General features: G+C 50.6%; 4 protein-coding genes, 1 long non-coding RNA gene and 3 pseudogenes across 9 annotated transcripts in view; 3 read left to right on the top strand and 5 right to left on the bottom strand.

The window, feature by feature from the left end:
- Positions 1-7,556, top strand: part of CKM (creatine kinase, M-type) — a 9,487-nt gene extending 1,931 nt beyond the window's left edge. The window contains exons 2-8 of the mRNA XM_069550348.1: positions 437-650; positions 1,674-1,828; positions 2,245-2,377; positions 4,390-4,561; positions 5,811-5,934; positions 6,353-6,542; positions 7,048-7,556. Of these exons, the coding sequence (XP_069406449.1) occupies positions 458-650; positions 1,674-1,828; positions 2,245-2,377; positions 4,390-4,561; positions 5,811-5,934; positions 6,353-6,542; positions 7,048-7,226 (1,146 nt within the window). The 5' untranslated portion in view covers positions 437-457 and the 3' untranslated portion in view covers positions 7,227-7,556. The remainder of the gene's footprint in view (positions 1-436; positions 651-1,673; positions 1,829-2,244; positions 2,378-4,389; positions 4,562-5,810; positions 5,935-6,352; positions 6,543-7,047) is intronic.
- Positions 7,557-10,647: 3,091 nt separating this feature from the next.
- On the bottom strand, positions 10,648-41,381 carry MARK4 (microtubule affinity regulating kinase 4). 2 transcript variants are annotated; one of them, XM_069551070.1, is made up of 18 exons: positions 40,429-41,381; positions 35,505-35,705; positions 32,946-32,999; positions 32,800-32,848; positions 32,017-32,082; positions 31,860-31,930; positions 30,671-30,727; positions 27,833-28,069; positions 24,417-24,536; positions 23,861-23,960; positions 22,284-22,393; positions 22,017-22,176; positions 19,358-19,575; positions 17,005-17,108; positions 14,542-14,820; positions 14,311-14,390; positions 13,310-13,354; positions 10,648-11,966 (listed from the first exon to the last, which is right to left on the bottom strand). In XM_069551070.1, the coding sequence occupies exons 1-18, from the start codon at positions 40,477-40,479 to the stop codon at positions 11,902-11,904; spliced, it is 2,067 nt and encodes a 688-aa protein (XP_069407171.1). In that variant the 5' UTR covers positions 40,480-41,381; the 3' UTR covers positions 10,648-11,901. The 2 variants fall into 2 exon arrangements, with proteins under 2 accessions (XP_069407171.1, XP_069407170.1); XM_069551069.1 differs by lacking the exon at positions 14,311-14,390.
- A 3,481-nt stretch (positions 41,382-44,862) lies between these two features.
- On the top strand, positions 44,863-76,431 carry EXOC3L2 (exocyst complex component 3 like 2). Of its 2 annotated transcripts, none has more exons than XM_069551067.1 (12): positions 44,863-44,942; positions 49,043-49,581; positions 52,396-53,029; positions 54,605-54,716; positions 55,807-55,908; positions 56,010-56,110; positions 56,307-56,417; positions 57,882-58,017; positions 60,876-60,998; positions 61,465-61,620; positions 62,392-62,513; positions 75,878-76,431. In XM_069551067.1, the coding sequence occupies exons 2-12, from the start codon at positions 49,059-49,061 to the stop codon at positions 75,909-75,911; spliced, it is 2,154 nt and encodes a 717-aa protein (XP_069407168.1). In that variant the 5' UTR covers positions 44,863-44,942; positions 49,043-49,058; the 3' UTR covers positions 75,912-76,431. The 2 variants fall into 2 exon arrangements, with proteins under 2 accessions (XP_069407168.1, XP_069407167.1); XM_069551066.1 differs by lacking the exon at positions 75,878-76,431 and adding an exon at positions 64,654-65,308.
- Positions 76,432-78,202: 1,771 nt separating this feature from the next.
- LOC138419552 (retinoblastoma-like protein 1) lies at positions 78,203-79,561 on the bottom strand (annotated as a pseudogene).
- A 2-nt stretch (positions 79,562-79,563) lies between these two features.
- On the bottom strand, positions 79,564-81,091 carry LOC138419551 (retinoblastoma-like protein 1 pseudogene; annotated as a pseudogene).
- Positions 81,092-81,687: 596 nt separating this feature from the next.
- Positions 81,688-95,433, bottom strand: LOC138418999 (very-long-chain 3-oxoacyl-CoA reductase-B-like). The gene is made up of 11 exons (XM_069551068.2): positions 95,155-95,433; positions 94,779-94,825; positions 90,661-90,736; positions 90,283-90,393; positions 90,055-90,125; positions 84,161-84,205; positions 83,899-83,933; positions 83,606-83,687; positions 83,014-83,079; positions 82,375-82,524; positions 81,688-82,184 (listed from the first exon to the last, which is right to left on the bottom strand). Exons 1-11 carry the CDS (start codon positions 95,315-95,317, stop codon positions 82,077-82,079), a joined length of 954 nt encoding a protein of 317 aa, XP_069407169.1. The 5' UTR covers positions 95,318-95,433; the 3' UTR covers positions 81,688-82,076.
- Positions 84,275-86,025, bottom strand: LOC138418507 (serine/arginine-rich splicing factor 5 pseudogene; annotated as a pseudogene).
- Positions 95,434-96,814: 1,381 nt separating the features above from the next.
- On the top strand, positions 96,815-105,932 carry LOC138418996 (uncharacterized). 3 transcript variants are annotated; one of them, XR_011248832.1, is made up of 5 exons: positions 96,834-96,987; positions 97,230-97,351; positions 97,446-97,644; positions 104,425-104,546; positions 104,661-105,932. It is a non-coding gene; the product is annotated as an uncharacterized lncRNA (long non-coding RNA). The 3 variants fall into 3 exon arrangements; XR_011248830.1 differs by lacking the exons at positions 104,425-104,546; positions 104,661-105,932 and adding an exon at positions 99,909-100,535 and having other exon boundaries at positions 96,815-96,987; XR_011248831.1 differs by lacking the exons at positions 104,425-104,546; positions 104,661-105,932 and adding an exon at positions 99,920-100,535.
- Positions 105,933-106,502: the final 570 nt, after the last annotated feature.

Here is a 106,502-nt window from a genome sequence, read left to right as displayed (position 1 = left end):
CTACCCGCATTTTACAGGTGATTACTTTGAGGCACAGAGAGGTTAAGTAACTTGCCCAAGGTCACACAGCAGAGCTGGGATTCAAAGCCAGGCTGCCTGATTCTAGAACCTATACTCTTATCTATCAGTTATCATATCTTATCACAGGCTTGAGGGGTTCTCTCCTCCATTTTTCCAGCTGGAGAAAGTGAGGCTGTAGCAATGCTATTAGCCTAGGGTCACCAGCAGGATAAGGCAGAGCTAAGATCCCAACCCCAGACTGATGATACATCCTGTTGAGATGCAGGGGCTCAGAGAAGGGATCCCTCTGGGTCCAAGTCACACAGCCCAAGACTCAGGACTGGCTCTCAGGCCTGCCTGACCCAGAGCCTGGCTCTGCTCTCTTGCTGGTCTCCGTGGATGTGACCTAACTTCCCCCTCCACCCCTCCCCACTAGGCCCCCCACACCACCGCCACCATGCCGTTCGGTAACACCCACAACAAGCACAAGCTGAACTTCAAGGCTGAGGAGGAATACCCAGACCTCAGCAAGCACAACAACCACATGGCCAAGGCGCTGACCCTCGAGATTTACAAGAAGCTGCGGGACAAGGAGACGCCATCTGGCTTCACTCTGGATGATGTCATCCAGACAGGTGTGGACAACCCAGGTAAACCTCCTGGGGGAGCATCCCAGGGACTGTGAGGCCGGTGTGTGTGTGGGTGGCCTGGAGGCTGCCTGCCAGGCCTCAGTCCCACCTCCCTGAGCCTCAGTTTTCCCTCTGTAAAGTGGGGACCATACTCATGGGGCTGCTATGAGAAACAGATGAGTTGAATGTGTGAGGGCCTGGGACAGGGTCTGGCAGGTGGCAAACCACTTGCTAAATATGTGCAACTATCACGTGAGACTCCCCTGAGGGAAGCTCAGTTTCCTCAGGCCTCAGTTTCCTCACCTGAAAAATGGGCACCCAGGTTGGGAAAACATAGGCATGTGGAGTGGCTCCTGGCACCGAGTGGGCACTCTGACTCTGACAGGGGGTTCCTTCTCCAGGAACACCCCACCAGGGCGGGTGGAACTGGGCAGGAGACCAGCTTCTGGCCTCAGCCTCCAACTCATGACTGAGGGAAAAGGCCCTTTCTCTTCAAGCCTCTGTTTCCCTACTTGAGAAATGAGGTGTTTTGTTTTGTTTTGTTTTTTGGCCACAAGGCATGCAGGATCTTAGTTCTCCAACCAGGGATTGAACCCTGGCCCTCTGCATTGGGAGTGTTGAGTCTTAACCACTGGACCATCAGGGAAGCCCAAGAGGGTCTTTCAAGCCTCTTCTTATTGGTGGGGGTTAAGAGTATCTAAGGCTCTGAACTTTTTTAGGAGACGATCCCTTGATGTGGGGATTCACGCGTGGTAATATTTTTAGTAACTCGCCCCCCAGACTCTCCTTTCTCCTTTGCCCTGCACTCAACATTCCTCTCACCGCCCACCCCCAGATACCGCCTCGATCTCCCCCAGTCTTCTCTCCCCATTCCTACCCAGCCTCAGCCTCCTCAGTTCTGGCCCACGGTGCTCAGTGAAATCCCTTGCACACGCACACACGCACACACACACCCACGTGTGCACACACAGTCTACACTGGACCCAGGAGCCCAGGTCTTCCCCGTGGGTGACAAGCACCTCTGACCTCCCTTTGACCCCCCAGGTCACCCCTTCATCATGACCGTGGGCTGTGTGGCTGGTGATGAGGAGTCCTATACGGTTTTCAAGGACCTCTTTGACCCCATCATCCAGGACCGGCACGGGGGCTTCAAACCCACCGACAAGCACAAGACTGATCTCAACCATGAGAACCTCAAGGTCGGCTGCCCCAGGGGAAGGGCGGGGCGGGGTGGGGGGAGGAGACACCCAGAGAGACAGGGAGACAGACATGGAGAGAAACACAGAGGGGGATGGGAAGAAAGACGGACAGGCAGACACAGAAGATGGCCAAGGTTGGGGGAGAGAGAGAGAGGAAAGCAGGTGGAAAACATACAGGGAGTCAAGGGGGAAACAGACACAGAGATGGAGAGGGAGATAAAGATGGGGGGAAGAGAGAAAAGAGAGACAGAGCCGGGGAGGGAGGGGGAGAGAGGCCAGTGGGGAGGAAGAACCAAAGGAAGCAGCTGAGAGCCCAAGAGAGCTGGGAGGGCCTGTGGGGGAGATTTGATTTTGGTGGGCAGGGGGCAGGGCACACAGGATGGTCCACCAAGCCCTGACTCCCCGCTGTTCCCTAGGGTGGAGACGATCTGGACCCCCACTACGTGCTCAGCAGCCGTGTCCGCACGGGCCGCAGCATCAAGGGCTATGCACTGCCCCCTCACTGCTCCCGCGGCGAGCGCCGGGCCGTGGAGAAACTCTCCGTGGAAGGTGAGAGCCCCCACCCCAGGTCTGGACCCCCTTGTGCCCCCATTTGCCAAAACACTGCAAGAACTTGATAATCACAGGTGCTTGGTGAGTGACAGCTGGCAGTATTACCCCTGGGGGAGGTCTAAGGGATGCTGTCAAGATTTGACACCCAACTGCGCCAGGGTCCTGACCTTCATCCATCTATTCATCCATCCACCTATCCACCAAGCAAACATTTACGGTTGTTCTGGCCCTGTGTGGGGAGCTGGGGTTCCCATGGTGAATAAGATGGACCAAGGTCACTGCTCTCGCAGAGCTGTCAGCCTGGTGGGGAGATAAGAGGAAACACTGGAACCAACAAAAGAATACATCCTCCCCAAACGCCCTGAAGCCAAGAAACAAGGGTTTTGGCACAGAATGACTGTGGGCAGCTATGCTGGGAAGGAGTTGAGACATGATTGACAAGAAGGAGCCAACCTTGGGAAGAAATCTAGGCAGGTGAACAGCAAGTGCAAAGGTCCTGGGGTGGGATGGTATGTTGGAGGAATAGCAAGGAGACCAGTGTTGCTGGAGCTGAGTGGGTGATGGGGAGAGGGGAGGAAGTGAGGTCAGAGGGGTGTTGGGATAGCCAGGTTGTCCAGAGCTTTGTGGGCTGCTGGGAGGACTCTGGCTTTGACCCTGTGGGAAGAGGACACTGTGGGAGAGTGGTGAGTAGAGAAGGGACATGCTCAGACTTACATGGATCCCCCTGGTGGGGAACAGTCGGTGGGCAGCGGTAGGAGAGGCTGAGAAGGGCAACTGCAGGGGTCCAGGCGGGGCTGGGGAGTGAGGGGAGCAGTGGGATGGGGAGAAAGAATGGGTGTGTTTGGAGGTAGAAGCATTAGGGCTGGCAGGCAGTGTCATTCTGCTAAATATTTAACAATTGGCTCTAAAAATAAAAAAGCAGCAGCAGCCTTGATTTGCTGCCAGCAACTGCCAATTTCTCTGGTGTAAATTCTCCTACAGAGGCCAATTTTAAGCCAACCACGAGACATCATACAGGGATGGGCAATGGGGGGAGATGTGCAGCAGCATGTCATTATGTAGAATTTCCACCATGAAGATACAACAGGTGACTTCAAGAACATAGAAAACAGTAAGTGTAGTAAAGTAATTGGCAAGTGATAGTTCTGAGTACTCACTACCTTCATTTTAAACACTGGATTGGCCAAAAAGTTCATTCTGAAAGATGTTATAGGAAAACTCAATTTTTTTGGCTGACCCAATATAGTTTATTTATTTGTTTTTGTAATTTATTTTTAACAATATAATATAGTATGTAGTATATGATATAGAACATATTATATAGGATATTATACAAATATGTATAACATATTTAAAAATATGTATATTATAGAAATACATTATACACATATTTGTCATGTCTTATGAAGATATGAATATATACAAATGCATATATGTGTTATATATTTATTATATATATAATATTCATGTGTGTGTGTATGCTCAACTCCTCAGTCATGCCTGACTCTGCAAACCCATGGTGTAGCCTTCCAGGCTTCTCTGTCCATGAGATTTTACCAGCAAGAATACTGGAGTGGGTTGCCATTTCCTTCTCCAACACTTAATACATACTTTGTATTATGAATACCTATGAATATATGCAAATACTACATATACTATAATATTGTTCACTGATGGCTCCCAGATGCCTGAGACTGACTCTGTCCCTACCAGCCAGCAGGAGTGAGCAGCAGCACACTGCCGCCTGCAGATAGTCTGACTGGACGTGAGAATTGGTGGCAGGCAAGGGAGAATCCATGCTTTTGGTCTTGAGCACACAGTGTGGGTGTTCCCCGGCCTGGGCAGACGGCGGAGGAGCATGTTTTTTTGGGGGGTGGTTAGACACCTTTAGAACCTCTGCAGGGTCAAGGCCTAGGCCCCCGAGGGACAGCAGTGTGGGGTCCCCAGGGCCTGTGCACCCCCCTTGTAGGGCAGGCTGTTGACCCCTCCTTCCTGTGGCCCCTCACCAGCCCTCAACAGCCTGACGGGCGAGTTCAAGGGGAAATACTACCCTCTGAAGAGCATGACGGAGCAGGAGCAGCAGCAGCTCATCGACGACCACTTCCTGTTCGACAAGCCCGTGTCCCCGCTGCTGCTGGCTTCGGGAATGGCCCGAGACTGGCCTGATGCCCGCGGCATCTGGTGAGGCCCCTTGCCCCATGCCCCCCTTCTGCCCCGCCTCCTCTAGTCGTCCCACAACCCTCCACCAGAGTCAAGACCACTACAGCAATTCTCCAGGGTCATCTTGCCCTCCGCTCCTGCCTTCCCTGTGGTCTGCATGTCACATTTTAAAAAGCTTGAAATTCAGATTTGAACCAGACTCCTTAGGTTCAAATCCCAGGGCTGCCATTTACTAGCTGTGTGATCTTGGGCATGTAATTTAATGTTTCTCTGCCCCAAATCTCCATCTATAAAATGGGATCGTGATAATCCATAGCTCTTGGGGTTCTTATGAGGATTAATGAACTAATTTATGCAAAGTGTTGAGAAAAGTGTCTGGTATATAGTAAGTATCCATACTGGCCATTGGCATGATATTTATTGCTAATTATTGTTGTTAGCTGGGCTTTCTAGTAATTTTTTAATCCCTGATTCTGATGAAAGTGAAAGTTCCTCATTCGTGTCCACTCTTTGTGACCCTATGGACTGGAATTCTCCAGGCCAGACTACTAGAGTGGGTAGCTTTTCCCTTCTCCAGGGGATCTTCCCAACCCAGGGACAGAACCCCAGGTCTCCCACATTGTAGGCGGATTCTTTACCAGCTGAGCCACAAGGGAAGCCCAGGAATACTGGAGTAGGTAGCCTATCCCTTCTCCAGAGGATCCTCCCGACCCAGGAATCTAACCTGGGTCTCTTGCATTGCAGGCGTATTCTTTACCAACTGACCTATCAGGGAAAATGCCCCCGCCTTCATTCTGATAGTCAAAGGTTTTAAAAGGTTTTGAGAACCTTGGTTTCAAACAATTTGGAGAGTATAGGTTGTAAGATTTTAAGTGTTTTCAGGCTCCACTAATGTCAGATTTTGTGATTCAATGGTTTCAAACATTTCCAGATCCTAAAGTTTTCCAGTCTAAGACTCCTTCTGCGATGCCACAATGTCATGGAAGGTTTATCAACTCTGATTCTCGGTTTCCGTTTTTCAGCGATTCTGATATTCTAAGATTCTATAATATTGTGCAAAGAATTAAGACCCTGAAAGCCACTGATCCCACGATTCAAGATTTCACGGGTCCTGTGACATTTAAAGGTGTAAGCTCCTGAGACTGAGATGCTCAGGCCTCGGGCCCTTTAGGCCCGCTGCCCCCTAGCGGTGGCCGTGTGTTTGCAAGAGGGAGGGGAACCGGGTTCCCGCGGAGCTGGTTCCCTGACCTTTTGCTGCGCCGGATGCTAGGCACAATGACAACAAGAGCTTCCTGGTGTGGGTGAACGAGGAGGACCACCTCCGAGTCATCTCCATGGAGAAGGGGGGCAACATGAAGGAGGTTTTCCGCCGCTTCTGCGTGGGGCTGCAGAAGGTGGGTGCCCGCCCTCGTGTGACTCCAAGTGACCGCCCCCCCAGCCGCTTTCCCGGGCCCCGCCCCTCGGAACCCGGCTCCTCCCCGCACCGAAGCCACTCCCCTCAGCGGTGCTCCTCCCTCGCTTTCCAAAGCCCCGCCCTTTGGAAAACCGGCCCCACCCCTATCCTCAAGCCCCGCGGACAAGAACCGGCCTTCAAGGCATCCTCAAGCCCAGCCCCGTCAGAATCCAGCCATCACTTGTGCGGTCGGGCCCCTGCCCCAAGAATCTCGTGCCTCCAGGTTTTCCAGACCCGCCCTCTCGGAGTCCTACCACCACTGACATTCTCACCCCCTGTCCCTCGGAGCCCTGCCCCGGTTGTGGGTGCATTTGGGGGCACCCACAGGGCTGATCCCGGGTCCTCTCCCCCTACCTCAGATTGAGGAGATATTCAAGAAGGCCGGCCACCCGTTCATGTGGAACGAGCACCTGGGCTACGTGCTCACCTGCCCATCTAACCTGGGCACCGGGCTGCGGGGAGGCGTGCATGTCAAGTTGGCGCACTTGAGCAAGCATCCCAAGTTCGAGGAGATCCTCACTCGCCTGCGCCTGCAGAAGCGAGGCACAGGTACGGCCCAAGTTCCCTCCTGCGGCTTCCAGCGCTGGCCCTTAGCGATGGCTGAAGGGAAGCGGGGGCATCCCCACGGGTTCTGGGGGGCGGCAAGGGCTGCTCCTCTGTGAGTTTCAGTCCTTCCTCTGAAAATAGGCTTCAGCACGCCTTATCTCAGAGAAGTCCATATACCATCATGGTTATATGGTTAATATACACTGTGTATGTCCCTGGGCGCCTAGGGGCCTCACTTTCCCATCTGTAAAGGGGAAGATGGTCAGGATTCGACCCCAGGCAGCCCGGCTCCTGAGCTCAACTCCGTTACCCACCGTGTTGGATGGTTGAGGGGTGAGATACCTAAAGCCAGCCCGAGAATAGACAGACGCTCAGGAAACTGCATGAATTTAACACAGTAGGCATTCACCCAGGACGTCCGCCTGCGCGGTTGGCACGGCGGCCCGCGTTCCAGGCCCCGCTCAAGCATTTCTGCCGGCTCCTTAGCCCCTGCCTCCTACTCCCGCAGGTGGTGTGGACACGGCTGCCGTGGGCTCAGTGTTCGACGTGTCCAACGCCGACCGGCTGGGCTCGTCCGAGGTAGAACAGGTGCAGCTGGTGGTGGATGGTGTGAAGCTCATGGTGGAGATGGAGAAGAAGCTGGAGAAGGGCCAGTCCATCGACGACATGATCCCCGCCCAGAAGTAGGCGCACAGCCAGCCCGCCGCCGACTGCTGGAGCCCCATCCTAAGGGAGGACCCAGCCCACCGGAGGCCCGCCCCTTCCTCCTGGAGCCCAGCCTATAAACGTTTGGTCCACCTGGGGCTCTATCTATCCTTCTAGTTCCAGTTCCAACCAGAGTTCCAACCAATGGGCTCCAGTCTCTGGGTTCTGGCCAATGAAAAACCTCCCTTACGGTCTCCTCTTTTTTTTTTCTCAAAGCTCCGCCCACCATCAGGAGCTCTGGCTAACGGAGCTCACCTTGAGCTGTTGCTTTTTCTCCACTCAAAGCAACAAATAAACGCAATGGTGGCCTTAGCGTTCGGTTTGATTGTTATTAGTACTGAAGGAGAAGGAGAAAAAACTTCGGCAGTTGGCTACTGTGTGACCTCAAAGCGGCTTGTCGTCTCTAGGCACGTCTTAGGGCTACACGTTTTATCCCACCTCTAAAGTGAAAGCGTTAGTCGCTCAGTCGTGTCTGACTCTTTGCGACCCCATGAACTGTAGCCCTCCTGGCTCCTCTGTCCGTGGAATTCTCCAGGCAAGAGTACTGGAGTGGGTAGCTGTTCCCTTCTCATCTTTTCCCATCTTTAAAATGAGGCAAGTTCAGGGTACAGCATCTAATGAAAACATTACAAGGCTCTATGGGGAATCTGCGGTCCCGAGAGCTCTCAGTCACCTCTGCTCCTGATCACTCATGCTCAGATCTCAAACACAGGACCCATTCTAGGGAGAAACGGACGTCAAACAAAATATCTGAATTTGCCCTCCGGGCCTCTGGTTTGAGACCTTGCATGCATCTCATCACTATCTACTTCATGATGCTTTTTCCTAACCCTCTTCCTGTGCAATCTGACTTCAGATCTGAAGGTGTATATATATATACAGCCCTCTATAGCTGCTACTACTCTTTTCAATTTCCCTTGCTTTGCTCAAGAACCTGCCATGGTTTCCCACATCTCCTAGAATGCTCTATTATGTGTGATTCTTCAAGGTTAAACATGAACACCATCTGCCGAAGGCTCTTCTTCCCAGTTCTTTTCTCGTGATTCCTCTATACACTTTTCCATTCCTTACACTGTGCAATTCCCACCCTAATGTCTGCCCAAGCTGTTTCTTCCTCCAGGCTGGAGCTTGGGTCACAGCATCCCTGTGAAGTTTTTGAGGACAGGCCTTTTGGAGAGCTTGGTTCCATGAATGAGCAGGAAGTGGTCATGGGGTTGGGAATGGGAGAAGTGGATAATGGAAGGCAAGAAACATCTGAACATGTATTGGGTGTCAGCCACGTCAACCACTTCTACTTGACCCAGTAGGTTGAAGCTTTCATTATCAAGCGGGTAGCAGGTGGGCTCCCAGAGACAAAGGTTTTAGAAGAAATGGTGAGGCAAAGTTAGGAAGACAGAGCCTGCCAGAGACCTGGAGGAGGCACTTTTTTTAACTCACACAGGTAAAGGGCCCTTAGAGATCAAGCAATCTCTCCATTTTCCAGAAGGGAAACAGGTCTAAGGATGTCCCCAAGAGTTCCCAGAGAGATTATGGAAACAGAAGAGACCCCAAAGGTCAGGGCATTCAAGGTCTGGCAGGCGTTGGGATATCCTTTACAATACTGACCCCAACTGAAGATCCCATCACTAATCCCAGTTCCACCCGCACATAGAGCACAGACCACGGTCCGAGCCAGCCAAGTCCGCCATCCAGGCACCTGTCAGCTACCATGTCTGTCCCTCCCACCTTGCCTCCTAAGCCTGAAGTCCACCCCTTCCCTCCCCACCTCTGTCACCCTGCCTTTCTGACCCGATTCCCTCCCTCCCTTCACAGCACAAACCTGCCTGCCCCTGACTCTTACTCAACAACCTTGCTGTGGCTCCCCAGTACCCTCAGTACAAAGCCCAGGTAACTCTCCATGACCTTCAAGGCCAGCCAGCCCTCCAGCCTCATCCCTCACAGTGCCTCCACACTCAGTCAAGCCACATGCCATTTGCTGAAGGACTTGTACTCTTGCTTCTCTCTTAGAACTCATGCCTGCCCCCAACCCAGGCCCCCAGATTCTGCCATGCCTGGTTAGCTGCTCATCATTCTCCCTGTCCCAGGGGAGCTGTGCCTCCTCCTCCAAGAAGTCCTCCCTGGAGAGGGCAGTTTCCCCTTCTGCACTCCCTCAACCCGCCTCACCGACTCCAGAATTATCACTGAGGACACGGCTGCCTCCTCCCCTGGACTGTGAACCCTATGTGAAGGCAGGGCTGGGGTTGTCTTGGCCACCACTGTGTCCCCAGCCCCGGGCTGGGAACCGAGGAAGAACTCAGGAATTGACGTTTTTATGACAGGGTTGGTTCCCTGCCGCACACCTCATTTTCTACCCTCTCAACTACAAGCACCTGTCTTTCAGCAGAGTCCTGTTACGGCCTAACTCATGATAGGATTTTGATTCTGCCTCAGACCCTGAATTTTTCAACACTGACCACTTTATTTTTAGCCCCCTTCAGTTCTCATTTGACTTTCCTGTCCCATGAAGAATACAACAGTTGACCCTACCATGACCTAAACAGGCAAATGAGGCAGTTTAACTAAGCTTCTTTCCTGCAAGCAACCCTCCGTGGCTCCCCAATGCCCTCGGATGAAAGCCCAGACTGCGCACTTTGGCCCACAAGGCTCCGGTGAAGTGCCCTGCCCTCCTGCACTGGACAACCCTTTTCTGCTTACGTCTATCATGCTTCTACTTCCCTTATCGTGACACCTTGACTTTCCTTTGAGGAACCCCTCCAAGTCCAACTCTAGGTACAGGCCACTCTAGAGTCACAGTGACTGGTTCGGGGTGATCACATGACTTATCTGGGCCAATGAGAGCCCGTCTTGGGACTTTTGCTTGAAGTTGGCGATGAGGAACTCTGCTATAGCTGCTAAGCTGGAAGGATAAAAGCTTGGAACTGCTGGTGTCACCGTTGACACCAGGCACCTATTGGATGAAACTACACTGAAAAAAGCAGGCCAGCCTGTGGCCTGAATCCAGCTATACCTGAAGTCAGGCACCCCTCCCTATGAAATGAGCAAATACCTTTTTGCTTAAGTGTATATGGATTATTAGTCCTAATACCGCATTCCTCTTGCTAATTTTCCACCCAGCCCTCAACACAGCAGCCATACTGAAATTACCTACAGTTCTCTGAGCTATACCATGCATTCCCACTTCCTGGCTTGTGCCCAGGGCATGCCCCAAACCTGGTCAACTCCTACTCATCCTTTAGAGCCCAACTCCAGCATCAGTTCTTCTGGAGTGCTTTCCCCAAACCCTCTCACCTTCTCTTCTGGCCCAACCCCCTCCAAAAGCAATGGTTTCTCTAGAGTCTGTCAGAACCCATGTCCCCCACAGACAGGGGCTCCCTGCATCTCCGTGTCCACCACTGGGCCTGGATGGAGTAGGCACCGGTCAATGACTGTTTATTGAATAAATGTACTACTGGAGTAAGAAGTGGCTTAGAGTCCAGTATAACATGTGGGTGAATATGTGAGTGGATGAACAGGGGTCCGATAGAGGAACTGGGGCCTCGTGGATGAGGCCCAGTCCCTTCCTGCCCTCTTCCACAATCACCCTTGACCCCACACCCCCACTGCTCCCATTCTGCAGATGAGAAAACAGAGGCTCAGAAAGGAGAAACCACTGGCCCAAAGTCACACACCTCCTTTTCATCTCACTTGCAGGTGAGGGCAGGGAAGGAAAACCCCAGGGTCAGCATGGGGGAGGGGGGGACTCTCCTAAGTTTATTGGGCATCAGGCTGCAGGTGAGGGGACTGACAGGAGGAGTGGGGGGGGTGTAATAACTTAAAAACCAGAGGTGAGAGCGGCAGCTCCTCCAGAGATCTCTGCAGAAGGGAGGGTGTGGGGGTATTTACAAGGATTTGTACAAAGTGCCCCGCGCCAGCCTGGGGCAGGAAGGGGGGATTCGAGCAGGAGGGGTGGGGGAGGGGAAGGAATCTGCCTCTCTGACCCCCACTCCCGGCCCCCCCACACCCTCAATTCTTCAGTCTTTAGGCTCAGCAACTCTTCTTGTCCCTGCCCAAGGCCTAATTCTTGAGCTGTCGGGGAATGGAAGTTTCCTCAGTTTCCTTTTCTGCCCCACCCTGACCCCAAAGTCTCCTCAGGTGCCCCGTGGCAGGGTGAGGGGGGACCAGGTGGGCTGGAGGCTCCAGGAAGGTGCCAGCTCCCCCCTGCGAAGCCCCTTCGCTCTTCTCTCCTGCTCAGCGGGCCCCGGAGAACACAGAGGGGACAACCTCTGCCCCCAAATCCATTTCAGGGAAACTGAGGTGATGACAAAGGTAGAATCCCCTCCTTGACCCCCTTTCTCTGTCGAAGTGAAAGGGGCGAGGAAGAGGAGGGGACTCGGGGCCGTGGCGGCTCAGAGCTCGAGGTCGTTGGAGATGCGGGTGACGAGGGTGCGGAAGGCCAGGGCAGTGCCCGCCACGCGGCGGAAGAGAACTCCCCGCAGGCCCGGCCGGGGCAGCTGGCAGACCTCCACTTCGAAGTGGGACAGGGGCTCGGGCCCGCCCGCACCCCCGTGCAGGCAGGCCAGCAGGAACGGCTGTGGCTGGCGGCAGCGGCAGCGGGCGGCCGCGGTGGCCTGGCGCAGAGCTGCCATCAGGGCCTCCGGCGGGCGTGAGCTGGTCAGTTTCACACTCCAGGGGAATCGGAGCAACCGGGGGGCGGTTTCCGTTTGATCCCAAGGTAGATGGCAACTGAGGTGGGAAGATATGACGGGTTAGAGATGGGAGAGAAAAGAAAGGTAACCCGCAGTTCCCACTTTGGGACAGGCTGTCCTAGACATCTTCTCAAAACCTCTTTTACTCCAGGGGACAGTCTTTCTGCTGTACAAATAGCTGCCCACGTGGAAACAGTATTTCCCAGCCTCCCCTGCAGCCAGGTGTGGTCTTGTCTCCAAATGCCTGGATGTGCGTGGAAGTGACCGTGTAACCCCGTATCACCTCTTTCAAAGGAAACTGTATGCCCTAGACTCTCCTGCCCCACCTCCTGCGAGGCTGCAGCACGAGCTAGCATGGTCTGTGAAAATGACAGGGCTCTAGGGGTGAGGATGTAGGAGCCCTGGGTACCCAAAGGATCTCACATAACGGAGTGGCCCTGCCAGCCTGGCCTGGACACACGGTTTGTGTGAGACAGACACGTATTCCTGTATTTTGGGGTCTCTTCCCTATAGCAGCTCAGTTTGTTTCCTAACATATCCTTTTTCTGGTAATAATCATTTTCCCTTGGAGAACCAATTCTCACTCTAGGGATTTCTCACACCTAGGAGCAGTACTGTCTTCCAACGGATATTAGTAAATTTCTGAGGGCTTTTCGATTGTCAAAATGTCTTGGGAAGGGAGCGCTGCCTGCATTTATCAGGGCGGAGGGATGGTTCAAGAATGATACACATTCTGCAACGTGTGAAAGGGCCCTGCCTAACAAAGAAATGTGTCTCCTAAAATACCGAGAATGTTCTTGAAAAGCATTGCAGATCTAGTCTTTCTGGTTTAGGTGGGGCAGACTCACCTCTCAGCGCCATGGGTGAACACGTGACTCACTTCCAGGCAAAGAGAGCATTCCACACCTCTCCCCACACTGATTGGTTCAAAGACGAGCATGTGACTAAGTCTGACCAATCAGAGTACTCCACCCTTCTGGTCACAGGCACTGGTTTAGGGATAGACATGTGACCCAACTCCAGCCAATAAGATTAGGTCCTGGGACTGTTGGCCCTGCTGGGGAGGCTCCCTATTTCCACTGAGGTTTCTATACTGGCCCAGGGTTGTCGGCAACCATTGTGCCTCACTGGATGAGAGGGGAAAGGTGGTGTGGTGTCAACAGAGGGAGGAGTTGGGTTATAGATGGGAGAGGCTGAACTTAAAGATGGTCAAGGGATGATGCTCAGGGATGGAGGTGAGAGGAAATCAATGCGGGGGTACACAAAAGGAAGTGGCAGAGAAGAGGGGGTCATAGCCCCGACCAGGGGTCTGGCAGGGGTGGTAAGGAGAGGCACTTACACAATAGGGTCTGAGGCAAAAGCGGAGAAACAGACACTCACCTTGTGACCTCAGGTCCCCCGATTCTCTCAGGTTCGTCTGTGACCCTACAGGAAGGGTGGGGGGATGAGTGTCTAATTTGGACATAAAGGGGCCCCCCTCCCTCAATCCACTGCCTCCAGGACGCGGGTAGCCCTTGCCTCAACCCTGAGGGCTGGAGCTGGGCTGGGAGTCAGGATTTGATCTCCCTCTCCATACCCAGAAAGGGAGCCCATTCGGAAATGGTTAGTGCAGGTTGGAGGAAAGATACTGAAGAATTTGGAAGACAAAAGAGAGGCGAGGTGGGTAGAGACACGCCTACATATAGGAGACAGACAGACACACAAACCCCTCCTTCAGCCTGTGCTCAAATGACACCTCCCTAGCGAGGCCTGCTCCATTTAAACTGTACCCTTCCTTCCCCATACCCTGACAGGCACATCACCACCACCACCACCCCACCCCACCCCATTCCCTGCTCTATTTTTCTCCTTAGTACTTGCCACACCTGATAGTCTATATATTTTATTTATTGTTTACTGTCTGGGTCCCTTAGTAGAATGCTCTGGGCAGGGATTTTCTCCCTCTCGTTCACTTTACTCTGGGCTCACGATGGTGCAAAGCACACAGTAGACACTCAAAGAATAAAAATGATAGAAAACATCTATAAAGTATTTTCCAGGGCAACATTCAAAGCTCAGTCGATTTACCACCTCACTTAGTCTGCACAACAACCCTCTGAGGAAGACACTGTCATTACTATCCCCATTTTAGGGAAAAGGAAAGTGAGGCCCAGAGAGGTTGAGTTATTTGCTTAAGGTCTCTCAGAAGAGCTCAGGGTATGAACCCTGAGTCTGGCTCCAGAGGCCAGACTATTGTTTATTATCTGAGTAAATGAACGACCAGAGCCCACATACAGACCCCCTTCCCAACTCACAGCGCCCCCTCCCGCCAGGCCCGCACACGGGTCAGACATGCAGACAGGAAGGCAGAGCCAGTGAGAGCAGTGGTGGAGGGGACTTACTGATTTTGGATCCCTGGGGCAGAGAGGCGCCCGAAACGCAGCGGTTAGAGTTCTGCCGTTTAGAGGGATCGAGGGTAACCCTGTAGTGTGAGGAGGGAGGTGAAGAGTGATGGAGCAAGAGGAGGAGGAGACGGAGATGTCGGGGCACAGGAGGCAGAGTAGAGCAGAAGACAGGTTAGGTCCCATCAGCCCCCACCCCTCTCCCTGACCCCCATGTCCCGTGGGGCTCACCTTCGGGTCAGTTTGGAGGTCAGCTTGGTGAAGAGGTTGGTGGTGGGGCGGGGCCGCCCAGTGGGCAGGGGCGTGGCTTCGTGGGCCAGTGTCGGGGAGGCCGGGGGCCCATTCTGCACGCCCCCACCTCCCCCGCCCCCTGCCCGCCTGTCTCGGACCTGGCCACCGTGGAAGGTGCTGCGGATGGTGGAGCCGCGTGCCAGGCGGCTCCGCTCCCCTGATGGGGGAGCCAGGCTGTGACTGGAGGGGGAGGCGGGGGGCACCCGTGGGGTACCCGAGCTGTGGGCAGAGAGGTACAAGTTAGGGTGGAGCTTTGAGGCAGACCAGAGTCCTCAGTCCCTCTGATTCCTCACTGGTCTGTCCTGAGATCAGAAACCTCTGCCAAGCTAGAACTCAGAGACAGGGCTGCTGTGCAGAGTTGTGCGGGTTGTGCCCAATACACCCTTAGCATTATTTGACAGACTCTTCTCACCTCCTAAATCATTCTTCCTTCAAACCATCCTTTCTTCAAGCTCTGTCCCCTCCAAACCATCCCCTATCCCAACTCTCCTCTCTCCAAACTTGGCAACTGAATAGATTCAGATATACTTTTAAATGAATCCCCTGCTATCTGCCATCCAAACCTCAGGAACCACATCAATTGTGCAAACACTTTGCTATCTGAACTTTCATTATTCAAACGTGGGAGAGGAATAGATGTGAACATCAAGGAAACTTACATTCATTATGAAAATTTTCAACGGGTAAAAATAAAGAGGAAGGAACCCTCTCTCTAATTCTCAAGATTCTGTGTAGGCAGGGGTGGCTCTATTATCCTAGGACCTTCCTCAGGCCCTCTGACCCTCTCAGTCCTCACAGCAGAAGCCAGACCTCCAATTAATATCCTTCTAGGGACCCCAAGACCAGCCAGATCTCAAAGAGGGAGCCCTGATTGGCAGATACCATTACCTCTCACCCAGAATCCATACACAACGTTTTACTCTTAGTAACCAAATCCCTTGAGAGTATAAACATTGCACATGGCCACCCAGCCAAAGACTACAAGTCCCAGCTTCCTTTGCAGCTAGGGATGGTCATATGACCATGTTCTGGCCAATAGGATGTAAGCAGAAGTGCTTTGGCCCATTTCTGGGTCCTGTCTTTGAACAGAAAAGCAGTTTGCACTCCACGGTCTTTCCACCCTTTTTGCTGGTTGGGAAATCGTGGGAACTGGTGCGGTGGCCTCAGATCTAGAGCTGCAGTCTCATGTTAAGATTGGTCCTGAATCCTTGGAGGACCCTGCCTCCTACTTCTGGATCACAGAGGACTAAACCTCCACCTCACCTACTGTGCCTTATGGTCTCTTCACTCCTGAACCTATAACCTAACATTATGCTATCTTTAGGCCAGGACTTGGAGGCCATATATTATAGTGATTAAAAGTACAGACTCTGGAGTCAGTCTGGAATCTTTGCTTCTTGACTTACCAGCTGTGTGGCTTTGGACAAGTTACTTAACCTGTCTGTGCCTCATTCCCTCAGCTGTAAAATGGAGACATCAGGATCGATCTCATATAATTGTTAGGGGCATTCAACCAGCTAACATACAGAGGCCCGGCCTACAGCTACTGCTTGATAAATGTTGGCTATTATTATTTTTATTTAATAACCCCCAAATAAGTTATGACTCATTGAATGCCTACTGTGTCTCAGACCCCGTGTGAGGTACAGGACACACCTATCTCCACCAGATCCCTCTAATGGGACTGGAGGCAGAGGACATCAGCTCCATCTCACACAGGAGGAAACGGAGGCTCAGACACCTGCCACTGGTCATCTTGCTCGTGGAGTGCAGAGGCGAGATTCGGAACTCAGAGCTGAATCACCGCCTCCAAACACTTCCCCCTGCCCCCACCAAAGAGTGACACCTGCATCCCTTTATTGGGTGTTTCCCAGAGTGCACCTAGGACTCACACCCTCTAGTCCTGATGGGTGGGAGTCTCATGATCCTGAAGCCCACCCTACTCTGGGACTTGAACTGTGATGTGAACCAATTCATTCCCTTTATATGCTCCGGCCAGCCTGCTCTAGTTTCCCTCACTTGCCAGCTGAAGGAGCCTGAACCAACTTAAGCAAGTTTGAAATCCCGCCAACTAGAGGATGTTGAAGCTGTGACATTCTAGGGCTTCTCTCCAACTCTAAAAATGGATCATTCAAAAAAAATGAACTCAGGTTCCCCAGGCTCGTGGGCAGAGAGGGGGGCAGACTGCTTTGCTGGTGCTGATGACTAATTAATTAAGGGGGAGGATTTTTCAGGGGGGTCTGGGACAGGGAGGACATGGATAGATTCAGCCGAAGGAACGGCACACATGCAGACTCCCCGTCCCCACACCATCCCTCCCCACAACGTCTAACATCTTAGATCAGGGGGCCCTGCTCACCTATACCCCATCTCTCCTTCCCTGTTGCTGCCCTCCCTTCATACCTGTTTTCTTTGCCATTTGGCAACAAGGACGGGCGCTCAGCCCCCGGGCGTTCTGTGCAAACGTAGGTGTTTCTGCGGGTCATCATGCTGGGAGGGAGGTTGTTCTGTAGGAGATAAAGCCAGGAGGAGAGTGAGGGGGCAAAGGGACCCTCCTTAATCCCTTTTACCCTCTCTGGCCTACCTCATTAGGAATGAGGCAGGGGCCTGTGTGTGAACCAAAAGTGAGTAGGTGATGGTTTACTTTGGCTAAAGACATGAAAGGTCAGTGGGTCATGCCAGCAGTGCAGGCTGAGAGTCATGGGGGGCCTTGGAGCTGGGAGGAGAGAAGGTCACGGAAAGTTCCCAGGGGGCAGCCTCGCCCACCTCCAGCCATGTCAAACTTTTAAAAACATACTTATTCAGGCCACGTTGAGAGGCACGTGGCATCTCAGTTCCCGGACAAGGGACTGAACCCAGGCCCCCTGCGTGGGAAGGTGGAGTGATGACTGCTGGACTGCCAGGGAAGTCGCATCTCTCTTCCTAAAGCCTTTGCACAGGCTGTCTCTTCTGCTTGGGGCTTCCTCCTACCTGTCCCTCTGACTCACTCCTGGGGATCTCTCAGGTGTCAGGTCAACATATCCCCACCCTGGGCCCTGGCTGAGTCAGCTACCTTCTCTGTGCTCCCAGCTACAGCCTTGTATTGTATTGGCCACATTGCTTTGTACTGACCACCTCTGTTCATACATCTCCACCCTGCACTGCACTGAGCTGAGGACAGGAACAGCGTATCAGGATTTTGTTGCCTCATAAAATGTGCTGGGAAGTGATCCTTTTTCCCTCTGGAAGTCTGCCTAAGATAGGTATTATTCCTTCTCTCATGTTTGGAAGACTTCCACCAGTTTAGAGCCATCTGGGTCTGGAGTTTTCTTTATGGGGAAGTGTTGAGACTGTTCAGGTTTTCTATTTCTTCTCGGGTCAGTTCTGGTGTGTTTCTAAAAGACATTTGTCTGTTTTGTCTAAACTGTCAAATTTATTGGCATAAAGTAGTTCCTAATACCATCTTTCTTTTTATGTCACAATGAAGGTCTCCTTTTCACTTCCGATACTGGTAATTTGTGCTTGCTATCTTCTTTTTAAAAATTGAAGTATAGTTGATTTACAATGTTGTGTGTTTTTTTCTTAATTAGTCTTGCTAGGGGTCCACTGACTTCATTAATCTTTTCAAAGAATCAGCTTTTGGCGTGTTGATTCTCTCTCGTGTGCATCTGTTTTCTCCTGTATTGACTTCTTCTCTTTATTATTTCCTTCCTTCCATTTTTTGGGGGAGGGGGTAATTTGCTGTCCTTTTCTAGTGTCTTAAAAGTGTGGATATATTTCAACAACAGCTTTCATTCACTGAGTGCTTACTAAGCCAGGCACTGTGTGAGGATGGCACAAGATCCTCCCAAAACCCAAGCTCTGTGATAAGCTCATTTCACAGGGTGGCACAGTGAAGCTCAGAGAGGGGAAGCCACCTGCTCGAGGCGACACAGCTCATCAGTGTAATTCAAATGCGGGTCTATGCGGCTTCCGCGTCCGGACCACCTCCCTGTAACTTGCTTCCACCTGTCTCCTGAGGATGTTTTGGTTCCCTCGGCTTGTATTATAGCATTCTAGGGAGCTACAGAAGCAAGTAAGCCAAGTGCTACATTCCCCAGAAGCTCTTCGGCAGCCCAGGTTCTGGGTATGAATGGGATCTGGAAACCTCTGCTCTTGTGGAGATCTGGAAGGTGGAAATGGGGTGGCAGCCACGTTCCTGCCCCCTCTGACTTCTGCTCACACAGGCAAGACTGGGATGCGGGTCTCTGCTTCAGCAGGGCACCAGGGCCGGTTCTCCAGACCTCTGGGCAGCAAGAGGCTCTCCTGGTGGAGGATGACGTTCCTGAGTCTTGCACCGTAGCCCTGACTGTATGTTCTTGAACTCAGCAGAGCTCGAGGGGGCCTCAAAGGCGGGAGCTCCCTTGGCGGGTCAGCTCTGCCGTGGTGATGTGTCCTTCTTGTAGGTCTAGTCCGGTGCCTGCTCCTCCAGCCCTCCCTACAACTGTGTAAGCACCACAGCTAATTCTCCATATTAAATCCTTCAAGTTGAAAGCACAGGGAATTTCTTTTTGAAGCCTAACTTACACACTAGAATCGATCACAAGCTCAGGCAGAGAGCGCACTCGTGTGTGTCGAGTGAATGAGTGAGTGGATATAACAGAGCCCCGTGCGGTGGTCTGCGGAACAGGAGGGATGGGAAATGACGGAGCGCGAGAAATGAGACCCAGGTCACTGACAGGCTGGGCCACAGGCAGGGGCAGCCCGGGTGCCATCCCCCCAGCACCCCCCAACTCACAGGGGTGCTCGTGCTGTCCTTCCGCCGCTCTGGGATCTCTGCCTTGTTGGGGTTGTGGGCGCTGCTGACCATGGGGCTGGAGGGGGGCAGCCCTCGGCTCCCGCTGCCCGCAGCACTGCAGCTCGCCTTCCGGCCTGGCAGGCGCTCCTCCTTCAGCTCCGCCTCCCCCGTGCTGGTTGGGCTGCGCTTGGGGTGCAGGGGTGTGGGGGACGGGCCACCTGGTAGAGGGAGGGGACAGTTTTGTGCAGAAAAAGCAAAAATCTGCTCTGGGTGATCCTGACAACCTCAGAATTCCTCGCACAGGCTACTCTGACAATGTCTAAGTGACACATACTCATGGACTCAGAGGCTCCACATAAATGACACAACACTTGAGCAGGTTATTCACTGAATCCTACTCCTTTTTTCTTTTTTTCAGGCCAAAAGATTGGGAACAGCCTCAACACCCCTTAATATGGGAATAACTGAGTAAGTCAAGATATTGCCACCCAATGGAATACTATACAACTATAAAAAATGTTCCCATACAGAAAGATCTCCAAGATAGATGGTGATGTAGAAAGGGCAAGGCTAGGTATGAGGTCTACAGTGGGCTACCAGGTGTAAAAATGAGGAGAGAGTACGTACCTATCTATATCTATTTATCTGTACTTGTTTATAATGAATGTTGCCTGAAGACTATCACTTCTATTAAAAGGGAGACTATGGTATATTAATATATTAATATTGTATTTATACATCTTTATGCATTTTCGTATCTTTTTCCTTCTTTTCATGTCTGTCTCTTTATATATTTATATATGAATAAAACTTCTCCAAAAGAGTTCATATAAAACCAGTAACAGTGGCTGTTTCCAAATGGGACTGGGGGCTGGGAGAAACGTGTAGGACAAAGATGTTTTTACTGTCTACGCTTTCTGTACTGAGTTTTGAAGGATGTGACTATCAATTTCAAAAACAAAACAAATCTGGTCCCTTAGAACATCTTCAAAATTTATGGTTTTAGAACCCAGGGGTTAAGGGTGTTCTAGAACTTCAGAGACTTGGAACTTCTGAGTGTTAAAATTCAGAAACCTTAAATGCTCAAAAGCCCCAGAACCATAGCAAGCTCTACAGTGACACACCCGGGGCGCCCGTCGACCATCTTTCATCCCGTGAACCCTGGAACCCAGGGGGTCTCCATGGGGGTTATTTTTAAAGGTTAACATGTCCTAATCATAGGTTGTTAGAATCACAAGCTTCTCAGGGCCTTTCTGGGCCAATCTCGCTATTGTATAGGTGGGGAAAAGGAAACCCAGGGAAGGGGAATGGTTTGACCATCCAGGATACTCCCTGCTCAAGACTAAGCTTCCCAGACTTCCCTCTTCCCGTACTAGTGCCTGTCCCAGAGTAAGGCACTTCACCCCCAGGAGAAGTAGGGATGCAAAAATAACGGAAAGTTGGCAATCACCTTGGCAGTTATTTAACTATTAAACATAGAGTTACCATATGACCCAGCGATTCCACCCTTAGGTACACACCCAAGAGAAATGAAAACAAAGACCCACACAGAGAGTTACTCATAACAGCCAAAGGTGAAAACCCAAATGACCCCCCACTGGTGATACATACACAAAATATGGCATATCCACGTGATGGAATATTATTTGGCAATAAAAAAGTGGAGTATTGATATATGCTATGATATGGATGAATCTTGAAAACATGCTTAGTGAAAGAAGGTAGTCACAAAAGGCCACAGATTGCATGATTCTAATTATAAGAAAGGTCCAGAATAGGGAAATCTATAGAGAGAGTAGATTAGTAGTTGTCGGGGGGGGGGGCACTAGGGTGGATGGGAGATTCGAAGTAGATGGCTAAGGGTTGTAGAGTCTCTTTCCAGGGTACTGACCATGTTCTAACGTGGACTGTGGTGAAGGATGCACACATCTGTGAACGTACTAAGGCCACTTAATTGTATATTTTAAATTGGTGAACTGCATAGTATGTGAATTATTTCTCAATAAAGCTGTTAAAAAATATAGCAAAGATGATTAAGATGAGGGTATAGATAGAGACCTCTTGCAAGTTCCCATGTCTCATTTATGGTGGCAGTGGTCGTGGGTCTATTTCCTGCAGGAAATGAGATATCTGTTAGTTGAAGAATGTAGGATGCAAGCAGCTGTCTCCCCAGCCCCTTCCCACTAGTAAGTTTGGAAGAGAGGCAAGAGGGCAGGCTTTCAGCAGCATTTTTGTACAATGTGTCCTCCTGTGTCCCAGTCAAGTGGATTAATCCCGACTGGACCCTGATATCAAGTGGATCAAAGGGATTTCAGTTACTATTGAGCTGGCCCCTAAAACTGAGTTGTAAGAAGTTAAGAGACTGGAAAAGGTAAGGCAGGATATGAAAAAAAGAAAGGAAGAACCAGATGAACAAAGAAGAAGCAAGTCACAGAGTGTCTGTTCTAGGGTTGGCTGCTTTTCCAGTTTCTAATCCCTTCCTGAGCCTGGCTGCCTCCACATTCCATGCAACGTCCCTGCAGCTTTATAAGATGTTTCTCCCTTCGTTGCAGTTGGTTCGAGCCGGTTTCTGCTGCTTGCCAGCCAGGGAACCCTGACATAATGCAGGTCTGCGGCCTTGGGCCGGGACGGCACGTCCAAGGGTTGGGGCAGTACTCACAGAAGTCGCTATGCCTGCGCTGGCGGTGGTAGGTGGAGGAGGAACTCCGCTGCCCTTTGCTGTGGCTGGTGCCTTTGCTGGAGCTTGTTCCATTGGTGGTGTCGCTGGGCGCCCGCACCCGTGCCAAGGCCAGCCCCGGGGCACCCCGGTCCCCACCCTCCTGCAGGAAGATGACAGACAAGGAACCTCAGCCCCTTCCCCTCTGTCCCAGAGGTCTCCCTCCACCCCGGGTATCGCGCATCCCGAATGTCCCTGACGCCTTCTGACCTCAGTCTTCCTGCCCAGCAGGAGGTAGGTGGCAGTCACTTCGTTGTACTTCTGGCTGGTCAAGGCCTCTTTGATTTCTTCCCGCGTGTAGCCCATACCCACCATCACCTCTGGGAGAGGGGGATGGAGAGGAGGTTCAGTCTCCCCAGATCCTTCCCTTCCACTCTTTTCTGCATCACACAGTAATGTCTGCACTTTGGCCTGTCCAGTAATCATTCCCCCTCCTGCCAGCAGCACCCTGATTTTCCTTGGAAGAATATTTTTTCTCTGCTCAGATTCCCCAGCTGACTCCTGCCTGCTCCAAACCCCAGGGGCAGGCATATTACTCAGGTGTGACCAATCAGAGTGTTCCATCCCCAAGGCCACACTGATTGGTTCAGGGTGGGCATATGAACCACTTCTGGCCAATAAGAGTGTTCCATTCCCAAGGTCAAACTGACTGCTTCAGGGGTAGCCAATGGGTCCCACCCTACAGCTTCCACTGGAACATTAGGAAAGTAGCTGTTCTTCCCACTGAGGTGTCCAGGCCACTAGGACATGCTGTTGTCAGTTTGCTCCTGCAGGGAGAGCTGCCTGGGAAAGAAGTCACCACCGAGAAGATTCCTAACAACTGTCTCTGAGCACCTGGATCCAGCTGTGCCTGAAAGCTGACATATCATGGCCTTTTCAGTTATGTGAATGAAATAACATCACTATTAGGTTAAACTACATGAAATTGCTTATACTGATCATTTCTGAGCTATGAAAATGGTGATTTCATATGGATCAACCAATTATTATTTTCTGGTTGAAGCCAGAATGGCTTAGGTTTTCTGTTACCTGCAACTGTGAAGTCCTGATTAATACAGCCAGATCTGATGGTGGCTGCAACTTCATCAGCTGCAGAGTGAGGGTTTCCTAGATGGTTCCTAAGGGGCTCTTCCAAGGCTAATGCTTTAGGGCCAAGTGTTCAAGGGCTCTGGGCTGAAGGGACTGGGCCTGAAGGGGTGGTGAGTGAGGCAGGTGCCAAGGTGGGAGTTTTTCTCAAGCATGCAGATGACTGATGCCTCTGTCCAAACTCTTCCAGAAGTCACCTGTGAGTTCTTATGTGTTAACAGTCAAAGCTTGGAGAAGGAAATGGCAACCCACTCCAGTACTCTTGCCTGGAAAACCCCACGGACTGAGAAGCCTGGTAGGCTACAGTCCATGGGGTCGCAAAGAGTCGGACACGACTGAGCGACTTTCCTCGCTAAGACAACAGAACTTATCACATGTCTATTATGACACAAAAGCACTTGTTTCATGCCCAGTGTAAGTGCTTTATATAAACTCATTCATTTACTATTCATAACAAACCTATAGGACAGGTTCTATGATTATCTCACTTTATAGACAAGGAAACAGAGGCACAGAGAGGGGAAGCCACTGGCCCAGGGTCACACAGCTAGAAAGGAGCAGGGCAGGGACCAGAGCCCAGACTTCTCTGCTGGCCCCAGGTGCCTTGCAAACTTCTCTGACGCACTAACCCAAAGGGTAGGTGCTGGGAAGTCCCCACTCCCGGGTCTGCGGCCCCCGGCCCTGCTTCCCCCGACCCTCACCGATTCGCTTGGTGTCCCCGAAGTCCTCCTCGGGCTCTGTGTATGGCTTCAACTCCTCACCCTCATAGCCGATGTTGATCCATTTGTCTTTCATGATTTGCTGCAGGAATTGGGAGCGGGACATGGAAGGGGAAAGAAAGAGATGTCAGAAGACACTGGGACAAAAACATAGCTCCCAAGTAGGGCTCCCGCTCTGCCTTGCCCCCCACCTCCAAGGCCCAACACCCCAGAATCGAGGCCATCCTAAGAGCTAGCACCTCCTCTCCCAACCCCCAGCCCCCATCTGGAGCCTGCCGAAGCCACCCTTCCTCCTCCGCGTCATCTGGGCCCCCAGCACCCTGTAATCATCCTAGGAGCTCATTAGCTAATTACTGGCATGTCGGGAAGTAGGCGAGGCTGTTGGGGGGGGGGTGATGGTGTCAGGATGAGTCTAGGAGCCTTTTCCTGGGCTGCCCATCTCCCCTCACCTTCCAGTGGTGGATTGGACAGGGGAGAGGAACCGTGTCAGGCAAGAGGGCTTCAGTGGAAGGGGTGTGGGGCTGGGGACTGAGCTCACCTCGAGAGTACAGCGTTTAGCTGGGTTCAGCACCAAAAATCTCCGCAGGATGCTCTCACAGTCTGTTGACATGTAGAAAGGGACCCGGTACTTCCCTCTGAGGACTCGCTCCCGCAGCTCCTGGGGGGACGGGGTTACTGGGGGAGGAGTCCACCCCACCTCCCCAACCATCTCACACACAAACACACACACATACACACACACACTTTCTCTTCCTCTTTCTCAATCCCCCGACAGAAGTGACAGGGCCCCTAAGTCCTAGCCCTGATGTGATGGGAAAAACCCTACCACTTTCTCTTGACCTCGGTTCCCATCTGTAAAATGGGAACACTGTTACAGATGCAGAAGTTTTCAAACAGGTTTTTTTTTTTTTTTTTTAAACCAACAATGTAACTTTTCACTTTGAGGAAACCTTACAGAGTGTGTGCGTTCTATGAGCCAGATAAGAAGGGAGGTGGGCCAGTGAGTTGGCCTCTGGGGCCTCAGTTTTCATATCTGTAAACAGGGACCATAGTGCTCACTTTCCAGGCCAGGGTAGGAGTGAGTTTAGAGAAGTGAGTGCCTAGTACGAGTCAGGCTCAGAGCAAGTGCTTTTTAAATACTAGGTTTAGGGAACTTCTCCCATTAAGAAGCTGCTTTTCAATGCAGGAGATGCAGGTTTAATCCCTGGTGTGGAAAACTAAGATCCCATGTGTCACAGGGCAACTAAGCCCACTTGTCGCAACTAGAGAGCCTGTCCGCTGCAACAACTGAGCCCGCACTGTCTAGAGTCTGCTCTGCAACGAGAGAAGCCCGTGTGCCACAATGAAGACCCGGCGCAGTCAAAAATAAAAGCAAAAGGAAAGACTAGGTTTACAAAGGGGACAAGAGAGAGGCATCCTGCCCGCGCCCCCCACCTGTCTTTCCAAAAAGCTACGAGGCCCTGGCAGTCTCCAAGAATGAACACTGATTTACATGCTGACTCCCTTTTTTTAAGGGCTTTTTAAGAGGGCCCTGCCAAGGCTACAGAAGAAAAAAATAAATGCCACGCTCCATGGCACGGCAGACCAGGGGATGCCCCTACCATCCTGACCAAAGAACTGGGAGAGAGAGAAAATGGAGCGGGAGGTGAAGGGAGGAAGGGGTGTCTCTGGGTGGAGCCCTGTGCCAGGGCCTGGGCTGGGAGTTCCCTCCGGGTACCTTCTCCTAACAGGGCAGGACGAGGCCTGGGCCTGGGGAGCCTCCGACACTGCACAGTATCACAGCCCAGAGGGTTTTGAGTATTTCATAGTGATAAGTTTTGCTTTCAGAGCCCTCATCATGAGCCAGCTGCGTTCTAAGCGCTTCACACGTATGACATCTATGCTCACAAAGAATGCTGTGGAGCAGGGTCATGACGCCCATTTTCCAGATGAGGAAACTGAGGCTCAGAGAGGTTAAGTCACTTGCTCTGGGTTTGTGCAGCCAGAAAGTGGCAGGGCCAGGGTTCAAAGCCAGGCAATCGGGCCCTGGAACCTGTGCTGTGTAACCACTGCTCCACACTGCCTCTGTCGTGTGATGCTGCGAAGTAACCAAAGGGACATTGAACCCTCCACCAGGGCAGCTCCCGGGGTAACACTCTGGCCTGACGCCAAGTCCTGGTGAAGGGCCTCACACACCCAGTCTGGCTGTAAGTGTCCCCACAAGGAGAAGTTCAGAAAGAGACTTGTTCAAGGTCACTCAGCAAGGAAATGACAGAGCAGAGATGGCTCCCAGCCACACACCCAGCAAGGCCTGGGGTGCCTGGCGGGGAAACCAGGCCAGCAGGAAGCGACAAGAGCCTGGGGCGGGTGAGATGCTGGCCTGGCCCTTCGGGAAGATCTCCTGATTTCACCCTTGGGGCTCAGAAAGATTGTTATCTGATCTCATCAAGTCCTCACATCGTTACTATGAGGCTGGTACTTAAGGGTTCTCACTGAACAGAGAGGGAGACTGAGGCTCGAAGGGGTTGGCTGACTGGCTGACGCCACAGTGACAAGGGGCCCCTCCAACTCATCACTCAGGGCTCTGCTGTCCTGTCCTTGGCAATGACCTCCCCGATCCCCTGACTGCTCCAAACGGCCACTTTGAGCAGGCCTGAGCATTCCTGCCGGAATTTTGTAATTCCCACCCGAAATGCACCACCTGGATCCAATCAGGAGGAAACACTGGGCAACCCAGACCACGGGAGGCTCTTTCTGCAAGATGACTGGCCTGAACTCATCGCTGCCGGCTGCAGAAGACAAAGAACCGCCGAGGAGCTGTTCCGGATGAAAGGAGAATAAAGAGAGAGGACAGCCGAGCGCAATGAGGGCGCCCGAGGGGACGCTTGGGCAGGAGAAGAAAAGAGCTGCCAAGGATATTCTTGGGATGGCTGATGAAACCCGAGCGCGGGCCATGGGTCAGAGCTGGGGACTGCATCCGCTCTGGACTTCCTGAGCGTGATCGTGGACAGCAAACGCCCCATCTCAGGGGATCCTGGCTGTACACAACCTTCGGGCAGGGAAGGGATGTGCTGTCTACAACCGACTCCCATGTGTTCCATCAGGAACTGCAACGGCAGTGACAGCTCGGGCGTATGCAGGCACATACACACGGCACACGTGGCCGCGGGCTGGCAATCAGAGCATCTCCCGAAAAGGACCACTGTCCTCTGTTCTAGTCTGACAACGTCTCTGTTGATCAGCATGTTTCAGAATAAAAAATTCAAAGGGAAAAAAAAAAAAACCACCCAACACTACAACTCACCCCACACTTCCCACCCCCTTCTATAGAACTGGCCAGCATCTAATGTGCTATATATTTTGCTTATTATTTTATTTTCTGCCTGGCTCTGTTGCAAGAATGTCAGCATGAGAGAAGGATTTTTTTTGTATGTGTGCACCATTCAATGGTTTTTTAGTATTTTCACTGAGCTGTTGCAGTCATCACTCAAATCCGTTTTAGAACATTTTCATTACCCCCAGGAGAAACCCTGTCATCCAGCTCCCCCCGCCTCCCTGTCTTAGGCAACCACTGGTCTGCTCTCGGTCTCTGTGATTTGCCTGTTCTGGACACTTCATAGGTGTGGAATCTACCACGGGGGCCTCTAGTGACTGGCTTCTCCCACTCAACCTGTTTCCAGGGATCGCCCGGGGAGCAGCACGTCTCCTCTGTTCACCCCACTCCGCAAAACTTAAAATAGAGCCCGACTTGTGGACGGTAAACAATAACTATATAAGGAGTGGACGGGTGAGTGAGCAGGATTTGAATCCAAGCTTGCCAGCTGCGAGCCCACTCCTGACCCCTGTCTTGCCTTGAGAACTCTGTCCCGCCCCTCCGGGCCTCTGCAGGAGAGGGATCTGGGGGATGGGGGCTGTGAAGGCCGGAGACACCCTCCCCAGGGGAGTCAGAGCCCCTGTGCCAGCCCCACCCAGCACCTTGAGGTTGTGCCCGTCGAAGGGCAGGGAGCCGCTGACGAGCGTGTACAGGATGACGCCGAGGCTCCAGATGTCCACCTCTGGCCCGTCGTACTTCTTGCCCTGGAACAGCTCCGGGGCGGCGTACGGGGGGCTCCCGCAAAAGGTGTCCAGCTTCGAGCCCAGCGTGAACTCATTGCTGAAGCCAAAGTCGGCGATCTTGATGTTGGCCTCGGCGTCCAGCAGGAGGTTCTCGGCCTGCCAGGCAAGGAGAGGGCAGAGGGCGGATGTGCGCGGCGCCAGAGCCGGCCACCCTGAAGCGGCCGCGGCCTCGTCCCTTCTTTCCGTGTGACCTCGGGCAGTGACTTTACTTCTCTGGGCCTAGTTTCCTCATCCATATGATAGCGATAACCAGGGTCCCCACCGCACAGGGATGTGTGAGAATTATGTGAGTCAATCCGTGCAAAAGGCCTCCGACAATATCTCACGCCCGGTGAGTGCTACGTAACGGGCTTCCCTGGTGGGTCAGCCGTAAAGAACCCGCCTGCCAATGCAGGAGACATGGGTTCCATCCCTGATCCAGGAAGATCCCCTGGAGAAGGAAATGGCACCTTGCTACAGCATTCTTGGCTGGGAAATCCCCTGGACAGAGGAGTCTGGAGGGTTACGGTCCATGGGGTCACAAAGAGTCGGACCCGGCTGAGCGACTAAATAACAATAAGCACTATATGATTAATGTTAGCTCTTATTCTCTCACGTGGCCTGCAGGGCTGAACGTCCTCAGGCAATCCCCTGCCCATCTCGGAGTCTCACGTCACCCAGCAGAAAAAAAATGAGGATGGACTGCTCAACACTTATAAAAATGAAAATCATTTCATATAAAACTTATTATGCACACACTATGCACTGGGCTTTTAGACTATCCTTTATAAAAGTAGCTACATAACGCGGGGCTAAAGTACAGATTCTGGAAGCACCCTAGCTTTGAATCCCAGCTCTACCACTCACTCGCTGCGTGACTTTGGGTGGATTACCAGCCCTCTCTGTGCCTTGGTTGCTGATGTGTAAACTGAAGGTCATTATAGCACCGGCCTCACAGGCGGTTTTGGGGTTCACTGAAAAGTGCTCATCACAGCACATGGGGCAGAGTCAGCACCCAATAAATACTTCACATGCTATGTATAGGCTTTTGTCTATTTTTGGTGGCAGGAGTTTGTGTATATGCCATTTCATAGGAGACGAAATGAGGCTCAGGGAGGCTACCTCATGCCTCCCTGAGAGCATGAACGTAGCAGAGCTGGAACCCAGAAGAGGCCTGCCATCTCCATAGCTCAAGCGTGGAAGGAGCCGCCAGCATCCCTCTTCCTCTCGCGTGCTGACTACACTTAACACACAAAAAACCTACCCTTCAGAACGCTGCCAGAGCCCGACCCCTGACAACCTCCGTCCTTCCCCAACCCAGCGTGCGGGGCTTCCTCCTGGTCTCCCTCCTTCCTGGTGGTGCATTTCGGTACCACCCTTCCGCACCTCTGACCCGACAAAGGGACAGAACCTGTACAGACCCACACCAAACCTCAATCTAGGGGAACCTCCATCTTGCTCAGGGGTGACACTCCCTGTGGTGGCATCTGAGGCTCCAGAGTCCTGCCCACCCTCACGTCTGGGTTGCTTCTCCTCGCAGGTCCCCTGGGTGCACTAACCAGATCCCCAAATCCCCTTTCAGCCACTTCCAGGACCCTCCACCAGGGGGCACGCCTCCCCCAGGCTGTTGGCAATGGCTTACTCACACCCCTGCAGGGCAAACTCGCGCCTCCGAGGAGCTTCCTCAGTGGGCTGTGTGGGGATCTCAGAAGCACACAGGCAGTGTTTCGAACTTCTACAGCAGTTTGACACAATTTTGTTTGTTTGTTTGTTTGTTTTACTGTAATAATAATCATCTTAAAATCAGGCTTGCATTTTATTTTTTCTTCTATTTTTTTGGTTTCCCTGGGTGGCATAGAGAGATCTTAGTTCCCTGACCAAGGATTGAACCTGTGTCCCCTGTGGTGGAAGCGTGGAGTTCTAACCACTGGACTACCAGGGACGTTCCTTGGGCTTGTACTTTATACATCTCTTTTTCCTTTAACTTTTATTATACTTTACCCAAGCCCCTGTCCACAATGGCTTGGGAGCTGAAACCACTCAAACCAACCCAGTATTCTGTGCTGGAAACCCAGAGAAGCAGTTCCTTAAGTACTTAGCCCAGGGCCTGGGACACAGTGGATGCTCAAGAAATCACCATCAGGACAACGGACGACCTGATTCAGACCAGACACATGTTTCCTGAGAAAGGAGGTTCTTTCAGGTGGGAGGTGTGCGGCAGGGGCCCTGGGACACACAGCCCAGCCCGGCGGTGGGGCGGAGCAGGGCAGGCCCTGCAGAGTCTCCCGTCCCCACCAGGCACTCGCCCTCCTCTCGAGTTCAAAGATGCCTGTGACTCTGATGCCCTGGAGGCTGCGGGACTCTGGGGCTCTGGGATCTCAATTCTCGAAGCTTCCTGAATGTTCTAAAGTCTCTGGAGACTCTGAGAGTGATGTTCCGTACTGTGTGCATTCCAGCAACCTTGCCCGGGACGCGTGTAACTGCCCGAGGCCGTTCGGGGACACTTTGTTTCTTTCCCCTTTGTTCACTCCTCCTGCCCCCGCCCACCTGCTCCCCGCTTTGGCTGGCCTTGTTTTTGCCACAGAAGCCTGGGGACAAGTCAAGGGGCTCTGGATGCAGAGGGAGAACACGAGGAGGAAAGGAAGGGAGATGTGGCGGAGGGTGCGGGGTGCCCGGGGGACTGCAGCGGGTGTCAGCGGGCTGAGCCGGGGGGCTCACCTTCAGGTCCCTGTGGACAATATTTTTCTGGTGACAGTAGTGCACGGCCGACACAATCTGCAGGGGAGGGGAGAAGAGCGGAGCTTGGTTGCTTGTGACCTCTCAGCCTCCCACAGAGACCCCAGGAACCTACCCACGACCGAGCTCTGGACTCCAGGCCTCCCCAAACACAGGCCGTGATGCTGGGTCCCCCCCAAGCCCCAACTCTGCCCACTCCCCACCCAGTCACAGCAGGAAATGAAGAGGGCGCTGCCCCGACACACGCCTCCACCCAGAGGAGGAGCCGCCCTCGTGGCAGGGGCATCAGCACCAAGGCCACAGGACCGGCCCCTCCTGACTTTCATGCCGAGAGACACACACAAGAGCATCATACACCCAAACACGGACAGGCAGCCCCAACACACCAGGGCTTACGCCCTGCGCACCCAGCATAGCTGCGTCCAACAGCTGGACACTCCCAGATCAACATTCTTGCTCAGGTCTCTTCACCCACCAAACCCTCTTCCATACCCGGGCATCTGCACTGCCACGCACCTGGACATCCACACACCTCCTTATCCACCTGCACATCCTGGCGCCACATACCCTCTGGTCCATCAGCCTATATGCCCACCCTTGGGCTCCCTTGCACCTGTTTATATACCTGAGCAGCCTCACTGCCACAGGGCTGAAGTCACACGCCCTCTTACCCACACGCCCTCTTACCCACACGCCTGGGCACCCATATATATTGTGCCCTCTTACTCACGAACTTAACCCCACACTTGGGGTTCCCTCACCCATATACCCCAGCTACCATTTCCACTTTTACCCAAAGAGCTACACACCTATCCACCTGGACACCCACACCCCTTTACTCACACACCTCAGCACCCTGGTACCTGCGTGCCCTCTCAGGCACACTCCTATATACTGGGCACACCTTCACACTCACACACCGGACACTGGCCTACCTGGGCACCTTCAGGCTTGGTCCTCTCACCCACCCAGCTAGGCAGCTGCACCCCTCCATCTGAATAGCCTCACACCTGGGCCTCTGCATGCCCATGGCCACCCAACTGTCCACCTTCACCCCCACCCCGACTTAAGCCAAACCCCCAGGTCCTTCAACAGCCCAGACTCACAATCAGACCCTCATCCCTGGAGACTGGGCGCCCCTCCCAGCCCCGCCCGCAGCCATGACCCTGACCTGTCGGAACTTGGCTCGAGCCTCCTTCTCCTTCATGCGGCCGTGCGACACGAGGTAGTCAAACACTTCTCCTGCAGGGCAGAGGCCGAGTGGGTCAGGTGGGGCATGTGGTGGGGGGGCAGAGCAGAGAGCAGGACGGGCAGGGGAGGGGCCTCACCAGCACTTGCATATTCCATCACCAGGTACAGCGTCTTCTCCGTCTCAATCACCTCGAAGAGCTTCACTGCAATGGCCAGGGGGTGGCGGTAGAGGGGTTAGGCGAGAAGAGACTCCTCACCCTCCACCTGCACTCGGTAACTGCACATGTGCTGGCCAAGAGCCCCCTTACTCAAGAACAGTCAATGGCTCCCTACTGATGGCAAGATTTTTCCAAACTCCCTGACCCCACTTGACCACCGTCTCCACTTCCTCACAAGAACGTCAGCTCTGTGAGGCTGGGGATATGTACCTGTTTTCTTCACTGCTGGGCCCCAGAGTCTGGCGCCTGAGCAGCCACTCAGGCAATACTTACTGAGTACATGAACAGACGGATAAATAAATGCTGCGGCCACATTCAGGCCAGGCCATATCCTGCTTCTCTGGTACAGACCTCACTCTCGGCTCTGACTAATGCTAATGACAATGACAATGGATGCTGCTGATGACAATAATCAGAGCGGCTCCCACAGCTTAGCTCCAAACTAAGTGTTCTGAATGCACGATCTTATCTGGTCCTCACAATGACCTTGAAGTAATAAGCCGTCTTATCACCCCCCACTCCAGAGGAGGACACTGAGGCTCAGAGAGGTTGAGTGACTCACCCAAGGTCACACAGCCAGGAAACAAGGATAGAAAACAGGTCTTTCTAACTACTGTAACAGCCAGTTCTCTCTTCCCCCGACTCTCTTTTCCCAAGAGCCCTGGTTGGTATCCACTGAGCCCACTCCCTTCCCCTCCTCACCGATGTTGGGGTGGTTTAGGCCCTTCATGATACGGACTTCTCGGAACAGCTGGAAGAAAGGAAAAGAGAGAATGATGAGGGTGGGGGGTTTCAAGGACCCTCTCCCCGACCTCTCCCCCGCCTTGCTCCCTCTCCTTGGGTCTCACCTTTTGCAGGCTGCTGGGGTTCAGCTGGGTTTTGTCGATGATCTTGATGGCGACCTGGAGATGGAAGAAAGGGGGAAAGGTCAAGGTACCACAGGCCCTCAAGCTGGGAAAGGGTCCCTCATCCAGACAGCCCGGTACGTCCTTCCTCTGTCCCCTTTCAGAAACAGCGCTCTCCCCGGGCCATTCTTGGCGGACGGGGGCTGGGACTGCAAGGCCTTTGCACACGCTGCTCTCACCGTGCCCAGTGCTACTCTTACTTCTGCAGGGAAATGTCCCCTATTCCATCATGGGCTCTGGTTGGGGCTGCTCCAGGGGCCTGTCCAGAGTGAGGGTGACCAAGCCCCTGAGGGGGCCCCTTTGTGAGGGCATCTCAGACCATTCACACTGTGGAACAAGAAATAATAACCAGAGCTCACATTTACCAAGTAGTCACATGAGCCAGGCCCCGGTCTATGTGCTTTACAAATGAGAACCACCTGGCATGTGGGATCTTAGTCCCACAAGCAGGGATTCAACCTGCACCCTTTGCATTAGAAGCACAGACTCAACCACTGGATCACCAGGAAAGTCCCTAAATGAGAATTCTTTGAATCCTCCCAATAACCCCATGAGATTATCCTCATTTTCACAAATGGGGAAACTGAGGCACAGAGCTGTTCCATAATGTGGCCAAGGTTATACAGCTGGGAAGTTTGTGGGCTGGGGTTTGAACTTACGCAGCTTGACAGAATCAACCTTTTACACACTTAAAATCTATAGCTAGTTTTGAAAAAGTTTTGGGATGGTCATCATTGGGGAAAAATAAAAATGTTATTGAAGCCTCTTTATACTTATCTTGCAGTTTACTTAAGTTTTTATTTTGAATTACACATTAGGGTACAGCACTTCAAAAGTCCTAATCCAGCTTAGGTCTTTGATTTTTCTCAAAGAGTTTTGGGGTTACCCTTAGTCACCCCAGATCCACTGGATAACAGAACTCTTTCCCTGGGAGGCTCTGTTCCCTAAGAAACCCCTGGAGTCACGTTCAAAACCCACGTGAGGGGAATCATGCACTTTTTGTGGGGGAAGAGGGTCTCTAAGCTTCCTTTATATTCTCACAAATGGGTTTTTAATCTCGACAAGCACTTTTTATGCCAGTATTGAGGTGACCATATGGTTTCTGTCCGTGAATCTGTACATGTGGCAAAGTACATGAATAAATTTGAAAAGAACTGTGCATTCCTCAAACAAACCCAGCTTTGTCACCAAGCAGCTTTCTTTAACTGACATGTCAGAGTCTATTTGCTAATATTTTGTCGAAGATTTCTGTACCTATATTCACACGTAAGACGGGCCTACAATTTTATGTCTTACCTGGTTTCACTGTCACTGTTGAACAAGCACATAAAATCTGGCAGCGGAACCTCTTTCTCTAGTCTCTGGAAGTACTGGCATAAAACTGGAATGTCTGGTACAATTTGCCCATAAAACCACTGGGGCCTGGTATCTTTCGTGTGTATAGCATAGACAGTGTGAGAGCAGGAGAAACTGCTCCTGTCGCTTCTCTAAAACTGAAAGAGGCGTAGAGGGGTCATAAACACACCCACTCTCTTTTATCCCTTACAGTGGCAACCCACTGCAGTACTTTTGCCTGGCAAATCCCATGGATGGAGGAGCCTGGTAGGCTGCAGTCCATGGGGTCACTAGAAGTCGGACACGACTGAGCGACTTCACTTTCACTTTTCACTTTCATGCACTGGAGAAGGAAATGGCAACCCACTCCAGTGTTCTTGCCTGGAGAATCCCAGGGACGGGGGAGCCTGGTGGGCTGCCGTCTATGGGGTCGTACAGAGTCGGACACGACTGAAGCGACTTAGCAGCAGCAGCAGCAAGTGTGACTTACAGACTCCTCTCCATTTCTGCAACATTGTTGCCACACTCAGGGTGTATATGCCCACCTTAGAAGGCCAGGTGGGGAGGGTGCCTAAACATGAGTAAATCTCTCGCATTCTCAATCAAGATCACTGGAAGACTCCATTGAACCAAAGTCCACCATTAAAACAGGGAGGTGGCCTAGGTGTAGGGGCTTCCCAGGTGACACTAGGGGTCGAGAACCCGCCTGCCAATGTGGGAGATATGAGACCTGGGTTCGATCTCTGGGTGGGGAAGATCCCCTGGAGGAGGACATGGCAACCCACTCCAGTGTTCTCGCCTGTAGAATCCCATGGACAGAGGAGCCTGGCGGGCCACAGTCCACGGGGTTGCAAAGAGCTGGACATGACTGAAGCGAGTGAGCTCACACGCACGGCCTAGGTTTAGGCACAAAAGCCACACGACTTCGAAGAGACCCTGCATGTGGCTTGCCTGTGATCTGACTGAGACGGTCCCACAATTCCAGGGACGCCTGACACTAGCTCTCTTCTTCTACTTGGGTTGTTCTGGAGCAAAAATCGGAGATGTTCTGAGAGTCAGAGATTTACCTGTGGTCACAAAGCCAAGTGAGGGCCGAGCCTGACCTCCTCCCACCAAGCACCAGGGCTGCAGGATTCTGCCCCCAGCCCCGCCCCTCCCCTCACTCACCTCCCGGCCAGTAAGGATGTGGCGGGCCAGCTTGACTTTGGCAAAGTTGCCTTTCCCGATGGTCCTCAGCAGGCGGTAGTTGCCTACGTGGGGCTGCTCCTCGGGACAGGAGGCGATGGAGTTCCGGCAGCGGGCGCCCAGGGAGCGGCTGGACCAGGATGGGCCCTTGTCTGAGGAGCGGCCACTGCCCAGGGTGCCATGCTGAGTGGGGGAGACGGAGCGTGAGTGGCGGGCAGCGCCCGTCCGACCCGCCAGAGTGCTCGGGCAGCTAACTCCAGCCATGGCCACCGCCCTCTCAAGGCCCTTTGCAAAACCACGCAGGACAGAGGCCTCTGGTTCCCCTACCCTTCTCTCCAAAAAGACGTCTCCAAGAACAAAGATGCTGGGGGCCCCCAACTCTTAGGCACCTGGGACCCCAGACATCAGCTGTCTTCTTCTTTCCCCTTCCCTGTGATCAGGCTACCCCTGCCTCAACGTCCTTTCCTAGTTACTGGGACCTCCATCAGCTCCAAGATACTTGACTTTTAATGCTGCAGTCCTCAACCCCCATGTCTGAACTCAGCCCTCTACCCCAACTCTCACTGCTCCCAACTTTTCATCTTCTCTATCTCTGTCCCCACCCAGCCCCTCAATTCCATGGCAAACCCACGTATCAACATTTCACTCCCTGGTTCCTGCTCCTAATGTTTCCTTCTGATCCTTACTGCCCCCAGTTCTACTCCAAACACTGTAACCAACCGTCTTTCATTCCACCCCGATACCGTAGGCCACACTGCTAACCTTCCTCTGGTAGGAAACTTTGTTGCCTCCTCAATCAGTCCCCCAAACACACCACTGCCCTGCGGAACACCGCAGCTCCATCGGCGCCCGGACCGCGGTCTCCCACACCATGCCACAATCTGTCCCTGACGTTCTGTTCCTGCCGTCCTGTCCCTCCTGGGCCTCTCCCCCTGCAGGTCACCTGTCTGCTCCTGGCTGCCCTGCCCTCATTGTGAGCCCCAGGGACTATGCCTCCCTTTCAGAGCTGGGGCCCAGGGTGCAGGAGACAGAGGCCCCAGCCAAGACAGCTCAGCTCAGACCCTATGCTGTCCCTGAGCCCTTCCCAGGGCTGGGGGATGGGACTCAGGAGGACAGGGAACTGAGGAAGAGAGAAGGTGAAATATGCAACAAAGAGGAGGGCCCAGGGCAGCTCCTTGCAGGGACTCTGCCAGGCCACTTAACAGTGATGAGGACCAACATCTAATGAGCGCTGGTCATTAAGGCACCATCATCCCCATTTTACAGGTAGGGAAACTGAGGCTCAGGGCTTCCTGGGTGGCTCAGATGGTAAAGAAACTGCCTGCAATGCAGAAGGCCTGAGTTCAATCCCTTGGTTGGAAAGATCCCTTGGAGAAGGGAATGGCTACTCATTCCAGTATTCTTGTCTGGAGATTTCTGGGACAGAAGAGCCTGAAGGGCTACTTATAGTCCATGGGGTCACAAAGAGTCGGACACGACTGAATGACTAACACTTTCACTTTCAACTGAGATTCATAGCTGGGACCTGAACCCAGTCCGTGTACCCCAGAGTTATGTCTTCCCCTTCGCCACACCATGCTGCCTCATGCTCCTGTCATTTTTATGAAGTTGCCTTTACTATGGGCCAAATCCTGGGCTTTAATGCACCTCATCTGCATTTAATCCCCACAGCAGCCCATTGAGGGTGGCACCAGCACCCCCGTATTCCAGAGGAGAAACTGAGGCTTGAGGTGAGATGCTGCCTTGTCAAGGTCACACGGTTCATTCATAAAAAACAGGGAGGCAATGTGCCCCATGAGGGGCAGAAAGACAGCCGCAGTGCTGGAGCTCTTAGCCGCATGCCTGTGGCCCACTGTGCCATCACCCTGGCCTCCAAGGGGGTCCCAATTACGATCTGCACTCCCTACACGGGGACCCCAGGGCTGAGGCACGGTCAGCACCTTGCCCAAGGTCACAGGGCAGAAGGAGCAGAGGGCCTAGGATTTGAACCCGGCTCTGCACACTCCTGAGCCCCCAGCTCTTTCCCACATCCCCCGCTGGGCCTCCTCCCAGGGGAAGGTGGGAAGGGAGTTGGAGATCCTGGCAGATAACGGCTCTGATTCTCACCCAGATAAGGGCTTGGAGAAGAATCCCCATTAGGTGGCACCAGGGGAGCCAACTGGGGCTGGGCTGGCATTCCGCTGAAGGCAGCGTGGCTGAGGGATCCCTGCACGGGGCCGCTGGGGCAGTGGGTGATAAAGCCCCCCAGGGGCTGGGGGCGGGAGCGAAAATTGGCCAGCACCACCAGCTGGCCCGGCTCCCTCCTGACCGGCTGGCGCCCCAACACTGAGCCTGTTGCTAGGGAACCTCCAGAGGCTGGGTGGTAGGGGGCCTGGAACTTGGACATGACCCCACATGGTTGTCGTCATGGTAGGTGGCGTCATGTCCAGGTGGCAAAGGAGAGGGGTATGACCTCAGATTCCAGGAGAGAGGTGACCCTCTGCCAGGACTGACAAGCAGGTCTTACAGACTAGAGTTGGGAGGAGAGGGGAGAATTAACCATCCCCAAATTTCCCCACACATCTGAACAAGAGGAGGAGGAAGTGCTTGTATGAGCCCTGTTTGCTGGATGAGGAAACTGAGGTTCAGAGAGGTGAGGTCACTTGCCTGAGGTCACACAGCTAGGGAGGGACAGAAACTCGATGTGAACTTCTGCTTCTCCGGATAACCAAAGTCATTAACAGCAACAACAATAACAGCAGCTACAATAGGTCTGGGCCTATGCATCTTACTCACAGAATCTCATCGGCTCCTTTTACAACTTCCCTAACAGGGAGGTGCTACCATCGATCCCATTTAGAGGTGAAGAAACTGAGGCTCCAAGCAGGGAATGGGCCTGCAAGCCCGCACAGCAACCAATGGCAGCCCTGCACTGAGGAGGCACTGCCATCTGACTTGCACCCACGGTCACAGCAGCTGCAAACACGTGTAGAGCGCGTCCTGTGTGTCAGGCTTTGCCCCTATCATCTCGACTAATCTGAGGAATTCAAGTGATCACCCCCATTTTGCAGGGCAGGAAACTGAGGCTCAGAGGCAAGAACCAGCTATCTGAGGTCACACGGCAAAGCAGCTGGCAGAGCCAGGCCTGTGGGCTCCCTGTCACAGCCTGGGGTGACTGGGGGAGCGGTGGTTCTCATTAGAGACTCCAAATCAGAGTCTGGCCCAGAGCATGATATCCAGTGGCGGCAGTGGGGATGGTGATGAGGGAAAGAGTTTTCTGAGGCAGGGTCCTGCGAGACGAAGGGACAGAAACAAAATTCTCTGATGGGCATTGAGGGTGAGGGTGGCTGGGGATTGGCAGGGAGCTGGCAGAACACCTTGGGGGGAAAGAGATGAAGAACCCAGATGGGGAAAAGTCTGGCATTGTTTGGTGGGAGTGTCTTCAGAAGCACTGAGAGTAATCAGAAATCAGGGAAATGAGGAATAGGGGGATCTCCCTGGGGTTGTTCGGGCTGTGGTGTAGGGGCAGGGGGACCTGGGAATAGTGGGAGGGGTCCAAGCCATGGGACAGCGGAAGTCAGCAGCCAAGGATACCTGAGCCAGGGGCCTGGGTCTTGAGGAAGCTCCTAGAAGTTAAAGAAGAGGGTTTCCAGGAGCAGTCCCTGGAACCAGAGAGAGGTCCCGGGGCCTGAAGTCCTGGGGAAGGGGCTTCCTGGTCAAGCGGTGGATCCAAGGAACAAAGGCTGAGCCTGGTGGGAGGCCAGGGGCCTAGGAACCTGGGGAGAAAGCTACCAGCAGACAGACCCCAAGAGAAGAGGGCTTAGAGCAGGGCAAGACCAGAAGCTTCAAGCCCAGGAGTCTTCTGGAAGAAAGATCTGGGGCCAGGCCTTGTGAGCTGGGGAAGGGCTCTGACACTGAGGAAGGGGCTCCTCTGGGAGGCCAGACCCCCTGGCAAGGAAGAGGGAGGCCCTGGGTGCAGCAGAAGGGATGGGGGCCTGGAGCTCTAAGGAGTGAGGTAGTATCCTGTCAGGAGGGGGGTCACAGGGTTGGGGGCTTGAAGAGGGGGCTTGCCTGAAGCAGAGGAGTTGATACAGGAAGGATGAGGCCTGGAGTCAGACTGGTTCAGGGCCTAGAAATCCGAGACTGAGCTGGGGGGGCCTGGAAGTTGGAAGCCAAGGTTTCCTGGGAAAGGAAGAGACCAGAGAGGGTCCGGGGTGGGGGTGGGGGGTGGGAATCTGTGGGGATGGGAAGTGCTGAGGATCCAGAGACAGGGCTCCTTGGAAGATGGGGACCAGGCCTTGGAAGTGGAGAGACCTTGAACAAGCTAGAAAGGGCCCTCGGCCCAGGAAAGGTGGAACTGGCTTCCTGTGAGGGGGTGCCCAAGAGAGCTGGGAGCATTCCGGAGGGCCGTAAAGCTGTGGATGAGAGGAGGGGATGATGGGGAGCCCGGCACCCAGATCCAGTCGCGGAAGGCCAGAAGCAGAGGCAGCACCGGGCCAGGCCTCCCTGGGTTGGGGAGCGGGGGCCGGGGCTGGGCCTTGGGGTCAGGAGCCCGGCAAATCCGGGAGGGGGCCAGCTGTCGGATGCAGGCGGCCTGGAGGGGAAGGGGCTTAAGCACACGCCGGAGAAGGGAGGGGCTCTTGCAAGGCAGGGGAGGGGGCTTCCTGGAGAGAAGAGACCCAAGCGGAAGCGGTCTGCAGAGGGACAAGAGGGGGTCCCGCGAGAGGGGCGCCCCCAGGGGTCGGGCTGGGCTGAGGAGTGAGTGGGGGAGGGTCGAGAGGCCTGGAAGTCCGGGCGGGGGGTCGGGGGGTGGCGGGCCGGGCCGGGAAAACGAAGGCAGGGGCTTGTGTGGCCAGGGGCACAGCGGGGCGAGGGGTTCCGCGGCCAGACCCGGCCGGGGCTCCCCAAGGGGCCGGGCCCCACTCACCGTGTCCGAGTTCCGATCGTTGCCTGGGGCTAGCGCCGTCCGCGAAGACATCTTCTCCGAGTCCCGGGGGACTGGGCGGCCGGGTCGGGGGGGGGCGGGGGTCCCGGGGTCCCCTGTCTTCCCCTCCCCCCCCGCCGGCCTGGGGACGCGAGCTCAAAAGCTGGGCGCTGCGGACACCGGGGTTCGCACCGTGGGAGAGGGGGCAGGGCGGGGGAGGGAAAGGGATGCCGAGGGTCCTAGTGGCCCCGAACGGCGGGGGCCCGGGGCGCCATGGGGGCGGCGGGCAGGCGGGAGGGCGGGGGCCGGGGAGGGGGCGCGGAGCCGGCCCGGGCGGCGGCGGAGGGAGGCGGCGGAGGGAGGCGGCGGAGGGGCCGGGGAGGAAGGGACGTCAGGGGGCGGGGCGCGCGGGGCGGGGCCGCACAGACCCCGCCCCCCGCCGCCGGCACTTAAAGGCGCAGGCCGGGGCCGGCCGGGCGCTCTCGGGGCGGAGGCAGGTCTGGGCGCGTCGGCTCGGAGCAGGTTCTCACCGGAGAGCAGAGACTCACCGGAAGAGGAGTGAGAAGCGCCAAGGCACGGCGCCAGAGACGCAGAGAAAGATACTGAGAGGCGCAGAGACGGGGAGGCTCAGGAAGAGCGAGACAAAGAGACACAAAGAGATAGAGAGACAGGGGTAGCGAGAAACACAGAGACACAAAGAGATGAACAGGCAGCCAGACAACGGAGCGGCCAAAAGACAGAAAGGCAGAACGAGGGCGAAGCGCTAGGAGAGACACAGACAGGCAGGGTGAGAGACGCAGAGGCACAGAGAGCGACAGAGACTGATGGATCCACGCACAGAGACAGAAGGCGGGACGGAGGTGCACAGACCTCAGGAGAGAATGGAGACAAAGAGGCAGGACTGACAGAGAAGCCCTCAAAGGCAACAGCCAGGCCGGCGGCGCTTCCCTGTTCTCCCTCCCAGCCCCGCCTCCTCCCCAGTCCAGGAAGCTCTGGGGACCGCGGGCTAAGGATGCTTGGGGGGACGGTGTCTGGGCGGAGCCACTGAGGAAGGGTGACCAACCTCTCTAGCAACGCTGCCTCCCACCTCCCAGAAAACTCCAGACCCCACGGTTGTGGGTTGCAGTCTCCTTTCCTTTGCAACCCAGTAGGGGTCTCCAGACTGTGTGTCCAGCTTTGGCGCTCAGGACAGGCACTGGCTCTTTCTGGGCCTCAGTTTCACACGTCTATAAAGGGAGGGGGAGGATCTGCATGTTGCCCTCCTAGCAGGGCTGAAGTAGGTGCAAAAGAACCTGGTGCAAGTATTCTCCTGCTAGGCAAACTGAGACCAGAGAGTTCAAGGGCTTTGCTGAGACCACACAGTGCCGTGGGGGCCGCGCGTCCCCTCTAGACTAGGGTGGAATGAAAGGAAGAGGGACACTGCCCTGGCCTTGGATTCAGCCCTTGCATGGGATCGATGTCTGTTTGAACGTCTTCCTGAACCTGTTTCCTTTTCTAAAAAACTGATTTGACAATAATAGCAGCCTGCTGGAGCCAGCTCAGCAAGCTGGTTGTTGAAGTCTCAGGGATTTCGGAGCTGGTTGTTAAACAGTCATTATTAAAAATTAAATTATGCAAACATACAATTAAATAAATTATATTTAAAGCAAAGATAATAGTCATCACGTCCTAATTATTTCACGTTTGGTTCTTACGTGCGATCCTGAGGTTATTTACATCTATTGTATTCTGTTACAATGAAACTGCTATGTAAGGGGTGACTGCACATCTCTTTTCCCCCAAAGGCTTTCAATGTTGACACCTTGGTAGCCTGGAATTCGCCATGGTGGGAATATTTACACCATGGAAGTTGGCACATGCTACAAAGAAAGGCTTTCCGCCATCACTCGGCAGAGCGCTGGTTGTAACCTATTGACCTGTATGTCACTGCTTGATACCATCAGCTACATCTACTCACAGAGGCTTCCTCTGTGCCAGGCTCTGAGCACTTCATCCTTTCTGCTACAGCATGAGATCGGACCATCATTGTCACCCCCGCTTACAGAGGAAAAACCATATGCTGAAGTCCACACAGCTGGTAAGCAGCAGGGCTGAGGTTTGAACACAAGCGTCACCAAACTCCACAAGGTAGGGTCTTGTCCACTATGGCTTCCTGTCTCTGGAAAGTAGAAGTAGCAGCCCAGCTCTGTGACAAATTAATGAGACTATGGAAGGAAAGCAGTTCTTGCGGGAACAGATTAGAATTTCTTAAATGGGTGATATTATTATTCAACAAATGGAGCCTGAGGAGTCTCAGGGATGGTGGGAGGCAGAGAGGGAGGAGCACAGAATGTTGTTCTGGAAGCTTTGGGATCCCAAGGTTTCTGCGGGATGAGGGGTGGGGTCTTGGGAATGGGATAGAGGCTGAATCCGCCCAATCCCTTCCCAGCCCTAGCGCTGACAGCTGCAGTTCTCCAAAACACCACATGAGGGCAGAAGATCGCCTCCCTACACAGGTTGCCCACCGCTCTTCAGGGCTCACCCTGGCTCCTTAGTTCCCAGTATGGTCCCCACCTCATTTCCCAGATGGGGAAACTGAGGCTTAAAGAGGGGAGGCTGTGGCATGGATAACCTTAAAAAGTTATGCTCATCAAAAGAAGCATACAAAAGACCATTTACTGTATAATTCCATTTATAAGAAATGGGCTTTCCAGGTGGCTCAGTTGTATAGGAATCTGTCTGCCGATGCAGGAGATGAGGGTTTGATCCCTGGGTCGAGAAGATTTCCTGGAGAAGGAAATGGCAACCCATTCTGGTATTCTTGCCTGGGAAATTCCATGGATAGAGGAGCCTGGAGGGCTACAGTCCATGGGGTTGTAAAGAGTTGGATACAACTTCACAACTAAACAACAAGAAATTGATGTGAAATATTCTGAACAGGTAAATCTATAGTGACAGAAAGTAGATTCAGGGTTGCCAAAGGCTGGGGGGAGAGCACAGTAAGGACCGACTGGAAAAGGTTTTAGGATTTAAGGATTTCTTTTTGGGTTGGTGAAAATGCTTTGGAATTAGATAGTGGGGATGGTTGCCACAACCTTGTGAATATACCGAAAACCATTGACATACGCTTTAAAAGGGTGAATTTTATGGCGTAAGAATTATAGCTCAATAAAAAATTAAGTTAAAAAAGAGGGAGAGATCCAACAGTGTCCATGGCCCATAACAGATGCTTGGTTCCAGCCCGGCCTGCCTTCTCATTGTCATGGGTCCACACTGACTTGGGGAGGACAAAGCCTGTTTCTCCCCCTGCCTTCTTGGCCACCAAATCAGCCACTCCCCCGGGGCCCTCTGCGGACAAATCCAATCCTTGAGTGGAGGCCTTCAGACCTTGGAATCTTAACCCCTGATGCACTTATCCCAACCTAATGTCCACAGAGCAGCCCCCACTGGGGCTAGGGGACAAGGAGTGATCCCTGAGCCCAGCTCCTGCCCCTAATGTCAACCCTACCTCACCCCAACCCCAATCGAGCTGAGGCAAGTGATCATTCTCTCAGGCCAAACACCTGGGATACTATGCCTGGGAACCCAAAGGGCCACCTAAGCCTAAAACCCAGCCTTGAAAGTAACCCTAATCCTGCATCTCACTCCATCTATCCCCCAACCCATTTCTAGCCCCAAGCCATCTGCCGTCTTCATCCACAACCTCCCATCCTTAGCACTGCTCTATCCCCACTGGTGCATTCTGTTAACAGATCTTTACTGAGCACCTGCTATGTGCCGGGCATGTATTTAGAGTTATCGCGATGAACACAGTAAGCAAAATCTGCATTGAATTTACGTTTGATTGGGACAGTCAGAAAATCCACCAGGGAGAAAGAGGGATTTGATCATTTCAGGTTGTAGAAAGTGCTCTAAAGGAACTGAAAAATCAGAGCAGTGTCTCTGGGGAGCGGGGAGCGTACAGGACGGGCAGAAGTGCTTTTGCTGGTCGGGAACCTCTCCATGGAGGAAAGGACGCTGGAGCTGAGACCTGGGTAATAATGAGAAGGCAGGCGTATGGAGACCTGGAGACAGGGGCTTTTAGGCAGAGAGAACCACGGAAGCAAAGCCCCGCCTAGGGCCACCCCCTGAGGCCTCCAACCAGCCCCTGGTCCCAGCAGAACCTTCCTCCATGTCTTTACCCCAGAGCGGGGGAACCCAGGAGAGAACTTCGGGGCCCACAGCCAGCATGGGGTGTCTCTGAGGGGGTACGCAGGAGGGTGTTGTCACCTTGGGAGGTGTGAAGAGCAGACTGGGGGGGTTGCCAGTTCCGGTCGGGGTGGATGAATGTGGGGCCTGACCGCAGCCCAACACAGCCTGGCCTAAAAGGGCAGACAGATAACAAGTCCTTCCCGCCCCTGGCCCCAGAGAGGGAGGGGTTTCCTGACAGGAAATTGACCTCCTCTAACCCCCCCTCCTCAGATCCAAGCTCTTGGCAGTCCTGGCTGAAGGAGCCTCAACACAGGACAGCAGCCGGGACAGGAGACACCGAGGAGGAGGTGAGTGTGCAGGAGGAGGGGAGTCACGCGCCCCGCGCCTCTGAATCGGGCACTGGACCGTAATTGGGGAGAGCGTGTCCCCTGAAGCCAGGAGAGTCTGGGGGCAAAGAGAAACTCTAGGGCCTGACCTGGTGGTGGTGGTGGGGTGTCAGCCAGCAAGAGGCTAGGGGGAGGAGAGGGGGAGCAGGAGGAGGAGGGTGCAGGGCACGCCGTGGGGACTCTGCCGATCCAGGCTGCCAGGGAGCCACGGAGAGCTTGGAAGCACCAAGGGAGAGGAGAGACACGGTGTCATTGGGTCGGTGTCATTGGGTCGGAAGCGCTCTGAGTTCAGGTGGGAAGGCTGAGGCCAGAGGGGGATGGGCGGTCTGCTCTGTCCCCAAGAGTTGGGGTCCCAGAGATGGGAGCGGTGACCAGGGTTGGGATGGAGATAGAGCAGGAGGCGGGATGAGGCTGGGATTGAAGATGTAGGTGAACCTGGAACAGGCCGGGCTGGTGACGGAGTTGTTTGCGGGCAGGGTCTGGATTGGGGTTGTGTAGGACACAGCTGGTCAGGGCAGTTCCCTGATCACAGGCATGGGACTGGAGGTGATGACTTCTGCAAACAGGCCGGCCGGCCTGCAAAAGGTTCGGGGCATTGGGGAAAGGCTGGTAGCAAGGAAGAGGAGGAGGAGCCCAAAGAGGGAAGCTCTGGTGGCCAAGACATCCTGCGGGGGGCACAAAGGCTGGGGGGCTTGAGGGATCCCTCGGAAGTGAGTCAGGGGCCGGCACCCGGAGGCCGAGGAGGGGGCTGGAGGGGGCAGGATGTTGGAGTCAGGTTGCAGAGGTAGGTGCTGGAGCCAGGAAGGGGAAAGACGTCGGGGTCAGTTTTGGGAAAATGTTGCAGACGGGTCCGAGGATGTTGGAAATGATTTGGCGGGGAGGGGTCCCAGTTTAGGGGTGGATGTGGAAGCTGGCGTGGGAATGTCAAATCTTGTTTGGGTGAAAAAAGATCTAGTTTGAGTGGTGTTGACTTCTGCTGGAGGGAAATCAAAGGCCCCTGTTTTGAGGGGGAGGGGGAGTTTTTTGCGGGCGGAGGAATGATGGAGCCAGTTCTAGGGAATGACAGAGCCATTTTGGAGATGAGGCCTGTGGAGCCCAGCTTGGAAGATGAAAGAGAATCAGTATGTGGGGTGCGTGCATGCGTGTGTGTGTGTGTGTATGTGTGTGTGTGTGGAGGGGCTGGCACCAATTGCTCATAGCCACAGGGGTTCCAGGCAAGGGTTGCCATGGTGACTGCCTCTTGGGGGGATCGGGGACCATGGAGACTACAGAGAGGCTAGGATGGTGTTTTGAGGAACAGGAGGCTTGAGAGACAACAGCTAAGGTCTGGAGGCTGAAGTCAGGGAGGAAAGAAGTGGGGTCACCACCAGCAAAGGAGAGGCTTGTGCCCACAGCCCAGCCCACTCAGGGCCCCTTCAGCATCGGCCTCCTCCCAGTGCCCCCATGCCCCGCCACACCCAGTGCCCCATCTAGACCCTGTCCCTAGCCTGCTCCGACCCTGTCCTGGTTGAAAGCAACCATGTGTCTGGCCAGAGGAGGATGTGGGAACCTCTGACACTTCACGCATTTTGTCATAGTTGCACAGTGGAATACGGTAGGCAGCACTAATTAGAGCCACAGAGACAGGCGTGGACAAATCTCACATGTAAGATGTGAGGAAAGAAGAAAGCAAGTTGCAGGGACACATGTAGTAAGATAGTGTTTATAGAGAGTTTGAAACCACGCAAAACAATATGATATTTCTGGGTACTAGTCTGGGTAGGCAAAGGGATGGCTTTCCTTGGGAAAGGGCTAGAGCAGGCGGGATGAGGGAGGGGTGTGGGAGGCTTCAGTGCCTTTGCAACGCTTGAGTCTTAGTTCCCTGACCTGTGCCTAACCTATGCCCTTGGCGGGGAAAGCGCAGAGTCCTAACCACTGGTATATGCTAAAGCACTTCCGTCGTGTCCAACCCTTTGCGACCCTATGGACTGTAGCCTGTTAGGCTCCTCTGTCCATGGGATTCTCCAGGCATAATACTGGAGTGGGTTGCCATGCCCTCCTCGGGGGATCTTCCCGACCCAGGGATCAAACCTGCATCACTCACATCTCCTGCATTGTCAAGCGGGTTCTTTACCACTAGCGCCACCTGGGAAGCCCCCTAACCACTGGACCACCAGGGAATGCTCTGCAATGCTTATTTCTTTGGAAAACAAAAAACTGAACCCAAGAGAGCATATATTTGCGTTAGATGTAGCTAGGATCGTAAGCACAAGGGTGTTTAGTAAATTTGTTTTCTATACTTTTCTGACTGTTTGGACTATTTCATTGTTTTCAAAAGTGCCCTTCCGGAACTTCCCCAGCAGTTCAGCGGTTAAGACTCTGCCTTCCAATGCAGGGGGTGTGGGTTCAATCCTTGGTTGGGGAACTGAGGTCCCACACATGGCCAAAAGTTAAAACAAAGGAAAAATAGCCCTTCACGGCTCCTCGGTGCCCTCGGGAGAAAGCTCAGGCCCTTCCTTATGACTTTTGAGGCCCTGCCTAGCCTGCTTTTTGCTGACCTCTCCAGCTTGACTTATCATTCTTCCTCCCCCACGAGAAATGAAGTCCTTGCCCCCTTCCTTTGTTTCCTGTTTGGCCCCCATTCATTCCCAGAGTGTCTGCTCTGGGAGCTGAGGACACAGTGGTGACCCAGACAGTCCTGACTCAGCCCTCTCAGGGCTCACAGACCCAACCCCAGACAGCGATGACCCAGAGTGGGAATATCAAGGAGGGGAGCACCTGATTCAGCCTGGGTATCCTGGAGAGCTTCCTGGAGGCGGCAACATCTGAGCTGGGTCTCAAAGCCTGAATGGACTATGGAGAACAGAGTTCCATGTAGAAGCAGATGTTGAAGCCCAGAGGAGCCTGGAGGAAGAAGGAGGAAAATGTGGGATCATGCTGATGAGGGATACAGCTGGCCAGCCTGCATTTTGTCCTGAGGGCACTGGAGAGCCCTGGAGGGTTAAGAGAAGGGGAGGGGCGGGTTCGAGCCCTAACAAGGTCCTCAAAGGTGCACTGGAGGCCTAGAGCCTGGAGATCAGGGAGGGGGCTGAAGTAGAGAAGCAGGAGGGGGCTTGGACTAGGGTAGGAGCCATGAAGAGGGAGGAGACAGGGATGTAGGAGATGGAATGGGCCAGACTCTGGAAGCTTCCAGCCCCACAGGGGCAGAGACTGGGTCTGCCTTGGCCGCCGCTGTGTTCTCAGTGCCTGCACAGGGCTGGACTGATACAAATACCTAATAAGTGTGTGTGTGTGTGTGTGTGTGTGTGTGTGTGTGTGTGTGTGTGGTAAAATCTGTACAACATTAAATTTACCATATTAGCCATTTTAAAGTGTATAGTTCAGTGGCATCTCATGTATTCACAAGGGTGGTCAAACATCACCACAAATTCCAGAACATCTCCATCCCTCTAAGAGGAAACCCTGTACCCATTAAGTGGTCAGGCCCCAGTCCCTTTCTCCCAGTCACTGGCAACCACTAATCTTTCTGTCTCTATGGATTTGCTTGTTCTGGATCTTTCCCAGTAAGAGTTTGCTGGAGGAATGAATGGGGTAGAGGTGACAGGACTACTGACTGGATGGGGAGGAGACAAAGGTGCCCGAGAGTGTGGACAGGATGCCTGGGTAGATGGTGGGGTGCGGTCTGGGTCCCCATGTAGGAGGGGACCTTCCCCTCTCAGCCTGTTTTCTCCTGGAATAGGAGGGTCCCAGGGCAGGAGTGAGGTAGGGGAAGGGTCTGAACTCCATTGCTCCAGGGAAAGAGCCCAGGATCTGGAATCAGACAGGCCTGGGTCTGGATCCCAGCTTTGTCCCTGAATCACCATGGGACATTAGGCCCTTATGAGCCTCAGTTTCCTCATCTGCAAAATGGGCATAGTGACAGTGCTCAGCACAGGAAGCTGCGCAGATTCTGGGGGTGTGTAAGTGCTTAGCCCAGTGCTTGGCACACATGCTTCAAAGTGCTGGGGACACAAAGGCTCTGTTGTCAGTGTCACCCACCACCAACAATACCGATGGGCCATTTCCACCCCTCCCGCCCCCAGGCCCTCTCCGATCAAAATGCCCATCCTCAAGAGTCTAGGGATGGCAGACTCTAAGGTGCCCCGGGCAGGGACACTGCCTCTGAGGTCCTCTCGGAACCCCTTTGAGGAAGTCTCAGGACTGGAAGAAGAGGAGGCTGCGGAGCTGGGGGCTCTGCCCAATGGAACGTCATGTCGTCGTCGAGCCACCCTGGAGAAGCTGGCAGGCCTGTCCCCCTTCCGGCTGGGTAAAACCCCTGGCCGGCAGGCGGGCAGCCCCAGGGATGGGCAGCCTCGCTCTTTCCTGGGCCGGGTGCTGTTGCCAGGGATTCGCAGGAGCTCAGCAGACTTCGGCCTCCTGGCCAGGCTTCAGGGGAGCCGAGCCCAGAGCGATGAGGAGGCGGCTGGAGAGGCTGCACGGAAACTGGCCTTCCTGAGACTGGGGCGTGGGCCCAAGCCCCTGCAGGCATCACTGGCTGAGAGGGTGGTGCCCGCAGGTGAGGCGGCTCCCGAGCCCCCGCCCAAGGTCCCAGAGCCCCCAAAGGTGAAAGAGCCTTTGTCAGGTGAGTTGGGAGCCCTGGCTCAGACCTGAGAGAACCAGTGTCTCTACCTGTGACATCACTGCCATTCACATCTCCAGTTTCCATCCGCCCACCTCCATGGACAGGGCCAGCCGTCCCTCCTGCGGTCCTAATCTGCATTGTCAAGCTCCAGCTTCAGCCCCATCTCCACCCCCAGCCCCAATCTGTCCCTTTCTCCACCTGCCACCTTCAACCTTGCCCCGTGGTCCAACAACAATCAAATCACCAACTCTGGTCTCATCTCCTCCAACGCCCTCCCTGTCTCCAGTATCAATCCTCTTTCCCTTACTCCCCTCAAATTCAGCCTCAATCCCATCTCCTTTCAAAGTATCCACATTTGACCTTGACCTTAAACCCCGCCCTAACCTCCGCAGTCCACCCTATTCCCATCCTTAGCCCTAATTCTGGCCCCAAACTCCAACCCCCACCTCAACCTCCTCCTCCATCATCAATCTCTTCTCTTCTTCCATCCCACTCTGAACCCCAACCCTAACTCCACCCCAGTCCTAAACCCCCAGCCCCAGCTCCACCTTCAGCTTCATCCCTACTTACACTTATACCCAAGTTTCATCTTCAAGCTCACCCCCATGCCTGATGTCCCCCTCCATCTCCCGGCTACATCCGCCCAAACCCATCACCACCTGGGTTAGTTTTCTGTTAGTACACAGACTGGCTGACTGAAGACCACAGACGTTTATTCTCTTGCAGTTGAAGAGGTCTGAAATCGAGGTGTTGGCAGGGCCATGCCCACTCTGAGGCCTGCCTGGCCTCTGCCACCTTCTAGCACTCTGCTAGCTGCATCCCTCCCACCTTCCATCCGCCTGTGCCCTTCTCTGTCTTCACCTCATCTTCTCTGTGCCTGTCGGTCTTGGTGTCCAAATGTCCCTTCTTACAAAGAGGACAGTCACACAGGTTCAGGGCCCACCCTGTTATCCCATTTTAACTTGATGACCTCTACAAATGACTTATTTCCAAATAAGATCCCATTCTGACGTATTAAGGGTTAGGGCTCACATATCTTTTTTTTTTTTGACGTTGGAGGGGGGACAAACACATTTCAACTCACAACACCACTTTAGCTGTATCCTCAATCCCAGCTGTACCCCAAACCCCAGTGTCTTCCTTGGTGCCTTTCTGGTTTCCAGTCACACTTATTCCAAACCCATCATCCATCTCCACCCTGAGACACATCCACACGCTTATTCTCAACCCATCCCTTTTTCCAGATGCCATCTTTAACCTGAGAGCTATGCCCAACGCCATGACAGCTGCCAAGCGGGCAAGGTCCAGTCCCTTGCCGGGGCCGGTTCCTCGCCTCTTAGCCCACCGCTCAATCCCGTCCCTGTGTGCAACTCTTTCCCCTCTTCCATCTCACTCCCACCCCCCAACCCCAGGCCTATCTCAGTGTCCCCCTCCAACCCCACTCACCTCCCCAACTTCCTGGTTCAGAAAGTCGCATTCCCAGCCCGTTTTCAACCTTAACCCAAACTCATCCTCTCAGTCCCAATCCTAACCACCCACTTCCAGCCTCCAACTTCAACTCTCAGCATTCTGAACCCCAGTTCACCTCCAGGCTTCTTTGAACTCACTTCCTTGTTTCCATCCTCACCATTGCCTCAACTCATCCCTAGCCCCATCCTTACCCCAAGCCCAGACACCATCCTCAACTCCTTCCCCACCTCCCTCTTCAGATTGCAGCACCGCCCTAGCTCTCCTGAGCTCCCGCATCCCAACCCCCACCTTCACCGGATCCTTATCTCCAGCCCCAACCCTGAGGCCTTGTCTCTATTCCCCGACCCCCACCCCTGGCCTCCCCCCACGGACAGCCCTTGCTGCCCCAGCAAGGGCTCCATCCTCTGATGCCTTCCACATCCTGCATCAGAGGCTATTTCAGCCTGGCGCCCTAGGGACTGGGAGGGCACTGCAGGGAGGGGCAAAGCGGGTGAGTGGAGCCCCCGCCTTCTGGAAACGGATGGGCAGAAATAGCACTGGCCAGGAAACAGTTTCTCTGCCAGGGAGGAAGGGGAGCGGGGGGAGGTGTTGGGGGTAACCCTGGGCCACTGGGACCCTGCTTCTGCCTTCACTCAGAGGCCTCTCAGCCCCTCAGAGGACCCCCCTCTCCTGGGGGAGTGTGAAATCACCAGAGAACCAGATCACCCCCACAGTTGTCTGCACCCCAAAAGCCCTACCTGTGGTCCTCACATCCTCCTCCCACCTCTAGGCCCCCATCTCTCCCCTCACCTGGATCTGACTGCCCTCCCTCAGCCTCTCCACTTTCTCTGATGCCTTTTAAAAAAAATCTTGATGCACGTTTTCTATCCTATCCGCCCTCAGGTCCCCAACTCCTCCCCACATCCTAACCCACCCCCTGATACTCTCTTCCCCAAGCCCTAATCCTTTCCTTCTTCCTCAACCCCTACCCCCATCTTACTCTGACTCCCCCATCTTATCTTCCTCCTAATTAGACACCCTCTAGTCTTTTGACCTCCTTCCCATATCGAGACTCCCTCTCCCATCACCAAACCCCTTCTTCCCTCCCCAACCCTCTCCTGTCTCCTTTTTCCTGACTCTCTCTGCCTCCTTCATCCCCTGTCCCCCATCCTCCCCTCCCCAAGTCCTGACCCCTCTCCTCATTCTCTCCATTCTCCTCACCTTCCTCCCTTGACCTCCTCCTCCACCTCTGCCCCCACCCCCTCACCACCCCGAACCTTCTCCCCCTCGCCTCCCACCTTGTCCCATTCTTCGCCCCCTTCCGCCCCGTCTTCCAGCCCCTGATCGCCCACTTTGCGCCCACAGTGTTGGAGATCCTGAGCTTGATCCAGCAGCGTGAGCTGGCGCGGGCCGACGAGCACATCTTGGAGCTAGAGGCCGAAGAGCTGGCGTCGTCGGGGGGCGGCGCGCCGGGGCCGCCCAAGGCCGAGGGCGCGGGCGGCGGCCGCCGGGCGCGGGACGTGGCTCTGCTCTACGAGGCCCTGCAGCGCGAGATGTGGGCGCTGGTGCGCGAGACGCTGGCGGGCCCCGGGCTGGGCGCGGGCTCCGGGGCGGGCGCCGTGGCGCAGCTGGGCCAGGTGTTGGTGCAGGAGGAGGCGGCCGACGGGCGCCGGGGACCCGAGGCTGCCCGCAAGCTGCGCGCCCGCTGGGCCGAGGCGGTGGCGCGCGCGGCCCGGGAGCGCTTAGAGGCGGCGGCGCCCGGGGCGCCCGGGGGCCTGGCCGGGCAGCTGGAGGCGCTGCGGGGACGGCTGCTGGAGGACATGGGCGTCGTGCGGGGCCGCCTGGCGCCCTCCTACCCAGCCGGCCTGGGCGCCTTCGGCATCTACCTGCGCGGCTACCACGGCGCGCTGGCCGAGTGGATCGGGGCCGCCGCCCGCCGGAGGCTGCCGCTGGCCGACCGCTACGCGCTGCTGCACTGGCACAACGAGGTGTACCCCAGGTGAGCTGCGGACCAGCGACCAGCTGCCCGACGCCCGCGGAACGCCCCTCCCTCCACCCCGCCCAGTCCCGGCCTTCTCAGACCCTAAGGACCCTGGGCTTGGAATCCTAGAACTTGAACGGCTTTGACCCTTCCAGACTCGGCACTGGTGACATTTACAGTTCAAGAGTCTTATGGCTCAGCACGCTTTCCACGCTAGAACTCAGCAACAGGAAGCCTCTGATCGTAGCACCGTACACGAACCTTAGAATCCTCAACACTTGCACTCTTAGAATTGTAGCACCGCCCACCCTTCTAATCCGAGAATCTTAGCACCAGTGACCCTTGTCCTGCTGAAATCTTGGCACTGTTGAACCTTAGAATTCTAGAACCCATACAGCGCTCTCGCCTTCAACCCTAGGGCACTAGTGCGGATGACTCTTCCAATCTTAGAACTTTAGAATTGATGACATTTTCAATTCTAGAACCTTGGCGCTGATGAGCCTTTTGAGTCCTATACCTTAGCTTTTTTTTCTGGTCTGCCATGTAAGGCTTGTGGGATCGTAGTTCCCTGACCAGGGACTGAACCCGCCCTCAGCAGTGAAAGCTCAGAGTCCTAACCACTAGACCACTTGGAAGTTCGCTATCCCCTCTTTGGATCCTAGAACTTTGACACTGTTGATCCTTCACAGTTTTAGCCTCTTGAATTCTATAATCTTAGCATCTAGAACCTGAGTACCATTGACAACTCCAGTCCAAGAATTTTATAACCATCGAGGCTTTGGACCTTCAAACATTCCATTCTTGTGGCCGGAGGATGGAATAACATTATTAGCAATAACTGGGTCACTAGGGGCTCCAGGGAAAAGGGATCAGCCACACCCAAACCACACACTGGAAGGAGAGGGAGTGGGTGGTTCCTCATCAAAATCAGGGTGCTGACACCAGAAGAATAGTAAGGCAACAGTTACCCCCAAGCCACATCCCATTTGGGAGTATCTGTTCATGACGCTCACATGCCGACTGTCACAGGGGGAGGCAGAATAGGGAGCCTGGGATGTGAGATGTCGAGTCTGACTTTCAGGGAGATGGGGCTTCTGGCTGAGAGGATGCCCTGAGCCAAAGGCTGGTGTGTGTGTGGGGGGGTGGGGTTAGTGGGGAAGTGTGGTGAGAGCGATGGCATGGTACAGGCCGGGGCATGCAGAAGGGCAGAAGCCAAGGGTGACGGCTGACGCTGGAGGCCTACCAGGCGAGGCGAGGCTGCAGGGACTAGGGGCGGAGGTGGAAGGGAGCTTCTGTCCTGTGAACCTCTGGTGGGTGAGACCTTGCGTGCCAGATCCTCACGTCTGGACTTGATCCCTCCAAGTCTTGCCCGGACACCATCCATCAGGGAGCTGACTCAGAGAGCTGGAGCCAAGGGAGCAACAATTCCAGAGACTTCCTTTGAGGGATGAGCAAAGCTGGCCCCAAGGGAGGAAGGGAGTGGCTCAGGTCACAAACACAGAGAGCGAGAGCGTGAAGGAATGAGTGTGGGGAGGGGTTCAGTTGTCCAGCCTCAGCTCTCACAGACCCCCTGCCTCTTTCCCCCACTCCTAGAGAGGTCCTGGGTCTGGTGGACATGGTTGCTCTGGAGAACGGGGAGCTGGGGCCCCTTCTGTCGCCCGGCACCCTTCGTGGCTTGGAGGATGAATGTGTCACAGACGTGAAGGTACCCAGAACTTGGCATTAGTGATCTGGAAGTGGGAGGCACTCTGCAGAGGGGGGTGGGGGTTACACTGGGCTTGGGGGGCCTCTCCCCTCCCCCTTTCCCTGCTTCCATCTCCCTTTTCCCTTTATGGACTTCTGAGTTTTGTCCAAAAGAGAGAAATGTAAGCCCATACTGATCCATTCTGTCTCATGTTCAGTGTATCTCAAGCACCCAGCCGGGCATAGGAACACTCGGTAAAGGTTCAATATATTCGGACACTTCAAATCTTACAGCAAGACAGAGTTGGTCACAGGACCTCAGCTCACAGACTCAAGGACTCACAGAAAGAGGGCATCGAAACATCTTTGCAGGATTCATGTTGATGTATGGCAAAACCAATACAATATTGTAATTAGCCTCCAATTAAAATAAATAAATTTATATTAAAAACATCTTTGCATATAAGCAGGGCTGATAGTAAATAAACATGCTTAATGATTGGCATAGTTACTGCTAAGCAGAATGGTCCTGCTGTAAACACCCATTCCAGCCGCAGCTGTGTTTCTGGTCTAAAAAGCCAGTCCTGCCTCAGCCACAGAAGTCAGAATCTTTGCAACTCTAATTCTAGTTGCAATTCTGATTCTAATTAGTTCAATTCTAAACTTGAAGCTTTGAAATTTAGACTCGAACAAGTCTAGATACTCATACTCACTGAACTGAAGACAGGGCAGGACTAGAGAATCAGAGATGTGTAAACCTGAGAACCTCAGATTCTTGGAATTCTTGACTCACAGAATTTGGAAACCCTGAGTGAACTATTTTGCGGAAGCTGAGAGCAGAGTCTTAGAATCATCAGATAATGAGAGACTAAACCCTCAAGCCCTCTGCCTATTAGATGGGGGTGCCTTAAAACCACAGATTCTTAATATCAGGTGCCAAACTATAGGCTTAGGAATGGAAAGGGCTGGGGCAGTTTTCTGGGCCAGCCCCTCTCTCCAGTGTTGCCCTGATGAGCTCACAGGTAGACTCCAGACCTGCTGGGGCCTAAGGTATAGGGATTGCTGTGGGAGAGGCTCCCGGGGTTCTGACGCCTGCCTCTGCCCTCCTCCAGGCTCAGACGAGGGCAGCCCTGCTTCGAGTGCTGCAGGAGGACGGGGAGCACTGGGGGAGCACGGAGGACTGGTCCAGCAACCTGGCCCAGGACGTGTGTGAGGTACGGGGCGGGGAAGAAGAGGGCGAATCAGCTGGGGCGGGCCACTGGGACCTGGCTCCCTCCTCACCCCCCCTTACACCCCCTCACCCCGGACCATGCAGCTGCTGGAAGAACACACAGAGCGAGCGCCCCGCATCAGCCAGGAATTCGGGGAGCGGATGGCCCACTGCTGCCTAGGAGGGCTGGCGGAGTTCCTGCAGAGGTACGGAGGACTGGGGACGGGGGTGGGCATCTGGACCCGGGATCCAACAGAGAGAGGACAGATGAAAGTGAATCGAGTCAAGATGGGCAGGAAGGGGCGCCTCTGTAGGGATCACAGGCTTTGCTGGGCTGACTGCCCAGCCAGGGACCCTTTTCCTGCAGTGCTTCCATCTGTCTGCCATTTCTCCTCCCACCAGCTTCCAGCAGCGCGTGGAGCGATTCCATGAGAACCCAGGAGTCCGCGAGCTGCCACCCGACACCTACATCAGCAGGACCATCTCCCTGGTCAACTGTGGCCCCCCTCTGAGGTGAGAGCATCCACAGGGTATGGGGGAGATGCCAGCCCAGGGTGACAAGCTCAACTGGAGTGCCTGGATCCTGGGTGGGGTGGCCCCGAGAGGCATACACAGGGGACCTGAGAATCCTATGACCTGGGAGTCCTAGAAAGAACCGCAGCACCACTAGATTATAGAGTAATGGAAACCTGGGGGTGTTGGAATTCCAGGAACCTAGAAGCCAGACTCTAGGAATTACATTTTTTTTTAATGTTTTTTGTCTTACTTGTATAGCTGATTTACAATGTTGTGTCAATTTCTGCTGTACAGCAAAATGATTCAGTTATATTACTTCCCCTTTTATTGACTTTCTTTAAGTGAGTTTTTTAAATCGGGAATGCATTCAAGATACAATAGGGCATACAATGAAAAGCTTCCCTCCGTTACTTCTCTGGTCAAGTTATTACTAACGTCTCCCATGTCTTTGCAGGGTTATCTGATACATTTTCCAGTAAATATGTGTAAATAAATGTATATATGCAGAGGCAAGCTTCATGCATATGCAGAGATGTGTGTGCATATGCATATTTCAAACATACACAAGTAAATATATTACTATGTACATACATATTATTTCTTCCCTTTAAAAAAAAAAAAGAAATACAGGGACTTCCCTGGCAGTTAAGACTCTGTGCTTCCACTGCAGGGGACGAAATTTCGATCCCTGGTGGGGAACTAAGATCCCACATGCACATGCCTTGCATCATAGCCAAAAAAAAGGGGAATGACTCCCCCCAAAATACAGATGGTAGAATACTGAACACACTCTGTCCTTTTCCCTTTTACACCTTGGCGGTCTTTCTGTGAGCACCTGAAGAGTTCCCACATTCCTCTTTCATATCTGAAGTGTTGTCCACTGTCTGGATCTGATATCATTCATTTAATCTATCCGCAGTGGGTGGACAGTGGCCTCCACCCTTTTGTAGAGAAAAATTTGGCACAAGTTTGGGGACTCGGGGATATGTTCTCAGAAGGGGGTCTGCTGGAATTTGGGCAGAAAGTCCCAAATGCCCTCCAAACCGGGTTATTCTCCTTTCAGTGATGGAGATGGCCATCAACTGTTACAATGACAGAAAACGAGAAAGGTAGCATTTTAGAATTATAGTCCTTTAGAATCACAGACTTTTAGGATGGAGGCGTCCCCACTCTCACCCAGAAAGCACCAAGACAAAGAGACCCAGAGAGACCGCTTCCTCCCCACTACATCCCCCTAGACTCCCAGACAGTCCACAGAGCCCCCCAAATCCCCAACCCTCCAGACATCCCCCGATATTTCTCACCCCAGGCCCTCCCCAGAGCCCCTGACTTCCACCAGCTCCTCCTCTGACCTGTCACCCCTGTGACCCACAAAATAGGGTCCGTCTAAGGGGAGACAGGTCCAGACAGTTGGGCTGAGATGTTTGGGTCCGTGACTTTTGGTTCCATGGATCCCTGCAGGGCTCTGGCGGAGCGCCTGGCCCGAGTGGGCCCCCCCGAGAGTGAGCCAGCCCGGGAAGCGGCCGCCAGCGCTCTGGACCGCGTGATCCGACTCTGCCACCGCATCCTGACCGACCTGCTGTTCCAGGAGCTGCAGGTGAGAGGCCGTGGGCTGGGGTGGGGCCAGGGTAAGGGGGCGCCCCCACCTCATCCTGCAGCTCCTTTCAGCCCATGACTCAGTGTTTCGGGACGCAGAGGGGGTGGGGTCGGGTAACAGCTATATCTGGGTGGTTTAGCGGGGTAGGGGGTGCAGGAAGGAAGAGGCAGGAGGACATGGTCGGGGGAAGATGGCCATCAGCAGGAAGGGGCCTTGGGGACTGGGTGGAGCTCCTCGTCACCGAGGTCCCCCAAATCCCTGCCCAGCCTCTCCTAGTTCCAAGAGCCCCATTTACCCATCTCTGGGCTCCTGCACATGTGCAGAGGGGACAAGGTTCAGAAGGAGTGGGGGGCTGGTGGGAACACTGGGGAACAGAACTGAGCATTGTGCGTGTCCCTGCTTGCAACTGGTGCTCAGTCCACGTTGTATATCAGGTTGTGTCCCACCTCTGCTTAGAACCCTCCATGGCTCCCAGCTCTCTCTGGGCAAAAGCCAAGGTCCTCGCTGTGGCCCCCCAAGGGCCTGGATGGTCTGCCCGTTCCCCCTCTGACCTCATCTCCTCCCGCTTCCCTCCTTGCTTATTCCACTCCAGCCACAGCCACCCGCCAGGCCAGCTGCTCCTTAACGTGTCAGACACATTCCAACTTCAGTACTTTTGCACCTGAGGGTCCCTCTGCCTGGACTTCTCTTCCCTCAACAGGCCCAGAGCTCCCTCGCTCACCAACTTCAAGTTTTGACTCAAATGTCACCTTCTCAGAAGGACCTGCTCTGACTGTCCTATTTAAAATAGAAGCCCCCTGAGACTCTCCCTCACCCCCCCCCCCCGCCCCAAGCTCTGTTTGTCTCCAAAGCACTTATCACTACCTGCCATGCTATATCCTTTGCTTTTTTTTTTTTCAATCTGTCTCCTCCCATTGGAATGTTAGCTTCTCAAGGGCAAGGATTTGTTGGAATGCTTCTAAAATAACTTTCTTGTAATGGAAAATTTCAAACATACACAAAAGTCAGCAGAATGACCTCCCGTGGACCAGCTCCAGCAAGTATCAGCTCCACCTTTCCCCTACCTCTCCTGCCCACTGGTTTCTTTTAAAGCACATCCTTGATATCCTGTCATCATCCATCAGCACTTCAACCTGTATCTCCAAAAAGATAAGGAATCCGGCCTTTAAAAAAAAACAAAACATAATTCACTGCCACTCTCCTACCTAACAAATGGAACAATCAGTCCTTAATATCATCACATATCAATCAGAATTCAGATTCCCCCCAAAGGCTTATGATGATCACGCGCCTGGAGTTTTGTTTATCTCATTTTGCGCTGTGTCCCCAAGAGTTCTCTGATGTGTTCCCAGTGATCCACGCAGGGCTGGGCCATGCAGGAAAGGTTCAGAGAATGTTTGTTGAATGACTCAATGGACAAGTATGGGAATGAAAGTAAGTGAGTGTGATGGAGGAATTAGGTACAGTCTTTATTCCAGGCCTGGCGGTACCCCTACTGGCGGTAGGGGGTCTTGGGCAAATGGCTTTCCCTCTGGGGTTGCTGTTTGCTCATCTGGAAAATGAGCACAGCCTTCTCAGATGGCTGTGTGGAAGCAATGGGCTTGCGGCCATAAAGTGTTTAGCTCTCGGGTACTGATCATTGTGATCTTTGTAAATGTACAGAGTTCATAGCAACAGCAACACTTCTGGAGTCGAGTGCTGTACTAAGAGTGATGGCTCGTTTGATTCACACGCCTGCTTTCTAACAAAAGCCCACATTTTTGGAGGATCAGAAAACTGGGCTACTGTGGGATGAGAAAGCAGGAAGGGGGTGCAGGGCCGAATGGGATAGGATCCTGCTTCGGGCCCTCATGGGCACCAACCTCAAAGGTGTCTGGGGACCTCCTGCTCCCAGTGTCCACCCAACAGCAGCATCTCCCCTCGCTCCTCCCAGCCTCCATCTCAGGGACAGACCCATTCCCCATCCCACCTCCAGGATCCAGATGCCTCCCGTCCCTCCCCCAACAGGCGACCACCCACTACGTCCTATGCATCTGCTACCTGTGTTCTCCTTGCCTCCTCCTCATCCCTTCCGTCTCCTTCCAGACCCCCCATTTCTGCCTCAGTCTTGCCCCGTCCCAGCCATCTCGGTGAAGCACAAAGCTGATCTGCTCCCTCTCCTGCTCAGAACCTTCCATGGCTCCCCAGTACCCTCAGGAGAAATCTGGAGATCCTCACACAGCCCGGGAGGCTTGTGTGTTCTGCTCCGTTCACCTGGCCAGCCCCATCTGTCTACTGGGCAGTCATACATGACCTTCCCCTTCCTTGCTAACCCTGACTCCTTTCCCTGCTTAGATTGGCCCTTAGCTTGGTTTAACACTCTGCTGCCTCTTAAGCAATTATTTTTGAACAAAGGTCTCTCATTTTCACTTTGCATTGGGCCTGTGAATTATCTAGACGGTTTTGCCAGCCACACTGACCTTTCTGGCCCTCTGACCTGCAAGCCCATCTAAAATCTGAATCTTCTTCACACTGGCTCTCCCCTGGATTCAGCTACTGCCTCTCCCACTCCTCACTTGGCTAACAGTGACCATCTTCTGCGCCTCAGCTCTGGGGACCCCTCCTCCAGGAAGCCCTTCTTGACTCTCTATGCTGACTCAGCCATTCTCCTCTGGATCTCCTAATCCCCTGTAAATGGGTCTGTCTCCCCTTCTTGACTGTGAGGCCCCAGGGAGGCAGGGCTGGACTGTCTCTGGCACTGCTGTATCCCCAGCACTGTGCAGGAGCAGAGTTTGGGGAACAAATATTGAATTGCTAAGTGAAGAAAGGGGGTGGAAAGGAGGCGAGCCTCGAACCTCTGCCCACTCTTTCCCACCCAGCCACACTTTAGCAAGCTGATGCGCAGGAAGTGGCTGAACAGCTCGGAGGCCCTGGATGGCATCGTGGGCACGCTGGGCGCTAAGGCCCTGGCGCTGCGCAGAATGCAGGATGAGCCTTACCAGGTGCGTCTGCTTGGGCGGGGGAGGGGTGCGGGGTGGAACCCGGGCGGCCGCGGGGCGAGGGGCGGAGGGGAGCCAGAGTGCTCGGCTGGGAGAGGCCTCTTCTAGGTGGGGAGCAACTCTATCAGGGAGAGATAGGTGGCGCTCAAGCTGGGGTCTGCGCGGAGGGCGCCAACGGGTTTGGGGTATAGCGGGGGAGGGGGTTGCCGGCAGGGTTGGGGCCTCTGGGAGTGGAGCTCCGGAGAAACCCGGAGAAGGCTGGGATGGGGCATCCTTTGGGGGCCGGTGGGCTAGCGGGCTGATTAGGGAGCAGGTCAGGGGTTCCCCAGAAGGAGTCAGGAGGACTGCCTGGGGACTGGGGGCGGGGAGGGGTTCCCGTTGGGTACCCGGAGTGCGCGCGGGCGGGTGGGAAGCGGCGAGACGGGGTCACCAACAGCTCACACTCCCTCGCGGCTTCCCGGGTCCCCAGGCGCTGGTGGCCGAGCTGCACCGGCGGGCGCTCGTCGAGTACGTGCGGCCCCTGTTCCGCGGGCGCCTGCGCTGTGGCTCCGCGCGGACCCGCAGCCGCGTGGCCGGAAGGCTCCGGGAGGACGCCGCGCAGCTGGAGAGGCTGTTCCGACGGCTGGTCAGTGCTGTCAGAGGGCGGGGGGGCTCCGAAATCAGGAAAACCGGGAATCTGGGGACTCGATAGCCGGGGGCGGGGGCTTAGAATGAGACCCTCACCCAACTTATACCCAACTGTAACACTCTGATCTCTGCCCTCTGCGGGTAAAAAGTCGGCTTTCTCCCGGCGGCGAGAGCTCAGTCAGGGCTCAAATGAGAAAAAAATGATCCCTATGCGTTGTTGTGGCGATTAGATAAGTTAAAGGGGCTTAGGACCTGGAATCCTGAACATTAGCTATTATTACAAGCACAGAGAGTCGCTAAATGTGACAGAAACTCAGGACTTGAGCGCTCCCAAATCCAAGCATTTAAAATCAGCAAATCTTATTTGTACCCAGTTGCAATCAGCAAGACCGGAAGAGTCTCACCCAGGCTATCCGGGGAGTTTCTAACCTAGAGTCCTTGGAATTTTCTTGCTAATTTGTGGGGAGATAACTGTAGGTTCACATGGGGTTATAAGAAAGAGTGCAGAGAGAGATCAATGACATACTTTGTCCAGTTTCCCCCAATGCTAACATTTTGTCCCTGAGCCCCAAATTATCTACAAACAGTAGATTATATTACGGATTTTCCTTCAAATTTCCAAAGGTTCCAGATAATCTCTGACTACAGCCCGCCCTATGCCTGGTTTTACCGACGAGAAAACCGCGGGGCCTCGGGAGAGGGTGGTTACGAAAGGGTAAGCGTTGACTGGGGGCGAGGTTGTGAGCCCGGGGTCCTCTCTTAACTGCAGGAGTCCCAGGCCTCGTGGCTGGACGCCGTGGTGCCCCGTTTGGCTGAAGTTCTCCGCCTGGAAGACACGCCGAGCATCCAGATGGAGGTGGGGGTGCTGGTGCGGGACTACCCGGACATCAGGTGAGATCCCCACCCCCACGGCCGCCCTGGCCCTTTCTGCCGCCGGCAGGGCCGAGGTCTCCCGCGAGCCCTGGCATATCCGTCCGTGCGTTTCCTGCCTCTTGGGCGAGGGAGGGAGGCGGCGAGCGTGTCTGACGGCCGTTTCCTGCTGGAAACCAGGGCATTATTAATACGATTTCCCTCCTTCTGCCGCCGCCGTCGCTGCCGCCGCCGCCACCAGGGCTCACAAACAAACAAGCAGTCACAGGAAGCCCGGGGCAGGGGGGCCGCGGGCCGCCCGGCCGGCAGGAAGGGCCGGCCCATCAGGGGAGCCGCGGGGGACTCGGGGACACGCAGGGGCGCACGGGCGCACACGCACTGTGATAGTGGCAGGGGCCGCTCAGGTCCTGATGGACTCTTTCCTTTGTGATCCTCTCTGAGCCTCAGTCTCCCGCTTCTGATCCATGGGGACAATAGTTCTCTTTTCATGATTAGCGAGGGATGATTTACCATCCTCCGTGGTAACAGCAGTAACACCACCAGTTCTTGTTTATTGAGTCCTTAGGTCAGACCTAAAACAGCCTCGCACACACTCGCTCTATAAGTAAGAGTTATTTTAGAATGGAAGCTATTTTAGAAATTCTTTGCAGGTAAAAGGCAAGCACTGTTCTGAGAGTTAAGCACCATCGGAGGCAGGCAGAGATTAACTAGCTGACACCAAATGTCACAGCTAGCCAGCAGCAAAGTCTGGACTTGAACCCAGGCAGTAGGCCCTAAAGCTGGTACTCCTGACCACCGCCCAACACTGCCGCTTGCATAAGGTGGTGGTAGTGGCGGTAGTCCCACAGCGTTGGGCAGACAGACATTCTGTATTCAGAGAGACACACCCCACAGGACCCCAGAGTACCGCTGGGTTTAGGGTCAGGACTTGGAGCTGAAGGTAAGGACTCTGGAGCTGATTCATGATGAATAGTTCTGGTTGTGAGGCAGGGGACTTGTGTCCTTGGGAAACCACAGCATCCCAGAGTTGCATGGCATTCCTGCTGAGCTGGGGCTTCTGAACTTGAATCTGAACTTGGATATACAGCCCACCAGCTGCATATCCAAGTTTGAAAGGTCTCCAGCTGGCCTGGGAGGAGGGGTTCCAGAGCTGAGTTAGGGGGGCCACGTTTTGAAGCTCACTTGAGCTGGAAGGTTCTTGAGTCCCATTTTAGATTAGTGTTTGGGAACTATGGCGATTTCGAATTTGGAATGTGGACAGGTGAAGATGCTGAGGTGGATTGAAGGGGGTGGTAAAGACCCCAGAACCTTGTTTGAAATGAAAGTTCTGGAAATGAATGTTGGGTGCAGGATATTGAACTGAAATATGGCGTTTTGGATCCAGGATCTAGAGCTGAGATCGGGTGAAGGGGAGGTTCTAATGTGTTGCATTTAGGGCCGAGGGTTGTGGAACAGAGTTAGTTTTGACAACAGAGTTTCTGGTGGGAGTGAGGGTCCGCAAGGTGAATTTGGGGTTCTGGGGGAGAATTTTGCTTGATAACAATTCCAGGAATGGGCTAGTGGTGAAGTGAGTGTTCAGAGGTTGAATTTGGATGAGAGTCCAAACAGCAGTGGTGGAGAATATTCTAGACCGGGTGTTGGGGTGAGGTGAGGGTTAGGATAGGGATGGGGGTGAGCACTTCCAGGCTAGATCTGAGGGATGATGTGGAGCCGTGTGAGATAAAAGTGAAGGTGAAGTTAAGGGTTGCTAGAGTCCAGAGCTGAAACAGGCGCAAGAGTAGCAGAATGGTCATTCAGGAGCGGTCTGAGCTCTTGAAGGGGTGGAGATGGAAGGTTATTTTAATCAAGAGCTGATATGGGGTGAAGAGGAAGATGCTTGTGCTGGTTTTGGAGGTGAGGGTTCTGGAATCCACTGTGAGTAGGGGGATTTGGAACTGGTTGGGAGGGAAGTTCTGGAGGGGGGCTGGTGGGATCTAGGGGAGCTGGTGGGAAGGGAGGATCTGGGGGGAACTGATACGGAGGAGGAATATGGAGAGAGCAAAGGGGTTCCAGAGCTAAGACAAGTTCTGGAAGAGATGGCTGGGGGGCAGGGTGGGTATCCCAGGTGGGCTGGGAGTATATCTGGAGGCCGCCATGCACCTGTCCCCTCCTCCGCCCCCAGGCAGAAGCACGTGGCAACGCTCCTTGACATCCGTGGTCTGCGCCACACGGCCGCCCGCCAGGAGATCCTGGCGGTGACCCGGGATCTGGAACTCTGCGAGGTGGCAGCCCTGTCCCCACCTCGGGACCGTGCCTTCTTCGCAGACATCCCCGTGCCCCGGCCGCCTGTCTGCCTAAGCCTCCCTCTCTTCCTGGGCCGCCTCACCCTCTCCCGGCTGGCCTGCCTGCCGTGGCCTCGGCCTCCGGCTCCGTCTCCATTACGGCGGCCCCAGTCCCGACGCTGAGACTCTCCCAACCCCACCTCAGTCCCCCCCATCTTTGCTGCTGACAGACCATCCCCCCCCCCCCCCGACTCGACTCCTAGCCTGGCACCACAGACGCCTGGGCTGGCAAGATCCTTAGCGGTCTTCTCTCCTACCCCCAAACTCCCTGTTCTGAGGAGAAAGCGGCTAGAAGGAGCAAGGACTTTCCCAAGGCCATGAAGCCCGTTCCCAGCACCAGCTCCCCAGCCCAGCATGGGGTGGGTGGCGTTTTGGAAGGCTGTACACAAATATCCCAGGCCTCCCCCCCTTTCCCCTCACCTCAAGGTCTGGCCTCAATCCAATGTATTAAGGAACGTACGATACTTAGAATAAAGAGGTTTCTATTTAACACAAGGAAGGGCTGAGTCCCCAGTGTGTGGGGGGAGGAAGGACTGGGGCAGGGCCCAGGGCCAAGGGCTTCTCACACACCCAAGGCCGGGCTAGGGTCCAACTCCTGGGCAGAGCAGTGGAGGCCGCGGGAGGCCCTGCAGGACGGGAGCAGCCCTGCCGTCCCATTTACACCAGGTCCCCGAGGCTGCGTGACTCTACGGCAGGCCCTTGGCCTCTCTGGGCCAGCGACCCTCATTTTGTCCATCCCCAAGTGCCTTCTCTCCTGGGCCCAGTGGTCCCACCTTGGCACACACCCCCTCCCCCATCCTCAGGCGGGAAGCGGTATCAAGAGAGGAAGGAGGTTGGGGGCAGGGCTGGCGGCATCCAGGGCGCCCTCCTGGGTTGACGCAGGAAAATCTCAGGGTGGGAAAAATTCCAGCCTCTCACCCCCAGCCCTGCCGCCGGATCCTAGTCCCCACGGAGACCTTGAGGTGACCTCCTTGCTGACCCCTACCCCTCCGGCCCAGTTGGACAGGCTATGATGGATGCTTCCTGGCATGGCTTTTTTTTTTCTTTCTGCAAAGTCGGAAGGAGGAGGCAGCCAGGGGTCAGAGTGGAGGCTGGGGTTGGAACCTCATGCACATTTGAACTCACGTTTGACGTCTGACGGTCTCTTGGAGCCCCAGGGCTGTGTGATGCCAGGCAGGAAGCTGACCCTCTCTGGGCTGCAGTTCCTGTCCCTCTCTGAGGAACTGCTTAACCTCTCTTTGCCCAGGACAAGGTGCGATGTCCAGAGAATATATGCCCCTCACCTCACATCCTCAAGTGATACTTTCAATGTCATGGATATACAAGTGGGGAGTTGAGGAATGAACCGGCTGCAGTTTGTGGACGTTTAATGAAAGATGTATTCATCTCAGTTTGGTAGGATTCTTTTTCGAGAGTTTGGTGCCCCACTGTAAAATGGCTGTATTGAAATAGAATTTACACAGCAGAGAATTCATCCATTTAAAAGTGCACAGTTCAGGGCAGCCACCTCTGCAGTCAATCTTGGGAACATTTCATCCCCCTAAAGAGACCCTGCACCCCTTTAACCATCAACCCAACCCCTCTATCCCTCTCAGGCCCTGGGGACCACTGGGTTCCTTTTTCTCTCTGGAGATCTGCATGTTCTGGAACGTTTTTGTGTAAATGGGATCACAGAAAATGGAGTCTGTGTGTGTGTGTGTATGTGTGTATGGGTGTTCAGAACACAATGTGAGATCTACCCACTTAACCCATTTCTCAGTGCGTAATACAGTGCTGTTAACTATCGCCACAAAGCTGAACAGCAGATCTCTGCACTCTAACCGTGCGCTCATTAAACAACTCTCCCCCCTCCCCCATCCCATCTGTTCTCTACTTTGATGACTCTGAGTTATTTTCATTTTTCTTATTTTCTATTGAAGAGTATAGTTGACTTACAATGTTGTGTTAGTTTCTGCTGCACAGCAAAGTGATTCAGTTACACATATCTATATACATAGTCTTTTCATATTTCCCATTATGGTTTGTTATAGGATGTTAAATATAGTTCCCTATGCTTATGGTAGGACCTTGTTGCTTACCTGTTTTATTATGTAGTCACTTGTATCTGCTAACCCCAAACTCCCAGTCTGTCCCTCCCTCACCCCCTGAGTTTGAGTATTCTGAATACCTCATGTAAGTGGAATCATGCAGAATTTGTCCTTTTTTGATGGGCTTATTTCACTTCACATCATGATTGTCACAAATGGAAGGATTTCTTTGTTAAGGCTGAATAATATTCCGCTGTGTGGCTTCACCCACTCATCTGCTGCTGGACATTTGAGTTGTTTCCATATCTTGGCTACTGTGAATAAAAAAGTGATTTTTGGGGGGCCTGTCTTCTTTCACTTTGCAAAGTATTTTCAGGATCCGTCATGTTGTAGCACGTGTCACCACATCATTTCATTTCATTGTCAGATCACATTCCACTGTACGGCTATACCTCACTGTATTCATCCATGTATCAGCTGATGGACAGACTTCTCAGGTGGCGCTAGTGGTAAAGAACTCTCCTGCCAATGCAGGAGATATAAGAGATGCAGGTTCAATCCCTGAGTCGGGAAGGTCCCCTGGAGGAGGGCACGGCAACCCGCTCCAGTATTCTTGCCTGGAGAATCCCATGGACAGAGGAGCCTGGCGGGCTACAGTCCACGGGGTCACAAAGAGTCGGACACAGCTGAAGCGACTTAGCACACACACATGCAGCTGATGGACATTTAGGCTGTTTCTACTTTTTAGTTATGAGTATTGTGCTCCACTTTTTTTTTTTTCTAGATTACAAACATTTTCTTGGTTCCCTGAGAAGTTCTGACCTTACCCTGAGCTTCATTCCACCGTGTTTTTTTTTTTTTTTTTTGACCTTGTTGCCTGCTTGCAGGATCTTAGTCCCCTGACCAGGAACTGAACCCAGGCCACAGCAGTGAAAACCCAGGAGCCCTAACCATTAGGCCACTAGGGAATGCCCTCAGTTTCCACTTTTGTAAAACGGGAGAAGAGTCCTAACAGCAGCGTTAATGTGGCGCCTGCAGCATGCCGAGTGCCATGCTCCCAAGGATTCACTCAGCAAACCTGCAGATTTGGAAACAGAGGCCCAGACGAAGACAGGAGTGCCACTAAAGTCGCCATCCAGGGGCTTCCCTGGTGGCTCAGTGGCGAAGACTCTGCGCTTCCAACGCAGGGGGCATGAGTTCAGTTCCTGGTTGGGATACTAAGATCCCATGTGCTGTGCGGTGAGGTCAAAAAAGTAATAAAAAAATGCCAAATCATCATCCAAAGAGTGCCAGGGGCAAGACCCCACCTACTCACCCCAGGCTCCCAAGGAGATTGTGTGCGAGAAATCTGGCTCAGATCCTGACCCAGGGGGAGTGCTTGGAAAACCCTTAACTGATTGGATTCACACAGAGCTGATTTCTGGACTGTGGGACTGGGGCGGGGTGGTAACTGTTTATTGGGTACCTACCTATTCTGTGTCAGGGGCTCCCTGAAAGTGTCCTACATGCAGAGCATCTCAGGACTTCCCTGGTGGACCAGTGGGTAAGACTCCCTGCTCCCAGTACAGGGGGCCCAGGTTCAGTCCCTGTTCGGGGAACTAGATCCCACATGCCACAGCTAAGAGTTCCCATACCGCAACTAAGACCCAGTGCAGCCTAAACAAAGACAGAAATAAAAAAAATTGTTTTAAATGCAGAGTGTCTCATGGCACCACCCCCTGGCCCTGGGAGAAGGGACTGGTCCTCTCAGGCCAGAAGCAGTCTCAGAGGTTAGGACAGAGGCAGTGGCTGGGATTTAAACCCCAATCAAATAGATTCCAACAGCTCTCAGTCACTGTCTGCTGGCCCTGCTGTGCGCCAGGCCAAGCACGTGCCTAACTCACTGTACCCGTGCCTCGCTGCCTGGTCCACGGCCAGCCTCCCCGTCAACCCCTGGGAGATGGATGGTGTTATTGTTCCTGGTGCACTGATGAGGTCCCCAAGGCTCTGATGGACACTCTGGTCACACAGCCAGGAAGTGGCTGAGCAGCGCCTTCCTGGGAAGGGGAGAAAGGAGACGACGCCGGCTGGGGAGGGGCTTATCCATATGGGCCACGGCCACGGTCCAGATGAGAGAAAGAGAGGCAGGGGGCCATGCCCTCCCCTCGGACTGGGCTTGGTTCAGTTGGAAACAGGATCATTCGGCTTCATCAAAATGTGAAATTGCAGCCAGGACCATAAAGGCACCAGGGCAGGAAATTCTGGGAAAGGAGAGGGCCCGGGGTCAGTAGCCACCCCCACCCTGGGTCTTCCCGCACCCGTCCCTCCCACTCTGGGTGGGACCCTCCTTTTCTACCCAGTGCCTTTCTGATGAGCTGCCCACCCATGCCTGGTCATTTTCCACTGAGCCCTGTGTCAAAGGCAGCCCCATCAAAGCACCCAGACAGTGTGAAAGAGGCCCCTAAGGCCTGGGGGGAGACCAACAGTGTCCAGTGCTGACCTAGCAAAGCCCTTGAGCCCCTCCCAAGGCCTCCATGACCGAGCAGGTGGTCAAGCTGGAGGAGGCAAGCCTGGTTGCCGCTATCTGCAAGAGGAGGAAGAAGGTGGGAACCTACGCAACTCCCATCCTGTCTAGGAGCCTCAGTTCCCAGGCCTTCTGTAACCTCCACCCCCATCAGAGCACCTGTCATCCTTGCCAGCCTTAACAGCTCTCTCGAACCCCCAGTCGCCACTGAGTCCCCATGCCTCTTCCTAAGATGCCACCCCTCTCTGGCTGTCTCTCTCTTCGTGGCCTTGCTTCCTTCTGGAAGCCCCCTTCCAATCCTCAAGTCTCCACCTCTCCCTCTGAGCCTCCCTACCACCTCTCTGAGCCCCTGGAAGCTGAGTCCTGTCCCCATCTTGGGTCCCCTCTCTTTCTGTCGCTATAAATTCACTCATTCTGTCCATTCATCCACTGAGTTCATCTTGTACACCCAACCTTGTACAAGGTGATGCTGGGGACACTGTAGTGACCTCAACAGCCTTGGCCCTGCCCTGACGGAACTGACAGTCCAGAGGGGAGACATGTCTGTCATACAAAGTGGTCAAGGCTAGAGTTGGGGAGCTCTCTAGGGGAAGTTCAAAGTTTCCCTGACTTTGTCTGGGAATCAGGAAGGCTTCCTGGAGGAGGAGGCACCTGCTCTGAGATCCAACCCTCCACTGGACCACGGATACCATCTGGCAGGTCATAATACCCTAGAGGGCCTGAGGAAGAAAATGGAATCAATAGATTCCCCCAAATTTTCTTGTAGTCTTGCCTAAATAACCTTGTAATACATGGAACGATGTTCAAAGGGAAAATTAAAATGCTCATACCCTTGAACGCAGAAACCCCACTTCTAGGAATGTGTCCCTTTGCAGTACTCTCGCAGGTGCAAGACAGACACTGCTACGCTGTTCAAAGTGGCAACGATGGACAACAGTCAACAGGTGACCAGTTAAGTTGGGTCCAGTAGGTTCAGTCCCCAGTGGAATACAACATAACTAATACAAGACTGGAGGTTGACACTCTCACCTTATTCCCAGGCCCAGAAGGGAAGCATTTAGTCTTTCATTATTAAGTATCATGTTGTTGTTGTTGTTTAGTCGAAAAGTCTTGTCTGACTCTTTGCAACCCCATGGACTGTAGCCTGCCCGGCTCCTCTGTCCATGGGATTTCCCAGGCAAGAATACTGGAGTGGGTTGCCATTTCCTTCTCCAGGAGATCCTCCCAACCCAGGGATGGAACCTGATTCTCCTGCATTGGCAGGTGGATTCTTTATTGCTGAGTAATCAGGGAAGCCCAAATATCATGTTAACTGTAGGCTTTTCATAGGCGCTCCATATTAGAAGGAGGAAGATCCCTTCTATTCCCAGCATGATGAGAGGTTTGTATGGAAAATAAAGTTTGCTTGAGGCTCTTCCTGTATCTTTTAGGGTAATTAAACTATTTTCTTCTTTATTCTATTAATGGAAGATGGATTACTTAGATTGATGATCGATTGTTCAAACAATCTTGAATTTTTAAGGTTAAACCCACTTGATCATGATGTATTATTATTATGTATTGCTTGCTTTGCTTTCCTAATATTTTATTATTTTTGCATTCATGTTCATGGAGATATGAAAAAGAATTAGACATGAACTGACACCTTTTATGACAAAAAGCAATAGATAAACTAGGAACAGGAGGGAAATTCTTCAATATGATAAAGCCAATATATTAAAAAATAAGTAATATTACCTGCAATGGGGAAAAATTGAAAACTTTCAATCTTTTTGAAACTCCCTAAGATGAGAATCAAAACGAGAATATTTGCTTTCACCATTTCTATTCAACATAGTACTAGAGTTCCAGCTTCTAGAAAAAGGCAAGAAAAAGAAATAACTGGAAATGAAGAAATAAAATCTATTTGTAATAGCATGACCTTATAAGTAGAAACTCCTAAAGAATACAAAAAAAAATTAGAACCAAAAATGAATTCAGCAGTTTGTAGGATATAAAATCATCACACACAAACCAGTTGTATTTCTATACACTAGCAATAAGCAGTCTAACAGAGAAATTAAGAAATAATTCCATTTACAAAAGCATACAAAGTAATAATTAGGAGTAAATTTCGCCTGGGAGCGAAATTAGGAGTAAATTTTCACTGAAAACTAAAAAAGCACTGCTGTAATGGAGAAGGAAATGGCAACCCACTCCAGTATTCTTGCCTGGAGAACTCCATGCTCAGAGAAGCCCAGCAGGCTACAGTCCATGAACTCGCAAGAGTCGGACACAACTTAGCAACCAAACCACCACCACCACACCCCACCAGGGCACCCCAGGGCACAGCAGATTGCTGCCACAACACAACTGGCCCACTCCCTCAGGCAGGGCTCACATCAGGGATCCAGAGGTGGGATATAAAAAAACAAAACAAAACGCTGCTTTAAGAAAGTATAATTTGAAAAGATACATGTCCTCCTATGTTCACAGCAGCACTATTTACAACAGTCAAAACATGGAAACAAGCTAAACAGCCATCGACAGATGAATGGGTAAAGAAGATGCAGTGTATATACATAGTGGACTATTACTCAGCCACAAAAATAATGCGCGAATGCCATCTGCAGCAACACGGATGGCCCTAGAGATTCTCATACTAAGCGAAGTAAGTCAGAATGACATGATATCACTCATCTGTGGAATCTAAAACGTGACGCAAACGAAGATGTCTGTGAAACAGAGACAGACTCACAGACACAGAGAACGGACATATGGTTGCCGAAGGGGAGGAGGGGTGCAGGCGGGAAGGACTGGGAGTCTGGGATTAGCAGATACAAACCAGTATACATGTAGGATGGTTAAACAGCGACGTGTGACACAGGGAACTCCTTTCAACACCCTGTGAGAAGCCGTAACGGAAAAGAATATGAAGAAGGATGCGTGTTTATAACACTGTACATCACCTATACGTCAATCATTTTTTTAAAGCTACAGTAATCAAGACAGTGTGGTACTGGAGCTTCTCTGGTGGCTCAGAGTTGAAGAATCTGTCTGCCCATACAGGGGACACGGTTTGATCCCTGGTCAGGGAAGAGCCCCCATGCCGAGGGACAACTATCCCCATGCCACAACTATGCAGCCCATGCAGGTGCCGAAACTGAAGAAGCCTTAGCGCCTAGAGCCTGTGCTCTGCAACAAGAGAAACGACGGCAGCGTGAAGCCCTTACACGGCAACCAGAGAGTAGGACCTGCTCGCTGCAATTGGAGAAGGCCTGTGTGCAGCAATAAAGGCCCAGTGCAGCCACATGTAAACCAGCAAATACTTTAAAAAAGACAGTGTGGAATTGGAGTGAGGATATATATCATACAAACACAATAGTGCATTTTCTATAAACATGTAGTATAATTCAAGGGGAGGAAAGTCTTTTCAATAAATGATCCTGAAACAACTGGATATTTGCATGATAAAACTGAACCCAGTTCACAGTGCACACAAAAATTAACTTAAATGAATCAGAGACCTAACATATAATCATAGACCTAGCATATAAACTCTAAAACTATAAAATTTCAAAAAAAGAATTGGAGAAAATTTTCATAAACTTGGGGTAGGCAAGGGTTTTTAGACAAGACATTAAAAGCACTAACCATAAAAGGAAAAAAAAAATAGATCAATGCAACTTAACAAAACTTAAAACTCCTGTCCTCCAAAAGACAAAATTAAGAAAATGAAACTGTAGCCACAACCTGGGAGAAAATATGTGTAATATGTTTTCCACCAAACTGGTTGAAATCAGAATATATAAAGTATCTTTATAACTTAATAATGAAAAAAATTTTAATTTCCAACTTTAAAATGGGCAAAAGACATGAATACTTACCCAAAAAAGATATATTAAAGGCCAACAAACATCAAGACAGTCAGCATCTACAATCACCAGGGATTTTCAAATTAATGCCACAAAGAGATACGACTATACATCCAGAAAGGCTAAAATTTTAAAAGACTGATAATACCAAACACTGGAAAAATATGCAGCAGCTAGAACTCTCACATAGTGTTGAAGGGAGTCCAAAATATTGGGTTGGCCAATAAATTCGTTTGGATTTTTCCTTAAGATGTAACGGAAAAACCCAAATGAATTTTTTGGCCAACCCAATAGTACCCCCACTTTGAAAAACAGATTGGCACTTTCTTGTCAAGTTGAATATACATTTACCCTGTGATTTAGAATCCTCTTGGGTATTTATTCAAAAGATAGATAGATAGATATATATATAAGGCTTCCCTGGTGGTGCACTGGTTAAGAATCGCCTGGCAATCCAGGGACACGGGTCACATCTCTGGTCCAGGAAGTTCCCACATTCCTCGAGGCAACTAAGCCTGGGAGCTGCAACTACTGGAGTCCTAGAGACCATGCTCCGCGACAGGAGAAGCCACCGCAATGAGAAAACTGCACACGGCAACCCATTCTCTGCAAGCAGAGAAAAACCCAACAAGCAACAAAGACCCAGCACGGCCAAAAAGAAATAAAATTATTTTTAAAAAATAGTGTATGTTAATTATAAGCTTCCTGAATTCAATCGCTGAATTGTTGTTATTAGAACAGTGTCTTTGTTCTTGGGAGTTACCTGCTAGAGCGTTTAGGGGTAAAGAATCATAAGGTCTCAAATTACTTTCAAATGGCCCATTCATTAACAACACCACCACGACCATCATCATCACATATCCACGGAGAGAAATAAAAGCAAGTTAAAGGAACATTAATGAGCAGTGACTCTAGATGAAACAGTGAACAAAGATACTAGTCTTGTAATTTAAATAGACTTAAAAATGTTCAAAATAGAAAATTAAGAATAGCCCAGCCTGTGATACCTGTTTCTGTTCTTTGAAGGTGTTCAAGCTTGACCCCAAGGGGAGGGCTTGCTCTTTCTGTGGAGATGGGTCTGCAAGGTATATTCCTGGGAGTGGCATTGCTAGGTCTGAGAGTAAGGACATATGTTGTTCAGCTAGTTAGCTATCATCAGATGTCTCCCCATGGAGTTTGTATCATTTTGCATATCCACCAGCAATGCATGAGAAGGTGTTTCCCACCTTAGAAATTGTTGCCAACTTTATAGGTGAAGACTGCCACTTCAAGGTAGTTTTCACTGGAGTTGCTCTTATTATGAGTGAAGTTGAATATCTTTTCATATAGTTAATGATGGCTCATATTTGTTTCTCTGTGATCTATTTCTTCTGCACATTTTAAAACATTGGGCTTTTAGTCTTTTCCTTATAAAGAGGTAAACATTTTGTGTGACAAAAGTTGTAAATATTTTCTCTGAGATCGTCACAGTTTTACTTTGCTTATAGTAAAGTACTTTGCTTCTTTTTCAATAATCTCAAAATTCCAATGTTTTATTAACTATTTTATGTGCATTGCTATCCAGTCTTGAAATCTGATAAAATATGTCCAGAGTTTCTTATAAAGACAAGTGCAAATGCTCATTTACATTTTGCACAGTAATAATGACAATGAAAATGACACTACAGTTATAACGACATAAAAATATATACAAAGATTTGGAAACTCCGTGGTGGTCCAGCAGTTAGGACTCAGCACTTTCACTTCTGTGGACCCGGGTTTGATCCTTGGTCTGGGAATTAAGATCCCACAAGTCATTTGGTGTGCCCTCTCACTCTTTCTCTCTCTCTCTCTCTCTCTCTCTCTCTGTGTATGTATATATATAGTAACTTTACCGACAAAGGTCTGTCTAGTCAAAGCTATGGTTTTTCCAGTAGTCATGTATGGATGTGAGAGTTGGGCCATAAAGAAAGCTGAGTGCCGAAGATTTGATGCTTTTGAACTGTGGTGCTAGAGAAGATTCTTGAGAGTCCCTTGGACAGCAAGGAGATCAAACCAGTCAGTCCTAAAGGAAATCAACCCTGAATATTCATTGGAAGGACTGATGCTGAAACTCAAATACGCTGGCCACCTGATGCGAAAAACTGACTCATTCTTCAGGAAAGACCCTGAAGCTGGGGAAGACTGAAGGTAGGAGGAGAAGGGGATGACAGAGGATGAGATGGTTGGATGGCATCACCGATTTGACGGACATGAGTTTGAGCAAGCTCTGGGAGTTGGTGATGGACAGGGAAGCCTGGTGTATGTTGCAGTCCATGGGGTCCCAAAGAGTCGGACACTACTGAGCGACTGAACTGAACTGATATAATAAAAGTATAATATAGATTTATATGGATTCAAGATAGACTTAATGTTATTTGACTTATAAAACAGGTAGATACTACACAAAAACTGAGGATGTAATTTCCAGAAAAGTAAAATGTCTCTTTTCTTCTTACAATTTAACAATAAATTTCCTGTTGTAATTACTAATTCATAGCCAAATCTTAGACTAATTCAAATTAGCCAGGATTAAATACTCTGCATTTAAAAAATAAGGTTTGCAATTTAATAAACATACGTAGGGTTTCCCTGGTGACTCAGATGGTAAATTTGATAACATTTTGTCAGAATTAAGAACTGTTTATCCATGTCATTCTAGATCCTGGAAACACACTAGAAAAAGTGAATACTGAACAACTGATTCTTTGGAAAGCTGCACCCCTAGCCCTGGAAAACATCCTTAAGGGGCCCAGGGATCACACCCTAATGGAGGACTTCCCTGGTGGTCCAGCGGTTAAGAATCTCCCTGCTAATACAGGAGACGCAGGTTCAATCCCTCGTCCAGGAAGATCCCACACTGCCGCAGGGCAGCTAAGCCCATGTACCACAACTATTGAGCCTGTGCTCTAGAGCCCAGGAACTGCAACTGCGGAAGCCCCCACACCTACAGCCTGTGCTCCACATCAAGAGAAGCCAACACAGTGAGAAGCAGCACACCGCAACTAGAGAAAGCCCTCACACAGCAACCAGTGCGGCCAAATAAATAATTAAAAAAGAATAGGGGGGTTGGGAAGGTCATATTCTGCTATGTTCTAAATGGATAACCAACAAGGACTATTGAATATACACGTGACATGAAACTCTACTCAATGTAATATGCCAGTCTGGATGGGAGAGGGGCTTGGGGGAGAATGAATACATGTGTTAAGTATGGCTGAGTTCCTTGCTGTTCACCTGAAACTATCACATTGTTAATCAGCTATGTGTGTGTGTGTGTGTGTTAGCTGCTCAGCTGTGTCTGACTCTGCAACACCATGGACTGTAGCCCACCAGGCTCCTCTGTCCATGAAATTCTCCAGGCAAGAATACTGGAGTGAGGTACCATTCCCTTTTCCACAGGATCTTCCTGACCCCGGGATTGAACCTGGGGCTCCTGCATTGCAGGCAGATTCTTTACTGTCTGAGCCACCAGGGAAATCCATTAATCAGCTATTCCCTAATACAAGATAAAAGTTTAAAGTTTGAAAAAAAAAAAAAAAAGAATTGCTTTTTAAAAACCCTAATGGGAAACTTACAAAGTAGCAATGATGCTGAGAACAAAGAGAGGGGAGTAATATGCAGATGTTTCATTGCTGTATATAGTATAATTAAAAGGTATGAGGTGATATTACTGAGGTTTTGGAAAAGGTGTCAACTATTCTTAGGGGATCAGTTAAGACACTGAGAATGAACAATCCTATTAAGACCTCAGAAAGAACATCTCCCCTATTATCATGGTGTTATCTCACTAATAGGAAATTCAGTTTCCAACAACTCTTTTCTATATTTTACTCTACTGGCTTGAGAAGCAGCTTCCTATTTTGAGAAATATAAGACATAATATAATCATATATAATTAAGCTAATGGCTTAGAAAACAAATTGATAGTAATTTTAAAAAGGAGCAAGTATCTCTCTTGCTAGGTTGTAACACCAGGCTAAGAGGGCTTAGGGTTGGAAAGTAAGTCGTGGGGATTGTGAGCGGTTCAGGTATAAATCTACCTCCATTCAAGGAGACGAAGGGCATGAGAAGAGTCTGGACAGCCCAGAATGGTCCTGGCACCTGGATATACAGTTCCACGCTGGGTCAAAGACAGCTGATGCATCTCCTCTGCCCTAGATGCTATGGGACCCAACTGCTGCCCAACATTAAACTGGGAACATAAGCATCATAAGCATCTCAAAGCATACTTGCCAAAAACAGATTATTCACCCTCATAGTGTGAAGCCTAAAAGGAGAAGACATTTGATTATTTTAAAAAGTGGGCTATAAAATGATGATGTTTCTCCTTACTTCATCTGAAAAACCCGAAGAACAAATATGTTAAAAATTTTGGGACTTCCCTGGTGGTCCAGGAGTTAAAACTTCCTGCTTCCACTGCAGGAGCCAAGAGTTTGATTCCTTATCAGGGAACTAAGATTCACCCCTTCAGGCCACATGGTGCGGCCGGAAAAAAAAAAAAAAAAAACAACCAACTACGACTATTAACATGTTTAGAAGGTACTTAAAACATTTGTTTGCAATCCAACTCAAATATATCTGCAACTACATTTTGGACAAATGTTTAAAAAAATCCCGCTTAATTTTGATACAAGTTTTCTTGTAACTCAGTGATATTTACTACTTACAAGGGCTGAATGTTTTGAAAAACAGAGCCCCAACTTTCTGCAAAACATCCTGAAAGTGCTTTTATCCTAGAAATGGGGAGGGGCTAATGATCTGCTCTTTCACTGACAACATCCTGTAGTTATTTAAGTAACACATCGTCATTTTCTTGATGGTTGGTGATTCTACAACACCATCGATAGCTACTGCTTGCTTCTTTTATATTTTTTGGCCAAGGCACGTAAGACCTTAGTTCTCCAACCAGGGATGGAAACTGTGTCCCCTGCATTGGAGACACAGAGTCTGACCACCAGGGAAGTCCCTATCGTCCATTTCTTGGTTCTCTGCTCACCTTACCTTATTATGTTGTTGATATCTTTCAAACTCTTAGAGGCGCGGCACTGGATTTAGACAGCAGAGCACTCCTTGGCGTAAGGACTGACCCATCCATGGAAACTGATATCAGTGCGATCGATCCAGCATCGTTTGCTGGACTGTATGCAATGGGATTGTAATTTTATGTTCTGTTGTCCCTATTCTATGTCTCTGGCCATTAACAGAAGACTCTGTCTGGGTGAAATTGACATATTTTCAGCAGTAATGCTTGAAGGAACAAATTTCTATTTTGTTCCCTCTGTTCCGATCCTGTCTTTATGCATTTCCTTTGGGGGAAGTCTTCCCCACAAAGTCTCTTAGCACTCCCAGCCGTAGGAGAACTGTAGCGTTCATGGACAGAAATTGGAGACAACAGTTCCCTACCCTTTTGAAGACTTTCACTGTCAGTCCAAATTTCTTTGACCCTTGGATGACAAGGTCATCCATTTCTTTGACCCAGGAGACACTGGCATCATGGGAAAGATGTCCTTGTACATTTCCCCCACCTCCTGTTTCAAAATTATTTGGGAATATAACTTCTTCACAGGTAGGAACTTTGCAGAAGCATGGAGAGCCTCTCACAGTGCAGAATCATGACTCCATACTAAATTCTCTAAAATCTGTTCTTCGATGCTGTTCAGGTGTTTCACCATGTCCCTGGAGGGTCCCTGTTCTGAGCAGATCACCACCTCTATCACTTCAGTTCAGTCACTCAGTCGTGTCCAACTCTTTGTGACCCCATGGACTGCAGCATGCCAGGCTTCCCTGTCCATCACCAACTCCCAGAGCTTGCTCAAATTCATGTCCCTCAAATCCGTGATACCATCCAACCATCTCATCCTGTCATCCCCTTCTCCTCCTGCCTTCAATCTTTCCACAAATCAGGGTCTTTTCCAATGAGTCAGTTCTCCACATCAGGTGGCCAAAGTACTGGAGTTTCAGCTTCAGCATCAGTCTTTCCAGGGGACTGATTTCTTTTAGGACTGACTGGTTTGATCTCCTTGCAGTCCAAGGGACTCCCAAGAGTCTTCTCCAACACCACAGTTCAAAAGCATCAATTCTAAAAAAAAAAAAAAAGCATCAATTCTTAGGCACTCAGCTTTCTATATGGTCCAACTCTCATATCCATACATGACTACTGGAAAAACCATAGCTTTGACTAGACGAACCTTTGTCGGCAAAGTTGATGTCTGGTTTTTAATATGCAGTCTAGGTTTGTCATAGCTTTCCTTCCACGGAGCAAGCATCCTTTAATTTCATGGCTGCAGTCACCATCTACAGTGATTTTGGAGCCCAAGAAAATAAAGTCTGACACTGTTGCCATTGTCACTCCACCACCTCTATAATCTTACAAAAATAAAATGGCCACAGATTAAAAACTTCAGTAATCCAGAGAAAAGTATGAAGTGAGCTATAGGCAAAGAGGACCATTTTGAAACAACAGGCCATCAGGGAATGATGAAAAATATATATCCTGCTCTAAAATAACTGACATGTCTATTCCATGAAGTCTTTGTGTTGCCTGAACCATTGCAGTCTCTCATATTTCATAATACAAAATTTCTGCAAGTTCCTGTTTACAGCAAAGTCTATGCAAGATTCTGGCTGTTCATCTGTTGACTGAGTATAGTGTTGGCAGAGTCTCTCTCACTAGTTTCATTATGTTTTCCCTTGGATTACACAAACAAGACTCAAAAATATTTATAACTTGGTTACTTAATTTTTTAATCCAGCCACAATACTCTGTAATCAGCTCACACTTTGAGTGACTGAAAGCAACAAGAGTTAGTGACTGCTACTTTTTCTCTTAAATACTGCTGCCCTGTCAGTGGGGTAGAAGGTATAAATAATGTTTGTTTCAAAGTATTGTTGATGGTTACACTCCACAGTAGTCTGGGTTGTCCGTTTCCAAACAGGGCATCACCAGTGAACCTTCCAGGAGTTTATTTCCTCTTCTGCATATTCTCCCCAAAAGAGCTTCTCATCATAACCACCAATGGTTAAAACATATTCTTCACACTCCGTGTTCACTGCTTCGCTATTGTCAGTAAACTGGAAAGGCCCAGGAGGCATTCTCTCCTTTAAAGTCTTCCTGTCAAATAGTTTTGAAACATATGGCTTAAAGTAGTGCTCCTTTATCCCTCTGGCTATAGTTCACACAGTACAGCAGTGATGCAGCCAGGCTATACAGAAGCTCTAAAATCAGCAATACGAAAATCAGGATGGTAAACCTTTAAAGATGAATTCAAGGAGTCTCGTCAATTTGAGCATATAATGTCACTGGCGAAAATCGGATCCAAGCAGCACAGAAGGAAATGATGAGTTTACTAAATCATCTCCAGTCATATGAAAATTATCCTCAGTATAAACAAAGTGTCCAAAAGAAATTAAAAAGCTCCTTAACACTGCAAGGACTCCTCTGCTTCCTGCTTCGTGGTAACTTTGGTGGCGCTTCACATGGATTTTGAAACACATCTTTAAAAATTGGCTCAAATTTTTTTGAAAATTACAGTAGACACCTCAAAATTGCGTTTCGCTTAATTTCCTTCCAAGATACGGTTTCCAACTGTGGGGATAATGTTTTTGAGGCAGGCGACAGATAACGAACAAGCCGACCAATGTGTAACTTCCTCTAGGCCGTAGATGTCCTGGATGGCGGCGGAGTTAGCTTGAGTTCCCCTCGGCCAGGTTCAGCTCCCGACACAAAACGTCCGCCGCGCCACCCACATCCCACCACCACCGCCACCTGCCTCAGCTTGGTGCCCGCCCTTGTTTATCCTCCTTCCGCTGAGCGCTACCCACAACCACCCGCACCAAGGCGGGCGAAGAACGACGGCTCTTCGATGGTCCACATCCGCGCTTCGCCTCAAAAAAGTCCGTTTCTTCTCCAGGGTTCCGAGCCTGTCCTTCACCAGAAACGTGATAAAAAGCATATCATCTTAAGTGACTTATAAATCTGCTTAAGTCGTTTTATTTATAAATTTAACTTGATTGCTCCTGGATTTCTCCCAACATTTTATTATGGAAAATTTCAAACACGCAAGAAAGTTGAAAGAGGTGTACGTGTGTCTATCACTTAGACTCTGTTACCAACATTTTGCCATATTTGTCTAACTGTATTTCTATTTACTCTATCCATCTAACTTTTCAATGCATTTCAAAGTAAATTGCAGACATCAGTACACTTTCCCTAAATAATTCAGCCTGTATGTCATTAACCACAGTTCAATTTTTTTTTTGCTGCTTTTAATTTTCAATATTAATAATAAAAGATTCTCCCACTTTCAAGATGGAAAGAAATTCATTCATGGATTCTTCTGGTTGATGTGTTTCCACTTTCACACAGCGATTTAGGGATTTCTAATTTATTTGGAGTTTATGCAGGTACATGTTGTGAGAACTAAATCCAACTTTATACATAAATATATATATATACATACACAGGGGCTCTCTGTTTTAAAAGTATTTTTATTGAGATTTAATTCACATACCATAAAATTCACCCTTTTTAATTGTGTACATTTTAGTGGGTTTAGTATTTCACAAAATTGTGCACCTATCATTGCTACAAGCTATATTTGTACATATATGTTATGTATGTGTGTGTGTGTATTTGTTTTTCTCCAAATGTCTATCTAGTCTTAGCGGCACATATTAAGAGCTCCATCTTGCTGTCAGAGAGTTGAGATGCTGCTGCTGTCACTAATGTCCGGGTATCTGGGAGACCAATTCCGTTCCACTGGTCTGTTTGTTCGGTCTCCCTAACAACGGTTCTGTTTTAGGACTCTGGTAAGGGGCGGGGGGCGACAGACATGCGGTCACGCCTTCAAGGCCTTTAGTCAAATTCTTTCAGAAAAGAATCCTGCTACATTAAGGCTCTCCAACAGAGTAAATCCCCTAGGACTCATAAAAAACCAACTGGGCAGGAGCATGGTCAGCAGGAAATCCTGGGAAGGAGAAGTACCAAGGATCAAGACACGCCCCATTCTTGAGTCTCCCCTCTCCTCTCCCGGCTCCCCAGCCCGGGCTGGGGGCCCTCCCCTTCTCTGTCCATCTCCCCCTTTCTGAGGACTAGTGGACCCGCACCAGGGGCTGTCCCAATCAGCTCGCATCCTAGGACTGTCCGCAGGAAAGCACCTGAATAGCGTGGCTGAGGCACCCAGTGGTTTCAGAAGTGAGGCCAAGCGTGTCCAATGCTTGCCGAGCGAAGTCTTCGGCGCTCACCACGAGCAGTCCCTTTCTCAAGGGATAGGTCATATTTGTTTCAACCAAAAAGGGGCTCACTGTCTGCAGGTAGGAAATGGATCAAGATAAGAACTCCCTTCCCTCCCAATCCCAAGCTCCCGGGCCCTCTCCGAGAATCCCTGAATCCCACCCCTCTTGCGGACCACGCCCCCAGATGTGCTGACCACGCCTCCCTGGCCACGCCCCCTCGAGAACCCACCCCTTGCGACTTTCGTGCCACGGAAGCTTTTTCTTAAAAAAGGTTCTTCCTTCCTTCTTCCCTCTTTCTCTCTCTTTTCCTTCCTTCCTCCCTTCTTCTCTCTCCCTCTTTTCTTTTTTCCCCTCCCTTCCCTTCCTTTCTTTCTTAAATTTTACTGAAGTATAGTTGATTTACATCCACCGAAGCTTTTTGACCTCACCCCCACCTCATTCCCAGCCCGCCCCTGCTCCTAGGAGCCTCCACTGAATCCAAGCTCCTCCTCCTTCAGAGCCCGCCCCTCGTGAGTTGCCCCTCCTGCCCCTCTCGAGCTCCTTCCCTCCGGAGTCAGGCACCTGCACGATGACACCTTTGGAGCGGTACTCTGTGCCCACGGCCACGGAGAAGCTTCGCACAAAGGCCTGCGGAGAAGGAGAGGCGGGTCCCAGGACCACGAGCTTTCCGCGTGGAGTCCTCCAGCCTGCCCCCTGTCCCGGCGTGCAGTCCCGTATCCTAGAACATTCCCTCGTTCCCGGAGGGGCCCCTCCCTTACGGCTCAGGTTCTCACCTTAACACCTGCAAGTTTCTTTGCTCTAAGCCCTCTTTTTGTTCCCATACTCTCACTCTCCATTCCAGCCGCGCCAGTCTCTGTGTATTCCCTGACCTCCTCCCACCGCACAGGTTCTCGAAATCCTAGCTTTCTTTTCTCTTAAAAAAAGAACACAAAATCTGACTTGCCCACTGGACTGTGCCCGAGATATCTGACCTATTAATAGCCTCAGACTCTGGTGATACATCTCTCTCTCTCTCTCTCACACACACACACACACACACACACACGCACGCATTCGGGTCTTTTCCGCCATAACCTTCAGGGCCAGAATTAAGGGCTACTGTAGGAATGACAGCATGCCAGCCAGCCGGTGCCCGGTCTGTGGGTCTGGGTACCTTGGTGGCCGCATACACTGCTAAATATGGATAGGGCTTCCTGTCGGCTACTGAAGATATGTTGATGATGATGCCTTTGCCCCTGGAGGAGGAACCATTAGTTGGAAGGCAGTCACTGCCAATGGGGAAGAGAGGGTCCTAGTGATTTTCCCACCCTTTAGTCGCTGTGCTAACCAGAAAGATCAGAGAGATAGGGAGGAGGTGGAAATGTAAATGGGAGAGCTGGGGAATAGAAATAGGCAGAGGTTGGATGGGAAAGATCCAGAGTGAAAGACAAAGAGACTGCCTCTTACCTGCTGACCATTCGGGGCAGGAGGATTCTAGTCATCTGCAGGAAGAATGAAGAGGATCCTGTCTTTCCTTCTTTCCACTGCTTTCACCTGCCCAGACTCCCGACCCCTCCTCACGTTCACTCCTGTCCCCCTACTTTCCATCAGGGACTATTCCGCTAGCACTGCCTCCATGCCAAGTCCAGTACTGGGGGATATTGAGGACCACCCAGAGTGGTCAGAGCTACGCTGACTCTGAACCCAGTCCCTCCTAGCCCTGACTCACCTGGGCCACAGACAGCATGTTGCAGTTTATAATATCCTGGAGTTTCTAGGGGAAGAAAATGGAACCAATCAGTCCTTTCCTTTTTTTTTTTTTTTTTTTTTTTGTGAGCAGAAGGCTTATCAAAAGACATTTAATACAATTGGTTTGCAACAACCTCTGGTGGTCCACATCTACAAAGATATCCAGCCCAACCCACCCCCCTCCAAATCCCACCCCACAGAAAAGCACATACTTACCAGAATTTTTAGCAAGTATGGTTTGGGAATTTTTTTTTTAAAGGCCCCTAGGGCAAGTTATTTACAGTTTAATTGCCACTGTCAACTGATCTGGACCTTGACCGGGACCGGGACCGGGACCGGGACCTCTGGCGATCCACAGATGCTGGAGACTTAGATCTACTTGAAGAACCACGTTTCTGGCTCTTCTCAGGCACAGGAGACCTACTAACAGAACGAGACTTGCTCTGGCTCCGACTCCGGCTCCTGGACCGGCTGTAAGACTTGCGACTCCGGGAACAAGATCGGCTACGAGACCTCGAGGAACTCCTAGTACGGGAACGAGACCTGCTTCGTGACCTACTGTGCCTTTTGCTGCCTTCAATTAATTTGATTTTTCTCCCGTTTATTTCTTTTCCAGAAAGTTTTTCAATAGCATTCTTTAAGTCACCATAAAAGGCAAACTCAACTACCCCCTCATTTAATTTAGGTCGATGTGCATCCGCAAAGGTTACTTCCCCAGCTTGTCTCATGAAATCTTTGAGATCCTGCCAGCTGACTCTTGAAGATAAATTCTCAACTATAAGCCGATTTTCTGTTCTTACAGGTGGAGCATTTCATCTATCATTTCGGGGTCTGCGACTACTAAAACGGTTGGAGTAGCGTCCTCTACCTCTTCCACCTCGAGATCGAGCCCTAGCATGTTCAATTGTAACCCTTTCACTGCAGAGTTCTTTTCCATCAAGTTCATATACAGCATCATCCGAATCCCTGGGATCTTCAAATTCCACAAAACCAAAGCCTCTTTTCAGATCAATATCTCTTATTCGTCCATACCCCTTGAAGAATCTTTCCACATCTTTCTCCCTGGCCGCCGGATTTAGCCTCCCGATGAATACTGGACAGCCACTCGTGTCCGGCTAGTACTTTCTACCGGACAGGATCTTTGGCAGCTGAGACCCAGAGAGGTCCGTAGTCTGCGATAGAGCCGGCCGCCTCCCCGCAGACCAGGACTCAACTCGTCTATGTCTCTCCACAACTGACTCAATCAGTCCTTTCCTTCACCACAACTCTGCCACAACTCCCATATTTTCTAGCCTACTTTTCTTTTAATGTGGAACACAGTTTTTAAAAGTTGCATCTACTAGAATTAAAAATACACATAAACTTCGACGCATCAACTCCACTTCTGGAAATGTATTCCTTTCTAAGATACTCACATATATGGGGAATGCATATGTCCAAAAATACACATTATAACACAATTTGTAGTCAGATATACCAGGAAACAGCCTGAATATCCATCAATACTGGGATGACTAAATAAACACTGGGTAGCCCATGGATAGACCACTGAACAACAAGTAAAAAGAATGGATCAGCTAATTATTCTGATTAAAATGATCCCCAAGATACATGTCTACTTGTGAAAGGTAAAGTGCAGAACAATAGGCTGCCACCATTTGGATAAAAATTACATATACATCCTTCTGTAGGCATAAAGAGAAAAATCTATCACTATTTTAAACTGGGGGGCACTTGTGGGGAATAAGATTGAAGGGAGAAGGGAGATTTTCACCTTCTTTTCGTAAACATCTCTCTTTGGATTTTCTGATCAGTAAACTATTTATAAATGCATACCATATACATACCAAAGTGCGCAAATCTTAGAGTAAAAACTGAACACAAATCTTTAGCTTCTACCCACATAAAGGAAGTATTGGGACTTCCTTGGTGGTCCAGTGGCTAAGACTCTACATTCGCAATACAGGGGGCCAGGTCAGTCCCTGGTCAAGGAACTAGAACCCACAGGCGGAACTAAAAGATCCCACAGCCGCAACTAAGACCCAGCGCAACCAAATAAATAAATAAAACATTTTTTAAAAGATTCAATTCAACTGCTATTAAAAGCCTAGTAGCATATTTTGCAGAAAGAAAAACCCTGCCCAAAATTTATATGGAATCTCAAGGGACCCTGATATTAGCCAGACTAATCTTGCATCCATCATTTCCACTTCTGGGTATATGCCCAAAAGAATTAAAAGCAGGTACCCAACACTAAAAGCCTCTTGATGAAAGTGAAAGAGGAGAGTGAAAAAGTTGGCTTAAAGCTCAACATTTAGAAAACGAAGATCATGGCATCCGGTCCCATCACTTCATGGGAAATAGATGGGGAAACAGTGGAAACAGGGTCAGACTTTATTTTTTTGGGCTCCAAAATCACTGCAGATGGTGATTGCAGCCATCAAATTAAAAGACGCTTACTCCTTGGAAGAAAAGTTATGACCAACCTAGACAGTATATTCAAAAGCAGAGACATTACTTTGCCAACAAAGGTCCGTCTAGTCAAGGCTATGGTTTTTCCTGTGGTCATGTATGGATGTGAGAGTTGGACTGTGAAGAAGGCTGAGCGCCGAAGAATTGATGCTTTTGAACTGTGGTGTTGAAGACTCCTGAGAGTCCCATGGACTGCAAGGAGATCCACCCAGTCCATTCTAAAGGAGATCAGCCCTGGGATTTCTTTGGAAGGAATGATGCTAAAGCTGAACTCCAGTACTTTGGCCACCTCATGCCAAGAGTTGACTCTGGAAAAGACTCTGATGCTGGGAGGGATTGGGGGCAGGAGAAGGGGACAACCGAGGATGAGATGGCTGGATGGCATCACCGACTCAATGGACATGAGTCTGAGTGAACTCCAGGAGTTGGTAGTGGACAGGGAGGCCTGGCGTGCTACGATTCATGGGGTCTCAAAGAGTCGGACACGACTGAGCGACTAAACTGAACTAAAACCCAACACTGCTGTATTTAAAATGGATAACCAACAAGGACCTATCGTATAGTATGTGGAACTCTGTTCAACGTTATGTGCCAGCTTGAATGGGAGGGGAGTTTGGGGAAGAATGGATACATGCCTATGTATGGCTGAGTCCCTTCACTGCTCACCTGAAACTACCAGAACATTGCTAATTGGCTATACCCCAATACAAAATAAAAAGTTGAAAGTTTGGGGAATAAAAAGCAGGTACTCAACAGATATTGGTACATCAACGGTTCATAGCAGCATTATTCACAACAGCCAATAGGTGGAAACAACCCAAGTATCTATCAACAGTGTAGAGATAAAGGGTGATACATATTAATACATACCATGGAATATTATTCAGCCTTAAAAAGACAATTGGGACACAGGCTGTGACATGGATGGACCCTGAAAATACTATGCTAAGTGAAACAAACAAGGCCCAAAAGAATAAATACAGGATGATTCCACTTATAGGAGGCACCTAGAATAGGCAAATTCACAGAGACAGAATGGTGGTTTCCAGGACCTGCAGGTAGTTAGGAACTGGGGTTACTGTTCAACAGGTAGAGAGCCGAAAAAGTTCTGGAGATGGATGGAGGGGATTGTTTCACATCAGTCTGAGTGTACACAATACCACTGAACTGCACACATAAGAGTCAAAATGACAAAATTTAAGTTATATATATTTCCCATAACTTAAAAGCAAAGAACAGAAAAAGAATGAAATTCTGATATTTGCTAACAACACAGATGAAGTTGAAAACATGCTAACTGAAATAAGCCAGACACCAAAGGAAAACTATTCTGTGATTTTTCCTGTATGAGGTATCTAGAATTAGCAAGCTTGTAGACACAGAAAAGTAGAAATAGATGTTACCAGGGAATAGGGAAGAATGTGGAGATACTGCTTAATAGGACCTGTTTAACTTACAGGTCCTGTATTTAACTTATACTGCTTAATGAGCTTCTGTTTGGGATGATGGAAAAGTTTTGGAAATACACGGTGGTGACGGCTGTACTACATTGTGAATGTATTTAATACCACGAAGTTGCAAACTTTAAAATCGTTAAAATGGCAAGTTTTATGTTATATATGTCACAATCTTTTTAAAAATTAAATGCTGATATTTCCATTACCCTGGCTCCATGTGGACCTTGTTATATTATCTATTATTTCTCTTGTGTTCAATCTTGAATTTTCTTCTAATACTCCTGGTTATATTTTTTTGGTGCTGAATATTTAATATTAAAAAAATTTAACTGCTAATTTGAGTCTCTGGACTACACTGTTTTTCTCTAAAAATGGTTTGGGTTTGCGTCTCCCAGGTAGCTAAACTAGGGGATGCCAAAATATCAGATCCACATAATCCCAGTGGAATTAAGATCATCCGAGAGTTGGCTTCAGTTCCTATGAAACCTGCTGCTGTGCTGTGCTTAGTCGCTCAGTCATCTCCAAGTCTTTGTGACCCGCTGGACTGTAGCGCACCAGGCTCCTCCGTCCATGGGATTCTCCAGGCAAGGATACTGGAGTGGGTTCCCATGCCCTCTTCCAGGGCCTATGAAACCTACTTTACCCTAACTCCTGGATTACAGTGTTCAGGATTCCAACCTAAAATCTGAGATAGTTTCCAAAGCTTTGTGCTATGTTATTTGTTGCAGCTCCAAACACTATCCATGTTGAAGGGGAATGTTGCTTCAAACGTCAGATCTCACCTCTCTTGGATTCTCTCTTCCCTCAAATCTTGATGTGACAATTCCTCATTGACTTAGTAGGTTGATGCCTTCAAACAGTTATTTTAAAACTATTTTATCCAGCTCTCCTACTCGTTCTCATTTGCAGGGTTAGTCTTCAGTCACAGCTTCCTCTAATACCAGAGGCAGAATACACAGGCTGATTCTCCTTGCATTTTCTAAAATGAGCCTATGCCTTCGTTTTCTTTTCTGACTTCTGTTAGCACAGATTAATTTTTATGGGAGCATAATTGCTTTACATTGTTGTGTTAGTTTCTGCTGCACAACGAAGTGAATCAGCTCTGTGTATACATATATCCCCTCCCTCTTGGACCTCGCTCCCACTCCCTTATGCATTCCTTCTGAAATAATAATATTTAGAATTTATTTATTTGTGTGTGTGTGTATAGCAAAGTTTTGTTAATGTGATAAAGGGACAGGGAAAGCTTCTGACAGACATCAGAAGGGGGATGGAGAGTGCCCCCACTCGCTAGTCTTATCAACGCCTTAGGTACTTTTACTGGACCCACTCCCACAACAGACGTCTTAAACTAACATGATTAGAACTAACAATAGAGAATTTAAAAGCCATCCTGATCTCCTATGTTTAATAATAATAGCCCTCATTTATGGAGTATACAACTTAGGTTTATGCGCATTATGTTGTCTTATCAGCTGATATCTTATCAGCTCTACGAGGTCAGCAAAAAAACACTGATTCCCATTTTATAGATATGAGACTGAGGCGCTGATTTTTCCATGTGGCTCATTCCCCGCCCCCTACTCTTTTTTTGGCCACACTGTTGGCCACGTGAGATCTTATTTCCCTGACCACAGACAGAACCCACAACCCCGGCCCACCCCCACCCCCACCCCCCCATTGGAAGTACGGAGTCTTAACCACTGGACCGCCAGGGAAGTCCCTCATTTCTCCAGAAAGTTAGCACCGGAGAATATAAAACGGGCAGAACCAGACTCAATTTAGACAGTGGTCCTGGTTGAGCACTGCAGAAGGGCGCCCCATGGAAGGAGAGCATAGATTCCTAGCTCTCCACTTAATCAAGCTAGTGTACTGCGCGAGGTTTTCCAACAGAGGGAGCAGTGTAAGACAGCGGTCCCGCGGACTAGTTCTCGGTGTTACTCACTTTGCCGACGTCCTCCTCACAGTCGAGCAGTCTACTCAAGTGGGTTGTATATTTTTGGCCCACGTTGTTTACTGAATGAGAGGGGACAAAGTGCTTGTGTCACTCCAACAGTCCCTGGGACACCGGGCGGGGCCAAAGGGGAGTGTTTGCCAGGAGAGTGTTCCGGGGTCAGGGTGAGCCCGAGGGCGGCTGAGAGCAGCGCTTCTCCCAACAGGCACAGGGACATACCCAATACTCCGATCTCCAGGTCCTTCAGTCCCGCCTCAATGGTCTCGTAGATTTCCAAGCCCCCGGTGAAATCCACCTGAATCACTCGTGTACTTTTGCCGTAAAGCCGCTCTGGGAAGTGTGTGAGGGGTTGAGGGGCAGAGGCGGAGTGGGAGCCAGGCTTTTGGCTGTAACTCATCTCTGCCTGCATCTCACTCCAGTCTCAGTTCAGCCCCAGGCCCTTACCCCATCCTTCGCAGGCCGCAGAGGCAGTGGGAGCGTGCTCCCTGCACCTGCCTCGACCACGCCTTCGACCACGCCCCGACCACACCCCGTCAAACCTCAGCCCGTGAGCCATGAGGGCCGCGTTTCTGAGCTCCCCTCCTTTCCTTTACTCACCTATCTCCCTTGCCTCGTGCTTCAACTTGCTCAGGTCTCGACTGATGAGGACGACGTTCAGACCTCTCCGGGCGAGCTGCAGGAGATGCATTCGTTTATTTATTCACGAAAGTCACAAATATTTACTGTGTGCTGACAGCGTGCTGCACTGTTGTAGGCGCTGCGGATGCAGAGATGAACAAAAGAGAAACAAGGGAAGTCGGCCCTCGCGGAGCATGCATTCTGGGGCCAGACTATTCCAGGCAGAAGGAACAGCAAGTGCAGCGCAGGCCCTTGCGCAAAGGCTGGCTAGCTGAAAGAACAGCACACAGTCCAGGGTGCACTGAATGAAGTATTCTTGCCTGGGAAATCCCATGGACAGAGGGTCCTGGAGGGCTACAGTACATAGGTCACAACAGAGTCGCACACGACTTAGTGACTAAACAGCAACTAGCCTCCCCTGCCTTCGTGCCCGATCCGGGACATCGCTGCAGGTTTCTCCCATTTTCCCCCTGCATCACGCTCTCTCTTTTCTGGATGATCCCCATCCAACGTGCAGACCTGCCAGAAGGTCTTTGTTTCGGTGCTCCCCCATTTCTCATCACGCCACCCCACTTTACTCAACATTCTAAGAACTGCTTACCCTGGCTCTCTCCCGGGCTGCTTGTACCCATTCCAGTTGGACTCCTGCCCCCACTGTGCCACCCAAACCACTCTGGTCAACAGTAACCTCCATGGTGGTAAACCCAGTGCCGTTCTCAGCACCTCCCAGCACTAGCTGACACGTTCATCAACCCCTCCTCCAGGCAACGTTCTTTCCCTGGCTTCCAAGACAGCTCTTCCAACCTTGGATTCCCTCCTGCTCTGGCTCAGATCTTGTGCCTCATCTTCCCTGCGTCTTAACTTTGAGTGCTCCAGGGAGCACTTTGGGGGGATTCAGACTGTGCTCCCCTTCTCCATCCACATCCACTACCATGGGCATCTCATCTAGTATTGGGACTTTATTTTTTACAATATTATGTATTTTATTTTTGGCTGTGCTGGGTTTTCACTGTAGTGCGGGCTTTTCTCTAGTGGTGGCAGGCAGGGGCTACACTCTAGGTGCAGTGCTCGGGTCTCTCTTCCTGGTGGCTTCTCTTGTTGGAGAGCACGGGCTATAGGCACATGGGCTTCAGTAGTTGCAGGATATGGGCTCAGTACCTGTGGCTTCCAGGCTCTAGGGCACAAGCTCAGTAGTTGTGAGGCATGGACTTAGTTGCTCCTCAGCGTGTGAGATCTTCCCAGACCAGGGATCAAACTCATGTCTCCTGCACTAGCAAATGGATTCTTTACCGCTGGATCACCAGGGAGGACCCCTAGTCTTAGGACTTTAAATGGCATTGTTATGATGTTGATGCTCCAATTTCTATCTCCACCCATTCTGAACTCCAGAATGGCATTTCCAACTTCTGGAACTTCACAACTCGGATACCTAACTGGTATCTCAAATGTGTGTGTTAGTCGCTTAGTCATGTCCAACTGTTTGCAACCCCATGGACTATATAGCCTGCCAGGCTCCTCTGTCCATGGGATTTCCCACGTAGGAATATTGGAGGTTGTCATTTCCTATTCCAGGGGATCTTCCCAACCCAGGGATCAAACCTGGGTCTCTCGCATTGCAGGCAGACTCTTTATCATCTGAGCCACCAAGGAAGATAGAATGTCCAAAACGCCAAACTTAGAATGCCCAAAACTAGACTCCTTTCCACTTCCCCCAAACCTGGTCCTCGCCTCAGTTCAACTCCATTGCAGTAATGGCAGCTCCATGCTTTGAGGTATTCTGGTCACAGATCCTATAAGTAATTTATTTTATGAGGTCAGCATTATCCTAATAGCAAAAATCAAACAAAGATGACAAGAAAACTACAAACTAATATCTCTCATAAACTTAGACACAAAAGTTCTCAATGAAATATGAGTAAATCAAGTCCAGCAATATAGAAAATGATAAGAGGTAATGCTCAAGCTGGGATTTATTACAAGAATGCAGGGTTAGTTCATCTTTTGCAAAATCAATTGATGTAATTTACCATATAATCAGACTAAAGAAGGAAAACCATATGATCACCTCAACAGACAGAAAAATTACCTGACAAAAGCCAACTATCCATGATAAAAAAAAAAACACAAAAAACCTCTTAGCAACCTAGGTATAGAAAGGGCCTCTCTTGACCTTATAAAGGTCCTATAAATAAATACATACACACATACATGAATTTTAAAAACCTAATATTATGCTGAATGGTTGAAAACTGAATACTTCTCCTCTAAGAACAGGAACAAAGCAAGGATGTTACCTCTTACGCCTTCTCTAAATGTCCTATTTAATTTCCTGGGCAGTACAATAAGGCAGAGAAAAGAAAGAAAATGTATGCAGATTGGAAAGAAGAAATAACATTGTTTCTGTACATGGATGACACATCCATGAACATAGAAAATCTCAAGAAATCTACAAAATGGTTACAAAAACTAAGTGGGTTTAGCAAATTTTCAGTTTATATAAGGTCAGAGGTTTGGAGTCATACTCTACAACCAATCTTTAGAATAAATCTTGTCAGTACTTATAGCTCCGTTGGTAAAAAAAAATCCACCTGTAAAGCAGGAGACCCTGGTTTGATTCCTGGGTTGGGAAGATCTGCTGGAGAAGGGATAGGCTACCCACTCCACTGTTCTTGGGCTTCCCTTGTGGCTCAGCTGGTAAAGAATCCATGAGCACTGATGTCAAAATCAGTCCGAAATTTGGAACTTCTCTGGTGACCCAGTGGCTAAGACTCTTGTGCTCCCAATGCAGCGGGCCAAGGTTTGATTCCTGGTCAGGGAACTAGGTCTCATATGCTGCAATTAATAGATGCAGCATGTTGCAATGAAGATCAAAGGTTCCCTGTGCTAAGGGAATTTGCTGCAGGTCAACTAAGACCTGGCACAGCCAAAATAAACGAGCTGATAATTCAATAAAACCTAAGTGCAAGTACTTCTCATGCCCCGATGTGATCACACTTGGATGAATCATCAACATCTCTTACTTGGATTTTGCAAGAGCATGCATAAGCAGAATCTCCCTGCTTGCATCCTCACCCCCTGTAGTATCATATCCCTCTTCAAAACACATCTCACTCAGTAGATGTTAAAGTCTCCACAATAACCTACCAGATTCCCCATGATCTGTCCTGAAATTGCATTTCTGCCCTCATGTCCTACTGCTCCTCTCTCCTTGTGACTCTGATACAATCACAGCCGGCCTTTTCTTGCTTCTCCAACAAGTGATGCTCCCTACCGCAGGGCTCTGCACTGGTGATTTCTTCTCCCCGGAAATTCCTTCTCCCAGTTATTCACAAGACTCCATCCCTCATCTCCTTCTCATCTTTGCCCAATGCTGTCTTCTCAGTGACACATTTGATTACCCTATATAAAAATTGGAACCTGCACATCTCCAGGGCTCCCTCTTCTCCTTCCTTGATTTATTTTTAACTTTTTAAAATTTTAAATCTATGTCTTTCTTTCTTTTTTTGGCCACACCGTGTGGCATGTGGGACCTTAGTTCCCCGACAGGACCAGAGATGGAATCCTTGCCCCCTGCAGTGGAAGCACAGTCTTAACCACTAGACCACCACAGAATTCCCTCTCTTTAACTCTTGTAACCATTTGATGGGCTTCCCTGGTGGCTCAAGCAGTAGAGAAACCACCTGCAATGCAGGAGACCTGGGTTCAATCCCTGGGTCAGGAAGATCCCCTGGAGAAGGAAATGGCAACTATTCCAGTACTTGACACACTATACATTTCATTTGTTTATCTTACACCTATCTCCCCTCACTACAACATAAGCTTCCAGAAGACAAGTTCTTTTGATTTTTTAAGAAAAACCTCTTTTGTTTACTGTTGTACCTCCTAGCATCTAGAAGATGCCTGGTGCATGGAGGTGCTATATAAATATGTTTTGAACGAATAGATTCCTGCCCCCACCTGGGGAGCAGAGGAAAGGCTCCCTGGAGAGGATGTCTGCGGGAACCAGAGAGAGCACAGCATTCTCAGTCTGATAGAGTTAGCTGACAACAGACAAACAGGAGAAGCCCTCCCATCACCCACCCCAAGCCCTGGCTCACCTCATGTGCATAAGCCTTGCCGATGCCGCTGGTGGCTCCTGTCACCACTAGAAAGGAGAGGAGGAAAGGGCAGGAGGGGATCCCCACCCTCTCCTACCCCCGTCATCCACTTCATGTCCCTCTTGTCCCTTTTTGCACCTTTTCTGGGAACCCCCCTCACTGAGACCCAACCCTCCTGCTTTTCGTCCTCCTCTTTCATCAGCAAGGGGCTCTGACACCTCGGACAGGTTGGAGGACTTCATACACGTCCAGCCTTCACCCGTCATGCTTCCAGGGGTCCCTGACCTCTGCCCTGACTAGGGGTCCTCACCGGTCATCTGTCCGTGTTCCTGCTGCCCCGCCTCTACCTGCTTAGGGCAGAGCCCTTCTTCCTTACCCGCCCAGGCCCCGTGCGCCCGGAGCCAGTGGTTGCTCCGGCGTGCCTGAGGCAACAGATGCACATAGACTGTGGAGCCCACAGCCCAGGTCGCCCACAGCAGCAGGAACAGGGCTGTAACCGCTCCCAGCACTCTCAGCGCGTCCCACTCCGCCTCCATCATAACCCCAACCAACAGATCACCCGACCTAGGACCGAGGGGGTTTTTCCGGGGGCAGCTATTAGAAGCCTGGGCGTTAGCCCCGCCCACACTGCCAGTCAAGCGTTCCACCCCGCCTCTCTCCCTAGCTACGCCCAATGAGGGTTTAATCTAACCAACAGCCACGCCCATAGCCTTAACACCGCCCCTTGATGGGTCCACACCTGAGCTCAAAGTCCACTCCCAGAGCCTGCAGAGCCAGCTTACATCCAGCCTCCCCTCAACCTACAGAGTTGGGCAAAGGGTGCCCACAGATAACCTCCATTTGGGTCACTGAACTCAATCTCGCTGTTGGTGGGTGAAGGCCAGAACTGAAACGAGGGACCAATCACGTCGTTGTTCAGGCGCCAAGTTGTGTCCGACAGGCGGGGTTTAGCAATACACAGTTTGTCAGAAGAACCTCACCTACAACTTATCTGCCAGGACAGTATAAAAGCCGGAGGCCTTACAGTGGCTCTATGTAACCTTTCTCCTCACTTCTCCTTGGCAAATTCTGTTTGTTTGTTTTTTTTTCACTTGTTCTTCGCATTTATTATTGAGTAATTTGTTGTTGTTGTTCAGTCCGGAAGTTGCGTCCAATTCTTTGCCACCCCATGGACAATAGCATGCTAGGCTCCTCTGTCCTCTGCTATCTACTGGAGTTTGCTCAGATTCATGTCCACTGAGTTGGTGATGCTACCCAACCATTCCATCCTCTGTTGCCTCCTTCTCCTTTTGCCTTCAATCTTTCCCAGCATCAGGGGCTTTTCCAGTGAGTCAGCTCTTCACTTCAGGTGGCCAAAACACTAGAGTTTCAGCTTCAGAAACAGTCCTTCCAATGAATATTCAGGATCGATTTCCTTTAGAATTGACTGGTTTGATCTTGCAGTCCAAGGGACTCTCAGAAGTCTTCTCCAGTGCCACAATTAGAAGGCAATTATTTACAATAATAAATTATAATTATCATCTAATGATTATGGCTATGGTTTCATAACATAAATTATAGTTATTTATAATAAATATTATTATTATTTAATAATGGGGTTCCCTGGTAGGTCAAACAGTAAAGAATCCATCTGCAATGTAGGAGACCCGGTTCGATCCCTAGGTAGGGAAGATCCCCTGGAGAAAGGAATAGTTACCCACTCCAGTATTCTTGCCTGGAGAATCCCATGGACAGAGGAGCCGGGCAGTCTATAGTCCATGGGTTTCAAAGAGTCGGACACGATTGCTGTGGTAAAATAACTATACGTAACATAAATTTCACCATTTTAATCCTTTCAAAGTATAGATATAATTCAGTGACATTAGGTGCACTCACAAGATTGTGCAACTGTCACCACATCCTAGAGCTATTTCATCACCCCTGATAAAAAGAAAACAGGTGCCAAATGGAGTCAGCTGTGCTAAGCCTCGGGTTAACAAAGCAAGATTTAATAACTAACTTAATGGTTGTTTCAACCCCACAAGAATGTAACCTTTATTCAACCTAGGATCGCCTGGTTGGTACTGATGAGCTTTGCTGCTGTTCAGTCACCCAGTCGAGCCCGATTCTTCGCAGCCCTGTGGACTGCAGCCTGCCAGGCCTCTCTGTCCCTCCCTATCTCCCAGAGTTGGCCCAGGTTCATGTCCAATGAATCAGCAATGCTAGTGAGGTAGGCCACCCAATAAGCCCTTCCATCCCCTTAGGAGGATAGCCTTGACTCAAACAATGAATTTCTTTGCTGAAGAGATCCTTTTTTCAACTCCCTTTCTGCCTTTAACAACTTCCCTTTTCTACAGCTCAGTGGAGATCCTTTCTACGGCTAGATGGGATGTAGCCTGATGCATGAACCATTGAATAAAGCCAATTTGATCTTTAAGTTTACTGAGTTGGGACTTTGTGTTTTTTTAACAGATTTGGTGGCAGCAGCAGGACAAAGGGGATTTCTGATGGCTTTGGAGACAGCAGGAGACAGGTGTGGCGCCCCGTGAACCCTTTGGGCTCACTGTCTTTCTGGCCATTTCCGAGGATCCTGGGTGAGTTCTTGGTTCTGAGTTCTGTCCTATTTGTGTCAAGTTCCTGACCTAGTGGGCTTTCCAGTTAGTTTTCCCATTTGTCTGGAATTACTAGTTCCATGTCGGGAACAGCCGGTGACCACTGCAGTTTCCCATTTGTCTGGAAGAAGCCTGCAATTCTCATTCTTTGGAGTCTGCGGGTTCAGTCCTTTCCTCAGTCCCTGGTTCCATGTTGGGAACTGGTCATGGTGTCCACAGGACCTTTTCTGGGCCAGGATGCAGTAACAGCTCTTGATCTTCACCGATATATTAAGGTACATGTGTTTGCTTGTTTTGAATCAATGAGGGCTGTTGCTAACTGGGACCTCAGAGGTCAAAAGCTGCGAAAATTGATGGGTCTGGATGGAGCAAGAACAGAGTTATGACAAAAAGGAATATAAATCCTAGCAGCACAAGACACTATTACTGAGTTTAAGTAATCCCTCCAATGTAGACCTTATTCCTATGGGATCCATGACAAAGTGTTTCCTGTGAGACTGAATCCATGTTCTTGCAATGACAAGCAATCTTACTGTCTAGCACTACTCTGGCTAATGAAGTTCGGGCTTTTTGCTGGCAGGTTATGGCTTAAACCTGATCTTTTATGTCTTTTACAATCTGTCCTTGATATAGAAGAGAAAGAATTACAACAAAAATTCTCTAGTTTAACAGAGGTGCCCCCAAATCTATGGGTTTTTTCTCTTTTTCTTTTTTGCATTTTAAGCTTTACTTATGAAACAGTGACATGCTCTCTTTTATATTAGCATTTAATACTTACGAGAATTGGTCTGTTTACTGTTACCTGCCTTCATAACTAAACCATTTTTATTGTTGTTTAGTTGCTAAGTTGTCTCTGAGTCTTGTGACACCAAGGACTGTAGTCTGCCAGGCTCCTCTGTCCATAGGAATTTCCCAGGCAAGAATACTCAATCTATGGGCTATTTCTAATCCTGACTTTGGGAAAGCAAAAAGTGCAGAGCCGGTAAAATTTCTGACATATGTGGTTAGACCTCTTTCTAAACTGCCTCAATATTCATTAAAGCCTCCATACAAGGCCTCATACCAACAATAGACAATCTCACCACCAAGGGTTGATCATTTCCTGTACCAGCCCCTATAACACTGGTCTGGCTGATTGGAAACCCTAATGAGGACTTCCCTGGTGGTCTAGTGGTTAAGAATCTGCCTGCCAGTGTGGAAGACACAGATTTGATCCTGGTCTGGGAAGATCCCACGTGTCACGGGGCAACTAAGCCTGTGGGCCACACCTGCTGAGCCCCCTCTCTCTAGAGCCTGTGAGCTGCAACAAGAGAAGCTACCACACCACGAGAGAGTGGCCACAGCTCCCCATTGCCAGAGCCTGCCTACAGCAGTGAGGACCCAGCACAGGGGAAAAAAATCGAATGGTTGGGAAGCTATTTACAAGATAGTTACTCCCCACTTCCCAGTTGTTTCAAACACAAACATTCTTTTGTCACCAATTCCACCAGGCTCAAAATGGTTCACTGCTGTAGCTCTTTGCTTGGCTTTTTTTCCCCCCCGCATCCCTGTGGACCCCAACAGCCCACATCTATTTGCCTTTACTTGGAACAATCAACAATATACTTGGACACTCATGTGGCAAGGGTCCACAGAGACCCCTTCTTATCTCTCCCAAGTGCTCCACCAGGGTCTGAGCACCCTCCACTTCCCCAGGAAGTCGACTCTCTTATAATATATGGATGGACTCTTGCTTTGCTCAGTGCTCCCCAAGAGGCGTCCATAAATGATTCTGTTCATTTGCTGCAACAGTTAGTTCAAAAGAAACATGGAGTTTCTGATGCAAAATACCAACCATCTCTAGACACTGTTTATTACCTAGGTCATAATCGAAGTGCTGAAGGAATCCAATTGTCTCCCAAACAGATTAAGTTAACCCAAGAATTTCCTTGACCCACAACTAGGCAACAACTTGGTGGATTTCTAGTCCTGGCTAGCTACTTGCAGATCCTCATTTTCCTCTCTATAAACTTACTAAGGGGTTCCTTTGTGGCCCCAGGGGTTAAGAACCCGCCTGCCAATGTAGGAGATGCAAGAGATGTGGGGTTTGAACCATGGGTCCGCATGATTTCCCTGGAGGAGGAAATGGCAACGCACTCCGGTATTGTTGTCTGGAGAATTCTGTGGATGGAGAAGCCTGTGGGCTACAGTCAATGGCATCGCGAAGAATCAGGCACAACTGAGCAACTAACACTTTCAAACTTTCATTGCCTTTTATAGCAGCACACAAGTGGATTCAGAGGGTAGTGCCTACCCCAACTATAAGGCTGTAACTAAAACTGTGCTCCACAGGGTTAACAGAAATTGGTGACTAACAAATTCTTGAGCTGGTCTTACAGAACAGCAACTAAGGAAACACCTTGTTTAAAAAAATAAACAAATCTCCACTTGTAACTTGCCTTCACTGACCAAGCTTGCCTTTTTTTTTTTTTAAATGCCTTAACCACCCCTATAGATAACACTACTGACTGATGGGTCACTATAGTAATGGGGGCTTAAGCTGTTTTTCAGGAACTTGGAGCCAGCTCTTGTCCTGTCCGAGTCAGCTGAGACTGATTGGGACCACCGACCCTAAAGCTGGTCCGGCACAAGGGTCCAACAGATGCCCTTTTGACATCAGAGGGGCAAAAACTCCAGTCTCAGAGTGCGCTGTGTGAGCAGTCGTGTGCGACTCTTTGTGACTGTACCCCTTCAGGCTCCTCTCTCCATGGGATTCTCCAGGCAAGAATACTGGAGTGCATTGCCATTTCCTCCTCCAGGGGATTTTCCCAACCCAGGGGTCAAACCCTTCTCTCCTGTGTCTCCTGCATTGCAGGCAAATTCTTTACTGCTGGGCCATCGAGGAAGCCCTTCAGATTGCACTAAAGCACTTCCATTTTTTAACATGCATCTCATGAAGAATTATGTATTAATAATTAGCATCTCATGTATTAATAATTCAGAGACATCTGTGCAGAATGCCAGTTACTTCACCTTTTCCCCTACCTCCAATCTCCTTTCCCCACGCTTATGACCACCCTAACTCTTTCACCCACAGATAGTCCAAGTTCCTCACCTATGAGGAGCAGGATTTGTGGATTTGAGATCTCATTTGGCTGCTTTGTGAATAAACATTTTCTTTTGCAAACCTTAGTGTCTCGGCCTTTGGCTTGCTTCACTGTGGGCAAATGAACCTGGTTCAGTAGCAAATTTGGTGAGCCATCCTGGAGATAAAGGTCCAGATGGACTTCTTGCTGGTCATTCATTGGCCCCTTGCTGACACTGAGAGTCTGTAGACAAGTCTGAGCAGCTGCCTGGTCCCCTTGTTTTAGGGACTGTCCCCTGGATATCCCTCACCACAGTGTCACTGAACTTCAGAGCTCAGTATTTTTTTTTTTTTTTTGCATTAGAGACATCTTTCAGTAGCAAGCAACCTTGCTAAAATATACCTGTGCCAGGGACTTCCCTGGTGGTACAGGGGTAAAGAATCCACTTGCCAATGCAGGGTGCGCTGGTTCGATCCTTGGTCCAGGAAGATTTCACATGTCTTAGGACAACTAAGCTGGTGTGCCACAAGTACTGAAGCCCGTGCACCCTAGAACCTGTGCTGCACAAGAAGAGACGCCATCGCTATGAGAAGCTTGCACACTGCAACTAGAGTAGCCCCTGCTTGCTGCAATGAGGCTTCCCTGGTGGTGCTAGTGGTAAAGAATCGGCCTGTCCATGCAGGAGCCTCAGGAGACCTGGGTTTGATCCCTGGGTTGGGAAGATCCCCTGGAAGAGGGTGTGGGAACCCACTCCAGTATTCTTGCTTGGAGAATCCCATGGACAGAGGAGCCTGGCAGGCTATAGTTCATGGGATCACAAAGAGTAGGACATGCTGAAGTGACTTAGTATGTTGTATCTAAAGAATGTCTGTGTGCAGCAACAAAGACCCAGTTCAGCCAAAAATAAACTAAAAAAAAGAAAAACTAAAAGCTTGTGATTAGGTTTAAACAAACTCTGCCTTCCAAAGCAGGGGACTTGGGTTCCATCTTTGGTCAGGGAACTAAGGTCCCCCATGCCATGAGGCCACTAAGCCTGTGTACCACAACTACAGAAAGCCCAAGAGCTGCGCCCCCACCCCCACCCCCCACCGCAAAAAAAAAAAAAGACCCGTTCATATTTTAGCTAAATGTGAAACCCTTTCTTCTCTACTCTGGCATTGGCCTAGCAAGATAATGCCCTCATCATATCTCCCAGGCCCTTGTTAAGTGAAGCAACCTTTCAGACTGCTGAATATTTCATCAAAAACTCACCTGTCCATGAGGTGAGAGATCCCCGCTGATCCTTCCTGTGGCCCACTCTTCTTCTGTTTGCAATGTCACTGCAAACCATGACTGACTCCCCTTAGAAGTCTCAGCTGCTGTGGCCAGAATATCCGGTGCCTTGTCTTTCCCTTCTCTTGTTATGCCCGTGCTTACCCGATTACACAGGAATACCTATGTAACCTGGAGGAGGGCACGGCAATCCACTCCAATATTCTTGCCTGGAGAATCCCAAGGACAGAGGAGCCTGGTGGGCTACAGTCCATAGGGCCACAGAGTCAGACATGACTAGAGTGACTTCACATACACACACACACCCCTATGTAAATCTTTGTATGCTTGCACCCGCCACCTACTCATGATTATCTAGATCAGATCTACTCCCACTCACTAAACATTCTCACCAGCAGCTCCCATCTTCGCAAGGGATTTAAAACGACTCTGTTTCAGGCTAGGAGATTTTCTTCCTGTATGCACTAAAAACCTAACTGACCTCTGGCTTGAATGGGTAAACACAGCCATGCCTTTGAATGGATCTATTTATAGTACTCCCATAAGGGGAACGGTCTGTCCTGCAACAAGTTTCGTCTTTGTCTGTAATGGTTATCATTCTTGTAGGGTGTATGAATGCCTAGGTGACTGGTGTACAGCTGGGTAATGCCTCTTAGATTATCTAACTGCGCCTCTAACTTTGTGGACAAAGGAATGAAGACATTTCATTGATTGAATCCCTTTGACCTACATTGTCTAGTTAGAAAGGAACTACCAGGAGGCGTTCATGATTCAAGGTTGATGTCCTTTGGCAGGGCCCTACGTTTCCAGTTAGGGTTAACTGCAAATGGGAATATGACCTCAAACATCTCCTTAACTCTTGAAGATACTGTAATGTCCATTGCTAAGACCACAGCTGCCCAACAAAGGGCCTTAGACCCTGGTCCAAGTTGTTCCTGGTAACAGGACAGCCCTTGATTATCTTTTAGCTGAGTGAGCTGGTGTCTGTGGCCAACACCACCTGTTGTACCTGGGTTAACACTTTTGGAGAAGCTGAAACTCAGGTACATACGAGCATTGAGGAGGCCACCTGGCTTAAGAAGATGACTCTCTGGGCTTCTCAGGTGGCTCGGTGGTAAAGAATCTGCCGCTAATGCACGAGACACAGGTTCGATCCCTGGTCCGGGAAGATCCCACATGCTTCGGAGCAACTGAGTCTGTGGGCCAAAACTATTGACCCTACACTTTAGAGGTGGGGAACCCCAACTATTGAAGCCCACATACCCTAGAGCCCATGCTTAGAAACAAGAGAAGCCACTGCAATGAAAAGCCCATGCATTGCAACTAAAGTGTAGCCCCTACTTGCCACAGTAGAGAAAAGCTCAAGTAGCAACAAAGATCCAGTACAGCCAATAAATAAATAAATAAAATTATCTAATATATTATAATATATAATATAATCATCTTTATATACACATATAAAGATCATTCTTTTAGTGGAGTTTTTCTTTGACTTATTTGATTTGATTGGTTTGGGTCTTGAGGATCGTATCTCCAAAGTGCACTCAGAACACTAAGAAATATCCTGCTTATAAAAACCACAGTCATCTCCCTGGTACACTGTACCCTCTCATACTCTTTCAAAAGCTTTAATTGTATGTTCATAGCCGATAATCACCAAACAAGTGTTCTCCCTGGGATATAAGAAAAGAAACAAAGAAAATGTCCAGCTTAAAAACTGTGAATCTGAAGTTGTGGCTGCGAGTATCACAGATTAAGGAAGACCATCAGGACTTGGGGATACGGCACAGAGGATCAATAGGAGCTCGGAAAACTGCAGAGCAGTAGCTTTGAGTGGCGTTAATGCCTTAAAGGATAATCATATCTCTCAGGCTGAGAATCTAATCGAAATTAGGGGATGGTTAAAAAGAAGACATGCATGGTCAATTGATCAGTCGAGTCCTACTCTTTTTGATGGAACTTTTTAGGGAGGAATACTGGAGTGGGTTGCCAATCCCTCTTCCAGGGAATCTTCCCAACCCAGGGATCGAACACGAGTCTTCTGCACTGAAGGCAGATTCTTTGCCATTGAGCCATTAGGGAAGCCCCCTTAAAAAGAAGATAGCAGGCTCAAAATGGAGTCACTTGTGCTCAACCCCATGGAAGGAAAACAAGACAATATCTAACCCAATTGTAGTCTCAATCTCCAGGTATGTGACCTTTGACCAGTCAACCTGGAATTGCCTGGTCAGTACCACTGAGCTCATAGCCCAGTAGATCCTTCCATTCCCATTAGGAGGGTTACTATGTCTGAAAAAAATCGTGTTTTTTTTTTCTAATAACTTTTTTTCCCCACCTCTTTCCACCTATAAAAGACTCTCCTTTTGGGATTCCCTAGTGGTCCAGTGGCTAAGACTCTGTGCTCCCAATGTAGGGGGCCCGAGTTCGATCCCTGGTCAGACAGTTAGAGCCCACATACCACAACTAAGAGTTTGTGTGCCACAGTGAAAAGATGCTGCGTGTTGTAACTAAGACCTCGCTAAGCCGAACAAACAAATAAATATTTAACAAACAAACTTTTTACAGCTCCATGGAGCACCTTTCTGCTGGTGGATGGAATGTAGTTTGAGTCATGAACTGTTGAGTAAGCCAAATTAATTTTTAATTTGCTTACTTGAATTTCATTTAACACCGCAAATAGAAACTCTGTGCCCATTAAACAATCATTCCCTAACCCAGGTCTATGGTGATGGAATTCCAGCTGAGCTCTTTCAAATCCTGAAAGATGATGCTGTGAAGGTGCTGCACTCAACATGCCAGCAAATTTGGAAAACTCAGCGGTGGCCACAGGACTGGAAAAGGTCAGTTTTCATTCCAATCTCAAAGAAAGGCAATGCCAAAGAATGCTCAAACTACCGCACAATTGCACTCATCTCACACGCTAGTAAAGTAATGCTCAAAATTCTCCAAGCCAGGCTTCAGCAGTACATGAACCGTGAACTTCCAGATGTTCAAGCTGGCTTTAGAAAAGGCAGAGGAACCAGAGATCAAATTGCCAACATCCGCTGGATCATGGAAAAAGCAAGAGACTTACAGAAAAACATCTACTTCTGCTTTATTGACTATGCCAAAGCCTTTGACTCTGTGGATCAGAACAAACTATGGAAAATTCTGAAAGAGATGGGAATACCAGACCACCTGACCGGCCTCTTGAGAAACCTATATGCAGGTCAGGAAGCAACAGTTAGAACTGGACATGGAACAACAGACTGGTTCTAAATAGGGAAAGGAGTACGTCAAGGCTGTATATTGTCACCCTGCTTATTTAACTTACATGCAGAGTACACCATGAGAAACGCTGGACTGGATGAAGCACAAGTTGGAATCAGGATTGCTGGGAGAAATATCAATACCCTCAGATATGCAGATGACACCACCCTTATGGCAGAAAGCAAAGAAGAACTAAAGAGCCTCTTGATGAAAGTGAAAGAGGACGGTGAAAAAGTTGGCTAAAAACTCAACATTCAGAAAACTAAGATCATGGCATCTGGTCCCATCATTTTATGGCAAATAGATGGGGAAACAATGGAAACAGTGATAGACTTTATTTTTTTTGGCTCCAAAATCACTGCAAATAGTGACTGCAGCCATCAAATTAAAAGATGCTTGCTTCTTGGAAGAAAAGTAATGACCAACCTAGACAGCATATTAAAAAGTAGAAACATTACTTTGCCAACAAAAGTCTGTCTAGTCAAAGCTATAGTTTTTCCAGTAGTCATGTATGGATGTGAGAGTTGGACTATAAAGAAAGCTCAGCACTGAAGAATTGATGCTTTTGAACTGTGGTGTTGGAGAAGACTCTTGAGAGTCCCTTGGACAGCAAGGAGATCCAACCAGTCCATCCTAAAGGAAATCAGTCCTGAATATTCATTGGAAGGACTGATGCTGAAGCTAAAACTCCAAAACTTTGCCCACTCATTTGAAAAGACCCTGGTGCTGGGAAAGACTGAAGGCGGGAGGATGAGATGGTTGGATGGCATCACCGACTCAGTGGACATGAGTTTGAGTAAACTCTGGGAGTTGGTGATGGACAGGGAGGCCTGGAGCACTGCAGTCCATGGGGTTGCAAAGAGTCGGACACGACTGAGCAACTGAACTGAACTGAATGTCTATGTGATCTTTATTCTACTTTCTGTCTTGATTAATTTGCATATTCCAGATGCATTATATAAGAAAAATTATAGCTATTTGTCCTTTGGTGTCTGTTTTATTTCACTGAGTATGTTTTCATGCTTGGGCATGCTGCAGGATGTATCAAAATTCTGATCCTTTTCCAGGCTGGATACTGTTTCATTGCATGTACATACCACATTCTGTTTATTCATTCATCTGTTGAGGGACATCTGGGTTGCTTCCACCTCCTTGGCTATTGTGACTAATGCTACCATGAACGTTCGTGTGCAAGGATCTGTTTGAGTCCCTGCTTCTGAGTCTTTTGGGTATATTCCTAGAAGTGGAGTTGCCAGATCATATAGTAATTATATATATTTAACCATTTATTTATTTATTTTTGGCCGCACCACATGGCATGTGGAATCTTAGTTCCCTGCCTGGGAATCGAACCCTTACCTCCTGCATTGGGAGTGTGGAGAGACCGCATTGCCCAGAACCTTCTGCCCACTCTGGAGGCTGCAACTGAGAGATCCCGGGACCTGACAACGGCAGCAAAACCTTAGGCTTCTTTTCTGTTTCCCGGACCTCTGCACGTGGTCTGATCGAGCCCAGCAGCACAAGTCTCTACAGTACTTCTCCCTTCT

The sequence above is a fragment of the Ovis canadensis genome, chromosome 14, assembly GCF_042477335.2.
Source record: "Ovis canadensis isolate MfBH-ARS-UI-01 breed Bighorn chromosome 14, ARS-UI_OviCan_v2, whole genome shotgun sequence".
Classification (NCBI taxonomy): domain Eukaryota; kingdom Metazoa; phylum Chordata; class Mammalia; order Artiodactyla; family Bovidae; genus Ovis; species Ovis canadensis.
This window is presented reverse-complemented; position numbering and strand designations above follow the sequence as displayed.

Coding starts and splice junctions, on each gene's coding strand:
- MARK4 (XM_069551069.1), bottom strand. CDS start 40,479: ATGTCTTCGCGGACGGCGCTAGCCCCAGGCAACGATCGGAACTCGGAC. Junction 17,109..19,357: donor AGGACAGCACGAGCACCCCT/GTGAGTTGGGGG, acceptor TATCTCCTACAG/AACAACCTCCCTCCCAGCAT. Junction 13,355..14,541: donor ACCTCCAAACTGACCCGAAG/GTGAGCCCCACG, acceptor CCCTTCCTGTAG/GGTCACAGACGAACCTGAGA.
- LOC138418999 (XM_069551068.2), bottom strand. CDS start 95,317: ATGATGGAGGCGGAGTGGGACGCGCTGAGAGTGCTGGGAGCGGTTACA. Junction 84,206..90,054: donor GTGAGGAGGACGTCGGCAAA/GTGAGTAACACC, acceptor TTCTTCCCCTAG/AAACTCCAGGATATTATAAA. Junction 83,934..84,160: donor ACATGCTGTCTGTGGCCCAG/GTGAGTCAGGGC, acceptor TTCTTCCTGCAG/ATGACTAGAATCCTCCTGCC.
- EXOC3L2 (XM_069551066.1), top strand. CDS start 49,059: ATGCCCATCCTCAAGAGTCTAGGGATGGCAGACTCTAAGGTGCCCCGG. Junction 49,582..52,395: donor GGTGAAAGAGCCTTTGTCAG/GTGAGTTGGGAG, acceptor TTGCGCCCACAG/TGTTGGAGATCCTGAGCTTG. Junction 56,418..57,881: donor AACTGTGGCCCCCCTCTGAG/GTGAGAGCATCC, acceptor GGATCCCTGCAG/GGCTCTGGCGGAGCGCCTGG.